Genomic DNA, 124906 nt, shown 5'->3' on the forward strand with positions numbered 1-124906 from the left:
CACACTGGGCCTAGAAGAAATAATTACCGTTCTTTTTTTTTTTTTTTTTTAGGATTAATTTTTTATGTCTGAGCATGTGCCACATGCATGCAGTTCCTGAAATGGCCAGAAGAGGGCATCAGATCCCCTTGGATCTGGAGTTACAGATGATTGTGAGCTACCACAGGGGCTCTGGGAGCCAAACCCAGGTCCTCAGCAAGAACAGCTCGTACTCCTAACTGCTGAGCCATCTCTCCAGTTCCAAGTAACCTTCTTAAAATGAATGCATAGGATCCTGGGGTTATAGCTCTGTGGCAGACACTTGTTTAGTATGCAGAAGGCCTCAGAACTTAAATAAAATGACTGGCTAAATAGAACATTGTAGGCTTAGATTTTTCAAAAGCTACTTTTAATAAGGTTTCCCAAACACTTTGACCCCCTTCTAGCCCACCGTCCAAAGGTAGGGGAGAAAAGACGGTAAACAGGACAAGAAGATGCGCACCTGTTTATAAGTAGATCTTCAGGGCAATTCCAATCTCCATTGTCAGGATGCCAGCCATCCAGTTCAATCAAAAGTGTCACCAAACGTGAATCCGCCACAGGGACACAACCCAACAGAAACCGCCAGGCTTCCGCTGAATCGCCACGAGTCAGGGGGAGCGACTGGGACCAGCCAGAATGCCAGAAGTTCTCTGCTGCGTCTCTCTCAATAAAGTGAGGATGGGGAAGACGCAAGGCTAACTCAAGGCTAACTAAGCAAGCCTGCTGCTGCTGTCCCCTGAGTCTTATTCATACTCTCTCCGAGTATCACGTGTCCTCCCTCGGTTGACTGCCTTTCTCGTTGGACTCAGGTTTCTGCATCCTAATTCTAGACAAGTGAGCCGCTATGCATTTCCGTGTCGATACCTCAGGACCACGACCCACCCTCTGACGACTGGGGTGCTTTCCCATCTTCCCTAAAGCACTTTGACGTCAAAATCGTTTCTGGGGTTCCGTTCACTGGTTCAGTGAGTTGGTTGCTTTTGGGTTCTTGACAGATGCCGACAGACATTTCTTAGCTGGATTTCCACCATTTTGCCGAATGCTCTTAGAAATCCAATGAGTCGTGTTTGGGCTAAGTGCACAGCAAGTGTTGTAGAGCCAGCGCACCAGTGCTGGGAAGTCAAGTAATCCCTTTGAAGTGACGTCAGTAACTAGTTCCGTGGGTAAGAGCACTTGTCGCTCTTGCAGAGAACCTGGGTTCAGTTCCCAGAACCCACATAACAGCTCTCAACACTCTGTAACTTCAATTTCAGGTGTCTCATGCCCTCTGCTGGCCTCCAGGGGCACCAGGCCCCTGTAGTATACCAACATGCAGGCAAAACACACACACACACACACACACACACACACACACGCACACACACACACTCACACACACACACATACACACACTCACACACACATATACACACACAGATGCACACACACACATACATACGCACACGTATACACACACGCACACACACATGCGTGCACACATGCACACACACATATATGAATAAATGTATAAATATATGAGATAGTGTTCACGTATATTTCATATATGTATGCATACATATAATATGAAGTTTAAAGATAAAAATGAGATGTGTGCTTGGCATCACGAGATTGCGGTCCAGATCTTCTTGAGGAGTGGTTTTTCAACCCTCCTAGTGTTGTGACCTATGGCAGTTCCTCATGCTACAGTGACTGCCCCAACCATAAAATTATTGTTGTTGCTACATCTTAACTATAACCTTACTACTTTATGAACTGTGATGTGAATATTTGTATTTTCTGATGGTCTTAAGCGGCCCCTATGAAAGGGTTGTCTGACGCCCCCCCCCCAAGGGGTCACGGCCCACAGGTTGAGAACCACTGCTGTAGAGCAGTGCTTAGAAGAATACACTCCCTGAGCTGCACCTGCCGTGCACAGCATTCTGAACTCAGTGCTGAAGAGCTAGGCTCTTCCGGAGAAAGGGAGAGCTCTCTCCCATCCACTCTCACCATGTTCAGATGCCTTCTCTATATTCAGACTGGGCGTCTGCAGAGTCAGCCAACCCTGTGTTAAAAGCATTCGAAATACTGCATCTATACTAGATATACATCTTTTCTCGCCATTTTCCCCTACACAATATAGACTACATCCCAGAGGTGAGTTAAAGCCCTAGGGAGGACTGGAACAGCTACTACACAAACGCCATATACAGCATGTTTTACTGGAGACTTGGGCTCCGGCGGGCTTTGGCTCCCTTGAGGGAAGCATCCTTCACAGACGCCGAGAAGCAATGGTATGGCTTTCAAGTGGACAAACCCCTGGGAGCAAAGCGGTGGGTCTGCTCCAAATCTTGTCGTTGGTGATGGAAAATGGATGATTGAGTATCTATCAAGTGATAAAAAAACAGCGCCAGTGACCTCCCCGAGCAGCATTGACAATAAAATCCTTTCCAGAAAGATCAATAATAATAACCCTCGGTAGATTCACGAGATTGAATAAAACAGCACTCAATGCACTCCCTGGATGGCATCGCCAATAAAACACCTGCTTACGTTCAATAACCTTCAAAACTCCAGAAAGTGTGATGAGCCAATCAGAAAGCTCACCTCTGTACATTTAACGCCTCAAAGTTAGGTGAAAATGGGCAAAACCTTAATTAATCTGTATGCGTGTTTGCTAAAAAGTGTGATAAAAACGATTAACACATGATTTTCCAGAATTGTATGCATTGGACTGAGAATATGGCTCAATGGTAGGGCACTTGCCTAACATGCATGAAGCCCTCGGTTCAGCCTCAGTCACACGCAGACACAGACAGACAGACACACACACACACACAGACATAGACATAGACACACACACGCACACACATGCGTGCACAGAAGAAAGGGGAAGTTGTTGAAGAGAGGAGTTCTGAAGATCTGAGGCTGGGGGATTTCTTCCTTAGCAGGTTTACGGAATGAGCACAAGGACCCCCAGATTCCCCAGAACGCATGTGAGAGCTGAGCGGTGTGTTAGCTAGGGGTCTAACATAACAGAACTGACAGCGTAAACCAAAGGTGAAAGTGGGCTTATTTGCGTGGCTTAAATGCTGTGGTCCAGCTAGCCTGACAATGGCTGTCCTTTAAAGGAAACGATAAGAATCTAGAAGTTGTTCAGTCCCCAGACTGGATGTCTCAGATGGCTGTCAGTCTACATTGGAAGCCCCAAGATGGCAGTTCTAATACAGGAAAAGGGATGCCTCAGCAGAAGGTAGATGAACTTGCCAGCATGAGTGGGGGGGCAAGCAGGCAAAGAGGTTCCTTTTCCTGTGTCCTTTTGTGTGAGCTACCACCAGAAGGTGTGGCCCAGAGTTAAGACAAATCTATCCAGCTCAAACATCCAATCAAGAAAATCCCTCACACAGACAACCCAGCTGCTTGGATTTAAGTTGATTCCAGATATAGTCAGGGTGGCAACCAAGATTCACCATCCCAGATGGCAGGCACGTTAGCACCTGGGATCCCAGCACTTGGGAGGCAAAGACAGACAACCCCTGAAGCAACCAGGCTAGCTAGACCAGCCAGAATTGGCAGGTTCCAGATTCAGCCAGAGACCTTGACTCAATGTATAAAGTGGAGCACAATCATAGAAGACACAAAAATGTCAACTGCAGGCCTCTACACGCATCCACACACGTGTGCATGCACACCCATACATGCATGTGTGCACCCCCACACGTGCCCCCACACACATACAAATAAATATAAAATGAATTTGAGGCATGAGTTTTAGACAAAAAGGTAATGACGCAAAAGTTCTGACCATAAAAGAAGATTTCTATTCTGTTGTGCTGTTGTTGTTTTTCTTTTTTTAAATGACTGACAGTGGGTATCGGGTAACTGTGGTAATTTGCCCTGGATAGATCAAGGCAATAATTCAGCAATTTTAATTTTTCATCGTAAGTTTTATGACTATACGAACTGTCAAAGCATAACTCACAAAATGTTAAAGATATGATTATCACATAAATAGATGTTAAATATCACACAAGTGGATGGGCCAGCAGTTCCAGATAACCCGTTAAAGCAGGTCTCACAGGGAGGCAAGAGAGTTTAAAAGATTCGGAAAAAGAAGATTCTATGTGGTCCAAGGAAAAGAGAATCCCAAAATACAGTGGCTGTACCAGAAGCCAAGTTAATGTCACACACCGAGAGGATTCCCTGCTCCGACAGCAAAGGGAAGTCAGCCCACCTCATCATTTTCTGCGATCTGATCCGGCATCTGTACCTAGAGATGTGTTAAGCAATGGTGCACCGCCCCCCCCCCCCGTCACACCCAAGGTCAAGCCTAACGGTGTTAGATAAAGATAGGATCCTGTGACCCTCTGCTAAGAGCGCTCCCTACCGTGTGAGTTGAGGCTAATCTAAGTGACAAGTTTGGGATAATTCCCCTCAGTAGGACTTACAGGACACTTTAAATGTGGACTTTGAAAGCCAAGAAGAGAAACACTACTTCTCAAGGTTCTTTTTTTTTTTTTTTTTAAGATTTTATTTTATTTATATTAGTCACCATCTTCGGAAACACCAGAGGAGGGCATCAGATTCCATTACAGATGGTTATGAACCACCATGTGGTTGCTGGGAATTGAACTCAGGACCTCTGGAAGAGCAGTCAGGTGCTCTTAACCACTGAGCCATCTCTCCAGCCCACTTCTCAAGGTTCTTAAGGGTCTGCGTGAACAGTTACACTGCTGACATATGTATGTGGTTCATTCTTAGCTGTGTGAGGAAAAACTTGGGGAGTCATTTTGCCTGCTGTGCAATTTCTAAGACTGTAAATAATTGAATTCAGAAACTGTGGCAATTGCTTCTCGGCCTTTTGGCTAAGATCAAGTGCAGAAACTGTGGCAAGAGAGGGGTTGGGGATTTAGCTCAGTGGTAGAGTGCTTGCCTAGCAAGCTCAAGGCCCTGTTGGTCCTCAGCTCAAAAAAAAAAAAAAAAACAAAATAACAGAAACTGTGGCAAGTTGGATTAACTAATCCACAGTCCTCATTCCAACTCCCCTGCTTGTCCCAAGGGTGTACTTTATCTGAGTGACAGGATCTGGCTCTATGTGGGTTCATGTGGATTCGAACTCGGATCCTCAGACTTGTATACCAAAGGCTTTTACCCACTGAGCCATCTTCCCAGCACTGTAATCTCAAAGCTGAGTAAGTGCTCTCGGCATGTGCCCCAGCACTGTCTGCACTAGCAAATGTGCCCTTATTTCAGTAAACCTTGCTGAAACACCCAAGACCTCAGCACAAACAACTTCAAAGACCCAAAGCAGATTCAGGCATAATGTGAGCAGGGATTTTTAAAAAAAAAACTTTTATAATTGATTTTAGCTATTTGTGTATATGAGGTCTTTGGTTTCTGTTCTGAGAAGGGTGGTGGAATGATATCAACTTTGCAGTTAAAACGATTTCAAAATACCTAAAACCTATTTTATGATGTCTTTAAATACAAAGGTGTTCCAGAAACAAGAATCCATGAGACGGACCGCACGTGGAGGCCAATGACATCAATGGAGTGGTGAAGGCTGTCTTCGTGCCGAGAGGTTCGCCCCATTGGAGAATCCTCACGTTGGGGGCCATGAATCCTAGAAGACATAGAAGACACGTCCCGGGCCACGCCAAGGCTGCTCGGTGTAATAAAAGACTTCTCCAAAAACTCTGTGAGCACAGCGCCCTCGGTCTCAGAGTAAAGGAGACACTCCTTTATCCCCAAGGAAATTGCCTGTTGAATAATGTGGCAGAGGGGAGAAGTATTGGGTGGAAGGTTAGGGGGCTTGAAGGTCATCGGCGATGGCCCCCAGGTTTCACAATCAGCGGCCTGTAAAACCAGGAGCTGACGGTAGAGAGCTGTGACCCCACCGGGTCTGATTTGTAATTGTCTGAGCTGCCCAGAGAGTGATGAGATGACTGTCTAACAGAGGCTTTGCAGCACAGAACAAATACACTTGTCCACTCCCTTAGAGATTGGTCCAAACAGGTTTATCTATCACAAGGGGCAGGAAAACGTCCTTTAGAGAAAGCTATAGACTCTGAGAATCGTATAAAACCTCTGGAAGATGTCACATCTCTTAGGGCTGTGTCTGCCTTCCTATTCAGAAAGCGCCCTACACAGTGGTCTCTCTGGTTCCTGCACACTCCTGTCCCTAAGAATGTGCTTTATGCAGAGATCCATTTGACCATTGTTTGCCCTTGCCCATGAGCACTTGCGGGGGAGGGGGATTTGTGTGTATGTATCTGTGTGTGTGTGTGTGTGTGTGTTAGTGTGTGTGTCTGTGTGTGTGTATCTATGTGTGTCTGTGTCTATGTGTGTATGTATCTCTGTGTGTCTGTGTGTATGTATCTATGTGTGTGTCTGTGTCTGTGTGTGCCTCTCTGTGTGAGTGTGTGTGTGTGTGTGTGTGTCTGTGTCTGTGTGTGTGTCTCTCTGTATGTGTCTTTCTGTGTGTATCTCTTTCTGTGTACGTGTGTGTTAGTGTGTGTGTGTGTGTGTGTGTGTGTGTATGCACGCACATGCAGACATCTGTGGAGGCTAATGTCCAAATATCTTCCTAAATTGTCAAACCTATGGTTGGGGGTAGCACCACTGTGAGGTTATGTAAGCTTTATAAGGTGGGTCCTGAATTACTGGAGGGAGGAAAGGGGGCCTCCAAAAGGGACCGTGGGACTCTCATCCATTTTCCTGTTTGTCTCCTGGACATAGGAGCCCATCTTCCCTGTGGGCTCCCTCCATGACATGCTGCCCTGCTGCAAACACACAGCAAAAGGGCAAAGATCATTGGCTGGAACCTCCACATCTGTAAACTGAGACCTCCCTACATCCAGGCAGACATATTTAATCTGATGCGGGATCCTTCATACCCACAAAAGGTAGGCCTGTTCTTTTGAACAAAAAAAAAGAAAGGAAGGAAAGAAGGAAGAAAGGGGGGGGGAGAGGGAGAGAGAGAGAGAGAGAGAGAGAGAGAGAGAGAGAGAGAGAGAGAGAGAGAGAGAGAGAGAGAGAGAGAGAGAGAGAAGCAGGAACGCACCTAGGCTGGGATAGAGAAGTGATGCAATAGTTAAGATCTCTTGTTGCTTTTGGTGCCCAACATCGATGCCGTGGCTGGCAGCCATCTATAATTCCAGTTCCAGGGGGACCCAATGCCTTCTCCTGGCCTCTAGAGGTGCATACAAATGTGGAGGCCAACATCTATACACATAAAATTAACATTTTTTAAAATGCATTTGGGCCAGGTGTAGTGCTATATGCCTGCAGTTGCTAGCACTCAGAAACCGGAGGCAGGAGGATCTCCCATATCAGGGTGGCCAGTGAGACATACAGTGAGACTCCGTCTCAAAAACAAACAGAAACGCAGAGAGCGTTTGGCTCTTTGCCCCCTCAAAGTACAAATAGAGGGTTTGCGTGGAGTAACCTGAGAGCAGTAAGATCATCTTCCCGTGCAGAATTCTAGGTTTCCCTCCCAACGAGCTCCCATCAGTGAGAAGGCGTGTGGGTCGTTCACGGCACATAGAATACATGTGGCACTGGTTGATCTTCATCTGCTAGACATGGCCGATCTAATCATCTCCGAAGGAGTTCCTTTTGGATTCATCTCTTGAACTAGCAGCTCCCTTGAAACACCAATGGTCTCCGTCTTTATGAGGGCTTCTCAAACTGCGGGAACTTTCTACAGCCGGTCCCACCGCAGCACTTCTCTGAGTCAGCGGGTGCTGGGCGTCTGAAGTGCGCACCTAAAGAGCCTGAACACCGAACCAGTGCGCTGAAACTCTGCTGCCCCGAGGCACTTCCTTCCCATGTTTTCTTTCCTCACAAGTGGCTCTGCTTTCTGTAATGAAGTATGAGGACCCCAACTGATGAGGAGGGTGTGCGAGGAGACACGTTGATAAGGCGGGACAGGAACGCTAGCGGTCCCGAGCGTGTGACCGACAAAGAGAGAGGAAAACGCACCCGTGTCAGTTAAAAAGAGAGAGAACAAGGCCAACAGAATCCAGCGTGTATACATGACACATGCAGCTCACACGCACGCGCGCGTGCGCGCGCACACACACACACACACACACACACACACACACACAACTATAAATCTAAACATTAAAAGGAGATAAAAGTTTTAAAACAGGTAGATCTGCCTGAGGAGAGAAAGCGATGACCTCACCTACGACATAGTCACATGCTGGGCTCAGAGGAGGGTTTAACGCAAGTATCTTCAGGTAAATATGACTTCTAGACACGTTTAAGAAGAAAAGAAAAGCTTAGGCGTGTTGTATGTGATGGTTAATCTTGACCGCCAGCTCAATAGAAATTAGAATCACCATGGAAACCAACCTCTGGTATATGTGTATATGTATATGTATATGTATATGTATATGTATATGTATATGTATATGTATATGTATATGTATATGTATATGTATATGTATGTATATGGTCTGAAGGCGACTTTACAGATCCAGCTAATAGCAACCAGACGCCACGGCCTCCGTGTGTGGCACCGTTCCACCAGCTGGGGTCCCGGAGAAAAGGAACTGGGCACCGGTACCCATGATGCTCTGCTTCTTGAGGGGACCCATGAGGTCCCCAATTTGCCTTAAGCTCCTGCTGCCATAACTCCCACAGACTGCACCTTCGAAGTGGGACACTCCCACTTTTTGTCTAGTATTTCGTTGCCTCAGAAGACACGCGCCTAATGCAGCGCGAGAGGCAGGATGTCAGCATTCTGGTTCTGAGACCTGTAAATCCGTAAAGTAGCAAAATGAACTTGGAGGAGATTAAGAATCCTGAGATGTAGGTGCATCCAAGCCTGAGGACCCGAGTTCAATCCCAGGGACCCACATGATTGAAGACAAAAAAAAAAAAAAAAAAAAAAAAAAAAAAAAAAAAAAAAAACAAAAAAAAAAAAACAAACAAAAAAAAAAAAAAAACCCTGACTCTTAAAGTTGTCCTCTGACCTCCACATGAGCACTGTGGCCTCTGTGTACACACGAGTGAAGAATGAGTGAATGAATGAATGAATGAATGAATGAATGCAATTTTTCCATTAGTTTGTTCACCTTACATCCAAATCACACCCCCTCCTCCCAGAACCCCTCACACAATCCCCTTCCCTTCCCTTCCCTTCCCTTCCCTTCCCTTCCCTTCCCTTCCCTTCCGAGAAAATGGTTACCAACACACCCAGGCACCTCAAGTCTCTGCAGGACTAGGCACATCCTCTCCCAATGAGGTCAGAAAAGACAGCCCAGTAAGGGGAACAGAATCCGTGAGCAGGCCACAGAGTCAGGGTAAGCCCCCACTGTGAGGGGACCCACAGGAAGACAAAACTGCCCTTCTGCTATGTATGTGCAGGGGTGGGAGTGGCTAGGTCCAGCCCTTGTACGCACTTTGATTGGTAGTTTGGCCTTGGGAGCCGCCAAGAGTCCAGGTTAGTTGACTCTGTTGGTCTTCCTGTGGAGTCCCTGCCCCCTCTGGGTTCCTCAAACCCTTCCCCAACTCTTGCACAAGACTTCCTGAGCTCGGTCTGAGGTTTGGCACGGGCCTCTGCATCTGTTTCGGTCAGGTGCTGAGTGGAGCCTCTCAGAGGACAGTTATGCCAGGCTCCTGCCTGTGAATCCAGGCTGACTGACACAAACACAGCCTGAGGCGCCAAGGTAATCGATGGAGGAAGGCAGGCCTGCACTGTGTCCTTATTGATCCTCTGAGGACACCTGGACAGCTAGGCACACACACCCCAAGTTGGCAGGGGTATGCATTCATGTATGTCCATGCCAGCAGTGACAAATATAGCTGTCAACACTGTCTTCATGTGTTATGTCATCGTGACAAGGCTTTGACCAACCAAGAGGCACCAAAGTCACACAGCATGTCCCTGTGAACCCACTGCCTGTGCAGACACAGTAATAGTTGTTTCCTCCACCCACAGACCTAGACCTCCATGGAGACATGTCCAGCTGGCACATTCTCCAAAGTTGAGCTCACAGTGGTCTCCAGGGAAGGCGGGTGAACGCAGTTTCGTTGGAGATGAACCTTGAGATGGCAAGATCATCCCGAACTATCTGCTTTGGCTGACGACATCACAAGGTGTCTTGTAAGAGAGCAGACATTGAGATTTTGAGTGGGCGGGTTCTATCCATCGCCATCGCCCTCTCTTGACCACCCATCCCCTTCCCCTCTCTTGCATTTTTAAAAAGTCAAGATTCCACACGTGAGAGAAAGCATTGTCTTCTTCCTTCCTTTCCTACACCACCTTTCCTGGCTGCACCCCACCCTCCTGTCAGCCCCCGCCAGCCCCCAAAAACATCTGCTTTTCTACTTTCTGCCATGTGTGTGTACGTGTGCATGTGCATGTGTGTTTAGAGTCCTGCATACAGGAGAAAACAAATGGTATTTGCCTTTCTGGTTCATTTTGCTTGGCTGGATGCTCCCAAGTGCAAAGTGTTTAGCATCACGACACCGGCTCCTTCTCCGTGGCCGAGCCACACTCCATCTCGTGCACGGACAACATTTTCGCCCATTTACATTTTGATGGACAGTAGAATGATCCCGTGTCTTGCCTGGCATGTGTGTAAACAATGACGCAATCAACACAGGGGAGAGGTTGTCTCCATGGTGTGCTTTCTTGGACTCCTTCTGATATATACCAAGAAATGGCATTGCTAGATCATAGGATAGTTGTATTTTCCAGCTATTATTATTATTATTATTATTATTATTATTATTATTATTATTATTATTAAGCTTCTATGCTCGTTTCTGTAGTGGCTGGCACTAATTTATACACCCCCGCAAGCATCACAAAAGCTCTTCCCAACTCTTGCCAACATACATTGTTGGCTATTTACTTAACAGTATCCATTCTGCCTAGGGTAAGATGATATCTCCGGGTAGTGTTTGCAAACAAAATTGGGTCTTAAAGATCCCTGGAAACGTGGGTGAAACAGAAATAAGGCCTCCCCGCTCCAACAGACACGGTGATAACCAAATACCAAGTAATAGAGAGTTCCCAAGAAAGTTTTGCTCTAAACATACAGTGACAGGCGAGATGTGGGTTTTATTATACAATATCTAACAAGGTATCCTTGATATATTAAGGGAAGGAAACAAGTTACAAAGCCTGTGAAGGGTTTGGCTTGAGAGCATTCCAGCCAAACTTAGCTTATCGGGAAAGTCATAAATCTCCCACTAAACAGCCTAGACCACTCCACACGCTGCCCTGCTTTCTCCGTGTCTCAGGCCAAGCCTCGGTCCTTACTAGAGTTTGAAATTACATATTTGACTACGAATCGGGTTTTAATTATCAAGAATATAAATTCAACGAAAGCAGGAACCGTGTCTGCTTTTATTCACCGTCCCACCTCTAGGACCAAGGAGACAGTAAATACTTAATAAATATTTATTAAGCTAACCGGGCCCCAGTTAACTTTTGTATCCATGAAATACTGCCGTCTTAAAACTGTCTTGTGGTCGCATTTCCTTATGCCTTTGAGCCTGCGAATGAGAGTCAAATGTATTTCAAATTGATTCGATTCGATGACAAAATTTTACATGTTGATAAAGCGGGTGATTCATCCTCGTTAGCAAATCTCGAAGTCTCGAAATTAAGGAGTTTTCATAATGCGGCACAGATGTGGTACCCGGTGGGGATATTTCACCATGAGAGGCAGGTCCCAGCTGTAGACAGTAGACTCATTGGTGCTTCTTATGGTTACAAAACTGGCACCCAGAGCCATGAAGTGGGGTGCCTGAGAACGCATGGGGCGGTCAGAACAAGGACCCGGGGAATTCATTCTACCTCAGTACAAAGGTGCGGGAGAACTGCCCGCTGTCGGTGTGGGACTAAGCGATTCTAGACTTAGGGACATCCTGAGATGTCCAGTAATAGTGTGCAATGAGGCCAGAATGCCACACAGCAGATCTCCATTTAAACTTCTATAGCTGAAAAGGAATTTTGTTTTATAAAAAAGGTTTGCCTGGGGTGGGGGTGGGGGAGTGGGAATTCCGAGGGCCCTGTGCCCGGCATAACCCCAGTGCCTGGCACAGTTCAGCTGTCAATCAAACAGATGAAGAAGCAGTCATGATGTCATCCCCAGCCTTACCAAAGTCACTCACCTGACAGCATCTGGAAACACTAAACCAAGGGAAGTCCCTGGTGGTGGATGCTGCCTCCCCTCCATCTAAACCAAAAACACGCATTCATCTTTGAAACTGGCAAGCCCTTCCCTATGCGATTTCGGTGCCCAATCAACACTGATCAAAACCAACTTGGGGAAGTTGAAAGTTTATTTGGCTTACACGTCCACATCGCAGTCCATCTGTGGAGGGAAGCCAGGGCAGAAACTGAGGTGGGAACCACCGAGGAACACTGATCACCGGCTGGTTCCCCTCGGCTCGCCCAGCCTGCTCTCTTCCACCACTCAGGATAACCTGCCTAGGGGCTGCTCCATCCATACTGGGCTAGACTCTCCCACAGCAGTCATTAATGATGGGAATGCCCTACAGATGTGCCCACAGGTCACGGCAATGAAGATATGTTCTCCGTCGAGGTTAGCTCTTCCCAGATGACCTTAGCTTGTATCACGCATATAAAAGGTGCTTGTGCATTCATTGATACTGCATTTTTCCTTATTCTTTGAAAATAGACATTTTTATCATATAACATACTCTGATTACAACCTTCCATCCTTCTCCTCCAAAGTCCCTCCCCATACCCAATTCCATCCACCCCCTTTCTGTCTCTCAGTAGAAGACAAACGGGCTTCTATGGGGCTATGATGTGATATGTTAACCAAAATCTAACACATCAAAACATGACAACACTAAACAGAAGAGAAAGAGACCAACAAAAGGTACAGGAAAGAGATAGTGGACTGAAAGGCCACCGGTTTGCACTCAGGAATCCCATCAAAACACTAATCTGGAAGCTGTAATAGAGATATAAATATAGATATAAAATAAAATTAAAATTAAGGTAATTTTTTTCAAAAAAAAAGAAAAAGCCCTGACAACAATATGAGACAAGGAAGCTCTGAAGTTGAATCCATTTTCCGTTGGCATCCACTGCTGGTCATTCGACCTGCCCCAAAGAGTAGTTTGTCTCCCTAGTAGGGTATCCTTGAAGAAACCTAAATTTTCATTTACAAGGATAGTGGATTGGAGATTGCTTCTGGTCAGGGATGGAGGCATGGGTCTACTTGCCTGTTCAGCTCTAGGATCCCATCTGGTGCAGCCCCGTGCACACCGCGTGCACACCACATGCACACCGCGTGCACACCACATGCACACCGCGTGCACACCACGTGCACACCGCGTGCACACCACGTGCACACCGCGTGCACACCACGTGCACACTACATGCACATGCACACCCCTTGCACGCTGCCTCAGTCTCTGTGAGCTCATCCATGCCTCCATCCCGCTGGTTTAGAGATCGTGTCTTCTTGGCGCCCTCTTCGGCTCTTATACTCTTTCTGTCTCTTCCTCCTCAGGAAGGATTTACTGGAGAGAGCTCGTTCATGGTTGAGCATTCCAAGGTCTCTCATTCGCTGTATAACGTCTGCCTGAGGGGCATTTGTTCCCATCTCCTGCAGAAGGAAGCTTCTCTGATGATGTCTGAGAAGGGTACTGATTTATGAGTAAAGGCGAATGTCATTTTGTCACTATGCCATTTTGTCTGTTTGCTGTTTGTTTGTTTCAAACTGTAGTATTTTGGTCCCTGGGCTTCCTACTCTCAGGTTCTTGGTCACTCAGGTGGTTTGGAGTCTGGGTTCCACCTTGTGCTATGAGCCTTGAGTACAATCAGTTATTGGTTGGTTACTCCCACAAGCCTTGTGCCACCGTTGCTCTAGGGTAACCCGTAAGCAGGACACCACTGTAGACCAAAGGGTCGGAGGCTGTTTTGGTGTTTATACTTACACTTTGTCTGGATGGCCTGCCTTTGGATGAGAGAAGGATACTGGCATCAGTGTGTGAGGGGCAATTCGTGATTTAAGCTATGCTAGTGCTTCTTTTATGAATGTGGGTGCTCTCGTGTTTAGTGCATAGACATTAGGAATTGTGACCTCCTCTTGGTAGATTTTTTTTCCTTTGATGAGTATGTAGTGTCCTTCCTTGTCCTGATTAATTTGAAGTCTCTTTGGTCAGACATTAAAATGGCTATACCAGCCTGCTTCCTCGGTCCATTTGCTTGGGAATATCCTTTTGCATCCTTTTACTCTGAGTTCATGTCAAGCCTTGATGCTAAGGGGTGTTTCTTAACTAGATGCATGGAGGACGGATCCCGTTTTCCATCCCTTCTGTAATCTGTGTCTATTTGGGGAATTGAGACCGCTGATGTTGAGAGATATCAATAAGCAGTGTTTGCTGATGCCTGTGGAGGCAGTGGCAATGGTGGTGGTGGAGTGTGTGTGTGTGTATGTGTGTGTGTGTGTGTGTGTCTTGGTGTGTGTGTGCCTGTGTGTGTACCTGTGTGTGTGTGTGTGTCTCAGTGTGTGTGTGTGTCTCAGTGTGTGTGTGCCTCTGTGTGTGTGTGTGTGTGTGTGTGTGTCAGCATCTGTGTGTATGTGTTTCCTGGTCTGAGGTTATTTATCCCTTGTGTTTTCTTGGGAGAAGTTAACCTCTTTTTTTTTTTTTTTTTTTGGAGCTGGGGACCGAACCCAGGGCCTTGCGCTTCCTAGGCAAGCGCTCTACCGCTGAGCTAAATCCCCAACCCCAGGAGTTAACCTCTTTAGGTTAGAGTTTCCCTTCTAGCACCTTAATTGGGCTGAACTTGCTTAAATTTGGTTTAATCATGGAATGTCTTACTTTTTCTCATCTATTGTGACTGAAAGTTTTGCTGGGTATAGTAGTCTTTCTGGCATCTGTGGTCTCTTCGAGTCTGTAGAACATTTGTCCAGGTCCTTCTGGCTTTTAGAGTCTCCACTGAGAAGTCAAGTGTAAATCCGATAGGTCTGCCTTTATATGTTACGTGGTTCTTTCCCCCTTACAGCTTTTTTCTTATTTTGTTCAGAACACTTGTGTTTTGATTATTCCATGCTTAGGGGACTTTCTTTTCTGGTCCAGTCTAATGGTGTTCTCTAAGCTTCTTGTGCTTTGATAGGCATCTCCTTTAGGTTAGATTTTTTTTTTCCTTTATGACTTTGTTGAAAATATTTCTGTGCATTTGTCCTGGGCTGTAAAAAAGAAAGTATATCTGTCTTTTCCTTCCCAGCCTCTGCTCCTCAAAATGATGACTCTGAGACTAATTATTTATTAAGAAAGGCCACAAGCTCTGACTCATTCTCGCACTAGCTCATGACTTATTTATCCCATTCAAACTATTCTGTGTCTCCCACGTGGTTGGTTACCTCTCCTTACGTCCCAGCCAGCCTTTCCTTTCCATTTTCCTCAGCATCAATTCTCTCACTATTTCCCAGAATCCTCTCTTCCTGCCAATATCCCACCTCCTATTTCCTGCCTTAGCTCATTGACCATCAGCTTTTTTTATTGACAGATGTTGCTTACAAGAGATTCTCTCTATAGTGGGTTTCCTCTCCTTCCTCTATTCCTATTCTTAGGTTTTGTCTTTTTGTGATGTCCCAGATTTCTTGGATATTTCATGCCAGGAGGTTTTTTGTTGATGGTGGTGGGGTTTTTTTTGTTTTTTGGTTTTTGGTTTTTTTTTTTGTTTGTTTGTTTTTTGTTTTTTGTTTTTGTTTTGTTTTTTTTTTAGGTTAAGCATTTTCTTTGACTAAGGTATCTATTTCTTCTATCATGTCCTCTTCTACGTGTGAGATTCTCTCTTCCATCTCTTGTATTCTGTTGGAGATGTTTGCCTCTGAGGTTCCTGGTTGAGTTTCTAAATGTTTATTTTCCAGATTCCCCTCAGTTTGGGTTTTCTTTATGGATTCTATTTCCACGTTCAGGCTTTGAACTGTTTTATTCGTTTCCTCACATTGCTTGCGTGTGTTGTCCTTAAGGGATTTCTTTAAGGGATTGATTCATTTCCTCATCAAGGGCCTCTCTCATGAAGGCTACTTTAGGGTCTTCGCCTTGTGCCTCAGCAGTGTGGCAATGCTCAGGGCCTCCCGTGGTGTGGCAGAGCTGCTGGGCTCTGGTGGGGACATGGTGTCCTGACTTTTGTTGACTATATTTTTACACTGGCATCTTAAGCATGTTGGTTTGGGGAAAATAATGTAACTCTGGGTGTTGATATCTGGTCTTGTCTTTGTTAGAAGGGTGTTTTGTTCCTGTTGCCCTCTCTGGTTCCGAGGGGTGTGCTGAGTGTTGCCTAGTAACGAATCCCTCTGGGATCCCAACAAGTGTGGCCACTGGGGTTTCCAGGTAAAATGTGCCTCTAGGTATTGAGAGCCCATACTCAATGGGGATGGGTAAGGGTTGGGATAAAGGACTCACAGGAGGGAAGAAAGCAGGATGCTCCCCCAGGAAAAGCTTAGTCACCTGGGAATGGAGACAGAGAATGAGAAGAGACACAGTAGGTTGCCTGCTACAGAGATGAGGATGAGACTGGGGGTTGACTTGGAGGAGAGGAGGGAGAGTAAAGACCCGAAGCTCACCTACCTGCTTAGCTGCCCTACCTTATCTGGCAGGTTTAGCTAGTGGGAATGCTTGCCAGGGTTGGGGACGGGAATAAAGCCATAAGTGGTAGGGACGGATGGACGGCTGGAATGGAAGATCCGTGTGAGCCACTGAAGTTGGGGGAGGAAGGGGAAGCTGCAGCAGGTGGTTTGCTCTGGAGGAGAGGATGAGACTTGGGGTGGGATTTGGAGGGAAGGAAGGAGAAGTGAAGATCTGCAGTTAGCCTACCTGGTTCCCTGGCCGGAGTCCCTTCATACAGTATTAAAAGTATTTCTAGGCAAACATCTGTATGCACACTGGGGTGGTCTGGATGGGAAATGCCCCCCACTCCGCCGTTCGGTGAGGCGGTGGACCTTGATGAACGTTTGCACTGATATCGGGCTTCGTGCACTTACAGCGTTGTCCCTCTTCCTGTCCACTCTCTTCCTGTCTGCTGTTCTGAAGATGCGGTCTCTCGGCTCTGCTCTGGCCCCTGCTGCCATGACTCCTTCACCACTATGGCCCCTCCCTGTGGAACCACAAACCCAAATAAACTCCTTTTTTCTATAAATCACCTTTGGCTGTGGGGTTTTATCATGGCCACGGAAAGTAAGCCGTGTACCTACCAGCCCATCTAGCAATCAGCAGTGGGGGTACCCTGGAGTCCCTGACATCTCAGGGCCTAGCTTCTCTCCTGTCTTTTCCCTGTAGGCGGTCGTCACCTTGGACTCTGTGCTTATGTTGTCTCTGCTTTCTGAGTAACTTTCTTTAAAGGTACGCACATCCCACTACGTCCCCTTTTTCTGTTTTTGTGACTTCAGATTGTGTCACTGAGATCCTGTGAGTCTTTACTCTTTGACGGTTTGATTCACGTCGTGGTGTCTCCTGGACCACGTGAGCTACAGCCTGTGCAGATGTCATAAAGATCCCCGTGCTTTATCTGCCGTTCTTTAAGCAACAGACACATAGGCTGGATACAGTTTCCTGCTTGAGAATAGGAGATGCCGCTGGGAACAGGCGGGCTGTGCTTCCTGGTATACGGAATAGGCCGTGTGCTTCTCAAATAGCTTGCTTCTTCCTTTCTTAATCTGCGTGTGTGTACTAGTCCTATAACTCACTCAATAAATAATCATAATTTACTTAATAATCTCTAGTCTGTGTGGCTACTGTATGGTTAAGGCGTAGTCTCTTCCTTATCTTCCCACAGGCTAGCATTTATAATTAGATATGCATTCGGTCTGGAAAGTCTACATGTTCTCGGTGGGCTGCAGGAAGAATGAAATACACACACTCTGGAGTCAAAATGCCTGTTCAAAAGTCTAGTTCTGGGATTGGAGAGGTGGTTCAGTGGTTAAGAGCACTGGCTCCTCTTGCAGAGGACCCAGGTTCAATTCCCAGAAACCACACAGCAGCTTGCAAACACCCGTGACTCCAGTTCCAGGGGGATCCAGTGCTCTCTTCCGGCCTCCTCGGGCACCGGGAACACATGTAGTACACAGACACACCTACAGGCAAAACACTCACACACATAAAATAAATTCATTGAAACCCACTCTGCCACTTGCCAGACGTGGTTCCTTGGGCAGCCGACTGCAGGTCTGAGAACCTCAGCTAAGAGATCCATACTTAAGGAGTGCCTCTATTGTAACTCATGAGGTTGCTTTCCACAAAAAGCACACGCTACAGAGCTAAACTCAACAGAGACGTGTCTCAGACATGAACAGACGTGCCCATCCACTCGTTTACCACAGTAAGTCTTCCTTTGTCGGCCTCTGGTCTCCGCTTACAGAAGATTCTCTCTCCTAAGCACTTGGAGTCCTGCAAACATGGCCATGAACTCCAACTCCATTCACTAGCACGGCCAGGGCAGTCAACACTACTCTCTACGGGAACACTGTCATTACAGGACTTTCCATCGTGAGAGGTAAACGCCACACGCCTAATGATCCATCTTCTGTCTCAAGACACCCTCCTTTCCTTGACTCAGAACTCTCCTTGCCTGTGTGTGTGTGTGTGTGTGTGTGAGAGAGAGAGAGAGGGGGGGGGAGGGGAGAGAGAGAAACAGAGAAACAGACAGACAGACAGACAGAGACAGAGACAGACAGAGTTCTTTGTGTGAGAGAAGGAACCCTGTGTGTGAGTGAGAATCATGTGTGTGTGTGTGTGTGTGTGTGTGTGAAAGAGAGAGAGAGACAGACAGACAGACAGAGACAGAGAGAGAGAGAATTCTGTGTCTGAAAGAGACAGAAACCCCACATGTGAGAGAATTGTGTGTGTGAGAGAGAGAGAGAGAAACATGGAGTTCTGTGTTTGCTGACTGTCTTCAATTGCACTTGCTCCTCAACCTGCCTCACTGTCTGGGAATGGGTGTGTCTGGTCACATGATTTCCAAGCCACTGAATCATACAGTCCCTCTGTCCTCTCCTAATGGACCTCTTGGCAGCTGGAATAGACTGGAACATTTGCTTCTTGAAATACCTCCCCTGGCTCCCCTTGCCACACGCCCTGACATGCAACTCATTACACACACACACACACACACACACACACACACACGACTGACCCCTTGCACAGGCTGCTCTCTCCTTCACTTTCTCCTCAGTTCATCCTACCCACTCTGGAGAGCGTGGACCCTTTCAAATGCTCATGCATATGCTGGAGCCATAGCTCAGGGGTCAAGAGCACTGGCTGCTCTTCCAGAGGACCTGGGTTCAGTTCCCAGCAGCCACGTCAGGAGGCTCATAACTGTAACCCAGGAGATCTGACACCTTTGGCCTTCGTGAGCATAACACTCGTGTGCCCACACCCACATGCAAGCACACACATCCACATAGAACTTAGAAACAGCAAATGTTTAAAACATCCATGATTCTCATTATCAAACCTCTGACTTCACTGAAGCCCAGACTTCCACATCCACTGCTTGCTGGCCATCATCCGAACTTCACGCCTAGACACTAATGATGGCTGAGGCACAGTCCCTTCTCGCTGTCCTGTTAGGAGCCTGCACCCTGGCTAGTCCCTCTGGACTGTAACATCCTCCGCAGCCACTAGCTAACCTCCAGCTCCCTTAGTCTTCCAGCTGTTCACCCCAATGCCCTCTTCTCACACAGGCCCTCTCCCTAACACTCCCTGCAAGGAAACCTCTAAACCTCACCCAGCCCTGCTTAGTCCTGGCACCAGGACTGTGCTCCTAGGGCTGTTACAGCAGGATTGTATCAGAAGCCAGCTTTTTGTTAATAGACCATATTCCTGAACATCCCCTCCCCTCCCCGCTTTCCCTCCCCTGCTCTCCCTCCCCTTCCAGCCCCTCCTCCCCTGCTTTCTTCTGCCATCCCTTTCCCTCCCCTCCCCTGCCTCCCCTCTCCTCCCTTCTTCTCCTCTGCCATTCCCTCCCTTTCCCTGCCTCCCCTCTCCCCCCTGCTCTCCCCCTCCCCTCCCCTCCCCTGCTTGGAGTTTCCAAACCTTTAAAGAGACAACAGGGGCCAAAGCATACCAGAAACAAAGCCGTTATTTTATTCTATAGAAAGGAGGAGAACACATTTTGCAGGTGACTTGTTTAGAGGGCTTGGGGACATAAACAATAGCACCTTTTCAGGCCTGTCATTCAAAGACGGGCAGGAACAAAGACCCTTTGTAAGTCTGCTATAGCGTAGGTAATGGTACATTGATTGATTTTCTTCCACAGAAATGATGCGTCTACGAACCGAGGCACCACAAACATTCTTACAAATGTCTACTGTGTTGTGAATCTCTGAGGTTCTCTATACACATCAATAACCGTGATGGCCACGACGCACTAAACGTCGCCGATCAATCAGGGCACGCAGAGAACACTGGCGTCTACATGACTCTGCGTAGCATCGTTTGTTACTCGGGCTGCTGAGCGATTGCATTCCCGAGCATTCGACAAAGGTTATTTTTGTGTCTCGACGTCTGATTTAGCTGTAAGATGTAAAAAGCCTACAGTCAGGCGATGTGCTGGGTCATGAGAAATGGCTTAAAAGTAAAAATGACCTACCAGGTAATTCCATACATAAATCCTTGGTGCTAAATCCTTAGGATAAAAATATCCACTGGCAAAGAAATCCTTACTTAAAGGGGAAAAGAACAGCAAAGAGGGTGGAATGTGCCCCGAAACTCCAGGCTCAAGATTACGTTTTCTGTTTTTTTGTTTTTTAAGATATCAAGTCTCAGTTGGTGTTCAAACAGGGCCTGTCATTTGCTCCATCAAACATAATACCTTTGTAAACTATATTTTTAGTTTCTTTGCTTTTTCCTAATTTGTTTAGCTTGCATCAATTGCCTTATTGATCTGCCAGTGTTCCCAATTCCTCGGATCCTGTCCTGCATGCTTCTCCCCACGCCCCATCTAGCCTCAACCAATAGATAAATGTGAACGGAAGTGGAGACATTGTATTCACAGCGAGGCTCCCTTAGTTCCAAAAGGGAAACATATTTAACCACATATCTAGAAATACCAGGGAGGGATCGGTGGGGGTTGGGGGTGGGGGGGAAGAGGGCATAGCTCATGAAAAGAAAGGTTTAGACAACTGCTAGCTTCTGTCCTACCAAATGAAACTTCCTCTGGTCTCAGGCTGGTAACTTCATGAGCAGAGGCGGAGGGATGGGCTGAGCGGTTCCCTGTCCAGTATTGGTATAGCAGCCAGGTGTCTGGGGGGTGGGGGTGGGGTATTAGTGCTCGGTCAAGAAGGTAAGAGCTGTCATAGCAACGGCCACACCCACAGCTGTATCAGCAATGATGCTGGAGTCATCAGCTGGCACCCAGACACCCGTATGGTCCCTTTCCATGCACTTGACTGTCCTCTGCCCAGTGTCTGGCTGAACCACAAAATCCGTTTTCCCAGACTGTGTTCCACCAGAGGCCAAAAGTAGCAGGCCACACGTCAGTCCTGGTACTTATTAATTTGGGAAGAGGATGATAGATACTATTGCATCAACATGGGTCAACAGTCAGCGACATAGAATATACAGATTAAAAAATAATTACACAGGTATTTTCGATGGTGTGCCTTTAAAGGCTGTAGGGGTTTAGAAGCCTTTAAGTAAGGTTAATGAAGCACAGATAGAATTAAAGGAAGGATTATGACATATAACCTCAGGAGCTTGAGATCAGATCACGTGAAAAGACCTTTATATAACAAAATCATCGTCTTTAAACATTAACACACAGTACTCTACATATTAATACTGAACTGTTAAATTCTGACATAATAAAAGGTGTGATTGGAAAATGAGGGTTGCTTTAAAACAGTTGTTCAGATTTCATTCTTTATTAAAAAAAAAAAAAAAAAACAGAGAAATTGCCCAGCCAGGTGCTGTCCTCTCCTGAGAGACCAGGCTGCAGCTGCCAGGACCTGGGTGGTCTAGCCTGAGCCAGAAGCAAGTTACTATGTATCTCAGAGAAAAGCAAGAGTCACAGGCCAGCTCCAGGAGCCGCTCACATCCCCATCCCCGCTGCTGACACAGAAGAGATCCTAATTTCTGGTGACGTCCTGTCCACTCTACATGGGAGGACTTTGGAGAGACTGGCACTGACATGCACTTCAAAGGGAGCAGAGGCTTCACCAGATGGTCTTGAGTTTCTGTTTTTTGGGGTGCAAGCAGCAGAACGGGGAAAGAGCAACCGTGATTGTACAGCTGGGGGAGTTCACACTGAGTTTTAGGTTGTACTAACTAGCCTCGGTTCCGCATTCCTACTGAGTGCCTGGGAACCAATTTCTATCAGCAGGACCACTTAAAAGTCGTGGTTCTCAACCTTCCTGGTGCATTGACTTTTTAATCCGCTTCCTTCGTGTTGTGGTGACACCATGACCAGAAAACTATTTCCCTGCTACTTTCACAGCTGTTCATTTTTCTACAGTCGTGGATCGAAATGTAGATACCTAATGCACAGGATACCGGATATCTGACCACTGCCATTCCCAGGGGGTTGAGACCCGCAGGCCAAGAACCGCTGGCTTAAAGGGTCATTCCTTTGGCAAATGTCTAAAAGACTCAATGTTTATGTGGAGTGGTAGCCAGTCATATTCTTGTATTAGAGTCCCTGTTACAATGGAGAAAACAGAAAAGGACTTCAGGAGCCATTTATTTCCTGTGACAGTCAAAGAGCTGATGTGTCACAGCCCGCGGTGGCTATAATAGGCACAATAATTGTTGTGTTACAATAACGACATCAATCAAAACAAGCGATTTTTTTCCCAGGTCCCTCTAGGAGTTTACCCATCCAAAAAATACCACATATCCGTGAGGGCTGGGAAGTGCCCGCTTCACATGGCATACACAAGCAGCCGGACCGACGCTCCACAGACAGGGCGAATCTCTTGTATCCGCGTGTCCCACACTCCGCCCTATAATTCTTCTCTTGGATCCTTGTGTGTCTCCTGCGTGGCTTGGTCTTCCTCACTGGGTGCTAGCCACGTGAGATACACCTTTACCGGGTCAATGTGCCAGTGTTTGTGAAATGATACTGGGATCTGATGGGAGAGGTAGTCCTTGGGGTAATCTACTGGCCGAGCCTGCGCAAAAAAAAAAAAAAAAAAAAAATCAGAGAGTTATGGCTTCCTGGTGATTACGAATGATCGGCTCATTCCTCCTGCAGATGGGGACAAATACGAAGACCCACAACTGCACGAGGCAGAGGGACCTTGGAACACCCAGTCCCAAATGTAATGTCTCTATCAAATCTCTCCCTCGGGGCTCAAAGAGTCCTCGGGGTGGGGGTAAGAAAAATTGTAAAAGCCTGTGGGAACGGAAGACGCCACGGAAACAAGGCCTTCTGTGCCCAGTAGATTATATGGCCCTCACGGAGCATGTGCAGGGGTCTAAGCCGGATGGGGTCCCAGCACCGAGAGAGGAAGTGGACACAAGGTCCTATCCCTAGCCCAGAAGTTATCTCCAGTTGATAACCGCTAGAAAAGGAAGAATTAGTTTTCTCCAAAGGTGTCTCACTGGGTGTGCAAACCACACCCAAGGGCAGGTTTCACACTCAGCAGTAGATAATCAACACAAAATGAACTCACTGCGATTTTTAGGTGTGTGTGTGTGTGTATGTGTGTGTTTCTTGTGCTTTTGACAGTTTGGGTGGTGTGTGTGTGTGTGTGTGTGTGTGTGTGTGTGTGTTTGTGTATATGTGTGTGTGTGTGTGTGTGTGTGTGTGTGTGTTTTCTTGTGCTTTTGGGCTCGCCCCCCCCGGCCTATTTTGGTATGTTTGTTTTTACCTTATTTTATTTTATTATTTTTGGGTTTTCGATCTGTTTTCTAATGAGAGAAAAAAAGGCATGTGGATTTGTGGAGAGGGGAAGGCAGAGAGGAGCTGGAAGGGACTGGGCAAGGGGAACTGTACTCAGAATATACTGTATAATAAAAACATCTATTTTCAAGTAATGATTGGCACAGCTTAATGCTAAGCCTGAGGACCTGGCTCCCACCGCGAAGCCCCTGCTGCTTTAAGCAGTTGCCAGAATGCACCTTGCCTGGCGGCCTTAATTCTTGCCTGTGGTTTACACGTGGGTTCAGTTAGCAAGCCTCTGTGAAGTGGGGCCCCCATGCAGGTCACCTCCCCCTCCTCCCAGCCCAACACTGCAGGCCTTTTTGGCATTAGGTGCTGTTTAGGCCTGGGCTCAGCTGCCTCTGACTCCTTTCAAACCATAGAGCACCACCAGCGCTGAACCACTAACCTACTTCGCTCTGTCACGTTCCGTGTGTATGTCAGGCTCTGGGGCACAACGGAGCTAGGAATCCGCCCTTGTCCTCAAAGAGCACACAGCCTGGTGGCATGCTGCAAGGACTTACCTGACCATCGCACGATACTGTGGCATCCCTCACCCACCCTCACAATAAGTAAAGGCGAATCTTTTAAATTATTATTCCAGAGGGCCATTTTGCTTTGTTTTGATTTTTATGACAGGATTTCTCTACATAGCCCAGGCTGGCCTGGAACTTCCTACGTAGACCAGGATGGCCTTGAATTCTGTAAAAATGGCCATCTTGCTGAAGGCAATCTACAGATTCAATGCAATCCCCATCAAAATCCCAACTCAATTCTTTCCAGAGTTAGAAAGAGCAATTTGCAAATTCATTTGAAATAGTGAAAAAAACAAAAAACAAAAAAACCCAGGATAGTGGAAACTTTCCTCAACAATAAAAGAACTTCCGGGGGAATCACTATCCCTGACTTCAGGCTGTATTACAGAGCAATAGTTTTAAAAATTGTATGGTATTGGTACAGAGACAGGCAGGTAGATCAATGGAATAGAACTGAAGACCCAGAAATGACCCACACACCTATGGTCACTTGATCTTTGACAAAGGAGCTAAAATCATCCAGATGGCATTTTCAACAAATGGTGCTGGTTCAACTGGAAGTCAGCATGTAGAAGAATTCAGATCGATCCATGCTTATCACCCTGTACAAAGCTCAAGTCCAAGTGGATCAAGGACCTCCACATCAAACCAGACACACTCAAACTAATAGAAGAAAAAGTGGGGAAGAGCCTCAAACACATGGGCACAGGGGAAAATTTCCTGAACAGAACACCAATGACTTATGCTCTAAGATCAAGAATGGACAAATGAACCTCATAAAACTGCAAAGCTTCTGTAAGACAAAGAACACTGTCATTAGGACAAAATGGCCACCAACAGATTAGAAAAAGATCTTTACCAATCCTACATCCAATAGAGGGCTAATATCCAATACATATAAAGAACTCAAGAAGTTAGGATCCAAAGAGTCAAATAACCCTATTAAAAATGGGGTACAGAGCTAAACAAAGAATTCTCAACTGAGGAATATCAAATGGCTGAGAAGCATCTGAAGAAATGTTAAAAATCCTTAGTCATCAGGGAAATGCAATTGAAAACAACCCTGAGATTCCACCTCACACCAGTCAGAATGGCTAAGATCAAAAACTCAGGTGACAACAGATGCTGTCAAGGATGTGGAGAAAGAGGAACACTCCTCCATTGTTAGTGAGATTGCAAGCTGGTACAACCACTCTGGAAATCAGTCTGGAGGTTCCTTGGACATTCCACTACCTGAGGACCCAGCTATACCTCTCTTGGGCATATACCCAAAAGAGGCTCCAACATACGACAAAGACACGTGCTCCACTGTGTTCATAGCAGCCTTTTTTATAATAGCCAGAAGCTGGAAAGAACCCAAATGTCCCTCAACAGAGGAATGGATACAGAAACAATGGCTTCATGAAATTCACAGGCAAATGGATGGAACTAGAAAATATCATCCTAAGTGAGGTAACACAAACACAAAACACACACACACACACACACACACACACACACACACACGGTATGCACTCACTGATAAGTAGACATTAACCCAAAAACTCAGATTACCCAAGATACAATCCACAGACCACATGAAGCTCAAGAAGAAGGAAGACCAAAGTGCGGATGCTTCAGTCCTTCTTAGAAGAGGGAACAAAATACTCACAGGAGGAAATACAGAAACGAAGTTTGGATCGGAGACTGAAGGAATGGCTGGCTATTCAGAGACTGCCCCACCTGGGGATCCATCCCATATGGAGCCACCAAACCCAGACACTGTTGCAGATGTCAAGAAATGCATGCTGACAGGAGCCTGATACAGCTGTCTCTTAGGAGGCTCTGCCAGAGCATGACAAATTCAGAAGCAGATGCTCACAGACAACCATTGAACTGAGAATGGGGTCCCCACTGGAGGAGTTAGAGAAAGGATTGAAGGAGCTGAAGGGGCTTGCAACCCCATAAGAATAACAATACCAACCAACCAGAGCTCCCAGTGACTAAACCACCATCCAAAGAGTACACATGAACAGGCCCATGGCTCCAGCTGCATATGTAGCCGAGGATGGCCTTATTGGGCACCAATGGGAGGAAGCCCTTGGTCCGGCCAAGGCTTGATGCCCCAGTGTAGGGGAATGTCAAGGCAGGGAGGCCCGAAGGGGTGTGTGGTTGGGTGGGGGAGCACCCTCATAGAAGCAGGGGGGGATGGGATAGGGGGTTAGTGGATGGGAAACCAGGAAAGGGGACAACATTTGAAACATAAATTTAAAAATATCCAATAAAGGGGTTGGGGATTTGGCTCAGTGGTAGAGCGCTTACCTAGGAAGCGCAAGGTCCTGGGTTCGGTCCCTAGCCCCCCCCCCCAAAAAAAATCCAATAAAAAAATACTGATAGCGATGTTGGCTGACATTGTATGTTTTCCTCTTGTCTTCCCCAAGCCAAGTCCTCTCCTCTGAACAAAGCCTTTATTTATTCCAGTGAGGCACATACAGGTAAAAGTGTTCTCTGTAACCAAGCTAAAGGGCAGGGAGCGGGTGGGATGGCGGACACTTTGGACATGAAGGGTTTGTGTTCCACTATTCATTTTTGAAAGGTATGTATAGCAGGGAGATTTTGAGAAATTAACGTTTCTAAGTTTATCATTAGTTTTCATTTGATGTCCAGAGTCCTGAAAGCATTATTTATTATTCTTGTCCGGCTTAATATCTGTTTGTTTTTTTTTTATGCAGAGAGTTAACATTGCATGTTGCTATATCCATTGGTGAAGTGTGATTTTGGAACGGGTCATCCAGGCCTAGGATTTCACAGTGACCAACCCTGACAGAAACAGGAGGCGCTGAGCATCTGAGGACGCTCTGAGTCCCTCTCCAGCCCTCATACATCGAGCATCTGAGATGTGGGTACCCTGCCTCGGGTTCTCTCAGCACAAACAGCATGGAGCTCTGGGTTGAGATATTACAAATGTCAAGGCCCCTTCAAATCTGACCACTCTCTAGAGAGAGCGGATACGCCAGCGTAGGCTGGGGGCGCAGGCTATAAACCCTCTGGGACACCACAAAGGGTTCAGATTTACTGTGTGAATCAGGGAAATCAAGAGTTTGAAACGTGAGCAGCAACACATAACTTTAAAAATATCGTTGCTGAGTTATCTTCAAAGGACTTCCGCTCCAGGGTTACATTATCTTTCGGTCTTCCTAGGAGGAAGGATGCTGCTCTAGAAAATTCTAATTAATCTTCCCAAGTTACTTCCCTTACACACAAGCAGCTTGCACTGTGAGTGAAACATGAAGACCCAGAGTCCGTGAGGCAGGAACAAAGAGCAAATCACTTTCTGAGCTATCGTAAAGATAGCGTAAGACGCAGGCCTAAAAGGGAAAGACATCTCCAGGCCTGGGTGCATAAGCGCCTTCCAGCGGGGGCCACGAGTGAGGGCTCCCATGAGCTACCTCTCAGAAAAGCTCTATCCTTAGCTCCCCTGTGCATCCCTGGACACAGGCGCGTTCTACCTTCCTTGACAATGCTTACACGTTCTTTGCTCTGTTCACGTTGCTTTTCTATAGTGAGATTGTGCTGTGCTCAGTTTTCTGTATTGCTAGGACTGAAGATCTAAAGTGCTTGGATTTGCTACTTATTGGGAAAGACAGAAAGAGGGAGGGAGGGAGGGAGGGAGGGAGGGAGGGAGGGAGAGAGGGAAAGAGGGAGGGAGGGAGGGTGGGAGGGAGGGAGGGGCTGGAGAGATGCCTCAACAGTTAAGAGCACTGGCTGCTCTTCCGGAGGACCCAGGTTCAGTTCCCAGTACCTACATGGCAGCTCCCGAAGCATCCACTGCTCCAGTTTTCTGACCTCTGTGGGTAGCAGGCATGTGCGTGATACACATACATGCAAGCAGACAGAACACTCACACATCTAACAATCAATAAATAATATTCCCCGTGGAAGTGGTCAGCATCTTCCTTAAGATTTCCAAAATATGAGAGGAGAAAGGAATATAGTCTCCAAGGGAGGAGGACTCCCCACCTGAGACGGGAAGAGGAACGTTTTCTCACCTGATGGAAGAGAGGGCTGTGTGTCACGGGGATTCCCAACCCACTGAAGCACATGCCCAGGACCATGTCGTCGGGAGCGTCGTTGCTGTAGCAACGGCAGTTGCTCTTGAGAAGTCTCCGGATGGCTTCCCTGCTGAACACCATGCTGGCGGATGCAGACAGAAACGGGGATTAGAACAGTGCCCTCAGACAGAAACGGGGATTAGAGCAGTGCCCTGGAGTCTGTTTAACCTAACGGAGGGCTTCGGTTTAGAGGCTTGAACTCCTGAGAATGGTACTGACAGGAACACTTCCACTGACAACCGGAGAGGACAGTTTGTACACTATGTGGGAGCAAAGTCACCTTCAGAGACATTTACCTCCCTAGTAGACACTTTTATATGTATCTCCTGTAAACAGACCCTGGGTGATGCTGTTTTTCTAATGTTACTGTGTTACTTTTTGTCAACCTGATACATGCTAGAATCATCCGGAAAGAGGAAACCTCTCTTGAGAAAATGCCTCTATTAGTTTGGCCTGGAGGCAATCTCTGGGCCATTTTCCTGGTTAATAACTGATACGGGGGTCCAGCCCACTCACTGTGGGTAGGAACACCCCTAGGCACACGGTCGTGGGTTGTATAAAAGGCAGGCATGGGGAACGAGCCAGGCACTCCGCCAAGGTCTCCACTTCAGCTCTTTCCCTGACTTGCCTTCATGATGGACTGCAAAGTATCGGATGAAAGAAACCCTTTGCTCCCAAAGTTACTCTGTGTCATGGTTAACACATATATCAATTTAATCACAGTAACAAAAAATAACACAGGGGTGGACAGTGACCTGTCTTTTTCTGTTTTGTTTGTGTAGGCTCTGGCTGTCTTGCTCACTCTGTAGACCAGGCTGGCCTTGAACTCAGGGATCCATCAGCCTGCCTCTGCCTCCCAAGGGCTGGGATTAAAGGCACAGCCTGGCTCAGAACCCATCTTTAACATGCCGGGGACACGGTTTGACCTTGTGCGTGGTACTTCCTAATGGAGTCTCAGCCCACTCTGGTCTTTCTATGCCCCACCCCCAGCATCTCGGACAGCAACATTTCTTTCATACAACTTTTCTGTCTTCCCTTGACTGCTGGGTTCTAGATCCACATGACACCAGGGGGCCCAAGTTTGAGGGAAGACTGTTTACTACTGTCCCTGCCGGTCTGTGCTACAGAGGTAGGCAGTGGGGCCATACACACATTTTCACAGGCCGTCCTGGGAGCAAGTCCCTAGGTGTGCCCTTAGGGAGGTATCTGAACATCGGGACTTTGCAGCAGTGGTGGGAACTGAACTGGTCCTCTAGACAAGCGGCTAGTGCTCTTTACCACAGAGCCCCTCTGCATCCCCTAACCTGCTGTGTTTTTTTTTTTTTAAAAAAAAAGCGACAACAACAAAAACCAAACAAACAAATCGATTCTTAAGGCAAATCCTTGGAAACTCCTAAGTGGCCCTGGAGAAAGTACACAAGGTTGTAATGTTGTCTGTCCCTTTTATCAAAGGTTCACTGAAGGTAAGCTCACGAAGATCACTTCAGTATCTTAGTGAAGGAGCATTTAAAAACCAAACCTTGCATGACTCATGTCCTCTCGGTGGAAATTAAACACCAGTGCTTACTCACGCAGGTTTATTTACTTGCTCTCTATAGCTTGAAAAGCAATGAGTCCCTTTGCTAAGTGGGGCCATGATGAGAAACAGACACAGGTGCTGTCTACGAATAATTCATAACTTAAGCGGGAAGCAGCAAAGTAAATAGGCAATTAGACGGTAACGGGTGTCATAATGTACTGTGCTAGCAAACGAGTTAGAAAAGCATCCAACCTCGACTGCAGAGGCTGCGCCCAGCTGCTGACAAGCAGGCCTGGTGAATGACAGTGACCAACGCAAGTCTACAGGGAGAGCCCGGGACACCGGAAGCTGGGAAGGGAAACAATGCTGAACAGAGGCCATGTTCAGAGAAAAGAAGAAACAATGTGTTTCTGGGAAATTGCAACAAGTTCAACATGGACTCATTAGGACCAGAACCCAGACAGATGAGGCTAGAAGGACCAACGAGTGCAAGCCAAAGTCAGCAGAGGTTTTAGGAACCCAGATAGGTGGAGGGCGTTACACTCTGGTCACAGGACAGGGAGAAATCAAGTTAGTACTGATCAGTCTGCTAGTCTGCTGGCTACCAGGTTATTAGAAAGGAAGACGCTCTCCCTCAGCCTCTGCTGTTTTCTGTGTCAATGTAGATTTTCCCTCACACTGTGGGTTCTCCCTCACACCATGAATTCTCCCTCACACTGTGGGTTCTCCCTCACACCGTGAATTCTCCCTCACACTGGCACTTCTGCTTCAATATCATCCTCCTGTGATGTCCCCAGAAGGCTGCCACCAAGGCTGAGCACACGTCAGGGCCATGAACTTCTAAAACTGTCAGCTAGAGAAACCTCTTCCTGTTAAAAGTTACCCAAGCTCGAGCATTTTGTTATAGTGGCAGGCAAAAACGGACTAAGACAGAGCCATTCCAAACCAAGGTCTCACAACACAGGAATGAAAGGGCCTGACCCTTCAAAGGTTATAAACTTTAGATGACACTGCTTGGCGCATGGCGAGCATTAACCGTCTAGGGCTGCAAACCAGTTCATACCCTCAACACCCACTAGTAAAGGCTGCAGCAATAACAGAGGAGATTAACTGCTCGATCGATTTACCCATAAAAATAATCAAATTAAAATCTTTCCCCATAGAGTTCAGGCAGGTGCTTCATTTAAAACGATTGATTTTTAACTATTATTTTAAAACCTATAAATCCTAGACAAATATTACTTAATTGCCTAATCTAAGATTCTTTGCTCCTCTTCCATCAAATATGATTTATTAGGAACTGGATAATTTAAAATTTTAATGACTTTTTTTTCTCTGAAATTGAAATCCATGAGCATTTTCTTCCATCTAAAAAGACAGTGGAGGGCTGGAGAGATGGCTCAGCGGTTAAGAGCACTGACCACTCTTCCAGAGGTCCTGAGTTCAATTCCCAGCAACCACACAGTGGCTCACAACCATCTGTAATGAGATCTGATGCCCTCTTCTGGTGTGTCTGAAGATGGCTACAGTGTGCTCACATACATTAAATAAATAAATTAAAAAAATAAATAAATAAAAAGACAGTGGAGGCTACTTGGCCATAGAATTAAGCATTCCCACCACCAAGTATTTTGACCTGAATTTTCTATTATTTCTTCAAAGAGTAAGATAATCTGTAAAGTTCGGTTCGTGTTTCCAAAATGTAACGTTTATTTTTCTGTAATAGAGTCTAAGAGAATCTGTGGGCCAGCACAGACAGACCTCAGAACCGCAGACCATTTCTGCCTGTGCAGAGAGGGGGAAAAAAAAAATCTAATGTTCAAAGAGCAAGTAGTTCTTTCTGGACTCAACCAACCCCAGATGGAAAATATTTATTGTTTGTATTCTTTCCATCATCCCACAAGTGGCACAATATAAAAACTATTTCCAGCTAGGCATGGTGACACACCCTCTCAATGCCAGCATCACTCTGAGACAGGGGGAGGAGTCGCTCCGGGCCAGCTGAGGATACACCCTCAGATCCTCATCTCGAAAGGGGACGTTCCAGAGCATTTATAATGCAACGTATATTAGAGTTGATCAGGAACTGATTTAAGGTTTGCTGGAGCTTGGGCACAGGTCACATTTTATCTAAAGGCCTTGAGCCCCTGCGGGGGTTTCATGGACTCTTAACCCTGAAGGGATAGACAGAGATACTAAGATCACGAGAGCTGGCCCAGTCTCTAAGCCACTCCCACTCACCCGCCTCCTCCTGTGACGTAGCTGTAGCCGCCAGTGCCTAGGCCGTAACCATAGCGCTCACCCAGAAACACCGGATCACTGGAGTCATAACAGCTAAGCAAGTGTCGGAGCCTGGAGATGCTGAGGTGCAAAGAGAAGACTTATTTAGCTCTGATGCGGCTTCTGAATAAAGTATTCAGCGGTGAAATTCAAGTGCAGAATAAATGGATTTAAAAAAAACAAACAAACAAACTATGAACACAGTGCATCAAGAGAGGAGTCAGAGGTGTCCTTCATCCAATCTGAACTCAGCCCCGCCAGGCACAGGGGCCTCCCTGGGGGCAGCGGGGTGGCAGGTGAGGGACTGAAGGTGGTCAGATTGCTGTAAATCTCTACCAGGCTGTTCCCAAAGTAAGTGTTGCTCAAACCTCACCTCTCCTCAAATAGACTAGGGTTGTTTTAACACTTGACAGCCACAAAAGAGCTTCCAAAAGGTAAGTGGGCTTGGGGGTGGGGGGTATTTGTTCTTCTGTCAGGGCGGGGCTGGCAGGTGGAAGAGACTTAGTCCAGAAAGGTGTCCCCCAAATCCTCGGGGTACGCTACATTTCTTTAATAAGGTTCCCAGGGCATGAACTATGGTTGACATATGTATCCCTTGAATAGTTTGGGGCCCGCTTGTCCTAGTGAGGTGTCAACAGTGGCAGCTGACAGGGCCAGTGAGAATGCCCACAAGCACGCCTTGAGGTACACAGACAAGATCATGGGAAAATAAAACATAAAACTCACTTTTTAAGGCCAACATACATGCCGATGTAACAAAGCACACATGCGCGCGCGTGCACACACACACACACACGCACACACACACACACACACACACACACACTCAGTGTCTTTAAGGATTATACCATTTTGAGCTGTGCATGTTGGGGCACACTTTTAACCCCACCAAGTTGTCAGGCAGGGGTAGGCTGATTTCTGAGAGTTTAAGGCCAGCCAGGTCTACACAGCCAGTTCCAAGTTAGCTACAGAAAAGAGGGGGGAGGGGGGCAGAGAGAGGGAAGGAAAATAGAATAGACACAGAGGTGGGACAAGGGAGGGAGCAGAGGAGAGAGAGAGACAGATAGAAAAAAGCTAGGGACTGAGAAGGGGGTGGGAGATACCCAAGATAACACTTAGATGCCTGACAGAGGAAAAGTGACCTTAAGATTTCCAGGTCACCCACCAACAAGCCTTAACTTTCCCTCTGAACACTGACCAGTGACCCTTAAAACTGATTCTTGAATGACCCATAACTTTGGGTTAAACCTTAATGGACTAAGCGTCACGAGGCCTCTGAGACCAGTGAGCTCACGAGTGGGTGTCACAGGCACTGAGCAGCACGCAGAGCTGCAAATGGACAGGGAACAGCAGGTGTCCCAGACACTCACTGCCCTCTGCCTGCGGAGAGTGGGGGTGACAGGGAAGAAGCTGGCAAACACACAAAAAGGATCCTAGACCTTACCCCAGAGAAAAGTGAGCTGGGAGCCAGCCGGAAGCCGCTGAGGAAGCAGCTTTACCATATAAGAACAAGACAAGAGCAGCCGAAGCCCCTCCCTACAAGCGTGTGCTCCGGAGTCTCACGAGTCTATAGCTCCTTACGAGTTGGGAGACTACATAGGCTTAGAATGTCTGGAGGCCAAAGCCTTTGCCGAGGGTGGCGGTTTCTGAGTGAGCATAAAACTCCCTCCGAGTTCTGCTGCTTTTGGCATGAAGGTTAAACATTGTAGGCACCTAATTTGGAATCTGTCTTCAAGGAGCAGTCTGAGGAACTCATCTGCACGGAGAGAATGACTGCATTTGCTGATGGAGGGGCCATGTTTGAAGATCTAAGGAAACTGAAGTTTGGTGTGTAAAAGACCAAGATCCTCCAAACTTTCTCAAGCAAAACAGGTCTACTTCTTGAGCTTAAAGAAAAGAAAAACAAAACAAAAAACAGAGTGGGGATAGAGGTGGGTCAGCACGGAGCACTGGGGCTCCTGCAGAAAAGCCAGGTTCCATTCCCGTACCCACAAGGTGGCTCACAACCATCTCTAATGTCAGTTCCAGGGGATTCAGCGCCCTCTTCTGGCCTCTCCGGGCACTGCATGCATGTGGTGCACATACATACACGCAGGCAAAACACTCATAGGCATAAAATAAAATTTTTTTAAATTTTAAAATAAAAAAATGGAGAGAGAATTGTTTTTCTCTCCTTCCTACATATTGTGAAATTGTCAATTCCACCTCCAACATTCAGTATTTTAAGGTTAACATAATTTAAGATTCCTCTGGGCTTCTTCTACCGTGGATGACTCTCATGTTCAACTTACTGTTGAGGGAGAGGCTCAGAGACCGTGAATGCAGTCTGGTAATTATCACCCACTTCACATTCACTAAGGAGTAGGAATGTGGGTGAGTCGGAGAGATTTCAACGCCATCTAAGGGGATTTGGCCCAGGAAAAGCATTTCACTTAACAAGCTGTTCCCGTTTCAGGCACTTCTGAGTCTCGGGCACGTTGGGGAAAAAGCACGTCCGTGCTCTCTGACAAGTACGGCCCGAGCTGGATGTGTGCAGCCTGGCAGAGCTGGCAGATTTCGCCAGCAGAACACCAACCTTCCAAGGCCAGAGCATGCTTTACCCTGGCCTATTATGGTGTTGTATTTTAGAATTATAGAAAAGTTACAAACACAGGGTGAATGTCCAGCTACCCCTGCCCCAGATTTTCAATTCTTCCCACTCTAGTGCCTCATTCACAGGAGCTACTCTGTGTATATTGAAAACATAAATGCATAATAAAAAAAACACACTAATTCTCCTAAAAGTGTAGATATTATACCCTTCCCCAACCATCCCATTGTATATTTCCTCAGGGCAGAAAAGTCCTCAGCTTCAGGAAATTTAACACTGACAATGGTACATTTCTTTAGACATCAGCCATTCTGCCTTTAACATATTTAACCAAGAGGAGTGAAAGCAAGATGTCTACACTGAGACTTCTCTACAAAAATGCTCAGTGGTGGCTAGGGCAGCGGCTTGGCGGCTACGAGCACCGGCTGCTCTTCCAGAAACCAGGGTTCGGTTCTCGGCACCCACATGAGCATCTGTAACTCCGGGTCCAGATCCAATGCCCCCTTCTGGTCTTCCTGGGCACTGCACCCATGTGACACACATAGATTCGGGCAGAATAGATAAAATAAGATAAAGGAATCTTTAAAGATATGTAGCAGCCTTCGTTATAATAACTTGAAATCAAAACACTAGATGCACTTAAGTGGACTGCTAATTCTAATTTGTATGGACTGATGTAGTAATGTCAGTTACAGGACCTCCTGCCTTGACCCTGTGTTTTCCTTCGGCTGGTCATTATCGCCTTCTCTTTGGAGTCTCAGGCTTTGCTTCTGCAATGTCTAATTTTTGAATTAATCCTATCCAAAAGGCTTTTAAATCCCTGATAATAGAGTCTTCGTGCCTATAAGATTATTTCAGATGAGTGTATCTTCCATGCATCCCTTTGAAAATATGAAATAGAGCTGTGATGATCACTTAAAAACAATATATATATATACATATACACATACACATATACACACACATATACATACACGTATAGATTGTATACATATGCATCATATACATAAACACACATGGTAACTAATGGTAGTACCACCAATTCTGGACAGTGCCACTCACTGAGTTACGGTGTCTCAGTCCGCCCAGTAGAAACAGATGCCATGCCTAGCCCCATGCCTAGCCCCATGCCTAGCCCCATGCCTAGCCCCATGCCTAGCCCCATGCCTAGCCCCATGCCTAGCCCCATGCCTAGCCCCATGCCTAGCCCCATGCCTAGCCCCATGCCTAGCCCCATGCCTAGCCCCACAGAGTAGCCACAATCATTCCTTCTGATCATTTTGGTGGGATCTGTTCCAGCACAGAGAGGCATCTACTGAACATGTAATGCCAGGGTTGTGGTTTGGAAGTCTGTCTGTCTGGTTGTTGTTCTTGCTGAAGACAGGGTTTCTCTGTATAGCCCTGTCTGTCCTGGAACTCACTCTGTAGACCAGGCTGGCCTTGAACTCAAGAGATCCACCTGCCTCTGCCTCTTGAGTGCTGGGATCAAAGGTGTGTGCCCACCCAGCTTGTCTGTCTGTTTTCTATTTATGTGTCCTACAGCAGCCTTGGTCTCCTGAGACTCTCAGCCCCATCTCTTTAACACAGACCGTGTAGGCTCCAGCCAGACCCTCTTCCTACGCAATGGCTTGGTGTAGCCAGAAGGCAGTCAGCGGGGCAGTGTCCTGCTTCTGCTGCCAGATGTTTGGTATCTTAAGACCACCCCATCCCTGCCACTCTGTCATCACCAGAAGCAGACATAGCTGTTCCCGGCTTTGAATATGAGCCCATGTAGCAGTCAGAGCCAGTCCCAGGATGAGAGGGACTCTTACTTACCTGATTAATGTGTCATCATCCACGATGACTAACCACGTAATTTTGTCATGACTGTGATTCAAAAATCTTTCCAAAATGGCAAAGGTTTTTCCACAGTGACCTAGGGAAGGTGAGGATAAAACTGACCATGTATTATTTTCTCTAAAATATGTAACATTCATTTAATTTTTTTAAGTCTTAAAGTATCAGAAGAGCTTGAAGGTTGACATGCACAATAATAACAGGAAATCATTCCAGAAATTAACCTTCCATAATTCCCACCTAAGCTGAAATAAGCCCTTTCCTCCCTAAGTTGCTTTGGGCCATGGAGTTTCGTCACAGCAATAGAAACTCTAAGGAAGACAATATCTACAGGCCCAGCACTGAGGTGGATGTAGGAGGACCTCGACTTCAAGGCCAGCACAGTGGCTTTGAGGCCAGCCTGGGCTGCTCGGGCTCTTTCTCGAAAGCAAACCAAACTGAAAATGTTTTTCACCAGTAAACAACCTGATAGACTCCCAACGACTTCCTGTCAGAATGCTATCATCTATAACACTGCTTCCTTTCTACTCAGAATATTATCGCTGCTTACTGTGATCACTTGAGCGCTGCAGAATGAGCCAGGCCCTCAGGGAGAGTCAAACTGGACCACCGACTTGGAAGGACGCAAGCCTTGTGGTGAGAAGCCGACAGAGTGACTCGGTGCCTCTCTTTCCAACCACGAGGAACTGTGCGGAGCTGGGGAAACCCTGCCGCTTGAGTATACCTGCTGTGTGCCCAGTGCTAAGGTACAGCCCATCCTAATTTGCAGAGCATCTGTGTGTGACTCAAACTCCCATGTGAGAGTCAGTTTATATCTATAGCTTAAGATGCTCAGTGGAGGAAGAAGAAAGAAAAGCCTAAAATAAGAAATCCTATTACTTAGATTTCAGTCTATCCAGACTCAGAGCATTTACTGTATGGGGGGAATTAAGGACTCACCCCTGTCGGTATTGGGAATTCCCAAGTCCACAGTAGGGATGGCGGTTTCCGCGTAGTCACTGTAGTATTCAATATGGCTGGCCTGTGCCGCCCATGTCTTCTTTACGATGGGTACTGAACACACAACGGAGGGGATGGTCATAGCCATGATGCAAAAAAAAAAAAAAGAAAGAAATAAAGAAAGAAACAAAAATTCAAATCAGCAGCACCGTCCCACAGAGAAGCAACACTCATTCTTTCTCAGTGCTTGCACCCGAGGGAGCACCAGTGCCCTCTGCTGGTAAGAAGAGGGCAGAGCACTCTCGTTGAAGTGTCCGGGGCTGCTGGCGTGCGCATCCCGCTTCACCTCCATGTAATACGACACGTGTCGGATAACACTGCTTTGTTTAGACGAATTGTGAATCATTTCTCTTCTTCCAAAAGGTCAGTTCATTTAACTCTCCCCTAAATGAACTCTAAAGATATTATTTGTAAGCTGGAGAGATGGATCAGTGATTAAGGGCGCTGGCTGCTCTTGTAGAAAGGCCCCAGGTTCAGGTCCCAGCACCCCCGTGGTGACTCAGCTCTCTGCAGCTCTACCTACAGGGGATCTGATGCCCTCTTCTGGCCTCCTCAGGAACTGGATATCCATGTGGTACAGGTATTACATGCAGGCAAAACACTCATACACATAAAGTTAAATAAACTTAAAATGTATTTTGTGTATATGTGCACATGCATGTGTGTATGTGTGCATGCAGGTGTGTGAGTGTGTACACATGTCAGCAAAGGCAAGAGGAGACCTTGGGGTACAGTCACCCATCACTCTGGTTTTGTTGTTGTTTGTTTGTTTGTTTGTTTGAGGCAAGGGCTCTCACTGAGCTTGGAGTCCATGCTACTCAGCCAGGCCACACATTCAGACATCTGAGCCAATGGGGGACACTGCTCATCCAAACTTTCCATCATGGAGAAAAATCATAGAGAATCCTTCTCTCAAGGCAGTGTCCCATAGAGGTATTTTAAGTTGGAGTGGAGTAAAGTAAAAGTTTATTCTTTAAAAATCATTATTCAAAAAGAAGGAGAGATCCGGCTACACAGGTAGCATAAATCTTAGGGCTTTCTAGAGTCAGTGAGACCCTCACTGTAAGAGGCAGCGGAATGACCCATTTTCACCCCTGAGAATTTACTTGCAAAACTGTGTTCTGTTACATTTTATGAATGTTCAATCCATCAGATGTGAACGTGCTATGAAGTCAAGAGTGAAGGGCTCTGGGGTTGGGGATTTAGCTCAGTGGTAGAGTGCTTGCCTAGCAAGCGCAAGGCTCTGGGTTCGGTCCCCAGCTCCGAAAAACAAAAAACAAAAAACAAACAAACAAAAAAAAAGAGTGAAGGGCTCTTTGGATTCTGAAGAATGTCCTATTATCAGCTACCGAGTGGACCTTTTTCTCCCAGGTTCCGGTTGGAGACCAAAACAGGGCACTTGGCTGGTGTTTGTGTTCCAGAGAGTGTTAGAGACAGACACGTGTACCTATTCCTCATTTTTTGCCAAGTGGCCCCGAGTTTGCAAAGCATCCCTCCTGTCTGATCAAAAACAACATCTGGGACACATTCAGCCATTCAACAGCCAGGTAGGGTCGGGCAACCCGTGACTCCCTGGGTCAATTCACCTCATCTGACTAGTGTGGCCGGAAGCAGGTCGGGTGGTACGGTACCTGCGGCCCCTTTCATCCGAGATGGCAGCTAAGACCCGATCTAGTCTGCCCATTGTCTCCCCCGGACATGATCAAGCAGTAAAGGCAGCTAATAGATTTTATCTTTTTTTTTTTTTTTTTTTTTCTTTTTTTTGGAGCTGGGGACCGAACCCAGGGCTGTGCGCTTGCTAGGCAAGCGCTCTACCACTGAGCTAAATCCCAAACCCTTTTTTTTTTTTTTTAAATCTGGAAGCAATTGCGTTGTTTGATTTTGATAGCCGGATGAAGCTGTGAAAAAAACTAACGGCTGAGGAAGTCTCACTTAATCTTTTTAATTAGAGGGAGCCCATAGGAGGGCATCACCTCAGAGCTAATGTGACAGACGGAAACTGACCGCTGTAGGAGTGTGAGACACACCGAGGCGCCATGGAACAATACAAAGAAAACACTTAAGGGTTTCTGACAGCTCACGTCACACAGTGAAGACCCTGGGACCCAGAGGAAGTCATTGAAATGCATATTAAAAATCAAGGGTCTTTTCCCTACCCACATGTTTCAAATGGTATCAACACATATTACTTCCTGGAGCCTAAAAAAAAAATTAAATTCTTTTTGCTGTGGTCTGAGAATTTTCTAATCTGTTTCTGTTGGGATCCAGGCAAATTCAGTAGTGGCATTGCTATTTGGTGGTTAGGGATTCAAGTAAAACAGTTAAGATATTCAAACTCGGTCTTGTTATCAATCCATTGAGGTGACATAAAAATATAGATTCTGCATGCATTAACCCTTGTCATTCTGTCCCTCTTCTTCCACGGAGGTGGCGGAAGGTCATGAACCAGACATGGTTTTTCAAAAATATACCTTCTTATCTGTTGTATTTTTCCTCCCCTTCATCGACATTAGGCCTTTGTTTGACGGTAATTCCATCTGCAGAGGCCCCACCCAGTGTGCGCACTGGTCACATGCAGGCTTCAATTCTTTGCTACCCTTCCTTGTTGCTTCTGAAAAGGGGAAACCTGCTCGCACAGTTCCTGCCCAACTTCAAACTGACCGTGAGCACAGTCAGGTATCAACATGAACATCGAAGACAATTTATCAACTGAGGTCTGAAGTATATTGAAGAAGTATAGTCAGGCAAGAGCAGAGACAGGAGTAGCACTGGAGGCTCCCGAAGAGAACGCTACTCCCTCTTAGTCAAAGGCATGGGGTGTGCCTGGGGCTGGAGAGAAGGCTCAGGGTTTACAGCTCTTGTTACCCTTGACCGTGTTCAGCTCCCAGCACCCACGCTGCGGCTTACGCTCATCCTAACTCCAGGTCTAAGGGACCTGATGCCCTCTTCTGACCTCTGCAGGCACCGGGCATGTGCATGGTCCACAAACTTACGTCCAGACACTAAAATAAATAAGTAAATCGCAGAATCTACCTGTGGGTGGAGACATGCCATTGTCTCTTCCGATTGGCCGGGTAAGGACCCACCCCTCGGGAAGGTAGGTTCAATCCCTCCCAGAATTCCTGCCCCCAGTGCCTCCCTACAGCTTTTGCTGGGTCTGCCCACCCTCAGCAAAGTGTAACTTTTCCCTATCCACTGTGCTCCTTTTTCCGGATGCTGGCTAGAGCCCCCCAGTATGCTTTCTCTGGGTCTCTGTGTTGCTTCAGCTTTTCCTAAAGCCCCTCCCTGTGTCTCCATGCCTGTTCAACTCAAACCCATGGCCCCGTGGCCATTCCCTACATCTGGGCAGCTGTCAGGACTTACGGTTTCCCTGCTTCGGGGGTTTTCTTTTAAACTCTAATGAAATTGTCTTGGAGTTTCTACTTAAGTCTGTTCTTACTTTTTTTTTTTCTATTAATGAGACTAAGAATCCCAAGAGTGACCCTGATTTTCCTGATAACATTAGGTGACTGTAGCAAGGCTCCCCACCCCTCTCTACGAAATCAAGGGGATCACAGTATTGCCATAGCACGAGGAATTGTCCAATTATGATCAAATTGGTGTTTTACACACACACACACACACACAATGTCAGGCACACGGCACTGTCAGCCACTAATAGGATAACTGATCAGTCTTCTTGTGCTAACTGGTGTTCAGATTAGACATTTTTAATAAGTTATTTTATTATTTTTAAATTATATATATTGTGTGTGTACGTGTATGTGCATGTGTGTGCGTGTGCGCGTGTGTAGGCACATGGATAGGTATACACGAGAGACAGAGGTGTCAGACTCCCTGGAGCTGGATTATAGACGACTGTGAGTTGCCTGACATGAAAGCTGGGAACTGAACCCAGGTCCTCTGGAAGAGCAGCACGAGTTTTTCGCCTCTGAGTCCTCTCTCCCGTGCTACACTAGAGTTTCAAAGGAGACTGTGCAAGCCCAGCGGGCAGGTCAGCTTTACGTCCACCCAGCAAAAGGGGCAACCAATCTTGAATTTTTGGTTCATTATCATCTGAAAAATACACTTTCAAGCAAAACTCACGTCGCCTCTTGCGATCTAATTATTAACCTCAATATTGCAAAAAAAAAAAAAATCGCTGCTTTGAGCTCAGCTTCAAGATCAACTAAATCAATGTAAGTATTCTTCCTGCAAATCAAAAAAGGGAAAAAAATCTACTACATTTTCCTATTAACTTTTTTTCAAGAATTTTAAAGATTTATTTTTTTTATATGCCTCTACATGAGGTGTGTGCATGATGTGTGTGCAGTGCCCACGGAGGCCAGCAGAGGGCACCAGGCTCCTGGAACTGGACAGTGGAGGGCACTGTGGGGAGCTGAAGGCTGAAGCAGCCAGTGTTCTTGATCTCTCCAGCTCCTCAAAGACATTTTTCAAAATCATCTCTCGAAGCCCTGCCCGATATCAAACTTAGGTTAAATTTATGAGAAATAAAAGTCTTATTTAAACTCCTTCATTGATTCTTAACTTGTATAATTAACATGTAGATTTATTCAGTCAGACTTAATAGGATGCCTGGTTTGCCATGACCAATTTCGGTCAAACCTAGCAATATAGGATTAACTCAGTTTTACCTGGTTTTAATGTCATAGGTAATCCCTATAAATTCAAATTAGAATAGTCTTTCGTTTTAAAATATCTTCTCCCTTAAAACATAACCTATTGGGGTTGGGGATTTGGCTCAGTGGTAGAGTGCTTGCCTCTCTGGGTTCGGTCCCCAGCTCCGAAAAAAAGAAAAAGAAAAAAACAAAAAAACAAAAAACATAACCTATTCAGACTGTGCTACGGCATAAAAATATGCACGCCAATCTCCCAACACCCTAATCCCAGGACCATGACAGCCCCAGCAGGAAGCCACACCCTGTGTCTTCTCAAGGAAAAAACGGAAGTGCTAAAATGAGATCATGAATGTCCAGTTCTAAGCATTGGCAAAGTCCTGATTCGAATGAGACATTATCCCTTTCACTAGCAAACTTCTATAATGAGACACCAGAAACCCCGTCTCTAAGGTGACTCTTCTCTCTTTTCCAATACAAACACTAATGTGTACACAGGCAATAAATATAAAAGGGGATTTTCTTTGTTGGTATTGTATTTCCTCCGAGGCCCTCAAGTTGTTCCCGGAGAGCGGAGCCCTTGACAGAACTGAGAATAACCAGCACACCCTTTCAGAGGCTACCAGAGCCAAATCTCCATTTTCAATTTAAGGAGCTGATCTCAACAGTATTTAGAAGAGCTATGACCACTCACGCTTCCAGACAAAATTGCCTCTCCTGAGTGATCTCAGAGTGGCCCAGCGAGGAAACCTGATCAGATAAGATAGCCTCTCTCCCTTCCGCACCTACTAGCGTAATCTACCATCTTGAATCTGCACCTGGCTTGCTCTGTTTCAAAGGCATTTGGGATCTCGGAAGTTCAAGGAAAGGAAAAAGCCCCAGACATACTTCTGTCAGCATGAAATTTCCTGCACGTTTTTACTGCAACAAAAATCTCCTCCTTCTTTACCGGCATTCCCTAAAAAAATGGGGGTAGGGGAGAGAAAGGAAAAAAAAGGTCAGCATTACCCAGACGCCATGCCCACAATAGATCTTAAATACAGTTAAATTAACCAATGCCATAGATAGTTGAACATCTATGTGTATGTGTATCTATTTTCACAGTAGTTTTAGGAGAGAGGTGACATGTGGGAAAACTATAGTGCAGGCTCTGGAGTCAGGAAGCACAGATCCTGCCTCCCAGCTCTGCCCTGGACCTACGTGAGTTCAGCCCTGAACCTATCTCCCTCCCAAACCCAAACTTGCATCCCTAGCTCTGCCTGCACCCAGCTCAGTCCTGCACCCCATATCCTGGCTCAGCTCTGCACCTGCACCCTGCACCCGTACCCCGGCTCAGCCCTGGACTTGTACCCCAGCTCATCCCTGGACCTGTACCCCGGCTCAGCCCTTCACCTGCACCTGTACCCCAGCTCAGCCCTGCACCTGGACCCCAGCTCAGCCCTGCACCTGGACCCCAGCTCAGCCCTGCACCTGGACCCCAGCTCAGCCCTGCACCTGGACCCCAGCTCAGCCCCGCACCTGGATCCCAGCTCAGCCCTGCACCTGTACCCCGGGCTCAGCAGTTGCAGACCATGAGTCATACTAACAAGTCCTTTACCCTCTCTGGAATCCCCTGGTCATTTAGAGATCAGGACTGACAGCCACCAGCAGGCTGTTGTCACTGCTAACTAACTAAGCACATGGCAGGTAACTAACAAACGTGTTACTGTCCTCTATTCATGTTCTCGACTAGTGGAGATTTTGACAAAGGGAGAAGAACAGAAGACAACTTCATGCAAGCGGGAGATGTCTGCTTCTCTGGGTCTGGCCACACATGGTGCCGAAAGTCATACATGACTCCTTCCTGTCTACTTAAGTCTAGGCCACAGCTATTCTGCCCTCTGCCAAAAGAGGACTGCTTCAAACCCTTGGTGGGAGGAAGCACACACAGACTGAAGAAGGAACAGAAAAATCTGATGATGACGTAGACCCCACTTATTGGATATACTTTTCGTACACGCAACCAACTAGAGCCACTTGGGAAGGCGGCTCTTGATTGAGGGTTTGCTTCCAACAGCCTGGCCTGTGGGACACTCTCTCCACTAAACACTGACGGAGGAGGACTCAGCCCACTGTGGGTGGCATCATCCCTGAGCAAGTGGCCCTCCAGTGCCTGCCCTGACTTCCTTCTGTGGTAGACTGTGAGGGGGATGAGAAAGCCAAATAAATAAACCCTTCCCTCCCCCACTTTCCTTTGGTCAGTTTGTCACAGCACAAAAAGGGAACTAGAACACCCCTTCTTTATGTCTTCTTATATGACCATAATAAGAGTCACAGTGAGGCCACCACTCTCTCAGAGGTTGGGGTTGGTCCCTACTGACATATCCCAACTCTGTCTTGTTACTCAAGATACCAGGAGTATTGCAAAGCAAATAGGTTAGGTGTAGAAAGACCGGTTGCCCATTGGAAACTGCAAATATTACAAGTCCCCTCTATTGCCACACTATACATGTGTGTACATGTGTATGTGCAGTGTGTGTGCAATGTGTGTGTATGTATGTGTGCAGTTTGTATGAGTGTGTGCAGTGTGCGTGCATGACTGTGCACTGTGTCTATGCAGTATATGTGTACATGCATGCAGTGTGTGTGTGCAGTGTGTATATGCAGTATATGTGTGCAGTGTATGTGTGTGCTGTGTATGCACATGTGTGTATGCAGTGTATTGTATGCAGTGTGTGTGCAGTATGTGCTCAGTGTGTGTATGCACTATACGTGTGTGCAGTGTGTATGTGTGGGTGTGTGCAGTGTATATGCATGCATGTGTGCATTGTATGTGTGTGCATTGTATGTATGTGCAGTGCATGTACATGTGTGTGCAGTATATGTGTGTGTAGTGTGTGTGAATGTGTGTGTGTGTGTCTGGTATGTGTATGCAGTCTGTGTGTGTGTGTGTTTGTGTGTGTGTGTGTGTATGCAGTCTGTGTGTGTGTGTGTTTGTGTGTATATGCAGTCTGTGTGTGTGTGTGTGTGTGTGTGTGTGTGTGTGTGTGTGTGTGTGTAGTATTGGGTATGTGTGCAATGTGTATTTAAGACAATACACACACCTTTTCCATAACTGACCTGAGAACAACACACCGTACGGGGTTGCCAAAGGTCAGTTATCTGGAAAGTTTCAGAGCCTTCGGGGTCATAGTCAACCACAGATCTGCCATGAAGACATAAGTGTCTGTCCCATGAGAATCTGAACTGTGCCACTCGCAAGATCATCTACTGAGGGGGTGGTGGAGGCAGGCGCAGAGGCGGGCCTCATGAGTCACAGGAAATGGTTGTACTCGCCTTTCTAAGGAGTGGAACCAAACTCCTGTCACCACAGGCTGCTCCTTTAGTGGACCTAGGCAGAGCTTCCCTTCCCTGGCTCCCTGATCTGGAAAAGCCACAGCTAAGTGGTTAACTGAGTCTTTCTGTGGACTTCCAGAACATCTGGTGGCCCTCGAGTAACGTCAGGATGGGCAGTTCAGTTACTTCCTTAGTCTTTAAGTGCGAGCATATAAAGACGGCGATGTGGTTGTGAGCAGCCGCAGGAGAGCGACGTTAATGTGAGGCTGGAGGTGGGGGAGGGGGCGAGGGAGGGGGAGAGGGAGGGGAAGGGAGGAAAGGGGGAGGGAGGGAAAGGAGAGGGATCGAGGGACAGAGGGAAGGGCAGAAAGAAAAGAACAGAGGGGGAAAGACAGGAAGAAGGGAATAAGGACAGAGGGGCAGGCCTTACACGACGAAGGCCCTACTCAGGGCACATACTTCCTGCCTACTGCACCCCTTTCCCTGCCCACGGAGCCCTGTCACGCACGCACTGGCTTTCTCTGAGACAGTCTCTTTGGGAGACAACACTCTCGTCTCCCCGTGCGCTGCACTGGCTTGTTTCCCTCCAGTGCTTCTCTCCCTGGCACTGGCTTCCGAGTGGTGAGCAGATGGACTTGGGTCCAGGAACACTGACTCCGTGCATCCCTCATCTCAATGCAGAAGATGGGAACAGCAACAGTACTTACCTAGAAGGCATAAGGCACATGGCTGCGGCCTGGCTTGGAGCAAAAGCTGGTTTATGTTTAAATACATAAATTACCAGGATAATGCTATGTCTACAACAAGTAAATGTTATGCACACAAAACGCACATCCTCCTCTGGCCCACGAGGGAGTTGCTTTTCTCACTTACACAGAGAGGTAGGAAAGAATGGAAGGTGGTAGCACAGAGGGGGTCCGAGTCTTCCGTACAAAACTCAGGCACAGGGGTGAGGGCAGGTCCTCCACCTTTGTCCCAGATGTAGAGGGCAATCTAGATCAAGACAAGAGAGCGGCAGAATGGACAGAGATAAGTGAACGCCACAGATATAGAACAGTACAAAATGTCCCAGGGGGCAGCGGGGCACACCTCCTAGAAAGAGCGTTAGGTTGAACCGTGTCGATATATTAATATTCAACAGAAACATTCCCCGGTTTTTTTAAAAAATGGTAACACCACATAGATTGATCTGGTGTTTATAAGTTATAAACAGTTAACCATGAATCAGTATTCATACATGCAAATAAAAAGAATCGGGGCTGGGGATTTAGCTCAGTGGTAGAGCGCTTACCTAGGAAGCGCAAGGCCCTGGGTTCGGTCCCCAGCTCCGAAAAAAAGAACCAAAAAAAAAAAAAAAGAATCCCAGAGATGACTATAAAAAGATCCCAAAGACGACACAAAAGTGCTTTGAGAAAGTGCACAGCACAAGGAATGAGACCTCAGCTCTGTTTCCCAGAGTGACTTGGAAACACCTGTAGTGTGTGAATGAGAACAGTTCCCACAGGCCCCTGTGTCTAGATGCTTGGTCCCTAGTTGGTGGAACTGCTTGAGAAGGATTAGGAGGTGTGGCCTTGCTGGAATGGGTGTGGCCTTGCTGGAGGAGGTGTGGCCTTGCTGGAGGAGGTGTGGCCTTGCTGGAAACAAGCTCCCAAGTCTGCCCAGTCTCCGCCTCCCAGTACTGGGATTGCCTACAGTACCAGGCTTTTCCTGTGAGTGCAGGGATCTGAACTCAGATCCTCACACTAATACAGTGAGCACTTCACCAACTGAGCCATCTGCCCAGCCTAAAAAAGAAAACCTATTGTTTTTTAAAGTAAGTTGCAGTTCTGAGGGGAAAAAGTTTTAAATTATCTGCAATAGAGGAACTCCCACAGATCTATTGTGGCACATGCCTAACATGTTCATAGGAACAAGGATGGTCACAGTGAAAACCCAGGAGCCAAGCAGACACTCTCAATCAAGAGAGTAATGATTACTACAAAAGACCATGTTTGGGCTAGAAAGATGACTCAGCAATCATGATTTCCTGCTCTGGCAGAGGACTGTGGGTCAGTTTCCATCACCCAATGGTGACTTAGAACTGCCAGTAGCTCCATTCCAGGGGATCTGATGCTCCCTTCTGGCCACCCAGGGTACTGCGCACACACGGTACACATGAATACACACAGGCAAACACTCAGACACATAAAAAGAGAAATAGACCAATCCTTAGCTTCTGGCAAGGATGCAGGCAGAGAAACCTTCGTCCTCCCTGGGGGCCATGGTGGGGGTTGGCCACGAGGAATTTGACCGTGCTCTAGTGAGTATATGGACAACACAAAATGGACTTGTTTTTTTCTAGTTTTCTTTTTTTTTGGGGGGGGGGTGTATAGGAGAACTGGGGGTGGGGATGAGGGCAGGCATGGGAAGCTTAGGAGGTGAGTATGATCAGGGTGCATGATGTAGGTCCCCCAATAATCGATCATAATTTTAAATAAATAAACAGATCAACCTTTTAAAAAGTCAGAGGCAATACAGCATGCTAGAGCTGTGTATCTCAGCATACAGCAACTTCCAGATACAGCGATGCTCCTGGTGCAATTCCCCTGCCACAAAGTGCAGAAGGGCACCAAAGTGTTTACACACGGGGCAATATGGAGATATTTTCAATGACACTTTGGCATGCTTTTAAGCACTCACCTCCGGACCCATCTACCTACCTTAAAAAGCAAAGATTCATGAATCATGAGATTCAACCTTCCCCTACCCCGATCCTTCTCCACCTACTGCGGTGAGATTATCTCAGTGGGGAGAATACTGGGTGGGGGTGGGGCACTATTACGGGATATAAAATATAAGACGATACTTTTGCATCAAAATACATGACGATTTCTTCTTTGGTACAGAGCTGGTAGCAGTAGCCGTGACTGTCCTAGCAACCACGGAGCTCGACTGAGCGACTCCTGGATCACTAAGTCCTAATCAATCAAGACCTACCTCGTGCTTTAAATCGATTGTAAAGTCAGACTTCAGCGGCTCACTCTTCAATCTCTTGGTGAGCCTAGAAAACAGACATCGCCTTTGTTTGTTTGCTTGTTTGTTTGTTTTTAGAGCAAAAGAACGGTCAAACAAGAATAACAGATTCATGAAAATTTCTAATGGCTGAACAAAACATAAATTTCAAGATAAAAGCATGTGGCTTGAAGGAAAATACCAGTGTTCTTTCAGCTTACTTTAAAACAAAAAAAAAAAAAAAAAACAAAAAAAAAAAAGAAGGGGAGGGGGGAGGGGAGGGGAAGGAGGGGGAGGAGGAGGAGGAGGACTCTCCTATGGTTCCTTTCCCCACCCAGAATAAAGCCCCACACTCCTACCTGAACTGAGAAACTGTTGAGTCTGAAGTCTGACGGCTCCCTGAAGGGGGCGCCACCCACGCATGCACTGTGACCCCCCGGTCTCATCCAGTCTGCTACACCGAGCTTTCACTGAACAACTTTTTTTTTCTTTTTTTAAGACTAAGCTGAGGAACCTTCCCTAGAAAGCTGCTCTTCACTAGCCCATCAGAACAAACACTGCCACGATCCTCAAGTGTGAGGGTACCATGTCAAAGGAAAGAGTCTTCCTTTTGGCAGAATTAGACCAAAAGCAAACCTACATGAATTCCCTACCCCTCCTCCTGTGCCTTCTGTCTCTAACAAAAGGCTTATTCTACATTTACTCAACATTATGTAGAGAGGAATGAAGAACATCTGGTCTTAACCACTTTTAAAATTCTTATTTCTTTTATCTATACGGGCACTTTGCCTGCATGTATGTCTGTGAACCACTTGCACGCAGTGCCCATAGGGGCCAGAAGAGGGCGCTGAATCCCTTGGTCCTGGAGTCACACATGGTTATGAAATAAATGCCTTGTGGGTGCTGGGAAGAAAACCAGGGTCCTCTGGAAGAGCAGCCAGTGCTCTTAACCACGGAGCCATCTCTCCAGCCCCTTAACCAAATTTTTACCAGAGTTTATAAGGGAAGAATTTATTGACCCAGAATGGCATTCAAACAGATGTTTTCAACCTATTCACATACTGCTTCCGACCGTTGTGGTGAATAGCTGCTCTCTTTAAGGTTGCTTTCCAACTATTGGCTGCTTTCAGCGAGTGACCACCACAGCGTGTACGCATGTGCACGCATGCGCACAGAAAGGGAGAGAGACAGAGACAGAGAGGCAGAGACAGAGACAGACACAGAGAAAGCTATAATATAATAATAATAATTGTTTATCAAATCTTGTCTCAGATATTTGACTAGATGGGGTTTAATATCTTCTTTGTTAATTCCTTGTCTATATTGGGGGGGACAAAATATAGTCTAAAAGATCAAATTTTGAATTTGTTACTATGGCAGAGTCCACATTTAAAATAGCAACAAAAACAAAAAACAAACAAACAAACAAAAAAAAACTTAGTTGTCTTTGCAGGCAGGAAAAAAAAGTGGGAGGGAGGGAAGGAGGAGGGAAGGGGGGAAGACCACGGACACTGACTAACACTCTCATTTGTTGTTTGGTGTGTAAGGAGCAGATGTCACTGAATGCCAAGGTCACCTGGCGCTGGCTTCCCTCTCTCCAGAACTACAGGGGGCATGCTGGAAGCTTTCTCTCTCTTTCTTTTTCCTTCCCCCTCCCCCACCACTTTCAGGAACTGGTATTTATTATCAACGTCACATTCGATGTCAACGAGATACCACAACTACACAACAAATACTGTGGACGTTGCAATCTCAATGCAAACAGTCCAATGGAGCCCCAATCATTAAAAAAATTAATTCAAATTACCCCAAAAAGCAACTGACCTTTTTAAACATCTTATATATACATCCAGTTAACAAGAAGAAATACAAATTCAGAGGTCTGGTATTGATGTTTAAAAAGGCAACTGCTCAAGTATTTCTATCAGTTCGAACATCAGGCTCTAGGCCACTCAGCTCCATGCCATTCAACATCCCGCAGGCTCTCTCAGCCACCTCTGGAGACTCAAACTTAACCACACCGCAGCCCTTTCCGTTCTCCATCTTGATGTCAGCGTACAGCGCGTGGCCACATTCATTGAATTTGTCCTCTAGTATCTTCCACGTAAAATCAATGGGAGATTTCTCACAGATACCTGGCCGGCCTTCCTGGCTATTCCAGGTACGTGGCCTCCAGCTCCGCCCGAAGAACCTGCCAAGCTTCCTCCAAAGTTGCCCGCTCCATCTCAATGGCTCAGTCAAAACTAGCACCACTGGCGCCACCCATGGCCAGGCCCATTCGCTCAATACCAGCGCCCAATGCTGGGCCCAGGGTAGGGCCCATACATTCCAGGCCCATGAGCTCAAGACTGTTGGCTCCCATGCACTCAAGGTCCACGAGCTCCAGGTTGTTGGCGCCCATGCGCTCCATGCCGGTGACCATCACAGGACCCATGTGCTCCAGGCCGGCCCCCATGTCCATGGGCACCATTCGATCCATGCTTAGGCCCATTCGCTCAATGGCAGGACCTATGCGCTCTACCAGAGCCCACGTGCTCAGTGGTTTGGCCCATACGGTCAGTAGGTGCGGCCATGCGCTCCAGGCCAAAGCCCGTGCTGGCACCCTTGTGCTCCATACCAAAACCAATGCGCTCCAGGGTCTGGCCCATGCACTCAATACTGGAAGCCATGTGGTCAAGGCCTAGTGGGCCCATGTGCTCGATGCCAGAGCCCATGCGCTCAACTGAGCCCACGCGATCCATGACCAGGTCCATACGCTCAATCTTAGAGCCCACTCGATTCACGCCCTGGCCTAAGCCTGCACCCATGCATTCCATGCCAGCACCGCTAATACAGTCAAGCTGGTAGCTTTCTGAACTCCATGTAAAAGATCAGACTCTTGGCCTGTAGCGTGTGATGAATGCTTGTGGCCCTTATATAATTCCTCTTAGGAGGAGGAAGGGAGGTCAGTAGACATCATACAGAGGTTTGTAACTTGACTGTGCATTCTTCAGAGGTCACAGAGAAGAAGCGTTAGCACTAGAGGACAGCCTAGCCCGTGCCAGCTACTGAAACTGCAGGTTCCTTGATCTTGTAATTTCCCAGCATTCAATCTCTCAGGCACACACCTTCCTTGCTTATAAACGCCCGGTTTGTGGTATTTTGTTACAGTGCACAGACTAAGGCACCTACATACTCAGCTACCTCAAGGAAACCCTCAGCTCTCTCCTGCCTCAGCAGGAACCATGCAGAGGCTTGGCTGAGGAGATGGGACGCTGTGGAAGCTGTGCCTGGCTGCCTCCCTCATCAACAGACGAGTTCAGTGGGTTCTATTCCCCACGTTCACACATGTGCATGAACGTAAGTAACACTCGTGCACACGCAGTGTATACATGCAAAACCTTTCTTAAAAACATAAATAACGGGGTTGGGGATTTAGTCAGTGGTAGAGCGCTTGCCTAGCAAGCGTAAGGCCCTGGGTTCGGTCCCCAGCTCCAAAAAAAAAGAAAAAAGAAAAAAAACATAAATAACAGAGACCCAGGCCATGAGAAGGAGCCCACCCTGGACACTGCCCAGAGGGCCAGCATAGCCCAGAGAGCCAGGGTAGAACAAAACACAAACAGTAAAAAAAAAAGTCAATGAAATGATTCCTAATGATTGGTGTCTGGCCCAATTGTCACCAGAGAGGCTTCACCAGGAACTGATAAAAACAGTGCAGAGACTCACAGCCAAACAACGGGTAGAACTTTGGGAATCCCAGGAAGCAGGGAGGGGAGGTTGGGGAGTTGGTGGGGGCTGGGAGGTTGGGAGGGAAGGATTATAAGGGCCAGAGAGGTCAAGGACACCATTAAAAACAAACAAACAAAAAAACCCCACCAACAACAACAAACACAGAATCAACCACCCTGAGCCCACAGGGACTCACAGATACTGAATCGCCCATCAGGAGTATACATGGGGCTGACCTAGGCCCACACACACATTACAGTTATGTAGCTTTTGTGGGACTCTTTTCATTTTGTGAATTATTGATCTACTTTGTGATCTACTACTAGATGGATCCACTGTCCCTCTCTTCAGATGTCATTCAGAACAAATGACGCAATAAAATTAAAAAAAAAAAAAAAAACCTCCAAGTTAGAACGAGGCAAAACGTCCGACCAGGGGTGAGGGAGATCAAGTGGGGTTCCCGAGTGGGCATGCCACTATGAAACAGCACATATAACTTTAGAGTCAAAAACAGCACAAAGCCTGCCTTTTTTTAAAGAGACAAGAGGCTTTGAGGACAGACATCATTTAAGGAGACTTAGTTATATTAGTTTCACCTGAAAACTATATAAGTTTGCTGTGTGTGCTAGTCATTTAATTTTTTAAAAAGATTTTATTTATGTGAGTGCACTGTAGCTGTCTTCAGACCCGCCAGAAGAGGGCATCAGATTCCATTATTAGATGGTTGTGAGCTACCATGTGGTTGCTGGGATTTGAACTCAGGACCTCTGGAGGAGCAGTCAGTGCTCTTAACCACTGAGCCATCTCTCCAGCCCCTCTTGTGGGAATCTTAAAGAAAGGAGTTTAAGTGTTCTTACGTAAATGATAATAATGTTTGAGAAGACAAATGTGCGTTTCCTGGTTTATACATTTCTTTGTACTGTCTGTGTGTGAGCGTTTGTGTGCATAGACGTGAACACACTGTGCCTGCAGTGAGGGCCCGCAGGGACCAGAAGATGACATTGGATCCCCAGGAACTGGAGTTACAGACCGTTGTGAGCCTCCGCTGCCACTGCGCCTAACCTCCAAGCCATCTCCCCGCCTCTGTGGAGCCTGACTGAAACAGCCCACAGCCTCTCCACGTGCTGAGACACTGTGTGGTACTCACAAGTGTGCAGTTGTCACTTAGAAACTAAACTTAATTTAAAAGCTCTAGTGGTAACCAGTGGAATTAGGGCCGAGAGCTTATCTTGTGCAAAGTTCAGAAAGTTCCTAGAATTTCCCAGAAAAACTCCAAAAGAACAGAGAAATATGGTGCCAAATAATTTCTGTTCTCAGTGTTGTCTGTTCTTTACCACAACGGATAGTGCCCAACAAACTTCGGCTTAGATTCAAATTGTGTGGGCTGGGTAATCGCTCTGCCACTGAGGAATGCTCCTGTCTAAATGGGGCAACTGTGTCATCAATACTGGGACAGAGCAGAGTTACAGTGTATGAAACTACCACGCGTGAACTGAGTCACGCAGGAGTTTAGGACAGCTGTGAATTCACATGGTAAGTGTCCCTCTACAGTGGCCCACCTCTGATGACACAAAGGCCACAGATGTTTTCCAGCCTTCTATCTTCCAAAGGAAAAAAAGGTGCATAATTAAGGCACACTAACAAAAACCTGAAAATGACATATTTCTCCTCAGCTGAACTAGGTCACCTTCAATCACCTTACAGCTGTGCAGGGCCCTGAAGCACTCATGCACACAACAGACACCATTGCCCAGAGGGCCTTCAGGAGCTGGCCTGAACCTGGCCCTAGCTGCATCTGAGTATTCATTCCCTTAATTAGCATCCCCGTCAACCACCACCCCCCCCCGCCCCACCTCCCCGCTAGTCACTGAGTCTTTCTTGTTCTTGTTGTTACTGGTGATCAAAGGTACATGGTGGTGAAAGAGGTCCCCACAGGACGGTCATGATTCCTCCATGTTCTCTGTCCCTTTGGTCTCCTCCCTCAGGACTTATTAGTCACTTTACTTTGCCAGAAACTTCTAGGAAATAGAAAGAAGGGAAGGGTCTGCCTATAGGGCTTTGTCAGGGACCGTGCTGAGGCAAAAGCGTCCTGTCTATCTCTCTGTCACTTTTTCCCACTCCTTCGAGACACCTCTGGCTGAAGACTCATCCGAGAACCTATGAGAACCATCAGGTGCCTAAGTCAGTGAAATAACACACACTCCCCAAAGCGTCTACTGAATTCTTACTTGTTCACAAGCGGGATGCTAAGGGCCCAGCCAGCAGCGAAGTCGGGATATTTAAAGACAGTCGGGTTCTCAGAGAAGGCATAATGGTGAATGATCGTGGATTCTTCGTCATAGAGTGCTTTTCCCAAAAACCATTCCTGTTAAATAAAAAATATAATTCTTGAAAAGCCGCTTAGTTGTAAGGCCAGATGCAAGGCTGCAGAAGCAGAACGAGTCAACTAAATACCTTGGGGGACAAAGTTAACATAAATTATGCTTCTGTGGACTCCAAATGAAAATATAATTAACATGAGTCTGATAATAAATCTATCACAATCTTTATAGTTAAGAAGTAATTCAAGATCGGATCATTGGTGTGAACAAAATACTAGCTATCATTATATCACAAATATAAGAATCTTTTTAATCTTCAAAACCCATCTTATTGCCTAAGCTTTTTTATGTGCAGATCTGTGCCATAAATAAAAGAATTTTTCTTAATTTTAAACTGTGTAATTATTTAGAGTGTATATGTATGTGTGCGCAGCCTGTGTATGTGCAGCCTGTGCGTGCAAGCAAGAGCACAATTGTAATTGTGGGTCCTAGCGTTCAAACTTAGACGGTGAGGCGTGACTTGACTACAGGTGACTTCACCCCTGTCTCCAGCCTGAGTGGTATTTTATAGAATAGTCCACATAAGAATATTACAAGGGAAGCCATAGAGTGTTTCATAAAAGACTTATTTATTTAATTTTATGTGGATGAAGTTTTTGCCCGCTTGGCTGGCATTGCACCACATGCACACAGTGGCCAGAAGAGGGCATCGGATCTCTTGGAATTAAGAGTTACAGATGCCTGTAAGTCATCACGTGGGTGCTGGGGTTCAAACATGGGTCCTTTGTTAGAGCAGCCAGCGAGCGCTCTTAACCCTTGAGCCATCTCTCCAGCTCCAGGCACAGAGGTTTTAGACTTTGAGAACTTCCTTCCAGATTAATATTCATCCACTCGCTCATTATTCACTCAATGTTTACCAAGGGCCAAGAACCATCAGGGACACAGCTTGTACAATTGAGAGGCGACAGAAACTAAAGGAGGTACAGTAACCGACCTGGGGTTAGGGTGGGCGGAGCCTGCACGGGAAAGACAGAGAACCCTCTAAAGGCGAACAACAGCAGTGAAATAACACCAAGGCACTCACAGTGGGGGGAAACATCTGAGGAAGAACAGTCAGTGAGATTGTGCGAAGTCCCCGGTGTGGAGGAACTAAAATCATCAATGATAAGGAAGTCCCATGTGCCTGGCACACAGTAAGCGCGGGGAACCTGATCGGAAAGGAGGCAAATGGCCCGGATTGGGCTTCTCAGACTAGAGGAATATTATCTGTAGTCAAAGTGCAGTGAAAAGCATCCCCACCCAGCCACTCCAGGACCGCCTGGCTCAGACCTCCACAGCCACCAAGGAAAAACAAACACAAGAAAAACACGTAGAGCTGCTGGAAGGTGTCAGGAAACCACAACAGAAGGAGGGACCGGAAGAGCGGATCCCAGACCCGGAAGCCCCATTCTCCGGATTTCCCAACCTCGCCCCCACCCCATCCCTTCTCACAGAGCTCTCACCACCTGAACCATCCGTGCCAGCACTGTTTTACGCAAAACATCGTCATATTTTATCTCCTAATCATTCTGTCCAGCTATTATAAAGCACACAGGGCTGCCTATTAATATTTTACCGAGGTCATAAACTATTTTAAGGAAGGACTCAATGGAGACTCTGTGGAAAGAGCCAAATATCTTCCCTCCTAACTAATGGCTTTCTTAGTGGCTCCGCGGAAAGAACAACAATAAAAGCTAAAACTAGGAAAATAACCAGTGATATTCTACAAGGACTACTCGTAACCAGCACCATGCCTCATTGCTACTAAAAATAAATCAAAGTTAATATGCCTTACCAGCTATACAGATGTTAAAGGCACACTATGGGGTGGAAGAGCTCAAACGAGATGGTAGGGGATTTACAGAAACCAGCTAAGAAGGCATTTGAACCGAGATCAATTTCTTCAACGACTATTAAACGTACACATTCAGAGCACTGAACAAGGACCTAAGTTTGCGTTTGCGCAGATGCCGGGGAGACGCTGAGGAAGGGAGGATAGGAATCAAAACGCCCCGTCAGTTCCCAATGCGTGGCACAGTGATTCTTTCAGTGTGGCTTCTTGGTGTCAGTTTTGACCTTCTTTTTCTCCTAAGATTTCCTATCTTAGGAGGGGAAAAAAAGCCCCACTGGTTTGAACCGACCTCAACATTATGTCATCTATATTCCGTCACGCTACTTTCCAAAGAAATAAAGCATTTTCTCCGTACAGCAGAGTTCACGAAGGAAAAGCAAGCATCTCCTTTCACCTCCCATCTGAACTCGACTCTCATGAACCCGCTTCGAACTTCTCCATTTATCATTCTGATTCTGTTAAGAAGCCACCGTGAGTCACCATCTCCCCTACAGAGTTGGAACCACCACGGGTCATGAAGCAAGAGTCTCCAGGTGAAGCGGACACTGGGAAAGAGGTCGCAACCCCAACGTTGGAAAGGAAAAGAAGATTTAGGGATCTTCCACAAGTCAGAAGGAAACGTAAAAGCCTCACCAATGGTTTACACAAAACACAGCAACAAGTTTCATAGCTGGGCCGTCATCGTCTGGGAGGACTGGGCGAAAGGCCTTTCTATCCCCTCTCCTACCCAAGGGACTCCCCATCCAGTTATGTCTCTGGCTTCTCAGAAATCAATGGAAGGAAGCCACAACGGATGCTCCCAACACTTAACACCATCGAAAGCAGTGGGCTTCTTACACCGGTGGACCATGCTGCCTACAAGAGTGGCCTGTTGATGAGTGTTGTCTGCACCAGCACACAGCCTGTATTCCCCAACACTAGTCACAAAAGCACATGCATGCATGCAAAGCATCACCACGTGTAAGATAAAACAACACGTAAATAAATAAAAATCCTTTTGTGCGTTCTGTATGTGCCCCTTTCTGATGAGGAAAACCAGCCAATTTAATTTTATTCCTGTAGAAAATTGGTCAATGATCCTATAAGGTGCTGCTGCTGCTGCTCCTGCTGCTCCTGCTGCTGCTGCTGCTGCTGCTGCTGCTGCTGCTGCTGCTGCTGCTGCTGCTGCTGCTGCTGCTGCTGCTGCTGCTGCTGCTGCTGCTGCTGCTGCTGCTGCTGCTGCTGCTGCTCCTGCTGCTCTGCTGCTGCTGCTGCTGCTGCTGCTGCTCCTGCTGCTATTCCTGCTGCTGTTCCTGCTGCTGCTCCTCCTGCTGCTGCTGCTCCTCCTGCTGCTGCTGCTGCTCCTGCTGCTGCTCCTGCTCCTGCTATTCCTGCTGCTCCTGCTGCTCCTGCTTTTGCTATGGTTTTCACTTCCTTGTGTTGTCACCACGAATAAATAGACTTTTTTCACAGAGACTGGCTTATTGCATGTTCTCTGTGAGCCGCAAACCTCAGAGAATTTTACCACACCGCTTTCAAAACTCAAGCTATTACTTCAACTATCTCTTAATGAAAATCGAGTTTTCTCTGAATTATTGTCCCCCAAGTGAAAGCATGGTTTTGAAGTCATACACACCTTAGATGGGTCATATCGTCTGAGGGTTTCTAGGAGTCTGGGGATTTGTATTCTTGTCTCTTCTTCACAAAAGAAAATCCACGCTGAATTCTTGCTGTACGTTACCGAAAACCTGATGGGAAGAAATGGGTTACGGCACACGGATTCCTGGTACATATTCCATATGACGCAGGGTTTGCAGGGAGGTTTAAGCCAGTATCTAGGAGATGGGAGATGGTAGAAAGCACGGTGTCTGTGCTGCACACCACATATCCCCACCGTGTATCTCAGCGGGGACTACCAGTCCCTAGATGGTGAGCTCTCCTAATTCATCCTGCCCATAATAACAACTGTTTACGAGAACAATTTCAAATGTAAGTTTGAAGCAGTTTGCCATTTAAGAAAGAAACACACCTAGGGGTTGGGGATTTGGCTCAGTGGTAGAGCGCTTGCCTAGCAAGCACAAGGCCCTGGGTTCGATCCCAGCTTCAAAAAAAAAAAAAAGAATAGAGAAAAAAAAAAAGAAAGAAACACACCTAAAAATAAAAACTTTGGGGGTGGAGAGGAGGCTCAGTGGTTAGGGCGCTGGCTGCTCTTGCAGAGGACCTGGTTTTGGTTCCCAGCACCCACACAGCAGCTCACAACCACTGTAACTTCAGGGTATCCAATGCCTTCCTCTGACCTCTGTGGGTACTGCATGCAGGTAGTGCCCATACACAAGCAGACAAACATTCATACCAATAAACTAAACTAAATCGTTTTTTAAAGGTAAGCAAAAACTAAGTATAATTAAGAACCAGTCATGAAAAAAATCTAGTTCATACAGTAGTCACAAAATATAAAACTCAAATTCCATCCATCTACCATCTCACGAAACATACAACCTGGGGTTGGGGATTTAGCTCAGTGGTAGAGCGCTTGCCTAGCAAGTGCAAGGCCCTGGGTTTGGTCCCCAGCTCCAAAAAAAAAAAAAAAAAAAGAAAGAAAGAAAGAAAGGAAGGAAGGAAGGAAGGAAGAAAGAAAAGAAAAGAAAAGAAAAGAAAAGAAAAGAAACATACAATCTCTTAATCATTTGAAAAACCTTCCTAAGAAGTACAAGTTAAAGGTACCTACTGCGGTAACAAGGGAAGGATGGTCCAAGCACCTTCCTGCTTCGCCAACTGATGGAGAAGGAGGACTCTGGGGAGATCCTGAAAACGTAATGGTCAAAGAGGTAAAGTAAGCATTAAAAAAAACCTTCTAAAAAATGCAGAAAGGCACTGCTGTCCACATGATGTCCTTGGCACTGCTGTCTGGAAGTCAAGGAGCTATCCTTTGGCACTGTTGTTAACACCACTGTTTCCCAGGTTGCCCCGAGGCTACTGCACTGAAGTTTCTCAGCAGAACTCAACCTCCACGCCCACTGCAAACCCCACCCCCTCCCCCACAGATGCTCATGGCCTATGTGAAGAGCTAATTAGAGATTTGTGAATGTAATTGGGGAGGGAAGACCCTGGGTTTGCTTATCAGGAATAACTCAAGAGGCACAAACAAAACTTGTACACACATGTAAGCAAAACGTGTTCTATGAAACCCTGTGGTCTGAACAGTATTCTCTATCTCGTGAGCTAAATTTTTATTTAAAGTACCCAAAAATATCTGTAAAGGTGTTTTGCCCCATAGAAACAACTCCCCAAGTCCAGATCCTAGAAGTATCATCCTTAACTACTCAGGCAATAGGAATGGCTTCCTGAAAGGTCTTACAATCGATAAACATGGAAGGAAGCAAAAGAGCCTTAAAATAAAGCACTGTGGCTACAGAGATACAGACAAAGCGCAGAGATCTCCAGGCTGTGCACATTTGCTTGAAATTTCACTGCTCTGTGCTATATTTCAAGTTGCTGGGAGAGCCAAAAGTCGGATTTTCATTTCGCATACACTTGAGCCTTTTTCCTCCAACACACATTGCTGTGTCTCCTAGCGTGTATTAGCTGGAAAATGAGATCATGGTGACTGCTAACCAAGAATTTAATAATGAATTCCTAAACATCTGAGCTGCTGTGAGGGAAGCTACACTCACCACGACACCACCAACATACGCTACATTTGAGACACAGGGTCCCAAATAATTTTGATTCCATACCACTATTCTAGTATATATACACTAATTATTGACTGTAGGTGGGTTTTAGTACAAATTGATTCTGCTGGATATCAACTCCCCCCTCATTTCCTTCTATGTGGTATTTGTTCCAATTTTTATGTACAAATTTGTAAATATTCAATAGTTAGATCAGACAAACAATGTGACCTGCTCAGAATAAAGCCAGCCTAAAGGCTGAATTAATGATCTAAGAGAGAACGAGATCAATAATTCAGTCTCCCCACTGTTGCTTCCGAATTATGTACAAATTTTAAAATGTGTAATGTATATACATAATCATATATATTCATGAATGATTATATAAGAGCAAAAACACATGTAAACTAATGAAATTGATATTTACATAATATAGAAATAATCATATTTGAATGTTAATGTGAACAAAGAAGACACATAGCAAATACTGTTAAAATCTTGAGATGGAAAGCAAGTGCTAATGAATCACCAAGCAGCCATTAACATCATGATAAAAGTACTACCCCAGTGGAAACACCTTTGGGTCAAAGGGAGAATCTGGTCTTAGTCCTCTAATAAAGTAACTTCTTATGTAAGCAAAGACTGAAGCAACCAGAAAGTGACAGTTTGTTTTGCAACGTCAGAATGATAAGCTGCATGCTTCCAAAAGCCTTCAGTAAAGTTGCAACAGGATGATATTGTTTTTCCTTTAAACAGAGGGGTGTCCTCCTCTTCTATTGCTGTGATAAGACCATGACCAAGGTAACTTATAAAAGAAAATGCTTTCTTTGTGCTTATGCTACCCAGTATAGATGTCTGTGGGTTCAAACCCCACTCCTGGTACCAACTTCTATCTTTGTTGCTTTTCTATCATGATAAGACATTATTACCAAGGTTATGTATAGAATAAAGCATTTATTTGGGGCTTACGAGTATCAGAGAGTCCACAACAACTATGGTGGGGAGCATGGCAGGTGGCATGCAGGCCTGACAGCAGGTCAGTAATTCATAGTTCACATCTTGAGACAAAACGCTAACTGGGAATGGAGTGGGCTTTTGAATCCTCAAGGCCACCCTCAGTGACAAACCAACAAGCCTCCTAATCCTTCCCTAACAGTTCTACCAACTGGGGACCAAGTGTTCAAACACATGAGCCCTGGAGGTCACTTTCATTCAAACCAACACAAGAGGAGAGGGATGCTCCACAAATTTTTTTTTTCTTTTCTTTTTTTCAGAGCTGGGGACCGAACCCAGGGCCTTGCGCATGCTAGGCAAGCGCTCTACCACTGAGCTAAATCCCCAACCCCGCTCCACAAATTTTTATTTGTGAATCCATATTCCACATTGCTGTTGCCGGACATGTATGACATCAGCAGGTAGCACCAGGCTTCCAGGCCAACAGCAAGAATACTTTGCTGGCAGAACCTAGACACCAGTTTATGAATGACATCTACCACAATACAAATACAAGAAGAGTTTAGGCAGCACAAAAAAAAAAAAGTCGAATCCTCCTCTGAGATAGACTGAATGGACTAACAGGAGACTAAACCTATTCCTGACTTCATTGTTTTCCGTTCGCTAAATTGTTTGACATGTCTCCTAGCTGCTTCTACTGTGACTATAAGAAGGGCCAGGTTTCTGTCTTCATTTTGTGCCTCTGTGTTTCTAAGTATTTAATAAACATGTATCTTGCTGATTACAGTCCCCGAATGTGTGCTCAAAAGTGACAGGCACTCAGAGACCGTCTTCACTGAGGTAGAGCAGGCCAAGTTCACCTTAATTATAAAGACATGTTCATCTAGTCTGGACAGAATGCCTAAGAGTTTTTATTCTTACCACATGCTCAGATGTATACCATGTCCAGATTATTAAAAGTCACAATAGGGGCTGATGAGAGGGTTCAGTGGGTAAAGGTGATTGCTGCTGAAGCCTGACAATCAGAGTTCAATCCCCAGAACCCACATAAAGGTAGGAGAGAACTAAAGGCACACACACACACACACACACACACACACACACACACACACACACACATGCATGCATGTACACATACATACACACACACACGCATACATACATACACACACATGCACATACATACATACACACACACACACACACACAATATGCAGGTACACTGATAATAAATAAAATGAACTGTTTTAAAAGGCCACAGTAAGATATTCTATCAAATTATTTATGTTTAATTCATCACCAAAAAGATTTAGACCACCTTCAAAGGTGCTACATCACCAGCTCTATGACTCCTCTACACACAAACAAATGTTTGGGGTGCTTTGTTGTTGCTGCTACTTTTAAAGCGTTTTGTTGTTGTTTTGGTTTTTTGAGGTATGGTTTCTCTGTGTAGCCTTGACTGTCCTGGAAATCGCTCTGTAGACCAGGCTGGCTTCCAACTCACAGGGATGCCCCTGCCCCTGCCCCTGCCTCCTGAGTGCTGGGGTTAGAGGCGCGCACCAGCACTATCTGGTATAACAAACAGGCGGCTGCTTCTTCTTCTTTTTTTTCTTTTTAGCCAGAGATGCAGCCGAGGGGTGGGCCGCTCACCTAGCAGAACCCTGGATTTGTTCCTCAGCACTGAAAAGTAAAATTTAAAAAAGAAATAGAAAAAAAAAAAGATGCTAGGGAGACGGCTTAGTGGGTCAGGGCTCTCACCGAGAGTCTGAGAGAATCTGAGAATCTGAGCTTGGACCCCTGCACACAGACAAAAGCCCAGCATGGCTGTGCATGCCTTCCCGAAACCGCCTGACTTGGAGAGCAAAGACAAGAGGACCCCTGGAGTCTGCTGCCCAGCCAACCTAGCAGAAGAAACAGCTAGCTCCAGGGTCAGTGGAAGACCAGGTCTCCGAGGAGGAAAGCAGCGTGTGAGAGGGCCGGTACCTCACAACCTCCTCGGGCCTACAGAGGTGCATGTGCCCAGAAATGTGCGCTCACGTGCACGCGCACGCACGCACACACGCACGCACGCACAAGCATGCACATGCACTCACATGCATTGTTGACAGCCACTAGTGACCTATGCCTGCAATTCTAGCTCATGAAAAGTTGAGGCAGGAGGATTGCTACCAATTCAAGCCTGAGCTACACAGTGAGTACCAAGCCAATGAGAAGATAAAGTGGAGGGGAAGGAAAAGGAAGAAGAGGAAGAGGAGGAAGAGGAGCGGGAGGGAAAGGGAGAGAGGGAAAGAGAAATTTCCAAACACAAAATCAAGAAGAAAAGGAAAATGCTGTATCGCATGAAGGGATTAGAAACGCAGCTGCTCAAAGGAGGGTAAATGAAAGGGTTTGGGGACCCCAAAGGTTGATCACAGTACCCTTACCCTGTCAGTGTGACCCCTGCGTTTGAATCAGAGCCCACTTTGGCCACCTTTACTTCCTCTTCCTGTATCTCCCCCTCCTCCCCTCCTCCCTCCTTCCCTCCTCCATGACTCCATCGATCTCTTTGAATGTTAACACACAGGAGAACCATGAAGACTCGATGTCTGGAGATATTAACTGGGTAAATGAAGAGGCTAGTATATGAACACACACCAAAGCAGCGAATACTTAAACTGTAAATAATTCTCATCCTCTGCCTCTGTCTGGAAAAAACGTTCAATGACTTAATTCAATTGCTACTCGTCTCTCCTTTCAGAGGTCTACTGTATGCATGTGTGCCTGCATGTATGAATGCTTGCAAAAGCCTTCAGAGACCAGAAGAAGGCCTTGGATCTCCGGAACCAGAGTTACAGGTGGCTGTGAGCCACCAGGTGGCTGCTGGGAACTGAACCCGGATCCTCTGCAAGAGCAGCCAGTGCTCTAACCACTGAGCCACCTCTCCAGCCCCCACCCCGGTCTCTCTTTGTCAGGTTCCTTAGAACCTGAAGCCAGGCCTGGGAGCCAGGTGGAGAAGGTCTCTGATTCCTGTCATTGTGATTTGCCCTCACCTTCATCTTCTAAACCAGGCTTTGAAGAATGGGGCTTTAGGGTCTCCTCACCCCACTATGCAGCCCCATGTGCTAGATCAGAGAGCAACATCAAGACATTTACAGGTATTAAGAGCAAGCCTGAAATGAACCCCAGATCTTGTGTAGCCCTTGGGCACTGAACTGAGTAAACTATAATGAAAATCCACACCAGGTGAGCGTGGTGGCGAGCACCTTTGATCCCAGCACTTGGGAGGTAGAGCTCTGTGAGTTCGAGGCCAGCCTGGTCTACAGAGAGAGTTCCTGGACAGTCAGGGCTACGCGGAGAAACCCTGTCTTGAAAAGAAGCCAAAATAAAAATCACATCTGCTTATTATTATAACTCCTTCTGCAAAAGGCATGTATTTATTGTCATAATAGGGCTGTGTGATGTGCTTCTTGGAACATATATGAGACAGATTAATAACCTTTAAAATACAGTACTCACTTATAGGTCAGACTACTATGAGTGATATTATATTAATATTCCTTCCAAGAACCCAAGTACGTGTATGTGTGTGTATAAATATTATATGCACATATTCCATATACCTGTCTTAACCGTTAACTGTTTTTCTCAAAAGAAAATGCATTACAGCATTATAAATTTTATTTATAAGCGATGTGCTTTGAACTGAACTACTAAATATATTTTTATAGCACATATATATTTTAACTAATCGTTTTCTCATAAAAGCAGTAAACCCTGGTGTTTAAAGCCCTGACTTCTGGAGGCCAAGTATTCCCATCTGAATCTTAGCTTTTTTTCCCCCTGAGCCCCGTGACCTTCAGTTTGATCCCTGAACTAGTGAGCCTGTTTTCCTGGTAGTGAGCTAACACAATAGCGGGAGGTGGGGGGTGGGGGGATAAGTCAGTTACTACATGCCACACGCTTAATAACTATCCACATTGTTGTTGGTTTTTACGGTCTATTTTGAGCGTCTCCTATGCACCGGCACAACGGTTTGAATGAGATGGGAATGTTCCCTGTGAATTTGCGTATCTAACACTGGGTTGCCAGTTGGTGGTGGTGATGTTTGGGACGTCTAGATTGGCCTTAGTATGTCACTAGAGGCAAGCCTTGGGGTTTCAAAATCTCCAGCCCTTCCCGGTGTTTTCTTGCCCTCTTATCTCTTTCTACCTCCCGACCCCACTTCTTATTCTCGATCCACCCTTCCTTCCTTCCCTCCATTCCTCAGTCCCTCTGTCCCCCCTCCTCCCTCCCTCCCTCTTTCCCTCAGACTGCCCTCCCTCCCTCCTCCCTCACTCACTCCTTCCCTCCTCCCTCCTCTTCTTTGTACTTGTACTTCAAGATGTGAGCTCTCAGCCTGCTGCCACGCTGTCTCACCAACATGGCCTCAACCCTCCACAATCATATGCCTGCCCATAAGATCCCCTTCTTTCAGAAGGTGCTTTGGTCGTGGTATTTTACCACAGCACAGAATGGTCACAAACATACACCGGGTCCGACCACAGGAACATAAGCAAGAACCCCAGAGAGCAACGGAGCCCCTGTCAGATCCAGTCTCTCATTTCCCGTGAGAGTCAGGCCACCCCTAACTGGATCTACAGGAGAACAGCAAGGACCTGTGCTATGAAGTCACAACGCCAAAGTAAAGGGACGATGGCCTGAGAATCACGGACCTGCCTATGGGCCTCTGGCCTGGTCCCACTGGAGATGGTACAGGCAAACCACTAGCCTCTCTGCAAAATGTGACCGACTCACATCTGCAAACAGAGCATCGTGCACAAGGCCTCAGAGTAAAAGTGACAGTGACATCCACCCAGTAAAAGTCACCCATGATTGCAACCGAGTTCCCAACTGTCTCCGCCCCCTAGCCCTGGCCCTACGAACTCTCTCTCTGGTCCCTTACCTGCCACTTTCCCAAACACAGCTCAGCCCCTTAGCTCAGAGCAGCACCACTTTTCTTCATCCGCTCAAACCTCATCTCATTTGGTCCCCCCTCCCGCACCCCCCCCCGTCTCCACTGACACTGGCACCGATGTTAACTCTAGTGAACAGAGCCCTAAAGCAACCTTCTTCCTCAGGTTCCTGACTCTAAATCCCACATGACAACACTCTGCTGCCCGTGCTGTATCTTGCAAGCTTGGGAAAGCGGAGCATCTGCCACCTGCTTCCTTCGTGACTTTTCTCATTAGCTTCAGCTGACAATTTGACATAGCCTAGAGTCCCCCGGGGGAGGCAGGGTCTCCATGGAGGGATGCACCAGATCAGACTGTCCTATGGTCTTGTCTGTAAGAGACCGTCTTGATAAAGGATTGATGTGGGAGGAGCCAGTCCACTGTGGGCGGCAACAACCCTAGGCAGGTGGGTTTGGGTTGTATAAGGAAACAGACTGTGCACGAGCCAACAGAAAGTGCTCCTCCACGGGTCCTCCTCCTGATGGACTATGAAACACAAGTCAAAGAAACCCTGCCTTCTCCTAGGCTGTTTTCGGTCACAGTATTTAATCACAGCGAAGGAAGGCAAATAAGAATAATGACCGAGCCCCAGGTTTCTCCAGACTCACACAGGACAGGTGTCTGTGAATACTTCCGGTGCTGGCCAGCCAAAAGCAATTAACAAACATGCACAGGATGGCTTCTCGGGCACCCAACCCCCGCCTTGAGTCACAATGTCCTATTTCCTGTGCTGCAGCCAACCCACTAGGTAAAGGTGTGTGTAGAAGAGATGTTTCTGGGCTGCTGAGATGGCTCAGGAGGGAGAGGGGCTTGCAGCAAGCTTGATGACCTGAGTTCAATCCCTGGGACCCACACAACAGAAGGAGAGAACTGACTCCAGCAGTTGCCCCTCACACACAGTGCAGCAGGCATGCATCAGTCATAAACACAAAAATGAGTAAACAAAAGATATGTTTAAGAATTCTAGTGGTGGGAGTTGGGGATTTAGCTCAGTGGTAGAGCAAGGCCCTGGGTTCGGTCCCCAGCTCTGAAAAAAAAAGAAGGAAAAAAAAAAAAAAAGAATTCTAGTTGTGTAAAGAAATGGTTCTTTAGTGAAAAAAAAATATATATATATATGGGTTGGAGGAATGGCTCAGTGGTTAAGAGCACGGGCTGCTTTTCCAGAGGTCCTGAGTTCAATTCCCAGCAACTCCATGGTGACTCATGACCATCTGTAATGGGATCCGATACCTCTTCTGGTGTGTCTGAAGACAGCTACAATGTACTTATATATAATAAATAAATCTTTAAAAAAAGCTATTTTCTCCTGGGATATTTTGCCCAGGTACTTGGAAAAACACTTATTAATAATGACATTTACTATACATTATATTACAATACATTATATATATTTCAATGCTGTTGTATATTATATTATAATACATTATTATTAGCATATAATTGTGCAAAATAAATATTAATAGATATTCATAAACTGGATACTAATAGGTTGCAGCAAATGAACGGATGAATTTCTCACTCAGCAGCAGTATAATAAAGTCTCCAGTTTCATAAAAATAAAAAACACCTTATATGGTGAACATCTCAGCACCAACCTCTACCCAAAAGAAAGGGTTTTGAGTAATTAAGCGCCCACCTGTTTCCACCTCAAAACCAAAGTATGGCGCTAGTAACATCAAAAAGCTAACGAGAGCCGGGGGTGGTGGTCCACGCCTTTAATCCCAGTGCTCTGGAGGCAAACGTGGGTGGATCTCTGAGTCTGAGGTCTACACAGTGAGTTTCAGGCCAGCCAGGGATGACACAGTAAGGCTGTGTCAAAAAACAAAACAAAACAAAACAAAAACAAACAAAAAACCCCGAAACCAACCCTCGGCAACAGAATGGCACTGCGGATTCTCAACACTAACCTTCTAATGAAGTACCTCACACTGTCTCCTTGCCAATAAATAAATTTCTAAAATTAGGACGTGCGAGGCCATCTTTCTCCAGCTTCTTGGAGCTAGACTGTGCCAGCCTGTTTTATGGAGATGGGGTTGTTTTAATCTAATGAGCCAAGGCCTGACTACCTCAGCCCCAGAAGAAGGAAAAAATGGCAATTTCCAAAACTTTCTGTGAACAAGCAAAGGAATAATTTATTGGCAAGGCTAGGGCTCTGCCAGGTTTGAAATAAGGCCTAGAGTCTCCCCACAATAGAAGGCAAGGAAATCGGAAGCTGTGTGGGTAGGAGTGAGGGGAGAGGGTTCTGAAGGCTGGCACGGCTCACTGTGGCTGAGAGCAGAATCATCCGTCTCCGACCCAGATCGAGCGTCTCGCAATAGCAGGTGAGTTCTCGGTTGGGAGGTTGCCTGGAGAAATGGAAGTCTAACTCCTTACTCTGCAGCTTTATTCTAAGCTCCACCCTCTGCTCCTCCCCGGCCCCGCCCTGCCCTCCTACAGTAACCTCCTTGACCCCCATCTACAGTGACCTTTTCCTTGTGCTAAATGTAATGAATATTCTCATCATAGCCTCTACGGAAGGTGCCTGGATCCTTGTTTGACTGGAAAGTACAAAACATGAGGGCATGGGGCGTTAGTTATGCCTCCTTTTCTTTTATTCTTTCAAACTCAGCTCACAGTGAAACCCCTTCGGTTTCCAGGGCAGCTGGTATCTGATTCCATAGTCCCAAGGTCAAATTAAAAAACACCTTTCGGGGTTGGGGATTTAGAGCGCTTGTCTAGCACGCTCAAAGCCCTGGGTTGGGTCCTCAGCTCCGGAAAAAAAAAAAAAAAAAAAAAAAAAAAACAAAAAAAAACAACCTTTCTTTGTATCCCAACGAAGCTGTAAGAAACAACGGAAGAATGCTCACATAAGTTATCCCTTTGAGAAGGAATTGTGCCAGGTTCAAAAAAAAACAAAAGTCAAACTGGTAGCCAGATGCTACGGCCTTAGCGGCATTAAAAAAATCAGCTCAGGTGCCTTGATTGACTAGGAGAGCTGCCGGCAGGACCGCTTCTGCAGGGCCCTTCCTTGGCTTAACTGCCTGCGCCTGCGCCTGTGACCCTCTTTAGAGAGTCCATCTTTTATCATTTCATATCACTTCTCCATCTATGGAGCAGAGGGAGGGGAGGAGAGGGGGAGGGAGAGGGAGAGGAGGAGGGGGAGAGGGAGGGAGGAGGGAGAGATGGAGGGAGGGGGGGGAGAGGGAGGGAGAGGTGGTGGGAGAGAGGGAAGGAGAGGGGGAGGGAGAGAGCAGGCAAACAAGCTAGCTAGTTGTAGGAGAAATGGCATTCCTTCAAAACCTGCTTTCTTCTATGTCCCTCAAATTTCGGGACCTCATATTTCATCAGCCATGGTACCCGTTGCTCCAACATTCCCTCTCCCTCTCCCTCCAGCCTAACCTAAAAGGGTCCTAGTTTGCCCCCAGCATGTGTTTGCTGTACCCCACAAGGATGACTGCTCAACTTCTAGCCCCCCCGCTAGGCATCCCAGAGTATATCTTTCTGAAAATTCCCATTGTTACCTTCCAGAACTCTGTTCTAAATCCATATCCCCCAGGTGATTTTTCCCTCTCTCTGCGACCTAATTTCTCAAATGTCTCAGCCCTCCCTGGTCTCCAGCCGTACATGCAAAACTGGTACAACACCGACTCACTTTCCGCATAGGGTGGTGCTTCTTAAATGACGTTACACGGACATCATGGTTTTCACAAGCCTGTGGGTTGTCTAAAATCGCCTTTTCATATAAACAACCTGGTCTAATAAAACTACGGAATCCGGCTACATGGGTACAGTAACAGGTATACCCTGTGCTTCCGGTCTTCATCTAATGACTGCCATGCACAGTTCAAACATCTGCTTTTAAGTCATTAATTAAGAACTAGAATATCCCTCTTCAAGGTCCCACCATGACTCTTCACACGACGGTAGGCTACAGCAGCAGTCGGCATATAACATAAAACTTGGTAAAACCTGATAATCCACTAATTAGAAAGAATGATGCTAAAAATTAAAAATTTCGAAGTCACCATTAACTGCATGTCAAGCTTCAGTACAAGGGAATCTTCTAGAACACTAGGAAAATGGTTTCGCCCCTCCTCCTGCAGCCAATCGGAGCACGCTACTAAATTTCACAGAGCTGGTACAGACGCCTGTTTCTTATTCACAGTGTAAAAATGAAAAAAATGTTTGTGCTTTTAATAAGACCGAGTTTCAGCACCTTGAGGCGAAACGGGCCCAGGTAACACTGAGAGCAGCTAGGAGGAGGCGCTAATCACAGAACGGCTTCGGCTTCCTTTTTTTTTTTTTTTTTTTTTTTTTTTTTTTTTGATTTCTTTGGCAGGCTTCAGAGAAGCGTGCAACCTGACAGGAGTGATGAATAAATAAACAGCGGTTTCTGGGAATCTGCTACTGTGGGAGGCACAGATATTTTGAGCTATCAGATAAATATTCAAATGATAAAAGCTAACTGCTGATTGCACCTCACGGGGCGACTTTTAGGAACGCTCTCAGAAGGCGAATCTACAGACAGACTAATATTGTAAGCTAAGGGCTTCATCCTCAGGCCCCAGGAGGGTACCCCTAACCCATCCATCACAGTTCGTGGTACACACCGTCGCACCGAGGCCCCCTGATCTGTGGTCCTTGCAAGCGCCCATCACGGTGCCAGCGAGACCAACAGCTTTTCCCTCTTCCGCTATCACAGCTCCGAGGCAGCCTGCCAACGCGTTCCCAAAAGTATGCCAATTCCTTCAAACAGTTTGATTCCAACTAGGGAGAGTCCCTGCTTCACATGGCGAGGTTTCCTTGCTTGGTTGGTACTTCTCCGCTATTAATTCTCCGCAGATGACCTTCTCTAGCGCTCATGAGTCCCAAGGCAAAGTATCTCGTCCCTGCCCGCCCCCTCGAGAACCGTCTACAGACCCCGTGCTAGCCGTCAACTATTTTTAAATCTCTGAAGTGCCATTCGTGGAATTAAACCAAAGTTTTAATCCCGTATGAGAGATAAAAAGCTACGTAAAGAGAAAAAGATCCAGGACCAAGCGTAGCTGCAAATTCTGCAGTCTTTTGACTGACAAAAGCCTTGTTAATCCACATTTGAACCTGCCCGAGGCATACAGCACACTCCAGCGCGCCCCAGCAAATTAAAGTCTGAGCATTACAGATCTGTTCTCCCTACGACAGCATTCACAGCTGAGCCCCAGCGGGGAAGAAATGTCAGGGTAACAGTAACAGTTGATCTTATAGTCGGAGGGGGGATGTGTGTGACTCTTTATCACTTTAGATTCTATTTACTATCACAGAAATTAAACTCTGGGACCCCGGGGTACTTAATGGCATTACTTAACTATGCCTCTTTAAATGTAAAACCAATATCGCCACCTAGTGGCCGGCGGGCTCCTAACTCACTGAGGCTGTAAAAAAAAAAAAAACAAAAAACAAAAACAATAAAAATTAAATATAAACTTTAGAACTAAAGAGAAGCAAGGGGCTAGAGGAGCCACTTCTAAATGTTAAACCCTGAGACAGTACATCGATGAACACATAGTCTCTAATATTGTAGTTGGCATTCCAACCGGAGGTTGGGGGTCAGGGACACAAGAAAAGTGAAGGTGAGTCCTGCCTCGCTCTGCTGTCTGAGCATTGGATACACCGGGACAAGAGGTTCCATGAAGAGGCCTTGGTGGACACCAGCCAGAACTCCAGGAATAAGATGTCTAGGGATGATGACAATGTCCGCTATACTAGACTGGGTCACGGGCCTGAACAAAAAGACTGACAGCTATGGGGGTTTGATTTGTTTTGTTTTTGTTTTATTTTTATGTATAAGTGTGTTCTGCCTGCCCGTATATCTATGAATCACATACATGCAGTGCCCACAGAGGCCAGAAGTAGGTGTCAAATCCCCCAGGAATGGAGTTACAGACGTCTACAAGTCTCTATGTAGATCCTAGGAACCAAACCCAGGTCCTCTGGAAGAGCAGCCAGTGCTCTTAGCCTCTGAGCCATCTCTCCAGGTCCTGGCTATTCTCTTTGAACGAAGGAACTTTAAAAACACAGTTAAGTGAAGCAAGCCAGTCCCAGAAGGATGATTACTCTAAGAATCGTCGCCCTCCCCCTCTCGAGACCATTCCATAGCATACAGAGACTGGAAGTTAAATGGAGGCCACTTGGGGCTACAGAAAAGGAGGGGCGGACTTGTTTAGAGGTTCTCAGTAGTTTTATTAAATAAAAGGGCTGTGGAGATGTGCGAGAATATACCTGAGATGACTGAACGGTGCCCTTGAGATATTCATTTGTGGGATGGAGAGACGGCTCAGCAATTAAGAGTACTGGCTCCTCTTGCAGAAGACCAGGGTTCAGTTCCCAGCACCTACATGGGGGCTCCCAACCATCTGTAACTCCAGTTTCAGGGGATGTGACGCCCTCTTCTGGCCTCCGTACTGTGTGCATGCAGTACACAGGCATACGTGCAGGCAAAAATACTCATACACATAAAATTAAATGAATTAATTTCTTTCTCTTGCTTTTAAAATAAAACAAACATCTACTACAATAGAAAAGAAAGCCACTCCGGAAAAAAAAGAATGAATTTGGGGGACTCAGGGAAAGTCATGCAAACACAGCTTAGTTCTGAGTGATCAGAAATTAATGGGATTCAACCTGTTCTCCGCCTTCAACATCTGTGGAGGAGGAAGATAAATGGGTAGCCAGTAGTAACACAGAGCAAAAAGAATACAACAGGTCTGTACAGGATGCAGAAGGTTTATATGAGATATAACAAGTTTGAACCTGATACGAAAGTGGGACCAGGAAGGAGTGGCTTAGGCACGGGTCAAGTGGGTACAGAGAGCCCAAGTATGGTGACACCTGCCTGTAATCACCGGACCTGGAAGGCAGCACTCACTCACCCCTATACCGTCAATGTGTGCACCGCACATAAATGGGTATGCGCACACTCGTGCAGTTACCCGCAGGGGCCACAAGAGGGCACCAAATCCCCCTGGAGCTGGAGTTGTATAAAAGTGCTTATCATTCCAGCAAGAGGACCTGACTTCACACCCATAGCACCCAAGTAAAAGCTGACCATAGCAGAATGCATCAGAAACCCCGGTGCTGAGAGGAAGACTAGGAATGGGGGAGGGGACGGACCTGAGGCTCAGCGGCCAATCAGGTTAGCCTTCTTGGGCCTACTGGGTGAGCTCCAGGTCCTGAGAGATCCTGTCACAAAAGAAGGAAAGAAAGGAGGGAGAGAGGGAACAGAGAGGAAGAGAGAGTGGGAAGGAGGGAGGGAGGGAGGAAGGAAAGAAGGAAGAGGGGCGGACAGATTGCCTAAAACTACAGCAGGGTTGTCCTCTGGCCAAACACATGCACAGGCCCAAATGCACACTCAGACTCAGGCACACACATAAACACACATGCCCACATATATACAGACATCCTGGCTGGTTCTGTGTGTCCACTTGACACAAGCTGGAGTTATCACAGAGGACAGAGCCTCCCTTGAGGAAATGCCTCCATGAGATCCAGCTGTAAGGCATTTTCTCAACTAGTGATCAAGTGGGAGGGCCCCGCCCATTGTGGGTGGTGCTGTCCCTGGGCTGGTGGTCCTGGGTTCTATAAGAGAACAAGCTGAGCAAGCCAGGGGAAGCAAGCCAGTAAGTAACATCCCTCCATGGCCTCTGCATCAGCTCCTGCTTCCTGACCTGCTTGAGTTCCAGTCCTGCCTTCCTTTGGTGATGAACAGCAATGTGGAAGTGTAAGCTGAATAAACCCTTTCCTCCCCAACTTGCTTCTTGGTCGTGACGTATGTGCAGGAGTAGAAACCCTGACTAAAACACACCCATACATTCATACACATATAAACACAAACATAGGCATACATACATATACACACAAATATACATACACATTTACATACAAATATACATACACATATACAGACACCTATATACATACAAACATATATGTACACACATATATACATATATATTCACATACACTGGTATGTATACACTTAAACGCACATACATACACACATACATGCACACACACACAGGAACTGTGGAAAGTCACCACTGTTCTGCTGGATCCTCTCTCTCTCTTTTGCGTGCGTGCATGCATGCATGTGTGCGTGCGTGCATGTCTGGGCTTCACAAAGAAGAAATATCTGTCAGCCATGTTGACGTGCACCTTTAATTCCAGCATTTAGGAAGCAGAGGCATGGGGATCTCTCTGTAGGCCAGCCTGGTCTACATAACAAGTTGCAAGCCAGCCAGGGCTACACAGTGAGACCCTGTCTCAAAGGAAGAAGGAGGAGAAGAAATAGAGGAAGAGAAGGAAGAAGGAGTGAGAAGGAAAGGAGGTGGAAGACGGGAGAAAAAGAGGGGAGGAGGAGAAGCGGGGAAGGAGGCATGGGAAAGAGAAGGAGAGAAAGAAAAATGGAGATAGCATCTATGGACAGGAGAGTAGAGCCCTCATCTGCAGCCTCAGCTCCCCCAGGTCAACTGCGATTGAAAAATAATAGATGGAAAATATCGTGCATAAAACAGCATGCTATTCTGAGACATACGTAAAGTATTAGGCTTCTCAATGCCCTGTCAGGACACCCATCAGGCCTTGGTCCAGCATATCCTGACAGTTAACGCCCATCCACTGGCGACTGACAGCCATGTCAGGGACAGGGCTGATAACCGGCACACAGCAGTGCCTGCTTCAGGTGCCCCCTGGTTCACAGCCAGAGTATCGCAGCAATGGGCGGCCATGACAATATCTAATCACCCAGCTTTTAGATACGGCTAGCCTCTTAGTGTGATTGATTAATAATTTTATCTTATGTAACAGACGTGTGTGTATACGGGGGAAACACGGCATAGAGAATCCGGGTCTCTCTGTGGCTCCGGATACCCATGAGGAGGCTTGACCTGTGTCCTCATCAAATAAAGGGAGTGACATATAAGAAGGAAGGGCTTCCTCACTCGAAACGCCCGCATCATGCGGAACGCGCTGAGACGCAGTTCACACCTCTTTCGAATGTCAATAGGATGCTTATTTTTTTCTCTCCATAATCCTCCTGGGATATTACACTATAAATCAGATCGAAGGCTCAATTAATGGTACCCAATTAAAAAGAAAAACGTGGATTAGGAGACTCACAGGGGGTGCACTACACTAAGATTAATGAAAATGTTGTTTCATGAAAACAGCCTCAGAACATGTTGCTAAAAGTTTGCATGTTAATTACCCCTATTTCTTTAAAAAAAAAAATATATATATATATATACATATATATATAATGAGAGGACACCTTCAGCAATATTCAACATTAAAGAAGCATAGTGAGTCCCAAGAGTTATTCTCATCTAAATAAAATTGATTTTCTATAGATTCAGAGAACCATAAATATCTCAAATACATACCTAATTAGTCCTAGGTACCCCTCCGGGCATCTCTACGTACCTGTGTCAGGTTTGCAGCCTGCTTTAAGATGTTTCTTCTCAGCTGTTCTGCTCTCCTGGCATGAAAAGGATTACTCTGACTCTGGATGACAAACACGATTTCTTTTAAGTCTAAAACAAACAAAGAAAAACTTCTCAAGGTTTTTTTTTTTTAACAGTGACTAAAACAAACTTGAACATCAGCAAAAGATGACAGTTATAAGGCAGAAATTCAAGCATGTAGAGAAAATTCCACAATTTTAGAAAGTTTATGTTTATGGGTATCTTTCCTGCATATGAATATAGTGAGTGTTTTGCCTGCACGGGAGTATACGTACCACATGTGTGCAATAACCACAGAGGCCAGAAGGGGGCGTCAGATCCCCTGGAACTAGAGTTGCAACAGCTGTGAGCCACCGCATGCGCACTAAGAACTAAACCCAAGGTCCCCTGCAAGAGCAACCCGTGCTCTTAGCCACTGAACTATTTCACCAACCCTGAAATGTTTTTATTTATATAACTCTAGAGGCAAAAACTCTTTTCTACCTGTAAAGCCATGTCCAAAACTTCCTAGAGGTGTTATAAAAAAAAAACAAAAACCTCACCACACTAGACCGTGCCTTTGATAACAAACTATAGGTCTCCTTCCACATCTGCAAAATAAACCGTCACTCCATCCAGTGACCTTCCAGCAGTCCCAACATAACTGTACACTGTGCTATGGTGAACTGTGCCTGTCACCAAAGATATATGCCCTCAGGACATGGTCCTGTTTAGAACTCGGTCTTCCGGAGCCACCGGCTAACCTGGGGTCCTATCCCAGGACGAGCCTTATAGAGGAGGGGAAACTGGACACTCAAACACGCAGGGCAAAGCCAGGGTGAGAACACCGGAACTGCTATCTGCCAGCCAAGGAGAAGATCCCTCCCCTCCCCCACCCCCAGCCCCGCAACCCTCAGGAGTCAACCCTGAAGACAGCTTCACCGTGGAATTTAGCCTCCAAAACTCCAAGAGCGTGAGCCATTTTATTACATAACAAAAGCTTGGTACAATCAATGCACACGAAGGAAACACTTCCTTTGGCTCTGGTTTTGGTGGTCCCGACACATGCTCACTTAGCCCCACCATCTTCTGCAGGTGTCGGGGAAGGCAAAGTCGTGCCGGTGCCTATGGTGGTTCAAATTTGAAATGCCCTTCACAGGCTCATTCTGAAGGCTTGGTCCCAGCGGCCACTGCTATTGTGGGCCCCTGTGGGACCTTTTGGGTCATGTTGGGCCGGGTGGCAGAAGCAGGTCAAAAAGGCTTTTGACAATTATCCTTGATCTCCTGCTCCTGGCTCCCATTTGGCTTCCTGATGTGATGTGAGGCAATTCTGTGTAGTCCCACCTCAAAGAACTCCCTGAGCCTTCCTGACCTGACTGACAGTGGACACAGGGCAAACCCCCAACTACCCGGGGGAAACCCCCAAAAACCCATGTGGCTGCTGCTCAGGTCCCTGTCAGGAGAAGCACATCAGGCCTCCTGAAAATGTAGTAAAAACACATGGAGCAAGGGGCCACAAGATGTCACTTGTGGCCTGCAGCCAGGTTTATAGCAAATTGATATGGGGTCCTTCCTGCCACCAGAGGCCTCCATCTTTAACATTTTGGACCAAGGACGCTAATTTGACTTTCACTGTATTCTACTGTCTTTTATCGGTCCATTCAGTTCTAGTGTTCTGTTCATTTATTCCACAGGGAGCCATCTAGGTCCTAAATATAAATATTTTGGCTAAATAAAAGTCAATAAATATTTGTAGAAGGAAATTCTGAGCAACCTACTGAAAATGGCCTAACTCCTTTTCTTATCTATACGAACAGGAACACATTCTAAATTCACTATACTGAGCACAAGGATAAGGTTAAAAGGGAGTCTTCTTTCTCAAGCAAACATTATCTTTGATCTAACTGTAATATTAATATAAAAAAAAAAAGTGGTTCTCAACCTTCCTAACGCTGCAACCCTTTAACACAGTTCCTCATGCGTGGTGAACTCCCCAACCATAGAATTATTTCATTGCTACTTCTTAGTATAATGTTGCTACTGTTATGAATTCTAATATATGCTCAGTAGGATATCCAATATGCAGTCCTGTGAAAAAGTCATTTGACCCACAAGTCAAGAAACACTGATACAAACTAACATGTCAAAGACTCAATTATAAAAATGGCTTTTGGGGCTGGAGAGATGGCTCAGCGGTTAAGAGCACCGGACTGCTCTTCCAGAGGTCATGAGTTCAATTCCCAGCAACCACATGGTGGCTCACAACCATCTGTAAAGAGATCCGGTGCCCTCTTCTGGTGTATCTGAAGACAGCTACAGTGTACTTATATATAATAAATGAATAAATCTTGTTTTAAAAAAAAATGGCTTTTTGTTAAGCATGGGATAGGGGCTGGAGAGATGGCTCAGTGGTTAAGAGCACTTATTACTTTTGCAGAGGACCTGGGTTCAGTTCCGAGCACCCACATGACAGCTCAAAGCCATCTGTAACTCCAGTTCTGCAGGATCTGATGCCCTCTTCTGGCCTCTGTGGGTACTGCACACACATAGTGCACAGACATGCATGTGGTCAAAACACTCATAAACATAAAATAAATGATTTTAAAATATAAAAACAAACAAATGGAATAAATACACTTAGGGAGATTGGCTTCCAATTTTTAATTAAATCGAAGATTTCACCCTTTTAGTCATCCTTAAAAAAGCATGCGGAGAGAAAAATTGGAAGCAACCTATCCAGCAGCATCATATAAGTCAGAATATTGCACGGCAATAGAAATCGACTGGCATGGCCTCATTAGCTATCACTAATTAATTAAAACTGTAACTAAGACTACCTGTATGAACCTCGATATTCTAGACTCATCTCGTAGGGAGAATGTTATTATATGCCAAAATACAAAACAAAGAATAAAAATCTGTAAGTCAGTAACTCAAAAAACAATAAGCAGAAATGACATCACGTACATAATACTGCTTGAATTTACCTGCTGCTGTGATAAACACCAAGACCAGGACCAACTTGTGGAGGAAAGGACTTACTGGGTTACAGGCTATCTTCCAGGGGAGCCCAGGCAAGAACTTGGGGCTGGAACCCATGCAGTGTCCATAGAGGGACACTGCTTAGTGGTTTGCTCTCTCTAGCTTGCTCAGGCTGGTTTCTTAAACAGCCCAGGCCTGTCTGCCTACCTAGGCAGGACACCGCCCACAGTGGGCCAGGCCCTTCTCCACCAGTAAGCTGTCAAGAAAATGGTCCACAGCACTCCTACAAGCCAGTCTGATAAAGACAGTTCTTCAATGGATGGTCCTTCTCTCTGGGTATCTCTAGTTTGTGTAAAATTTACAATAGAAGCGACCCAGTTACACACCACGTATATGTCACTAAAAAGCGTAAAAGATCCCATAAGTGACAGACAGAACTGGGGATAAGGCATAAAAGCTTTCAGTTCTCCAAGTAACGTTTTGCTGCTTAACTTGGATGGTGGGTACCCAGACATTCTTTACATTAGTCCTTACAGCATCTCATAAGTCCAGATTATTTCCTCGTAGATTCTGCACTAGAGCAATCCACCTGTCAGAAGGCTAATCCTAGGCTCACCACCCCACCGTGAGCAGCCCTGCTACCTCTACCAGCTCAGCAAAGCTGCCATTGTTCTTCCTCCCCAGACAGCAGATCCTCCGCGCAGGGAGGAAAAAGACTGTTCTAGAAAAAACAAAAGCAAAGTCTTCCGCTTTCAGGCTTCTCCGTTGTGTGAGTCGTGTCCATCCTTGACTTTTTCACATAGCTGAGATCACACTGGCCCTTTCTTTCCCGTGGACTACAATTTTGCCTGCTGTGCACTCGGTCTGCATCTTGAGTAACCTGCTCGCAGAGTTGGGAGCACGGGAGCCACACAGAATCATCGCAGCCCCGGTGCGGAGCCAAGGCCTGCCTGGGACCACAGAACTGGGTGGACAGCCAGAGTCGCTCACGGGTGTTATGGGAGCACAGAAGACACGGGGCCAGCTCACAGAGGGACCTGCTGCATTCCTTCAGAAGGGCCGCAGCTTCCTGCACAGCTGTACACAGAGGACAGCAGCAGAGGAAGAAGCATGCAGGGGTGGGAAGGTTGGGGGGGCGGGGGGCTACTATAAAGCCCACACTCGGCCCTATCTCGGCAGCATCCCCATGCCCACAGGAGTCCGGAAACATTCTCTAAAAAGGTTTCCGGTGCCCAGGTGATCTAGTTAGAGGGTGGGCGGGCTCAGCCAACTCGGATCATGAAGGATTTATACGCATGCTAAGAGGCCGGGACTATGAACTAACTGGCTCCAAACTGGAAAAGGCATTAATCAGGGGCCAAGTGGAACCTGAGGTGCCCATGCTTTCCCAGAGGAGGGGAACCTGTCCTGGGGACAGAAGCATACGGGGGAGCTATCTGGGACATGGGGCATGGGGCGGATAAAGAAGAGAATGGGGGATAATGAACGACAGATTACCCACTTTGGAAAAGAACCTTACGGCCCTGCTATTCTTTATATAAGAAAAGTTTTCTACCTCTAACTTGAGAGCTCCCTCGGTGAGCCAGGCTCTGGCTGAGTCCAGGGCCCAGCGCTGACCTCCGCAGCCTTCTCTGACAAGCCTTGCAGCCACCTGACTCTGCTGCCCGGTGACAGAGCTGTGAGAGGTGAGAGTCCCCTCTCTCCTGCACGCCTTGGCTGCCATTCTCTAAACTCGCTACAGTTGGCCGTCAGCAAACATGTCCATGACTCAAAATGACAGGCGTTTCTCCTCCGGGAACTAGCAATAATAAGGGGCGGATCAGAAAATACTTCGCAAGGATCAAAAGTCATATGAGACTGTTCTCCCAAGGTCTACTTGATGGCAAACTTCAGGCTAGCCCAAAACATGCCTCATACGTATAACCAAAAAGGAAAATCCACCTCGCTAGAATACAGCTTACAGCTGTATTCTTTTCATGGAAAAATAGGAAAAGTCCACTACTTACCTATGTCATGACTCCTTGGTAGACTACTTTGCCTCAAATCCTGTATTTCAAATGAAAGAGACAAGGATGAATTCCATCATTTAACCGAACCAGTAACACACTGCACAATTAATAATCTGAATTAACATGTGGTACCAGGGCTCCTAAAGTAAGGAAGCTGGAACAGAAGGGGGCAGCGGGAGCATGTGCATTGCTCCAGAAGTTCTGTGACAAGGCTGTGCCTTTAACGTGGCTTTATTTTTATTGTAAGTGTGTGGGAGTTGGCCTGCGCATGTGGATGTGCACCATGTGTGCAGTACCCACTGTGGCCAGAAGAGGGTGCCAGATTCCCTACAACTGTAATTACGGATGGTTGTGAGCTACCAATGATGGTGCTGGGAACCAAAGCCAGGTTCTCTGCAAAAGGAGGCAGTGATCTTAACCCCCGAGCCATCTCTCCAGGCCAGGCTGTGTCCTTAGTGCATGACCTTAGGCACTGTTTGCTCTAGAAGCTTATTCCTCCTCCTGCATAAAACTGCATCCGGGGGAAAGTTAGTTCTAAAGACCTTGTCAGCTCTAAAGTATCTCAAGGATGCCAGACACAGTGCAAAGGCAGGCAGGACTCGCCTCAGGATGAAAAGGTTTCCTCTGGGGTTGGGGATTTAGCTCAGTGGTAGAGCGCTTGCCTAGCAAGCGCAAGGCCCTGGGTTCGGTCCCCAGCTCCGAAAAAAAGAAAAAAGAAAAAAAAAAACAAAGAAAGAAAGAAAAGGTCTCCTCGCTCTTGTCTTTGCTGAGCTCACACAAGATGTGTGGTGGTTTGAAAGAGAATGGCCCCTCCCCCGGTGGACCATCCTTCCTCCCTGACACATACTCCTTTGCAGTCTTCTTTCTGCTATAGAATGACTCAAGCCAAAAAGGCCTCTACTCCTCTACCTTGGACTTCCCAGCCTCTAGAACTATAAGAAATAAAGGCCAGTTCTTTATAAGTCACCTAGTCGCTGGCATTTTGTTATAGTAACACACAGAGTCACTGAACTCTTGGGCACGAAAGGGTGCCTCAGGGCTGGCGAGCCCCAGTCACACAAAGCTAGGCACAGGCGCAGACTTAACTTGATCCTGACCCTGAGTAATTCACAGGAAGCCTGTGAAGTGCAAAGTGTCAACAGCTCGACCTGCCATTCCCAGTACCTTCTCCTCAGACCAGGACAAAGTTCTCTCCTAATCGCTCCTTTTTATATTTTTTGGCAGCCCCGTGCTATAATTATGGCCAGGAGGGCATGACCAATATCATTCGATTTTCTTACAGGCTAAAATAAGAAGTGCAGCTGTGAACCTTTACCAACAAAATTTGGAGCTGCTTAAAAGCTAAGGCAAAGCCACAAAGAGGAATGGCCTCTAAGAGTGCCAAAGGGACCAGGAGACAAGGCAGAGACACAGCCGAAGGCAGGGATGTGACTGAACTATACTTGCCTCGAGAGCACCAAGGCCACTGAGTTGCTAAGATTCCACAATGGATGCTGATCTGTTAAACCCCAGGACCAAACAAACAACAGCTCATGGAGTCCTGGTGAAACAACCTGACTTTGGAAGAAATCTCCTGAGACTGGGAGGCTCAACCCCTCAGATGGCGTCGTGCCAAGCCCAGGTAGCATCCCAAGCGCGCGGGACACCACCGCGGGCTCCCACCATAACTGCTTCCTGTTCCTGCTTGAAGGGCCCATTCCTTCTTAATGAGCCACAGAACCAGCTGTGCTGTGTGGTTCCTGGGAAAACAACGTTTAGATGAAGAAACAGAGCCAGATATGACTGCAGCTAATGCTCACCCCGTTTCCTTTATCTCAGAAAAACACAAAGGGATTCCCCAGGACTCACGCACGGGTCACTGGCCACAAAACCAGGATTAAAGGCCTAGGTCTTCCTAGCTCTGTTCTTCCTCACATCACCAGCCTGGAGGTCTTCAGAAACACGGTCGGTTCAACACAGCATCTGTGTGCAACCAGGGTCACCGGCAAACAGTGGGAAAGATGGAACCCCTCCAGACCCAGGCGGTCCAGACAACCTGATTCCAGCAGCCCTGGACCCCTCTGTGCTTCCCTCTCCACGGCTCTGTGGCATCAAAGAAAACCAACCTGGATCACATCTCTTCCTATCTGGTACTAAGCCGCGTGGCCCGGTGGCTGACACATGGTTGAGAAATGATTAGTTTCTTCAAACGTCTCAATTTGTGAACGGCAAAAATAAAATAGCCGAGGAGTGGTTGAGTTGGGTGATTTGAACAGAACCAAAATAGTCGTGAGTAAATTCCCCTTTGAGAAAGAAAATTGGGCTAAATGAAGTTGCTGACAGAAAATTTAAAATCCTGTCTTCTGCTCCCCTCACGAAAAGGCTTAGTTTTTCCCGAGGAGAAAAGCGCAGGGTTTGTTTTACGATCTCTGATGCTGCGAGTTTCTTCCACAGGCTATCAAAATTAATCAAAAAAACGGGCTCCCTGTCAAGATTGCATATCGGTTGCTGTCAGACAAGAGAGCCGTTATTAGTGCGTCTCTCCCACACACGGCTCCCAATCCCACACCACAAGACATGGCCAAGTCCACATTTCTACCTGGGTTTCATTTTCTTCAGCCCGAGATTCGAACAGTTTCAATTCCAAATGCAATGCTTAGTTTGGAAGCTCTTCACATAAAGATGATGATAGGCGACACCAGTGGTTAAGAGGTCTTGTGGAGGACCCCACTTCAGTTCCCAGCACCCACATGACAGCTCACACCACGGGATCTGGCGCCCTCTACGGGACTCGACAAGCACATGCACACGTGTGACGAAAGCACAGGCGTAAAAAAACTAAAATTAAAAAATCGTTTTTAAGTATGAATAATTTCTAAATTCATTAAACACAATTTTAATTAGCTGCTGATAGCCCTTCTGTAACACTTTAAACTCTCTATGAGCGAGCCTCACTCCGGTCAAATGCACACATTGTAATTAAAATGGAGTCCAGGCTGAAAATACAGGACTCAGAACATTTGAACTTGAACTTTTAATGATCCCGTATCCTTGGTAAAATCACATAATTGCTTTCAGGCTAAATCCCCTCTGTTTAACTGGGAATATCTTTTTTTTTTTTTCCTTAGCAATAAAAGTGTCATTGAGAAGATCAAATTAAATAAAGTGTATCCAAATGCTTTTATTAGTCCTAAAGAGTCTTAACATCATAAGAAATTATTAGCATTATTTTCTCTTTGGAGGGATCCCATAGCACAGTCAGATAATGCTCTTTTGAGAAAAGAAATCTTCTATTCAAAATACTTTTACACTAATTGTGGAGTAAAAAGTTGGCTCCATTGGAGCCTTAATTAACATAACAAAAATGAGTAGCACTTTTTAAATCTTTTATATATTTATTTACATCCCAAACGCTGTCTTCCCTCCTGCTCCTCCCCTCACAGAGGCTCTCCCCCTCTTCTTCTATGAGCAAGTGGGGCCCCCCTGGGTATTCCCCCATGCTGGCACATCAATTCTCTGCCAGAGTAGGCACATCCTCTCCCACTGAGGCCAGACAAGGCAGCCCTGTTGGGGAACAGATACCACAGTCAGGCTAAAGAGTTAGGGAGAGCCTCCTCTGCTCCAGTTGTTGGAGGACCTGAGTGGTACTTTTTAAATATTGTTCTCTTACACATCTGTTAGGCTGATCAAGTTTATGTATGTATGTATGTATGTATATATTATGCATATATAATATATGCACGTAATAAATATGCACATAATAAATATGCACACATACATATATACATACATATGTGCACATACATATACACATATATATGTGCACACATACATATATACATAAATATATGCACATATACATATATTCATATATACATGCATAATATATGTACACACACACACACACACACATATATATATATATATATATATTCTCAAACATCATCAATGATCAAAAATGGAGGCTAGGAGACCTTCTCCACCTGGCTCCCAGGCCTGGCTTCAGGTTCTAAGGAATCCAGTAGCTTAGGCACTGTGGAGTCCCTCATCTGGTCCTCAGGATGCCTCCCCACAGGGCTCTGCCTTCAGAGCGACAGTAATCAGGTTTTGGACTCTTTCCAGCCCCGTGACAAGAATCCTTTCACAGACTGGGAGATGAAGCAGAGAGCAGGATGCCCTGAGACCTGAGAACATCTACACAAGCAGAGCTCCTCAGTGATGCATCTCTTTATCAAAACCTTCTCTCCTACCATGACTGAAATGAGTCAGTCAGTCTGAACTATTAAATCACAGCTTTCAAAGCAAAGCTGGGCCGGACATGGCTCCGTGGGTGAAGCATGTATATGCATGAAGACTAGTGCACGGGTTCCCATGGCCCACTAAAGCTGTGTCTCGAGGGAAGACAAAGCTAAGACATTCTCAAGAACAAGCTGAGTAGCCAGACTAGCTGAAAAGATGAGCCCAAGTCCCTCGAGAGACCCTGCCTCAATATATACAGTGGGGAGTAATGGAGGAACACACACACATGCACACACATGCACACACGTGCCCATACACAGTGGAAACAATCAAATGTGTTCACAAGTTGCTATTAGGGCTCCAAAATCTCTATCAATGACCACAGAGCTAGGTCAGTTGGTAAAATGCTTACCACACAAGAATGAGGACCTACGCAAAACAGTCAGGCACATGCTATAGTCCTGGAATTGAGAAGGCAGAGACGGACAACAGCCTAGCCTAACCAGCAAGACCCAGGCCACTGAAGGATCCTCTACCAAATGCAAGGTAGGGCTGGAGGAGATGGCTCAGTGGGTAAGAGTGCTTGCTGCACAAGCATGAGGACCTGAGTTCAAATCCCCAGCCCCTATGTAAAAAGCCAGGTGTGGGTATGTGCACCTGTAATCTCAGAGCTGACAAGGTACAGACAGGAGGGTTACTGGGGCTGACTGGACTCCAGCCCACCCGAGGTTCAATGAGAGACTCTGTCTCAAGGGAATGGGGCAGAGAATGATGGAGCAGGACACCTGACATCCTCTACTGGCCTCCATATAAGCATATACGAGGCATACACTCATGTGCACACATGTACATTGTCTTGATTAGGGTTTTACTACTGTAAACAAACACGATGACCAAGGCAACTCTTCTAAGGACAACATTTAATTGGGGTTGGCTTACAGGTTCAGAGGTTCAGCCCATTATCATCAAGGCAGGAGCATAGCAGTGTCCAGGCAGGAATGGGGCAGGAGGAAATGGGAGTTCTACATCTTTATCTGAAGGCCAATAGGAGAAGAGTAGCTTCTAGACAGCTAGGATGAGGATCTTAAAGTCCATGCCCACAGTGACACACCTACTCCAACAAGGCCACATCTCCTAAGAGTGCCAATTCCCATGGGCCAAGCATATTCAAACTACCACATACATGCTCACACACACACACACACACACACACACACACACACACACACAGATGGGCTTAGCCTAAGAAACAACTCCAAAGCTGACCTCTGACCTCTACATTCATAGCAATGACACAAGTATACACACACACACACACACAGGGAAATACAGAATAATATCTCAGCTTACATAATAGTAAAAAGAAAAACATTAACTGTTAAAGATAAAAGATTTACATTTCCCATTCAATCTAAAGGAATGCCGTTGGGGAACGATTAGACTAGATCATTACATTTAGTACCTGAGAAGGCGTGACCTTTTCTTTTATCTCTTCAGACACCAAAGCAAAAGCTAGGAGAGAAAAGAGAAAAGCATATTTACATTAGAATTAGCAATCTGGATTCATTCTCACATTTGACAATTCTGCTTATGATAAGGGGGGGGAAAGGAATATTTTAACGAGATATATTTTGCTCATTTTTAAACAGCTGCATTGCTACAAACACGTATTAGAGGTTTTCTTAATCTTAGACCCAAAATAACTCATCACTGTAAAGTCATGAGCTCCAGCTACCCAAGCAGAACACACACACACACACACACACACACACACACACACACACACTCGCAAAGAAAACTTCAGTAGAGCAATTAAAATCTTTAAAAACAATCAAAAACTGTAGGAAGAACATTTCTTCAAGTTTTTGATTCACATACCAAAACTCCTGAGGAAGGAGGAGCTGGTGGCGCAAGGCACTCCCTTCCATTGTCCCTGCCAAAGCCTGACAGGCAACAGAACTAACATTGGGGTGCACTTCTTGTTTGGGGCTGTGGGGTTAGAATTGCAGATGCTGTTTACAAGCAGGCCCGGAGGATATGCAGAATCCACTAAATTCCAGGGCAGGAGACTGAGGGAATTAAAATCATCCTCCATTCAGAGTGATTGAATGTTTTCGATTTGAGTCATAAATAGGCAAAGACCTCCTTAGAGGCGCACTTAGGGCTGAGCATTAAAAATAATAACAACAACAACATAAGACAGCACTGGAAATATGAAGCGAAACGCTAAGCCGAAAAGTCAGGAAGTTGTGTAATGAGTTCTCCTAAGGATGAAAGGGGAGCATCGCTAAGGATGAAAGGGGAGCATCGCCGGGAGGTCAGGTCCTGCAGGCAGCATTCCCAGAGGAGGTGGGCACCGTGCTGGCACAAGGCAGGCACGAGGGTCATTGGGGAATGCCACCAGGCAAGCGTGAGACAACCCCACCATCGGACCCTTCCATCTAATCCCTCCCACTAAACGCCCCCACAGACATCCCTTGCTTCACGTTACCCATTAACACTGGCCCATGAGAAGGAATCTAAGACGTGGTCACGCTAAAATGTAAATGACGAACACAGTTTCATCGTTTCCATCTCCAGAATGGCACTTCTAAAGGCAGAGCTGAAACTGAAACAGGAGCCAAAGGTACCTTGGCGTTCAGATGAGAGCAGGCAGTGGTGCGTGTGGCTCTGGGACTTCCTCCACAGTACACCGGCCTCCGCCTCCACGCCTGCCTCAGTCCTCCCCAGCTCACCTCTACTGTTCATTAGAGAACTCAGCACCGACTCAAAAGACGTATCTGGGGACCATTACTGATAGACTCTTATTACAAGCTCCACGCTGGCAGGAAGGTAATTTTATTGACTAACCAAGATACAAATAGCACACAGGAGGATCTCAAAAATTGAATGAATGAATGAATGAATGAATGAATGAATGTCTTCATTGTTGTCATTCATCTCTCTTTACCGAAAGGCCACATCACCTATCTAATCCAGTAGAAGAGGGTTCAGTGCCCACTCCCGAATTATTTTCAAGATATAATCTATGTTCCTTCCCTTCACGCACATGCATGGCTCTGCGCATGCTCACATAAGGGCACATGGTACTGGTGACTTTTCCATGGCTCTGATAAAACACCAAGGCAAAAACAACTAACAGAAGGGTGTATTGGGAGCTTACGTCCACCGTGGTGGAGAACCGTACATAGTGTGGCTGGAGCAAGAGTGCTGAGGACTCTGGTCTTAAACCGCAGCACAGGCAGAGTGCGAACTCAAAAGGTGAGAGAGCTTTAAAGACTCTTAAAGCCCACCTCTAGTGACGGTGCACTTCCTCCAACAAGGCCACACCTCCTGAGCCTCTCCAACAGCATCACCAACAGGGACCAAGTACTCAAATGCCTGAGACTATAGGGGACATTTCAGTCAAGCCACCAGACACACACACGCGCGCACACACGCACACACACACACTCACACACACACGCACATACACACACGCACATACACACACACATAAACATACACACACATAAACATACACACACATACAAAAACACATGTATACACGCACACACATGCACGTGTACATACATGTATGTCAAGTCTCAAATCATTAACCAAGTTCTAAGAATAAAGCAGAGATTTAACCCAAACACCATTTAAATCTTGTTTCTGGGTACTTGAGACTTTAGGGCTGTTCTATTTCCTCTGCTCCAGAGAAACTTGCAAACACTAAAAACATTCAAGGAGGCCAGAGGCGCGACTCGGCAGCTAAGAGCAGTCACTGTTCCTGAGGAGGACAGGATTCTCAGCACCACGTGGGTGGCTCACAACCGCTGTACCTCCAGTTTTGAGGGATCTGACACCCTCTTCTGGTCCCCACTTGCGCCTGCACTCACATATGCACAAACCCACACACGGACACACCCATACACATGATTAAAATTTATTCAGTAGATGTTGATGCTGGCACGACAGCGCAGTGGGCATGAGCTTCACATGAACAAGGATTAAACATGGGTTTAATCACTGATACCAGTGAAGAGCCAACCAACAGCATGTGCGGTCACATGTTAACTCGCTTGCTGGGCACCACAGGCCTCTGACAAACACACGCGCTGAAACTCAGACTATAAAACTGTCATGGGGGGAGGGGGCGGCGGTTTATTTAAAACTGCCCCTTGCTGGGAGTATGGTGGCTTACACCTTGAAGCTTAGCACTCAGGAAGAACAGATCTTTGTGAGTTTGAGATCAATGTGAATATACAGTGAGTTCTAGGCCAGCCAGGGCTACACACACACACACACACACACACACACACACACACACACACACACACGGAGACAGAGAGACAGACAGAGACAGACACACAGAGAGAGACAGACAGACAGACAGAGACAGAAACAGACACATACACGCGCGCGCACGCGCACACACACAGAGACAGACAGACACAGACACAGACACAGACAGACACAGACAGACAGAGTAGGGGGTAAAGACAAAATGGAGAGGTGGCTCAGCAGTTAAGAACACTTGCTGCTCTTGCAAGGTTCTGTTCCCAACACCCACTTGGCAGCTCACAACTATCTGTAACTTGAGCTCCATGGGGATCCAGGGCCCTCTTCTGGCCTCCATGGGAACTGCATGCACATGAATACACACATACATGCATACATACATGCATACATGCATACATATATGAAGAGGTGCCTCTTCTCCTTTTACCTTCCCTCCCCTAATCCTTTTGTGGAAGGAGGGGAAGCCATTCTTCAAGTTCTGGCTGCTCAACTGCAGAAAACAGTCCATGGTGAAGTTCTACTAGCCAGGGGAGAGAAGACACAAGACCCTGGCCAGCATGTGGGCTCTCTTGCCTATTGTCTAGTCACAATCCCCCCTTTTAATCCCTCAAAAGCCCTCTGGCCCCAGAACACCTAGAGATATCTGAGGTTGAGAGTTGCCTCTGGCTTCTTTAGAACGGGATTTGAATGAGCCCGTTTTCTCTGGTGAATTTCTGCCTCCTGGGTTTTCAGCTGTGTGGTAAGCACTGTGAGCCATCTTGGTGAGGACATAGCTCAGTGGCAGAGGGATCGCCTAACATACACAACTAGGCCCAATCCCCAGTACTAGAAGAAAAATGGAAAGAAAAGAAAAACCTCTCCTCCACCCCAATCAGTTCTTATTTAAGATCTAGATAACCAAAGGTCTCTGAGTTATAATTTCCCCTTTCATCAAATGAAGTAACTTTCTCAGTTTAGCAGGTCCAGTGGCATCGCCTAATAACTGGAGTTTTCTTTCACCTGACTTGTTTGCAAAGCCGGGGGGCTACGACTGACTGGTGGGGCTGTGTCAGCAGCTTGAGAGGAGAGCGCACTGAGGAAGGCTTGCTTTCCCTATGGTTCTGGGAGGCACCAATGCAGAGCCCCTCCGAAAAGAAGCAGCTAATATTTCTCAATGCCACTCTTGATAGAAGAGCCACACGGCACGGGATTGATTGCCAATAAAGCAAAGGATTCTCCCAGATTTCCCCTGATGAGATCAAGGCCCCATATTCGCTGGCTTCTCTCCCCATCCCAAAATACACAGATCTAGGATTTTTTTTAAAAGACTTTAAAACACAATGCTTAAAGCAATGCTATGAGTGTGCCCATCGCTCTCCATCCCTCTCCTGCAGTGAGAGTTCTATAATCTAAACGGAACAAACAAAACCGTGAAGGCCCCAGATGTATTCTTATAATAAAAGATAAATATTGTTTTTATTGTAAAATGGGTGCACAGGACATCAAATCATAAAATGGCGAGTCATTTCCAAAATTCCTCCTCCCCAAAACCCTGGTTTCTTGTTAAACGATGATGAGAGATGTATGGAAGAAAAGGGATAAATACGGTTAAAACAAACAAACAAACAAACAAAAAAAAAAAACATGTCCTTCAGCAGTTCTAACAAATGTTAACTTTGTATTACCAAAGCAAAGCCGATCTCTCAAGAGCCAAAACGTGATAGTCCTAAATGTCTAAGTTTTGCGGTAAATTAGGTCTCGATATTAATAGAACCAAGGCTTTCGTTCTCCCCGAGTGGGAGGAGACAGAACACTGCACTTGTTTTTGTTTGCGGTTTTTTTTTTTTTCTTGTCTTTTCTTTTTAATTTCAGTATTTTGACGCACTGCAGATTCGGGGTATGCTAATCAGAGGAGCGAGCAGAATATGTAACATATAAATATAAACAGAGACTGAATAATTCAGCTCAGGAGGATGGGGTTGGCATGGCATTGTGGAATGTGCTGTGTTCGCACGGGGTTCCCCAAGTTGCCGGCAAGGCTTCGCGTCTACAGGATATGGCCCTTATTTTCCACGTTCACAGTTGACTTCATTTCGATTTTAATATTAAGGGCTGTCAGCTTGGGAGGGAGGGAGGGAGGAAGGGGATGAAGGAGGGAGGAAGGGAAGGAGAAAGGGGAGGGGGAAGAGGGCTTTTCCCTCTCCAGTTCAGACCCTCCCAGCCAAAGGGTCACCCAGGAATGACCACCTGGGGGTCTACGTTTCCAGTTTCATTTCTAGGTTTGGCGGGGGAAAATCTGGCCTGAGTACCTTAACGTGCAGTGGGAGAAATATTCCGAGGTAAACCATGCTCTTCCGTGCCAAACTGCTGCTTAAAAGGCATTTTCTATTTTCAACAAGAATCCTGGTGAACTGGGACTACATTTAAAGTGCAAGTCAGGGCAGGCGATAGGAATCAGGCCCTTTTCACGGCAACCTTAAATAATTCAAGCCGGCGGATGTGTGAGCACACCTAGAACGGAAAGATAAATGGAGATTTTTACAGGTGACTCGGGACGCAGTTTTCTCGCCGGGTGAAGCCCTTGTGTGGGCGTAGGAGAAACTGAAGGAGTTAAGTGAAGTGTGTGAGCGCTGGCTCACCCCTGTTTTCTCCGGTACTTGAGAGTGAACAAAAGACCCTGCCTCCAGCCAGGGAACACACTCTTATCCCCAGAGTCTTCCAGAAACATCCATCAGAGAAACCGAACAAAATTGAAAACCCGCATTCTCTGCACTAGCACCCCACCTCGGGAGGACCCAGGGACTAAGGAGATGGCACCTACGCCTTTAGGGCCCAGACTGGCACAGAGAGAAAGGCTCGGGTAAACTGGATGAGGCTGTAATTCCAGCACTCGAGACAGAGGCAGAAAGGTGATGAGTTCGAAGTCTGCCTGGGCTACATGGACCCTGTCTTCAAAACAACACAAAAAAGCTGGGGCAACACTGGAGGGTCTGCTGCTAACCAGGACAATTCAGACTGTCCATCTGTCTGTCCAGTGGTCAGGAGCCTTACACAAAGGCCAGGAGGAAGGCATACAATCTGATACCTGATACCGTCACCAATAGGCTAGGTTTTTTGTTTGTTTGTTTGTTCTGTTTGTTTGTTTTTATCTTCTTCTTCTTCTTCTAAGGCAGGCCCTGTGGGAAGGAAGCCTTGGGCTTTCTTTCTTTCCTGTGACCTACTTACCAAATATTTCCCTTCCCCTGGCAGCTCTGGCCTCCAGGGGCTGGCCTCCCCCTCCTCCCCAGTCTTCTGAATTTCACTGCAGGTCTCAAGAGGGGGCCTTCTACCCCAGGACCACAGCTCAAGGCCAGTTTCTGTCCAATTAATGCTTTTTTCCAATCACTCCAGCTGAGGAGAGAGAATACAATACCCACAGCTCAGCAGTCTGAGCCCAGAAGGCCAGAGGAGCGGAACCCATCTCTTCCTCTTCCTCTTCCTCTTCCTCTTCCTCTTCCCTTCCTCTTCCTCATTCCGTGGACACCCACATCACCCACAGCAGCTGCTGACACACTGAGAAGCAGCTCCAGCCAGTTCTGCCAAACCAAAGGATGAGGGCCTATGGGTCCATATGGAGCCAACACAGGACCGGCCCACGAGAGACTGAGGATCAACCCGCCCTTCAAGTTCGACATTTGGGAAAGGCCCTGGGGTGTGTGCGAAGTGCTGCGGCTGCCGGCAGCCATCCTGGCCAACATCAGTCACTTAGACTTTCATCAGTTCCGCAGACAAGAGTAACTCTGTCTGCCCGTGACGACTCACGCCGAAGACGGAAGCCCCAGGTCCCCAGAGGAGCCGGTCTGTCAGCAAGCAAGAAGCGTGGAGTTGGATCTCTGCACCACTGGATTCCATTCCCAGGGGCTTGCAGTAAGACACTAAGGAAGCTGCCAACAGACTTTCCACACTCTGCGCTGGACATCCAAGGGATGCTATGATGCGCAGGAGAGAGGCTGGGCAGGGACTCCTGAGGGACGGGGTGGAACAACTGTGAGAGGGGGTGACCGGTAGGGGAAGCAGCCATGTTGGGGATACCTGGTCACTGGGATGGAGTCACTTATACAAGGGAACAACCAGGTTAGGAACTTACAGTGTGAGCTAGGGAGGGAACTTGTTGGGATGGGGACATTTGGTTTAGGGGAGTGGTTAAGGCAGAGACCTCTGAGGGAATGGGTGGGGTGGGCCCACCTGGTAGAGGGTTGGTAGAGCAGGGACACCTGTGGGTTGGTGGCTGAGAGTTGTGGTGAGGATACATGGAGGGCAGGAGTGATGGGGTAGATGGATATAATGAAGGGGTTCCTTAAGAACTCAGTTTTCCTCAAATGAAAGCATTTTGAGGATTGTAAGGGCGGGAATATAGGGCTGGAGAGACGATTCAGCAGGTAACAGCACTGCACTGCTCTTCCAGGGATCCTGAGTTCAAATCCCAGCAACCACATGGTGGCTCACAACCATCTGTAATGGGATCTGATGCCCTCTTCTGGTATGTCTGAAGATAGTGACAGTTACTTATATATAATAAATAATTAAATTAGAAAAGGGGGGCAGGAATGTAATATGGGGCTCTCCCTAGATAGACTTCTCAAGCCAGTGTACAAAACGACTTATTAGGGGACAAAAATGGGCACACACATGCCAGCGAGGAAGCTATTTGTGCAAGAATATATCTGGTCCTGATTGGAGTTTGGGGGTGGGAGGGCGGTTTGCAAGCCAGTACCCTAGACTGTCAGACTGAAGAAACAGAAGCCTTGGCCTCACACACCACAATACTCACATGCACCACACACACACACACACACACACACACACACACACACACACACCCCAATACTCACATGCACACACCACATGCATGCATTGCCCAAGGAGTCCCCAAAGAGGGCAGAAGGCATCAGAAGCCCTTGAGCTGATGTTACAGGCGATTGTGGACATCTGGACGTGGGTGCTGGGATTTGAACTCAGATCCTCTGGAAGAGAAATAAGTGCTCTTAACCACTGAACCACCTCTCCAGAATTCTTTTTAAACTTTTTAAATTCTTTATTAAAGGACTCATGTCCTTCAAGTTGACAAGAGAAAGGAGTCACCAGAGAGGAGACCTGAGCCCTATAAGAAATAGCATAATACAAGGCAGAAGACAGCCCGGCCCAGAGACCCTGTGGGCTGGAGGATAAATATATTTACAGGAACGGCTCATGGGACCGAAATGGGAATAACCACATACATGTTCAAAGAAAAGAGAATTTGCTCCTCTGACTTACATCTTAATTAAAGAAATCACTCAAGATGGGGGACGGTGAGAGAGAATGTGTCAACTCAAACAGTTTGGAGTTTCGACTCAAGACCTGCCTTTCTAAGGATGTTCTAGGATCAGAAACGAAGTCAGAAAGTCCGTGCTCACAGCTCTCTCCGAAACACACTGAAGTAAAACACAAAGCAAATATCCAAACGGAGGAAATTGGCTCTTTGTACAATTCCTCTAAATTGCAATCATACTGCTGAATGCTAACTGTCACATTTTCCTTTTTTAAAAACACAATGGACCACTCACTGGTGGGCAGCGGATCCATTGCACGAAAAAAGTCGAATTTGCATATCCCCGTCAGCACCACTCAATCCACGCTGAATACATCTGAGACGTGCGCTCAGCCTACAGACTTCCTTGTGTGGGCTTATAAAAGGATTCTCAAGAATAACCCACTGCTCTCGTTTGGGTTAGTATTGGTTTTGTTTCTTTAAATCATGGAGTCCCTTCAGAAGGACATGAAAATCTGTCAAATTATATATGGTGGTCAGGTTGTTGTCTCCTCCTCACAAGCTGGAGTCACCTGTGAAGAGGGAGCCTGGGATGGGAAGATGCCTTCATCACCGAAGCTTGCAGGGCGTTGACTTGATTAGTGATTGATGGGGGCCCCGCCCACTGTAGGCGGAGCCATCCCTGGACAGGGAGGTCCCGGATTGGATAGGAAAGCAGGCAGAGCAAGGCACAGACACCAAGTCTATACACAGCACCCTTCATGGCCTCAGCATCCGCTCCTGGAGCCAGCTTCCTGCCTCGAGTAACCTGCTGTAAGCCAACCCTCTCCTCCACAAGTTGCTTTTGCTGTTTTATCGTGGCAATAGAAAGCAAACTAAGGCACCGTGCTGGAGACAGTGAAAGACTTCTTGGTTTAAGTTCTTTCCTGAGTAGAGAATCCCGCCTAAGTGATGGGATCCGGGATTCTATTCTATAATAACTACACACAGCTCAGGCCAGGCAGTGGTGGCACACACCCTTAATTTCAGAGACAAGCAGACCTCTGCGGTCAAGGCCAGCCTGGGCTACATACAGATCAAGTTCCAGGACAAGGCTGTCTTAAAGCAAATGAAACAATTACAAAGCTCATCTTAAAGGCAAGGCAGTTCCGAGACATCTTTACATTTTATGAGTGTTCATGAGAATTACCCAGTAATGGTCACAGTTTGGTACCCAAGCCTAGGGTAGGCCAGAAAGAGGTCCCATACCTGACTGTGCATACAAGGTAACCTGAGCACCTTATTTAAAATACACATCCTCAAACCTCATCTGAGACAAAGCTAGAACCATGGTAGGGAAGTTTGTAGAAGGTTGACCCTAAAGGTTTAGTTGTTGTCCTAACTAGGTGTCTGTTGCTTTGATTTTTTTTTGTAAGATTTATTTATTTTATTTATATGAGTACACTGTAGCTGTCAGACACACCAGAAGAGGAGGACATCGGATCCCAGATGGTTGTGAGACACCCTGTGATTGCTGGGAATTGAACTCAGGACCTCTGGAAGAGCAGTCAGTGCTCTTAACCACTGAGCCATCTCTCCAGCCCTCTGTTGCTTTGATTAAACAGCAAGATCAAAAGCAAGTTGGGGAGACAAGGGATTATTTCAGATTCCAGGCTGTGGTCTACCATCCAGGGAAGCCAAGACCAGAACTCAAAGCAGGAACTTGGAGACAGGAGCTGATGCAGAGGCCATGAAAGAATGCTGCTCGTCGGCTTGTTCCTCGTGGCTTGTTCAGCCTGTTCTTTTATAGCACCTAGGACCATTTGATGGGGTGGCCCCACCCACAATAATCTGGGCCTTCCACATCCACCATCAACCCAAAAAAAAAAAAAAAAAGGGGGGTTTTTGCTCAAGCGGTAGAGCGCTTGCCTAGCAAGCGCAAGGCCCCTGGGTTCAGTCCCCAGCTACCGGGGGGGGACAAAAAAAACCACAGGCTTGCCCATGGGCCCATGTGGTGGAGGCACTCTCTCGAGTGAGATTCACTCTTCCTAAATAACTCTATCTTGTGTCAAGTTGACATCAAACTGGTGGTTTGTACAGTGGGCCCATACCAAAGTCCTGGAGACAGATGGGGCCTAGTGAGAGATAATCAGGTCAGGACACTCAGCTAAGACAGTGTGATTACTCTCTCCCTCAGGGGCAGCCCAGGTCTCCGGGGACTAGATCACAGTTGGTTTTTTGTTTTTTGTTTTTTGTTTTCCGGAGCTGGGGACCAAACCCAGGGCCTTGCGCTTGCTAGGCAAGCGCTCTACCACTGAGCTAAATCCCCAACCCTATATCACAGTTTTATCATAGCAGGCAACCGCACACGCCTTGTCTTTGCATGTCTGCCTGTGTTCCTGCTACAGCATACCATCTACCATCAATGTCCAGCTTCAAGATCTGTGAGCTAAATAAAATGTCTTTTCTTCTACCTGGCCACGTGCACACTGCAGTGCGGCGCAGACTAAGTCACCCGGAATCTACATTTTAACAAGTGTAGGCGTTTGGAGATGACTGTCGTGTACACACATCAGAGGGGCTACCCAGAACTTTGGGGGAACTCCGTGGAGCTAGTTCCAAAGTGATGTCCTTTTTCAAATCCTTCCCTTCACAACTGATATACGAACCCGTGCATAACCACCCTCAAGGATCTGCAGAAGATAAATTCAGACTGACGTAGAAGAGGCCTTGAGCTCCTCACAATGCAGTAAAGCAAACAGCAGTAGATCACCTTTTCGCTATCTTATTCCACTGGACCTGAAGATAAGTCCCGCTTCTCAGAGAAGACAGCGCTGTCCTATCTGACAGGTGCAAATCTTCGCTAATGAGACTTATACTAAACCTACAGTTTCATATTTACAGAGACCGCTTTCTTCCCCAAATGTCATCATGTTTCCAGTGTGCACACATTTTGAGTAAAGCAAAAATGAATTATTTTGTCAAGCCTTCTTCCTTAAAAAAAAAAAAAAGTAAAAAAAAAAAAGAAAGAAAGAAAAAAACAAAACAAAGACAAAAAAAGTACTGAGAATGCCTCAAAATAACACCCTGGGGCTGGAGAGGTGGCTTGGTGGTTAAGGGCACTGACTGCTCTTCCAGGGGACCAGGGTTCAAATCCCAGAACCCACGTAGCAGCTCACAACTGTCTGGAACTCTAAGATTGGACACTCTTGCATAGACATACATGCAGGCAAAACACCAATGCACTAAATAAATAAAACGTTTTTTAAAAAATAACCTCTAAATTTTCCTCAGTGAGCATGTGCTTCTGATTCCTAACTGTCCACCTGATACAGAGCTTGAACAATTTACACATACCCTAACCTCAACTTGGCCAGAGCGCCCTCACCTCTCTACCCCCTCAAGATTAAGAGTAAAATTATTTAATCCCTCAACTTACTCAATATACCTGTATATTAGTTATAGTTACTAGGTATAACCGTATACCTCAGTTTACACTTAGTAAATTTCCTATTTCACATATTTAACCACAATAAAAAATTCTTTAAATCCTGACCCTCCTCTGAGTGCCTATTTCTGAGGGAAATGAGAGCATAGGTATAACTCAGGACAGAGTATATGCCTAGCCTGCACAAGGGCCCAGCATCTTTTTGTTAAGATTGTGTGTGTGTGTGTGTGTGTGTGTGTGTGTGTGTGTGTGTGTGTGTGTCTGTGTCTGCCCAAAGAGGCCAGAAGAACACATCAGATTCCACGTGGCTGGAGTTACAGGCAGTTGTGAACTGCCTTATGTGGGTGCTGGGAACCCTACTCTGGTCCAATGGAAGAACAGCAAGTGCCCCTAACCACTGAACCATCTCACCAGTCCCAAGACCATGGGGTTTGATCCCCAGGCTAAAAAAAATAAAACAGGAAATGAAAAAGATGACTCATTCTTACCCCAATCCTCTCTCAGCTCAATCTTGCCCCAGCCAATCATGGAGTCTAAAAGTATCTCTCATTACCACACAAAGGAATATGTTCCATTATGGCATCTTTAATATCTATCTACGGGTCATGGAAGAGTATACAGAGCTGTCCCCTGCTCAGTGTGCCCCACATCTACATGAACCCCTCTAATCCCTGTCCCGTAGGGACGGCCAAAACAAGCCTTATAAGGTGGAAGGCAAGCCGTGCACAGCTCTTCAGCAAGGCCACCCACGGGTCCATGACCCAGTGCAGGGCCCTCCTCACCTGGCCCTGAAGATCTTGCCAGTGGCTGCTGTCCTTTCTCTGATTGAACCCTCCAGGCCCACTTTCCCCCCACTGCATGCTGCTTCCCCTTCCAATGATCCTGTTTCTCCCTCAGTTCAGGACTGAGCTTACAGTACTACCATTCCCTACAGGAAGCCTTCATTGACCTAAAGGTTTCCCAAACCTCAACACTACAATATTCGGAGCCCAGGCGTGTTAGCGTTTTACTGCAGTGATGAGACACCATGACCAAGGCAACTCTTATAAGGAGAATATTTAATTGGGGCTGGCTTACAGGATCAGAGGTTCAGTTCAGTCCATTATCATCAAGGCAGGAGCATAGCAGCATCCAGGCAGGCATGGCGTAGGAGGAGCTGAGAGTTCTACATCTTCATCTGAAGGCTGCTAGTGGAAGACTGACTTCCAGGAAGCTAGGATGAGGGTCTTAAAGCCCACGCCCACAGTGACACGCCTACTCCAACAGGGTCCCACCCATTCCAATGAGGCCACACCCACCCAACAAGGCCACACCCACTCCAACAAGGCTACACCTCCTAATAGTGCCACTCCCTGAGCCAAGTATATTCAAACCACCACACTAGATAACTAAACCGTTCATTATTGGGACAGAGTTCTCCTGTGCCTTGTAAGATACTTCATGGCAGCAGTTCTCAAAATGTGGGTCGTGACCCCCTTGGGGGTTGCCTAAGACCATTAGATATTTACATAATTAAGTATTATAAGTCGTAATAACATCGAAGTCAGTTACAAAATAGTGTCAAAAATGATTTTATGGTCTGGAGAGATGGCTCAGTGGTTAAGAGCACCAACTGCTCTTCCAGAGGTCCTGAGTTCAAATCCTAGCAATCATATAGTGGCTCACAACCATCTGTAATGAGATCTGGTGCCCTCTTCTGGTGTATCTGAAGACAGTTACAGTGTACATATATAAAATACATAAATAAATTAAAAAAAAAAGATTTGCTTAAAAAAAAAAGATTTCAGGGTTGGGGATTTAGCTTAGTGGTAGAGCGCTTGCACTGGGTTCAGTCCCCAGCTCCAAAAAAAAGAAAAGAAAAGAAAAAAAAAGAAATGAAAGGAGACATTGCAAAAACAAACAAACAAACAAACAAAAAAACCCATGCACAAAATGCAGAACTGGATTTGACTCTTCTGTTCTAAAATTTCTAACTCACGGCAGTGAAAAGAATCCAGGCAAGACTTGGCTCAGAAGAAAAAGAAATCATCCAGATTTGGCAGGTGCTAAGAAATACAATGTTGGCTCACTCGGAGAAGAGACAGGGGCGTGGAAGAGAGAGGCTAATAGCTATTATTCTACCGTTGGTTCGGGTCATCTTTCCCACGGAGGTATCAATTAAGATTGGTTTTGGCTGCATGTAATCCCCTGCAATACAAGGCTGGAAGGCGACAGACAGGGCTGCTGTGGCACTCCCCATCCATCTGGTACCCAGGCTGTTTTCTTCTCTCTACCTGCTTTCTTGGTGATCTTATGGCCACGATGTGGCCTTCAGAGTTCCAGCCATCAGACCCACACAACTCGGCGAGAAAGATAAAACAAGCCCCAAAGGTCTACATCCTGGCTGCACCAGACACTTTAAACGAGAGCCCCCATAATCCTTGTAGATATCCCATTGGCCACCCCAATTTGCAAGAGCCATTGAGAAATATCTCATCATGACATCATCAGCGTCATCCCTCCACTCATCCCCCTTTATTAAGCATATATGTAGGCAGCCAATGGGAGGCAAAGGAAACAGGTATTCCTTGTTCACCAGAGACCTGGGACATGCATGGCTTTCTTCCAAGTTGCTACGTCCCTGAGAAGGGCACACAGTCAGCCCTTTGGAGAGGGAATCACCTTGGACTCCACCCATCCTTTTAAAACCCCATATAATCCAATCAAGCCTGGCTAGACAAAGGCCCAAAGGCTACAAGGTAGACAGTGGTCCCTTCTCTGGCATTCATTATGTTAAAACTGTATGAGACAGCAGAATTCCCAGGCGCCTATCAAGCCCCTGCCTCAAGTTTTATATAAAACAATGAAGGCTCAAAGCCACTAAAGGCCACAGAGCTCATGAATGGTGACTCAGGGGCTGTAAATCTCCCTCTGGGACTCATTCCAGACCCTAGAACTGAAGCCGCCGTGACTTCCTGTCTGCATGCACACGGGTTTAAAATAAAACTTCTATATTGACTTTCCTAAAATAAAATAAGATAAAATGAACGTGGTAGTTGGGGAGGGAACTACCCAGGCAGACCACTCTTACAGGGGTGGATGAGAGCTTCTAAGCTCTCAGGATAATTCAATGATTCGTAAGTCGTGTCACTTTCAAACAGATTCTAAGTGGAGGCCACATCTTTAGACGTGGCAATGCCCCTCTCCCCATGTCAAAGTACAGGACAATAAACGCCGGGTCCGAAAGAAAGAACGGGCTCGTTCTTGTACTAACTCAGGGAAGCCAGTGCACAAGACTCTAAGTGTCTCCGAGGAACTTGGATTATTTTTATTAAGATGATTTTATTTTTAGTATACATGTATGGATAATTTGCCTGCATGTAGTGTATATGCACCACACACGTGCCTGGTACCTACAGAGGTCAGAAGGGGACATCAGAACCCCTGGAACTGGAGCTCAGATGGTTGTGAGCCACCACGTGGGTGCTGGGAACTGAACCCAGGTCCTCTGCAGGAACAGCCGGTGCTCTTAACCCCTGAGCCATCTCCCCTTTAAGGAGACCTTTTAAGGGATTTTATGACTCCTTTACTGTGTTTTCTACCGGCTTCCTGAGGCTCAGAGATCTCTCTAAAAACGTTGGCATTTTAGTTCATTCTGAATGTCCTTCCCTGGGTTATCATCAAATCAAATATCCCCTTAAGGGTATTAAAAAGTAGATAGGAAAATACTAATGTGCCTTTAGGCCTATATGCTGCATTGGTGATATACAAATATTATTATTAAATGCAATTCTATAAACAGAAGGCCAATTTCAGCCACCACCACCCCAAACTGGTTGGTTCCAAAGCCTACGGGCAATAAGGCAAAGGAAGCAACCTCAGTCACCCAGTTCGCCAGCCATTTTTGCCTGCCTTTCTCCAGGGCTCCACAGTGCTTTCTTCAACCCATGATCTCTGGCCAAATTCCTCATGATCAATTGCTACCTTCTGGGTCCAAGGTGCCCTAACATTTTAAATTACAGTGTTGCCAAATTAATCATGTGAGTGAGCAATTAATTACAAGCTAATCTCGCTCAATTTTCTCACACTTAGTGAGCACCGGAAGGAATGCCAGGGGTAGACAGAAGCAAAACAAAACGTCCTTATTCGGAAAGCATAAATCCAAATACAAACGAGCTGTCAAGGCTCTCGTGGACTAAGTCTTTCCCTAAACTGCACCATTCTGCCATTTCTAAAGCTCCGAAATTCTGCCTTTTCAGAAGCAGGAAACACAAGCAAGTCAGGGTTAGAGAAAAGTATTATGACAAGCTGCAAAGAGTCATTTTTTTTTTACCCACGCTTTCAAACTTGAACAAATATCATAAAAAGTCATTCGCACTGACTTTTTAACTTTTTCTCACATCATCTTAGGGGAACGGGAGAAGGAAACAGCCTCCAGAAAACGGAAAGAAAAGGAATGGCAACTGGACTGCCTGAAACCAGATCTCTGTTTTTCCCAGAGAATCTTCCCTGAGGCCCCAAGGCTCCGAGTTTCCCCCACTTGCCCAACTGCATTAGGAAGAAGGCAGGTCAAGTTTGTAGGTTCCTAGGGTGTGGTACCGAGATATAGGAGGTCTCTGGGAAATTGCAGGAGCTGAGGGTACAGGGTGGGGATGACGCAAGGGATACGGGAAGGGGGGGTGGGCGCGCCTGGGGCACAGGATGTGTTAATGGCTGCATGAGGGTTGTGTAAGGCTGGGTAGGGTCGCAAGGGACACACGATGGGACGCAGGGAGTAGTTAAGGTAAAACGGTGAGCGCTCGACTCGGGGAATGGGGGAGGAGGGGCCGTAGTGGGACACAGGTCGTGTACAGCAGGAGATCCAGGGTACATACGGAAGAGCGGGAAAAGGGATGCCCATGGTCGGGCGCAGGTTATCCACAACAGGAGGAACAGGGTGCACAGGGCGGGACACGGGGGACGCACAGGTATTGAGCGGGGTGCACACAGCGGGATACCGGGTATGCACGGTGAGGGGATGGGAGGGACAGTATTCAAGGTCCGGAGGGGTTGAACAAGGTGGGACTCGGAATACGTACGGCCGGGCACCGGGAATGCACACGGCGAATCGAGGGGTGTGCCAGGTGAGGAGCGGGTATGCACATCTAGGGAGATGGGGTGCACAACTATGGGGCACATGAGTGCACAGCTGTGGGGCGCAGAGGCACACGGTGGAGAGCAGGGGGTGTACGGCGGAGCACAGAGTATGCACAAGCAGGGAGTGCACACGGCGGGGCACACGGGGTACACACAGTGGGGCGTAGAGTGCACAAGGCGGGCCGTGGCAGCACGCCGTGGGGCGCAAGATAGATACGGTGGGGTGCGAGTGCACACCGCGGAGCGCCGCATGCATTCGGCGGGGCGCTGGGGACCCACAAGGCGGGGTGCACATAGTGGGTCGCGAGCTGTGCACCGCAGGGCGCGCGGGCGGCGCGCATGGGCGGGCAAGGCGCGGCCTCTTGCAAAGTTTCTAGCAGTTGCGCGGCGCTGGCTCTGGACCCGGCCGCGCCCTCCCCACAAGCCCGCGTGCCCCGGCGGAAGGAGGCGGAGATGGAGAGGGCGCGGGCCGAGGGTGGCGCCGCTAGAGGGCGCTGCGGCCGGGACGGGGCGGGACGGGGCGGGCGGCAGCCGGAACCGCGCGGGGGTGGCCAGCAGCCCCGGACTCCCTCCCCGCGCCCGCCCGGGCCGCTCGCTACTTACCCGCGGAGCAGCTGAACAGCGCCAGCAGCGCGGGCGGCCGCATCCCGGCGACCGAGGCTCCGCGCCCTTCCCGGAGCCGAGCTGCGCGGACGCCCTGCGCGCCTGACCCTTCTCGCGCTCCCCTCCTCCCTCCCGGCGCCGCGCCGGCTCGGGCTGCGCCCTCTGGCGGCCGGGATCGGGAGCGCCCCGGTGTACGCTCGCAACCGCCGCGGATGTAGGTGGTCCTGCTGCCCAGCCGGACCGCGCCCTCCTCTGGGCATCTGACCTCTGAGGCTCTTTTCTGCCCCTCTGACATCCCCTGCCTTCAAGTCCTCTTCTTCCCAGAACTTCCTACCCAACCCCAGCAGTAGATCACTCACTCCCCTTACTGTCCTCAAAGTGAAGGAGGAAGGATCGTTTTTTCTTCCCTGCTAATGGACTATATTCTGTTTTTATAAAAAGCAAAATCGATAATTCAACTCTTAATATTGTTGGCACCGATGTTCTACTTTGATGAAGGTGTTTTTAATCAGCTCAACTAATTTACTTAATATCCTCTCTTTAAATGGAATTTGATTAATAGCTTTGGCCCGGAGTTTTGCTCTTCATAGTTGTTGGTGTAAAGCTAAATTTTTATAAATGTTATTTTGAGTGTTCGCTATGATGGAAGGGAGAGGGTATACATTTATTCAAGATACCTGATGGAAATGAATCAATTAAGAATACAGGGTAAAAAAATTAAAAAAAAAAAAGAATACAGGGTAGCGTGAGGTAGAAAAGCCGCATAGGCAGAGTCCCGCCCACCTACCAAGAGTTCCCTGAGGAGCTTACAGTTACATTGTAGCTGACTGGGAGAATGAGAAGAACCCTTCCCAGAAACACAAGTTCTCTTGCGTCTCCCAGGATGTGAATAAGACCGATTGAGCAACCCTGGCTTGTGTTTAGACGATGAGGGTCTGAAGGCAGCTAGGATTACCTTTCAGCGACTGTAGTCACAGGACAAAGGAACTCACCGGACATTCTCTCCCAACTACAGACAGAAAAACTCTCAGGGCAAGCCTGCTCATTAGCACTCTGGCAGTCATATTTATTAGTTTCTGCGTGTCTCCTGTTGACTAATGCCAGTCTCTGGACTGATGAAGACCAGCACTACATTTTTTTTCCCCCAAATTTTTGGTTGACTGCTTTAACTCCTTGGGCCTTCTTGGGAAATTCTAAAGTTTCTAGATTGTTTCCCATTTCCAAAGTTGTCTAGCGTTCTCCCAGGAAATATTCCTTCCCTATGTTAGACACCACCGTACATATGAACAAGATATAAATGGAGGGAAAAGTCTAGTAGCCAAGTAACTCAAGTGAGGGCCCTACTTTGGTGGCAAACAACTTTGAGGGCTTAGTAGATCAGTTTTCACTGAAATTATCCTGAAAGGCTGGAGAGGTGGCTCAGTGATTCAGACCATGTGTTACTCTCCAGATGAGCCGAGTTCCATTCCCTTCTCCCACATTCATTGGCTTATGACTACCTGTAGCTCAAACTCCAGGATGACTGATGATCCACTGATGCCTCTGGCTTCTCCTGACACTGGCACGCTCACGCATGGGCCAACACATAGGTTTACACATGGGCACAGAAGTAAAACCAGTAAAATACAAATTTTTAATTGAAAATTTCATCACGATACAATATTACTGCGTTCCAGGAGGAATGTGGGAAACTGGACCATTAGGATAAGAGCACATCCTTTAAGTAATGAACTCGCCCATCTTCCTTGTCTCCACAGAGGACAATGATAAACGACACGTCACGCAGCTCCGTAACTCGAGTTTGGAAAAGGCCTGCCTTTCAGTGATTCTGGTCATAGGATAAATAGACTCCCTGGGGGATCCTTCCTCTCTCTCGTAGGAGAAACTCTCAAAGCAAACCTGCCTACAGGGGTACTGACAGACACACGATGAGGCTTGCCCGTAACACCCACTGTGAGGGGACAGTTTTCCACAGGAAAAATAAATAAATAAATCTCAGCTACTCCAGTGACATGAAGAACAGTGGGCCATGGCTCTACTTCCATGATATCCTCTCTTGATCTGAGTTGTCGCCCCCCGTGGCTGGCTTCTGGGATTGTCCAACTTTCCTTGTTGAAGGACGGGGTGAGAGGCCCAAGTTAATACAAGCTATCTCCTGTCAAGGACCTTACAGAAAACAAAGATTAGACAGGCTAGTGGTTTTTAGAACAATTAAAATGTCATCGGTAGCCAACAGTCTAATTAGCAGCTTCTTTATGGATGGCTTGTGATCTTAGAACAACGCTAGGCTCAAAAGGTTCTTCATTCAAATGATCCTGTGCTATTGGTTGATGGGCCTTGTATCAGGCTGTGGACTAGGAGGAAGGCTTCTGGGTAGGCTTCCTCCAATCTGCTGCCTCTCTCCTGTGACTCCGAACGGCCCCTAAGACCTCCGCTTCCTGTCTGGCAAAGGCAGCCGGACAGACTCAGATTCCTGCCTGTCCCTCCAGGCCTAGTTTCAGGCCTGAAATAAATTAGTAATTGGCACATTCCTGGAGCTCCATTCATTTCCCACACCAGGAAGTGGCTTTCTCAGATTGGAGGGGTCTCGATGATTCCTTCCGGAACTACAGTCGGTCCTGGTGTCTGAAGGAGGACTACAAAAGCAAGAAGTCGTTCTTTGGGACTTTAGACCAGTAAATCAAATCCATAACATAGTACTTTAACCACAAGCTAGCTTTTCCTCAGCCCAGAATCTGCACTGTGGCTGGGTAACAGGAGAGAGGCTATTCCACCAACTACATTAACCTTCAAGGCAGTAGAAAGATCTCTAGCCTCCATGGAAGAAAGATGACATAGAAGAGTCATAACAAAAAGTTTCATCCCAGGAATGCAGACCACTGCAAGTGCTCATGGGAAAATACTTGAGTGATCTAAAGTGACGTCTTCAAGACCCCAGGCCCTTATGTCACTTAACTTCCCAATCTATTCACAAGCCATAGATAGACGAAGTCTGTCAAATAAACATCCCACCAAGGTTTTCACCCAAAGAGATTTCAACAAAGAATTCTCATGGACAACCAACTCCAAACCAAGAGCCGGGAAATAGAACTCAGGTCACCTTCTCATCTCTACAGGCATCCCAAACAAGCCCCCAGAAATCTGAAGCCATTTTGCCCCTGATTCTCCATTCTCTCGATGTAGTGCAACTATAAAGATGTCTGTTTACAGATGGGCCACTGTTATAGGATATTTGAACCTGTTTCTAGTTAGGGTGGGGTTCAGCCCTTAGCATTCACCTTTAATCCCAAACAATGAAGGTGAAGTTAGTTTGCAGAAGGAAGCACCCATGTTTGAAAGTGATGCCTAGGGGTTGGGGATTTAGCTCCATGGTAGAGCACTTGCCTACCAAGCACAAGGCCCTGGGTTCGGTCCCCAGCTCCAGAAAAAAAAGAAAAAGAAAAATGAAAGTGATGCCTAATTGAATGGCAGGAAAAGTGACCAATCAGAGAAAGATTTTACAGAGTAGGATATGCCCAGCTCTCAGGAGAAGAGAGGAAAGGGAAGCTACATAAGAGAGAGACAGACAGTACAGGAGGAAGAGAGTACAGCACAGGAACACAGTAGAGTTCATGGAGAGCAGCACCGTGGAGTTGAGAGGGAGAGTGGAGCAGCACAGAGAGGGAGAAGGAGGCAGTTTTACCAGGAGAGTTTTACAGAGACAGAGTGAAGAGAGAACAAGCTACACACAGGGAAAGACCGAAAGAACAAGAGATTGAGAAGGAGCCAGAAGACTAGAGAAATTGCTAGAGTTAATTTGAGGCCAAGCAGAGCACTTCAGAGGCTGAGAGAGAAGCCAGATTGAATCCGTCAGCTGGGAGAGAGTTTGAACCAGAACGGATGAGTTGAACCAGCCACCCAGAGCTCAGAAAGAACAAGAAAGGGTCAGCTTACTCAGCAGCAAGTCTGAGAGGCTGAAAACATTCTAGGCCTAGATAAGACTGTACGGAGTCTAGAAGCTTCCAGGTCTAGGCCTAGGTTAGCAGACTGAGGCAGGAAGTCTCCAAGAAGACAATTGCATCAGGAGAATAAAAGTTACATTTACAGGCCATTTCTTAGGACTTCTTACTGGAACCAGATGATGCACTTGGCTATGTGGTTCTCCTTTCCAGAGCCAGGGCCCCTCCCCAGCCCAGTGGCTGTAGAGACCAGAGATCCATCATGAAGCGCAGAGCAACAGGAGGTAAGGTATGTGGTACGTTGGTTCGGCAGCCAGTATGAAATTCGGTGCAGTGGCTTGCTGGCCATTATACATCAGCCGCTTGCAGACGCAGCATCTTGACTAAATAAAATGACCAAAATTAATGGAAAATGTTTTCACGCATCCACAGACAAATACTCATGGACAAGCTCTCCAGACTCTTCTATGACATGATGGCGGGAGTGGGAAGTGCTTACCCGGTATGTCATACCCAGCAGACGACCAAGACACACAGGGTGACCGTGAGCACACATCCTCTGAGAAGCCTGGGAACAGAATGAGAGGGAAGGACAAGGGAGAAGGGAAGTCACTGAATGGGGGTGGTCAAGGCCTTACGTGGATTGTTCCAGACAAGTTACATTTACAGGCAAGCTATGGCCCACAGAGAAAGGCATTCCAAACAGAGGGGACAGGCAAGTGTTGGCTTGAACACTGGAAACTACAAGCGTCCAAAGACAGGAGCTAAGTGAGCTCATAAGGAAGCTGGCTAGGGCCAAATCTTGGCTGCCTTGCCAAGGAGGTTGACCTTCATAGAAGGGCACTGAGGTCACTGGAGAAGCTGTTTGGCCGCCAGGAAGAACACAACTTCAACCGTGGACACGCAGCTCTTGATGCCTGTCTTGTGCCCTAATTGCAGTCTCTCTCAGAGAAGCCATGAATAAATATTTCACAATGGGATGAGGTCACAGATGATGCCCATGTGTACCGTGACTGAATGAATGGATGCTGCAGACGAAAATCAATTCCATGCTAATGTTAGGGTGGACCAGACAGAGGCAGAAGAGGAAAAGAGACTAATTCATATGAGAGATAGGTGCCAAAGCCAAGAATTCTGGCAATTAATTTAAATATTTTATTTCATTTAACCTTCAAAACAAATCCAAAAGATGTAAAATGATTATTTTTTTTTTTTTGAGGTTTCCTTTAATATGGGGTCTGACTGTGTGAATCCCATGCTGGCTGGGAAGTTTTGATTCTTCTATCGCAGCTTCCTGCTCTCTAGATTAGTAATATGAGTCTCAGGAGGGCCCAACACCAGAAGCCAGAACGGCCTGTGATGGGGCAAGAGTTGTGAAATGGGAAGGAGGAGTCACGGTGACAGTGTGACAGAGGTCGGCTCTATTGCACTTGTGAGTGGACACTGGCTGATGCTGAAAGAGAGAGCACGGGAGGGGACCAACGAAGCAATTAATTAAAATGGGCGTTTGCCAGAAGGATGAGGCTTATAAACAAGACCAGAACAGAAACAGGATGCCTTCCCAGAATCCATTGCTGCATGGCGGTGCTCTGGGAGCTTCTCATATACCAGCACCGCCCTAAGTCTGTTACCTGTTTCCTTAATCTTTTCTTCAGTCCTCCAGTTATGTTGTTGTCGTTGCTGTGTCTTAGATGGTAAATGTGCTGGACAGCTTTAACTGTTAATGCAATCTAGACTCAGAACCGTTAACGTAATACAATGCAACCTCACAAGGAAAGGGTCTCAGTGAGGGACTGCCTAGAGCAGGCTGGCCTGGGGAAGTCTGCGGTGGGAGATTGTCTTTCTTACATTAACTAATTAAGGTGGGAAGACCCAGCCCACTGTGGGCGGCACTATCCCTTAAGTGTGTGGGTCAAAGACTTTAAAAGAGTAGAAAGGGGGCTGACTGCAAGTACACATGTGCTCGTTCTCTCTTCTATTGACTGTGGTTATAACATGATGAACTCCCGCTTGACTTCCCCACAATGATAAACTGTAACCTGGAATTGTAAGCCAAATAAACCGTTTCCTCCTAAGTTTTTTTGTTTGTTTGTTTGTTTTTTGTTTTTTGTTTTGTTTTGTTTTGTTTGGTGGGGGGAATGTTTTGTCAAAGCAACAGAAACAAACCTGGGGTGGTTGAATGATTTTCTGAGGGGATTCCTGAGACCAATTCAGACTATCCACGTTTGCAAAGTGCAAACTACTTTTTATAGCAGCGCTAAAGTGTTACCTTAGGCGGGCTTTCCCAGCAATGGCATAGAATCAACCGCAAGTGAAAACAAAAACTGAAGGTGTGACACCAGGCTGGACCAGGAAAGGGTGAGGAGCCAAGTTGTAGATTCTTAATAAAGCGGTAGAAATCACCAGGTCTATTACCTTTCAATACACATTTTTTTCTGTTGTAGTTTGTGTGACAAGATGAAGGGTAGGCACGAATGTCCTTGTCACGGCTAACGTGAAGTCCCTTGAAGAAGCACTTGCAAACCTATCTGAGTTACATGTTCTACTAGCTGCTTATTTCTAGGAAAATTAGGCATGACTCAGAGAGAGGCCAAAACCAAACCAAACACAAAACACAAAAAACACCACCACCACCACCAACAACAACAACGAAAACAACAGTTATTTATGTTTGGGACCTAGGCAAACACTCATTTTTTCAAGAGTAAGCAAAGTTTGCCTGTTTAGGAAAACTGCTGTTAAAACCTTTTGCCAGCGATAAAACACAAACTTTCATGCAAAAGTAGAGTTTTGAGAAGTGCGTATCTGCTGCTAAGAATTTAGTAGCTTCTCAACCCTTAAAGACCTTGCAGTAGCGCCCACGGCTGTATCAAAAGAAAAAGAAGTCTGAGTTGTTTCATGTCGCATAGTGAAAACCATCAATGTCTGAAGAATCATCGTATTTTAGTGTGTGACACTGTTCCTACGGAGGTATAAACAAACACCCACTCAGCCCCATATAGGAAACCCAAGACAGATCAAAGGATAGATAACCACCACCAAAGTCCAACACGGAGAACCAATGAGTTTTATTGTCATTACCTCCAGGAGTACAGTGAGGCGTTACTTACTGGAGTGGAAACGACTCAAAGACAGCAGACAGCTGCGTCACGAAGGCCCAGCCAAGCGCAGATAGCTGCTCCTAAAAGCTGGAAATTCTGAGCGTGCTGCACAGCCTGCAGGCGCCCCCATAGCTTGGAGAGCATCTCTTTCAGGCCGCATAGATGGCCTGAGGCTCTTACGGGCTGCTCTCTGCCCCCTTTCAGGCAACTCTGTTGATCTGAGCTTCTAAGGCAGCAGTTCTCAACCTTCCTAATGCTACAACCCTTTAATACAGTTTTTTGTGCTTTGATAATCCCCAGCCATAAAATTATTTGCATTGCTACTTCATAACTGTAAGCTTGCTACTGTTGAATCCTCATGTAAACATCTGTGCTTTCTGATGGTCTTAGAGATCCCTGTGAAAAGATTATGATGATCCCTGTGAAAAGGCCATACCTATCCCAAAGGGGTCTCGACCCTCAGGTTGAGAACCACTGTTCTAGGCAGTTTGGCTTTCTGGAGTGTCTTCTAGGTAGCTTGACTGGTCTGAAAGAGTCTCTCAAGCAGTACTTTCTATTTATATGGACTTGTGGGATGCAGGGGTTGTGTATCTGGTCAGTTTCAGGAACTTCCTTAAACCTTTGAGTTGTTTATTTCCCAGGCTTAAGGAGCATCCCTCTAAAATGGAAAGTTTTATATCAAAGGAAATTTCTTACAACATTTGGTGAGAGAGTGATCTCCAAATAACCTATAAAATCACATACAGGTAAAATTTGCACCCAAAGTATAAGACAGGTAAACGGACTTTAAGATAAACTACAAAAAAAAAAAAAAGTAACAGTTATACATTGTAATAAACTTCAGAAATTTCCAATTGTCTCAAGCTTGGCTGTCAAATCAAAGGCTTGATGAAATACTTTTTAACTTCTCTCAACTGAACAGCTGCATGAAGCTGGATTTTTTTTTTCATCTAAAATAATATATCACAGCAGGTAAAATAAAAAGATCAGTTTGGGAATGCCCCTGTTCTAGAAAATCAGACACCAAAGAGACTTATGAACTATAAACCAATGAACTTTCTCACTAACTTTGTCTCTAGCAAAGAGTGTTTTTCACAAACATACAATATACTAACATGAAACAGTCACTATTCCAATTTTTAATGAATTGATCAATGTGTTTAAATTTCTTGGTTTTGTGTCTAACACACCCAATATTCCCAGAATCGGAACACTTACGAGAAAAACCCTTTGGAATCCTCAATATTGTTTCAGAATACAGAGGAGGTCCTGACACAGTTCAGGACACACAGCTTGTGACTTGAAGTCAATCTGAGCCCCACCCCAAGCCCTTTCCCTCACTTGCTGGGTGCTAAGTGCCACCACATTCTCTTTCAGAGATGTTGTATTTGAAGGACTTGGTTTGCCAGAAGCCCATTTTGGTTCACAGTCATTCAGTTACAGAATTAAAAATAACAGTAGAGGGGTTGGGGATTTAGCTCAGTGGTAGAGCGCTTGCCTAGGAAGCGCAAGGCCCTGGGTTCGGTCCCCAGCTCCGAAAAAAAGAACCAAAAAATAAATAAATAAAAATAAAAAAATAACAGTAGATAGTTAAATGGGCACCATTACACAGAGCTATACAAAGTTATATTATATACAACTCCAGATAACCCAATTTAACATAACATTAGTTATGCTGAGTCTGCTGCTGTGCTGAACCCACATTCTAGCCCAACCATCCATTGTTAGGGACCAGGCTGCCTGTCTAGTTAGCTAAGTCCCCCACCATCACTGTGGCATGGGCAGAGGACACTAGAGAGCCAGCATGAGCAATCAAAAGCTACCAGTGTGAGTAAAACAGTTACTTCAGACAACTTGAAGGGCAGGAAGGTACAGCCAATAAGCCAGGGTAGAAGTGGAGCGCTTGCTACTGGTCTATGCAACGCTGACAATCGCCTAGGGCCTCTCTTCCTGCCGACCTGCAAAAATCGGTGTGCCTTCATGCTATAATAAGATCCCCGAAGCAATCAACTTTAAAAGAAGAAATGTTTTGGTTGTTTGGTTTGGTTTGGGGTTTGGTTTGTTGGGGTTCTTTGTTTGTCTCTGGTTTTGAGGCCCTAGTCCAGAGGTCACGGAACCCTATTTTACATGGAAAGAAACGTGGTAAAGTCATAGCAGGAAAGAGACATAGACAGACAGACAGACAGACAGACAGACAGACTGACTGACTGACTGACTGACTGACTGGGGAAGCACTTGCACAGTGATTGTGTGTTAGGCCCTAGATGGTCGTCCCCAGCACCAAAACCAAAACAAACTAATAGCACAGTTTAAAACTATTTTCTCTCTGAAAAGAGACAGTGCTAAATAAATCTCGGGGCATAGAACATCTTGGAGAATGAAGCCTTCAGGAACTCAAAAACACGTTAAGATAGGACAGCAGAGAAAGTCACCTTGTTTCTCAACTGTTTGCCCAGTAATCCATGGCTACTGGGTAACCCTCGGCCATCAGATGAGTAGTTTTGCTCTCACTCTGTGGAACTGATGACTGTGAAACAAAGCAGGGTTAGAAGTCCAGCTGATTTGAACAGCTCTGTGTGTTCATAGAAGAAAGAAACTTCCAGACCTCCAGGATCTTTTTGGGGGAGGAGGGTTAGAATAGAGGCCATAACATGGGGGAGCATCCAGACAGGCAGAGGCATGAAGGAGATATTAACGTGAAGGAAGAGAGATTTGTAAGCGTGTGACCAGACCAGTGTGGCTACAATTAATCCTGTCAGGAAAGCACTGGGAACACTCAGAGGTGACACTGGGAGTGAGAGAATACCAGCAAACCTGGGAAGGTCCCACATCCCAGCCGGAGGAACAGGATTCACACAACTCAGCCCACAGAGATGGTGGCCACAGGGACCTGATGTCCACTTATTCATCCGCAAGAAAAATGTTCGGCTGAGAGACACAGGCATCATTTATTTTAATTGAAGAAACTCAAGGCAAAGCTTGTTTTCTATCTTTCTTTTCCTCCTAAAAATGTATTTTCTCAACTTTAATAACGATAAAATAGCTATGGCATAATAGTCTTACACAAGCGAAAACATCATTTTCAGAAATCACATTTTCTAGACATTAAGTCGAGCAGATGTTGGAAGCATCTTGCTTAAATCAGATTGCTGCGTGTTTTAGGTCTCGAATGGGAGTCTGCTTTGGGCATTAATATCTATCGTTGGAAGAACATAGGGCAAAGGAAAAAGGAAGACTTAAATCTCGGGGGTACATGTTATATGTCTATTTAGGGAAGCCACCATGCTTTATTGAAGGGCGTGGGGGCCAATAATGAAAGGAGAGAGACTGGTCTGGTGAGGTGGCTCAGCAGGCTGGGAGCTTGCAATGGACTCTCCGAGATCCATCTCCAGGACTCCCACAGTAGAAGCAGACAACCAACTTCCACGATTTGTCTTCTGTCCACACACACATACATATATAAGCACATGTATACATATGTACATGCATGCACACATACATGCACACATACATACACACATGCATACATACATGTATACATATATAAGTGCATGCATACATGCATGCATGCATATATACATACACACATGCATACATACCCATATACATATATAAGTGCATGCATATGTACATATATGCATGCATACATACATGCATGCACACATGCATGCATACATACATGTATACATATATAAGTGCATGCATACATACATGAATGCATGCATGCATACATACATGCATACATGTAGAAATGTTAAGACAAAAGCACAGAGAAACACTGAAACAGAGATATGATTATAGACCAGCTGAGACCTCGAGGGAGCAATCCCATCCAGCACTTAAAGGACTTTCATATCAACACATACTATCTGTAGTGCCAACAGAACAAACACCTTCTGCATAAGTTTTTGACATACTAGGCACAGGCAGGGAAATTGAGGCAAGGCTCTAGGGTCCTGGGATACAAGCTTACAAAGGTGTACCACCTCCCATAGCACTGTAGTTTGGATCTGGAGTGTCCCCAAAGACCGGCATGTTCAAGGTACGGTCGCCAGCCTGTGGCCCCATAGTGACGTGGTGGAACCTTTAGGACAAGCCTATGGAAAGGAATAGATCACAGAGGTTGTGCCCTCCACGGGGATTGGGGAACCCTGATCTATCTTCTTGTGTGTCTAGGCCATGAGATGAGTAATTTTGCTCCACAGTGCACTGAGGCCATTATGTGTGGCCTCTGGACAGAGCCGTGAGGCCGGCGGAGCAGGGATTATAATTTCCAATACCGGGAGCCAAAATAAATCTTTATCTCCATAAGTCGATCGTCTCGGGCGTTTGTTACAGTGACAGAAAGCTGACTAGCACAGGGTCTTGAGAGCATGACACTAGTCAAAGTGTCCCCTCGTGAGGACTCCAGGGCAGAGTCCAGAATGTACCAGGGAAAAGTCTAGGCAGATGGCTGTGAGACTTGTCTGTGAGAATCGCAACAGAGGCCAACGAGGAGCTGAAACGCGTTCAAGGCAGAGACCAATGACGTCGTGAAGAACCAGTAGAGCAATTCTGAAGCTTGGTGTATGAATGGCTAAGTCGGTGATTAGAGACATAAGGAAAGAGGCTCATGAACTTAAAATAGTCCGCCTTTCTGTGTTGGATAAATACATTTTGAGTGAAGACGGAATCGGGGAGATATAGGACTACAGTGTGCAGAAGACTAAATGGTACACAGACATTACCCGTGAAAGAACAGGAAAAGAAATTATGACAGATAACGGGAATAAAGAGAACCGCGTGGGGCTGGAGAGATGACCCAGCAGTTAAGAGCACTTGCTACTCTTCCAAAGTTCAGATCTCAGCACCCACTCACAGGTGACTCACAACTATATGTAACTCCTGCTCCAGGGGCTCTAGCGCCCTCTTCTGGCTTCTGCGGTAACTGCATGCAAATGGTGTCCATGAACTCGTATAAACACATAAATAAAAATAAACAATTATTTTAAGGGGAGAGATGAGGGAAGAAGGGGTAGGGAAAGAGAGAATGGCAGACAGGAAAAAATGAATTGGAAACATGTTGGGAGCTGATGGGTTTTGCTTTGTTTTGTTTTCCTGACTACAAGAAACATTTGGTATCTTTTTAAACATCATTTCTCCAACCCTGGCACTAACTAGGTATTTAACGATTCAAAGTGATTTGACATCATCTGCCTGGAGTTAGCATCAGAGCCCACAGATGAAACAGCTCAGTCCTACATGAATGACATTCCTAAGTCCCAGGTCACCTGCAGTTCTAACTGTGGCTATAATTTGAGGGTTCCCATGGCCCTCTTCTCTGGTTCAATAATTTGCTAGAATGCCTCAGAGGGCCCAGACAGGCACTTGCTTTATGCTTATTGTTTGATCGTGGGCCTACAGAGAAAGCAGGGCTCAGAATGAGGTCCAGCGGTATCCTGAGCAGAGAAACAATGTCCCCATATGATGTCCTGCCAGCTGTCAATCAAAAGAAAAAAAAGAAAGAAACTGAAACCGAAGCAAATAAAAAAAAAATCTAGATTTATTTGGTAATAGCACCACAGCGGGAGTAACAGGGCACTGCCAGAAGAATATAAATGCCGTGGTGAACTACGAGTATATTCAAAGACATCGAGACAAGGGGAGAGCTTTAGAGAGAAGAGTAAGGATTATACGAGGTACTCTGGAAGGTAGCTGTGCTCACCTCCGTCCTACCAGCACCGCACCCACACAGCGGATTTACAAACAAGCTCCTGACATCGTAGTCCACGCAAGTTTGATGTCAGCCTGAGGTTGAGCAGGCAAGGTGTCAGAGAGGCTCTCTCAGAGGTCTTTTGTGTACGGAGCCGCTGAGGCTTGTGGGCAAGCCTGTGTTGCTGGCGGTCTGTTGTGACCGTTCCTATCAGGCAACCACACATAAAAGGCCCCCTTTAAACATTTACTGGCTTTATGTAGCTAATAAATGTTGACACGAGCAACTCCGTCTTGAGCCGAACAACGTTCACACGGCGCGCGGATGTGTTTGCCAACGCAGATGCTCTCTGGACCCCGTCCTTTAATCACTCATTGGGCAGAGCTGATTAAATAATTGGCCATTGATGCTTCTTTCATCCTTCTCCCCCTCATCAGAGAAGGTGGAGACGAGGCTGCAAGCCCTGAGGTTTTAATCAAGCCTTGGTCTCTCTGGTTTCTCAGCTCTTGTCCTGACGCTACCCACGGGCCCCCGCTGAGAATGGCTTCATTAGAACCAAACGGGCTCTCAAAACCAATATCACTCCAGGACTGCCAAAGATTTTTAGGAGCTTTGTGCTAGGAATGAGAAATACCATTCTGTGATGTCACAAACCCGACTCGAGCAAGAAAGAAAAGCCGGAAGTAAAGCTCTCAGAGTAGTGAGGGGAACCATGCCCAACAATAGCACGGATTCCCGAGACCGGTGGCTCGGAAGTGCGTGCATTTAGCTTTCCCAGTGCACACTGCAGTACATGGGCCCCCTTGCCAATTTAAATAATTCCTCATCTTATTAGGCAGAGCCTGATAACTTTCCTAGCCCCGATTGCAGCTAAGAAGCAGGGGCATAGAGCCTGCCAATCATCACAGGTGCTCCGAGTCTGAATCAGAAGCAATGGATGCTGCAGGGTACACCCTGTACTGAGTGACGGCTGCAGCAACAGTTGCTACCGAGCATGTGTCCTACAACCTGAAGGGCTGGCAGAAGATCCCCTGGATCCGGTCCTAGAGCGATTTGTAGTTTATCTTTAGCTTCCTGAGCTCCAGACTTGATTCCTGGCCAATCCCCGTGCCTACTGTCCCAGATGATTTGAACTTGGGAATAGCTCTCCTCTCCTTTGTCTCTATCAAGCAGCTAGTGTCTCTTTTCGCTCACCACCTCTGTCCAGGGCTGATCCAAAAAGGCTGTCAGTCATGCGAAGGGCAATATTGTTCAATGGAGCGTTTGATTTGACAGCTTGCTTGGTTGTCACTTCAGGCGGGTGTCCAGTAATTGGGATGAAATCATATGTGGCGTAGAAAAGAAATAAAATTCAAAGCTTATCTACTCACAAGTCTGAAAGTAGGACCATGCCAAGCAACAATACAGCTTTGATGCAGGAAGACTATTTACAAACCATTTGTTGACAGTGGAAGGGTCTGGGGCTAGAGAGGTGGCTCAGGGGTTGAGAACACTTACAGAGGCTACTCTTGCAGGGATCTGGATTCAGTTCCCTGCATCCACGTGGAGGCTCAAAGCCAACTATAATTACAACCCCAGGGTATCTTCTGCCCTCTTCTGGCCTTCTGGGGTACTGCACGCACACACACACACACACACACACACACACACACACACACACACAGAGGCAAAATACCTTTACATATAAAATTTTACAATCTCTTTAAAACATGAGTGCTTGTTTTACTGAGGTAAGACTATTACTTCTCTCTTGCTCTAACAGACAGAAAAGCCCCTCTTAGCCTCAGACAAATGGCACTGGAGAAATCTGATAAGCCAAAAAAACGCACCATATTCTTCTGTGGCACCCTCAACCCAGTCCTATGTGGTAAAATACGTTTGTGGCCAAAATCTTCACGCCCTTCAGCCCTACCTCTTTTGTCCCTGACTTGCCCCACCAGGGACTCAGGACTCCATTTCCTCACACTTGTGGAAGAAAATACTGCAGGGTTTTCAATTTTAATTAATTTGATTTCCCCACCTCTGTCCTGGCGAAGTTCTAGGTTTCCTTTACTAATAAGGTTAAGTCCCTTTATCCATGTTGGGTACAGTCTAAAGATCCCCACAAGAGGTACTTAAACCATGAATGATGCCAGTTCCCATGTAGTATGTTTTTCATAAATTCTATTATATATAAAAAATGTAGTAAGGAGATTAACACAACTAACAATAAAATAAAATGACTATAACAACCTAATGTTAACAAAATTGTTAGCATGCTGGGTACAGTTGCACATGCTTATAATCCCAGTGCTCAAGAGGCAGAAGTAGGGCAGTCATAAGTTCAAGACCACTCTGGGCTCTATGGTAAGTAAGTCTGGTCTTCACAGTGAGCCACCATCTCAAAGGAAAGGAACAGAGGGAGGAATAGGAAAAGAGAAGGAAGAACGTGAAGATCACTACTGTGGTGGGAGATTTGGGGAACATTTTACAGTAAAATACGTTTTTACTTGAACCTAAGTCCAGCAGTGTCACTGCCGTGGGTCTGTCACTGAGATGGCTAGTAACTGATAATTAGGTCAGGAGCCTATATGGTGTGTATATGTTGGACAAAGGGATGCTTCATGCCCAGGTAGGATGGAACACAATGGTAGATATTACATTATATACACAGAATGATATTCAATGTAAAGCAGTCATTGTTTTTCTGGAATTTTCCATTTCATACGAGCGGTTGAGCTCAGGCAAATGATATTCTCACCAGTAGGAGGAGCCACCACATTGCCGTTCCTAATACCTTTAAGCAACACTTTCTAGACCTTTGGATATGGGCCATAAATATTTATGTCTGCCGATGCACCATATGTATGCTGCTATATTAATTATCCATGTATAAAAGCACAGAGATGGAAAAAGAATGTGAATTCTAACGATTTTTTTCCTTCTAGAAGCTGGGGTGCATTCAGCGTGTACATATCCCTGTCATGTTTGTGGCATCGCCACACACTGTGATATTTCTGTTTCAATGCCCTAATTTGCCTTTGAATCTGCATGTGTCTAACACAGTGCTTTAAGAGATTTTTTTTTTTCTGGAGCTGAGGACCGAACCCAGGTCCTAAGCTAAGCAAGCGCTCTACCACTGAGCTAAATCCCTAACCCCAGAGATTTTTTTAAATGAGTGTTTGCTTACATGCATGTATGTGCACCATGTAAGTGTACAGCTTAAGGAGGCCAGAAGAGGGCGCTGGATCCCCTGGAACTGGAGATACAGATGTTTGTGAGCTGCTGGTGGGTGCTGGGAACTGTACCCAGGTCCTCCAGAAGAGTAACCAGTGCTTTTAACCACAGAACCATCTCTGCGGCTTCAGAAAGTGCTTTCTTATTCCTGTAGAAATTAGTTTATACAGCATTAAAAATGGGGATTTAAACATTGATAGAATTTCAAGTTCCGGTGGTTTTTCTCAGTAATGAGGGATTCAGGAGTTCGTGTTATGGGCAGCCTCATCTGAGGAAATCCAGTTTCAAAGTTAAGCCAATTAGTCTTGCCCATGCTCACCACCTAAACTTTCTCTGGCTCTGCTTAACTCATGGAGGCACAAGTGAATTACAACTCAATCCACAATCTAAGGTTATTAAAATAGAGAGATATAGTTTTTCTAAATTGAATATTTGAACATTACCATCTCAGTTAGGATGGGCCATTCATTTGTATACATTTGTATATTTCCCCAAACAAGCCCAAAGCCCAGTTATGTGTGTAGGTCTTGAATAAGAACAAGGAGAAGAATAGAAATATATCTTAGATGCCCACAATTCCCACTTCTGAAAATTCTATTCTGTTTGGGCATTCAAGGCTCAGTGATTTTTCTTACGAGAACTAACCAACTGTGAAATTCTATACAAAACAGGATCTCTAAAAACTACTGCATATTGTGGCCCTCCACTTGCTAAGGAGCCTGGGTGGTGGTGGAATTTAAGAGGTGCAATGCATTATTTTAATAATTAGTTGGGTATGGTCTCCAACGGTGGCCACGTGCTCACTATGTGACTGCTGGTGGGGGGAGGAGCACAATGTGTTGATTCCATGTGAAGCTTTGTAATTTCATGCTTTTTATCTCCCTCGTAGATTTCTCTAAAGTAGCCTTTTAAATTTGAAAGCCAAACTAGTTTGAACAAGATCCGCAAAGGGTCTCTACCGGGTGTATAATTCTTTGTGTTGTTTCTCTTCCCAAGGACAACACTGACTCTACCTGCTGTAGAAAACCTGGGTAGATACACTTGCCACTGGCGGGATACTATTGGGCTGTGGGATACATTAAGGTGAAACCTGGTAGGTTAAATGCTGTTAAAGTATTAGGCTCAGAAAGCAACATTCCAAAGTGGAAATGAAATAGACATCAAAAGAAAGGGACCAAGGAGGAGAAGATGGAGGGGAAAGGCTTTCCCCTGAGTTCTCTTATCTACCTAAAGACCAGATACACTCAAGAGAGCCCAATGCTGCTTCAATCTTTGAGCCGAGATTTCATTAATGGAAGAAGATTAAATTCATCTCACAGAAGAAGCGACTGAAAATTCAACATGACACCAGAGCCTGGGGGACCTTTCCCTCAGGCCACCGTGTGGTCTCCAGGGCACATTCATCCTCAGATCACTTCCTATCTCGCTAAAGCAGTTCTTCTCAACCTTCCTACTTCCCAATTCCCTTTAATACGGTTCCTCATGTTGTGGTGACTGATATGTTTTCTAATACGGCGGCATGATGCGGCAGGAGGGGGTGCCCTAGTTGGCTCATGCTGAGGTATCCCCCCCGCCCCCGCTCCGTACCAGCCATACAACAGGTCTAGTGTAAAATGAAGTCTATATGGGGGTGGGGGGTGAGAAGGGAGTGGAAGCAGAGAAAGAAAGGGGACCGAGAAGGACAGAGAGAGAGAGGGAGAGGGAGAGAGCCAGAGAGGCCAAAAGAGTCCTTTTATAGCAAGCCAGGCTTTACATCGCTGTTGCTAGGTTACTGTTGGGCGGAGTCTAGAATAGACGCTAACAGTGACCCCTTAACTATAAAATTATTCTTCTTGCTACTTCATAACTGTAATTTTGCTACCCTTTTGAGTTGTAACGTAAATATCGAATAAGCAGCATATTTGGTATGTGAATGCTCCAAGGGGGTCGTGAGAACCACTTCAAGTCGCCACAAGGACGCACCCTTGTCCACTTGGCTTCAGACCCAGGACAAAGGACTGAGGTACATATCTTACACACCAAGGCAGGCCTGGCCTCCAGGTTCTCCCGGCGTCCCTCAGTTCCTACCTTGTATACCTGCCCTCAACTCTGAACTTTCCAGCCCAGGGTCTGGGCTGCCTTTCCCCCAAAGGCTCCTCCCCGTATTATCCAGACATTTTGATCTCCTCTCAGTCCTCTCTTTCTCTCTGTCTTCCCCCTCTTCTCTCTCTTTACCTTCCTGTGTTGACTTCCCTGACCTTCTTCCCTGGGGCCAGTTAATTTGCCCAAGAGCAGTTTCCCGATAAACTTGTGTTTAATATAATCTAATTTGACTCGAATTGGCTCATTGTACCAGCTGAGAAATAACTTATCCATCTCCTAGAAGAGGGTACTTAGGCTTTCTCCATCTCCCGCAACCGCCTTGGAGTTTTTGTATTTTAAATGGTCCCTGTGTGTCCTTGGTCAGGGTTTCTTTAGCTCTGATGGAACAATACCATGGCCAAAAGCAAATTGGGAAGGAACAGGGTTTATTCAGTTTACACTTCCACACCATAGTCCATCGCTGAGGGAAGTCCGGCAACCTAGAGTCAGGAGCTGACACAGAGGCCATGGAGGAGTGCGGGTCATTCAGAGATTCTGAGCTCAATTTCCAGCAACCACATGGGGGCCCACAACCATCTATAATGCGATCTGGTGCCCTCTTCTGGTGTGAAGCCACACATGCAGAAATCCTAAAAAGAAAAAAAAAAATGCAGCTCTTAATTCTAGGACCCATTCGGATGCCAGAGAAGCCTCTTCCCGAGACATTAAAACCTGTAGTGGGAAAAGAGGAAGAAAGAAAGAAAGAGAGAAGAGAGAAAGAGAGAAAGAAAGAAAGAAAGAAAGAAAGAAAGAGAGAAAGAAAGAGAGAGAGAGAAAGAAAGGAAGAAAGAAAGAAAGAGAGAGAAACTAGCAAACTACATACCATTTTTGTAACGTTTAACAGGTCGAATAATTTGCACAGCCACACATGGGTTCACCGGGCAGGGTGTTTCATTCCATCGCTGTAGAATACTGCGTAATATCTGCTTTTTTTAAATCTAGACTTCTTTGGTTCGCCTTTCTGTAAACTGGGCATCCACGAGTGTGACAACGGCATGTGACAACAGCATGTGCTCAGCAGTAACAAGCTCTTCTTGCCGCTTCATCTTACCACGGTAGAGGGCGTCGCATGGCAAGGCAGATCAATCATGCTGACTAGAGCCTTTCTTTCTCCTGTGTTTTGTTTTCTTGTTTTCACTGCTGGGGATAAACTCAGATCCAGAGCTTTGTGCGCATGCGTTGAATGTAGGCGCGCGTGCGCGTGTGTGTTGTGGCAAGTGTATGGAGCTCAAAGGACAGTCTCTGCTCTTGATCCTTTCACCTTGCTTGCAGCCGGGTCTCTTACTCACTGCTGCAGTGTGCAAGGCTAAATGGCCAGTGAGCTTCTGGGGATTCTCCTGTCAGTCCCCACCAGCCCCACCCCGATCTCTCTACAGTAGTGCCGAGATTTTCTACGTGCACTGCCACATCTGCCTACTTACACTAGTTCTGGAGATTGAAATTCAGATCCTCACGCTTGCGTGGCAAGAGCCCTACCTACGGAGCCATCTCCCCAGCTCTTGCAGTCTTTTCCTAAGAATATCTGCTAACATGATTCTGGGGGCATCACTTTTATCACCTCCTCTTATCCTAGTACTATTACTACTAGTAATATTCATATTAGTCTATGAATCTGGGGTCTGTATTGGTTCGTTCTCTTGTCACTGTGACAAAATGCCTAACAGCCACAAGGGAAGAGAGGCTCATTTGAGTTCACAGGTCACAGGGTACCATCAAGCATGTCAGGGAAGATGTGGTGGCTGTGATGGTTTATACATGCTCAGCCCAGGGAGTGGTATGATTAGAAGGTGTGGCCTGGTTAGAGTAGGTGTGGCCTTCTTGGGGTGGGTGTGGCCTTGAAGGAGTGGGCGTGTCTCTGTGGGCATGGGCTTTAAGACTCTCATCCTACCTGCCTAGAAACCAGTATTCTGATAGCAGCCTTCAGAAGAAGACGTAGAACTCTCAGCTCCTCCTGCACCATGCCTACCTGGATGCTGCCATGTTCTTGCTTTGATAATTATGGTCTGAACCTCTGAATCTGTAAGCCAGTCCCAATTAAATGTTGTCCTTTACAAGACTTGCCTTAGTCATGATGTCTGTTTGCAACAGTAAAACCCTAAGACAGAAGTTGGTACCAGGGACTAGGGTATTGCTGTGATAGGCCTGACCATTTTTTGTTTGGAAGACTTTGAATTTGGAAAGCCATGGAATATTTGTTTTTGTTTTTGTTTTTGTTTTTTCGGAGCTGGGGACCGAACCCAGGGCCTTGCACTTGCTAGGCAAGCGCTCTACCACTGAGCTAAATCCCCAACCCCAAGCCATGGAATGTTAAGTGGGGCTTAATAGGCCTTCTTCCATAGAAGGAATATGGAAAACTTTGTTGCTATGAGTGACTTGAACTGTGCAGACCTCGCCCAAGAGGTTTTAGTGGTGAAGAATTTCAGTATATTGCATACAAACTGTTTTTGTGGTATTCTGGTGAAGAATGTGGCTGCTCTTTGCTCTTGTCTGAAGAGTCTGCCCAAGGTTAAGGTGAAGAAACTCAGATTAATTGCATTGACAAAGGAAGTCTCAGAAATGCCCATCATAGACTTTGTTCTCTGGTTAAGTCTCATGAAGAGCATTTTAAACATGTGGAGCAAGCTGAGAAAGGAAAAATATAAAATATATAGTGTTAAAAGGGCACCAGGAAGTGAAATGTCCCTGAATCCTGTGTTCTATCCAACTCAGCTAAATTTAGATCCAGGCATGGTGGTACGTACCTTTAATCCCAGGAGACAAAGCCCAATAGATCTCTGAGTTCAAGGCCAGCCAGGGGTGAAGCAGGTTCTAGGTGAAGAAAAACTTAAATCCAGGCATGGTGGTATCTGCCTTTAATCCCAGCTTTACAGGAGACCGATCTCTGAGGTCAAAGTCAATCTACAGAGCAAATTCCAGGAAAGCCAAGCTTAGGCAAAGAGGGAGTCAGAAAACAGAAAGCTGATAATAGAATAAGGGGGCCATGTTCCAGTCCCAGAAAGCAGCAGAACACGGCAGCTTCAGACATGTGGCTCAGGCTTTAGAGTGAAAGATAGAAGGGACCACTGGGACAATGGATGCCGGTCAGCTGGAGCTAGGAAATTACCAGTGATTAAGAAGAGACCAGCATCCCTGCGGTGAAATTTTCTGGGAAGTACTTTCTGAGAGCACAAAGAAGCTGCATTCCAGAGATGGCTGAGCTTGTATCTTGTGCTGCGACTGTACTTGGTAATGTGTAAGAGTCACCCAGGTGGGGGTTGGGGATTTAGCTCAGTGGTAGAGCGCTTGCCTAGCAAGCACAAAGCCCTGGGTTCGGTCCCCAGCTCTGAAAAAAAGAAAA

At 46.4% G+C, this 124906-nt stretch overlaps 1 protein-coding gene, 1 non-coding gene and 1 pseudogene across 2 annotated transcripts; all 3 read right to left on the minus strand.

Moving 5' to 3' along the window:
• Nucleotides 1-20071: 20071 nt before the first annotated feature.
• B3glct (beta 3-glucosyltransferase) lies at nt 20072-103629 on the minus strand. The gene is made up of 15 exons (XM_032886836.1): nt 103502-103629; nt 86266-86315; nt 80583-80622; nt 75575-75684; nt 59270-59346; nt 58178-58289; nt 54579-54715; nt 48628-48691; nt 46525-46644; nt 43225-43294; nt 37661-37774; nt 36701-36800; nt 32257-32376; nt 28434-28578; nt 20072-23117 (listed from the first exon to the last, which is right to left on the minus strand). Exons 1-15 carry the CDS (start codon nt 103542-103544, stop codon nt 22950-22952), a joined length of 1470 nt encoding a protein of 489 aa, XP_032742727.1. The 5' UTR covers nt 103545-103629; the 3' UTR covers nt 20072-22949.
• On the minus strand, nt 50554-53423 carry LOC116885823 (annotated as a pseudogene).
• Nucleotides 100309-100451, minus strand: LOC116885997. Its single transcript, XR_004386069.1, has one exon. It is a non-coding gene; the product is annotated as a small nucleolar RNA SNORA67 (small nucleolar RNA).
• Nucleotides 103630-124906: the final 21277 nt, after the last annotated feature.

Source organism: Rattus rattus, chromosome 16 (genome assembly GCF_011064425.1).
Source record: "Rattus rattus isolate New Zealand chromosome 16, Rrattus_CSIRO_v1, whole genome shotgun sequence".
Taxonomy (NCBI): Eukaryota; Metazoa; Chordata; class Mammalia; order Rodentia; family Muridae; genus Rattus; species Rattus rattus.

Bases quoted from the DNA above. Each gene is read 5' to 3' on its own strand.
- B3glct (XM_032886836.1), bottom strand. From the start codon at position 103,544: ATGCGGCCGCCCGCGCTGCTGGCGCTGTTCAGCTGCTCCGCGG. The intron at 80,623-86,265 runs GTACTAAATGTA...TTTGAAATACAG, and splicing joins AAAAGGTCACGCCTTCTCAG to GATTTGAGGCAAAGTAGTCT. The intron at 43,295-46,524 runs GTAAGTGAGAAA...CCATTTTTTTAG, and splicing joins ATTCTTTCCTACCTCTCTGT to GGAATGCCGGTAAAGAAGGA.